Consider the following 144,179-nt stretch of genomic DNA (forward strand, 5'->3'; position numbering starts at 1 on the left):
AACAGCTGCGCAGAAACAGCTGCGCAGGAACAGCTGCGCAGAAACAGCTGCGCAGAAACAGCTGCGCAGAAACAGCTGTGCAGAAACAGCTGCGCAGAAACAGCTGCGCAGAAACAGCTGCGCAGAAACAGCTGCGCAGGAACAGCTGCGCAGAAACAGCTGCGCAGGAACAGCTGCGCAGAAACAGCTGCGCAGGAACAGCTGCACAGAAACAGCTGCGCAGAAACAGCTGCGCAGGAACAGCTGCGCAGAAACGGCTGCGCAGAAACAGCTGCGCAGAAACAGCTGCGCAGGAACAGCTGCGCAGAAACAGCTGCGCAGAAACAGCTGCGCAGAAACAGCTGCGCAGAAACAGCTGCGCAGAAACAGCTGCGCAGGAACAGCTGCGCAGGAACAGCTGCGCAGGAACAGCTGCGCAGGAGCAGCTGCGCAGGAACAGCTGCGCAGGAACAGCTGCGCAGGAACAGCTGCGCAGGAACAGGTGCGCAGGAACAGGTGCGCAGGAACAGCTGCGCAGGAACAGCTGCGCAGGAACAGCTGCGCAGGAACAGCTGCGCAGGAACAGGTGCGCAGGAACAGGTGCGCAGGAACAGGTGCGCAGGAACAGCTGCGCAGGGACAGCTGCGCAGGAACAGGTGCGCAGGAACAGCTGCGCAGCAACAGCTGCGCAGAAACAGCTGCGCAGAAACAGCTGCGCAGAAACAGCTGCGCAGAAACAGCTGCGCAGAAACAGCTGCGCAGAAACAGCTGCGCAGAAACAGCTGCGCAGAAACAGCTGCGCAGAAACAGCTGCGCAGAGACAGCTGCGCAGAGACAGCTGCGCAGAAACAGCTGCGCAGAAACAGCTGCGCAGAAACAGCTGCGCAGAAACAGCTACGCAGAAACAGCTGCGCAGAAACAGCGGCGCAGAAACAGCGGCGCAGAAACACTCTATAGCCTCCGGTTACAGGAGCGTACCTCCATGTTCAATGTTTTTTGGGCAGTTGAACATGTAAAGTTGAATCCCGTACGCGCGTGGTAGGATCTCTAGACCACGCGCGCGTACGGAGTTCGTCACCCATGCTGTTGCAGTGAAGTCTCATCAGAAAATCAGAAACAGCTGCGCGGAGACGGCTGCGCAGAAGCGGCTGCGCAGAAGCGGCTGCGCAGAAGCGGCTGCGCGGAAACGGCTGCGCGGAAACGGCTGCGCGGAAACGGCTGCACGGAAACGGCTGCGCGGAAACAGCTGCGCGGAAACAGCTGCGCGGGAACAGGTGCGCGGGAACAGCTGCGCAGGAACAGCTGCGCAGGAACAGCTGCGCAGGAACAGCTGCGCAGGAACAGCTGCGCAGGAACAGCTGCGCAGGAACAGCTGCGCAAAAACAGGTGCGCAGGAACAGGTGCGCAGGAACAGCTGCGCAGGAACAGCTGCGAAGGAACAGCTGCGCAGGAACAGCTGCGCAGGAACAGCTGCGCAGAAACAGCTGCGCAGAAACAGCTGCGCAGGATCAGCTGCGCAGGAACAGCTGCGCAGAAACAGCTGCGCAGAAACAGCTGCGCAGGAACAGCTGCGCAGGAACAGCTGCGCAGAAACAGCTGCGCAGAAACAGCTGCGCAGAAACAGCTGCGCAGAAACAGCTGCGCAGGAACAGCTGCGCAGAAACAGCTGCGCAGAAACAGCTGCGCAGGAACAGCTGCGCAGAAACAGCTGCGCAGAAACAGCTGCGCAGATACAGCTGCGCAGATACAGCTGCGCAGATACAGCTGCGCAGAAACAGCTGCGCAGAAACAGCTGCGCAGAAACAGCTGCGCAGAAACAGCTGCGCAGAAACAGCTGCGCAGATACAGCTGCGCAGATACAGCTGCGCAGATACAGCTGCGCAGAAACAGCTGCGCAGAAACAGCTGCGCAGAAACAGCTGCGCAGAAACAGCTGCGCAGAGACAGCTGCGCAGAGACAGCTGCGCAGAAACAGCTGCGCAGAAACAGCTGCGCAGAAACAGCTGCGCAGAAACAGCTACGCAGAAACAGCTGCGCAGAAACAGCAGCGCAGAAACAGCGGCGCAGAAACACTCTATAGCCTCCGGTTACAGGAGCGTACCTCCATGTTCAATGTTTTTTGGGCAGTTGAACATGTAAAGTTGAATCCCGTACGCGCGTGGTAGGATCTCTAGACCACGCGCGCGTACGGAGTTCGTCACCCATGCTGTTGCAGTGAAGTCTCATCAGAAAATCAGAAACAGCTGCGCGGAGACGGCTGCGCAGAAGCGGCTGCGAAGAAGCGGCTGCGCAGAAGCGGCTGCGCGGAAACGGCTGCGCGGAAACGGCTGCGCGGAAACGGCTGCGCGGAAACAGCTGCGCGGAAACAGCTGCGCGGGAACAGGTGCGCGGGAACAGCTGCGCAGGAACAGCTGCGCAGGAACAGCTGCGCAGGAACAGCTGCGCAGGAACAGCTGCGCAGGAACAGCTGCGCAGGAACAGCTGCGCAGGAACAGCTGCGCAGGAACAGCTGCGAAGGAACAGCTGTGCAGGAACAGCTGCGCAGGAACAGCTGCGCAGAAACAGCTGCGCAGAAACAGCTGCGCAGGATCAGCTGCGCAGGAACAGCTGCGCAGAAACAGCTGCGCAGAAACAGCTGCGCAGGAACAGCTGCGCAGGAACAGCTGCGCAGAAACAGCTGCGCAGAAACAGCTGCGCAGAAACAGCTGCGCAGAAACAGCTGCGCAGGAACAGCTGCGCAGAAACAGCTGCGCAGAAACAGCTGCGCAGAAACAGCTGCGCAGGAACAGCTGCGCAGAAACAGCTGCGCAGAAACAGCTGCGCAGAAACAGCTGCGCAGAAACAGCTGCGCAGAAACAGCTGCGCAGAAACAGCTGCGCAGAAACAGCTGCGCAGGAACAGCTGCGCAGAAACAGCTGCGCAGGAACAGCTGCACAGAAACAGCTGCGCAGAAACAGCTGCGCAGGAACAGCTGCGCAGAAACGGCTGCGCAGAAACGGCTGCGCAGAAACAGCTGCGCAGAAACAGCTGCGCAGGAACAGCTGCGCAGGAACAGCTGCGCAGAAACAGCTGCGCAGAAACAGCTGCGCAGAAACAGCTGCGCAGGAACAGCTGCGCAGGAACAGCTGCGCAGGAGCAGCTGCGCAGGAACAGCTGCGCAGGAACGGCTGCGCAGAAACGGCTGCGCAGAAACGGCTGCGCAGAAACAGCTGCTCAGAAACAGCTGCGCAGGAACAGCTGCGCAGAAACAGCTGCGCAGAAACAGCTGCGCAGAAACAGCTGCGCAGAAACAGCTGCGCAGAAACAGCTGCGCAGAAACAGCTGCGCAGAAACAGCTGCGCAGAAACAGCTGCGCAGGAACAGCTGCGCAGGAACAGCTGCGCAGGAGCAGCTGCGCAGGAACAGCTGCGCAGGAACAGCTCCGCAGGAACAGCTGCGCAGGAACAGCTGCGCAGGAACAGGTGCGCAGGAACAGGTGCGCAGGAACAGGTGCGCAGGAACAGCTGCGCAGGAACAGGTGCGCAGGAACAGCTGCGCAGGAACAGGTGCGCAGGAACAGGTGCGCAGGAACAGGTGCGCAGGAACAGCTGCGCGGGAACAGGTGCGCGGGAACAGCTGCGCGGGAACAGCTGCGCGGGAACAGCTGCGCGGGAACAGGTGCGCGGGAACAGGTGCGCGGGAACAGGTGCGCGGGAACAGGTGCGCAGGAACAGCTGCGCAGGAACAGCTGCGCAGGAACAGCTGCGCAGGAACAGGTGCGCAAAAACAGGTGCGCAAAAACAGGTGCGCAGGAACAGGTGCGCAGGAACAGGTGCGCAGGAACAGGTGCGCAGGAACAGGTGCGCAGGAACAGCTGCGCAGGAACAGCTGCGCAGGAACAGCTGCGCAGGAACAGCTGCGCAGGAACAGCTGCGCAGGAACAGCTGCGCAGGAACAGCTGCGCAGAAACAGCTGCGCAGAAACAGCTGCGCAGAAACAGCCTCGCAGAAACAGCCTCGCAGAAACAGCCTCGCAGAAACAGCCGCGCAGAAACAGCCGCGCAGAAACAGCCGCGCAGAAACAGCCGCGCAGAAACAGCCGCGCAGAAACAGCCGCGCAGGAACAGCTGCGCAGGAACAGCTGCGCAGGAACAGCTGCGCAGGAACAGCTGCGCAGAAACAGCTGCGCAGGAACAGCTGCGCAGGAACAGCTGCGCAGGAACAGCTGCGCAGGAACAGCTGCGCAGGAACAGCTGCGCAGGAACAGCTGCGCAGGAACAGCTGCGCAGGAACAGCTGCGCAGAAACAGCTGCGCAGGAACAGCTGCGCAGAAAATGAAAAGCATCGATATATAATGAAAAGTATCGATATATAATGAAAAGTATCGATATATAATGATAAGTATGGATATATAATGTTGTTGTTGTTGTGGTCTTCAGTCCTGAGACTGGTTTGATGCAGCTCTCCATGCTACTCTATCCTGTGCAAGCTTCTTCATCTCCCAGTACCTACTGCATCCTACATCCTTCTGAATCTGCTTAGTGTATTGATCTCTTGGTCTCCCTCTACGGTTTTTACCCTCCATGCTGCCCTCCAATGCTAAATTTGTGATCCCTTGATGCCTCAAAACATTTCCTACCAACCGATCCCTTCTTCTAGTCAAGTTGTGCCACAAACTTCTCCTCTCCCCAATCCTATTCAATACCTCCTCATTAGTTACGTGATCTACCCACCTTATCTTCAGCATTCTTCTGTAGCACCACATTTCGAAAGCTTCTATTCTCTTCTTGTCCAAACTAGTTATCGTCCATGTCTCACTTCCATACATGGCTACACTCCATACAAATACTTTCAGAAACGACTTCCTGACACCTAAATCTATACTCGATGTTAACAAATTTCTCTTCTTGAGAAACGCTTTCCTTGCCATTGCCAGTCTACATTTTATATCCTCTCTACTTCGACCATCATCGGTTATTTTACTCCCTAAATAGCAAAACTCCTTTACTACTTTAAGTGTCTCATTTCCTAATCTAATTCCCTCACCATCACCCAACTTAATTCGACCACATTCCATTATCCTTGTTTTGCTTTTGTTGATGTTCATCTTATATCCTCCTTTCAAGACACTGTCCATTCCGTTCAACTGCTCTTCCAAGTCCTTTGCTGTCTCTGACAGAATTACAATGTCATCGGCGAACCTCAAAGTTTTTACTTCTTCTCCATGAATTTTAATACCTACTCCGAATTTTTCTTTTGTTTCCTTTACTGCTTGCTCAATATACAGATTGAATAACATCGGGGAGAGGCTACAACCCTGTCTCACTCCTTTCCCAACCACTGCTTCCCTTTCATGCCCCTCGACTCTTATAACTGCCATCTGGTTTCTGTACAAATTGTAAATAGCCTTTCGCTCCCTGTATTTTACCCCAGCCACCTTCAGAATTTGAAAGAGAGTATTCCAGTCAACATTGTCAAAAGCTTTCTCTAAGTCTACAAATGCTAGAAACGTAGGTTTGCCTTTTCTTAATCTTTCTTCCAAGATAAGTCGTAAGGTCAGTATTGCCTCACGTGTTCCAACATTTCTACGGAATCCAAACTGATCTTCCCCGAGGTCGGCTTCTACCAGTTTTTCCATTCGTCTGTAAAGAATTCGCGTTAGTATTTTGCAGCTGTGACTTATTAAACTGATAGTTCGGTAATTTTCACATCTGTCAACACCTGCTTTCTTTGGGATTGGAATTATTATATTCTTCTTGAAGTCTGAGGGTATTTCGCCTGTCTCATACATCGTGCTCACCAGATGGTAGAGTTTTGTCATGACTGGCTCTCCCGAGGCTATCAGTAGTTCTAATGGAATGTTGTCTACTCCCGGGGCCTTGTTTCGACTCAGGTCTTTCAGTGCTCTGTCAAACTCTTCACGCAGTATCTTATCTCCCATTTCGTCTTCATCTACATCCTCTTCCATTTCCATAATATTGTCCTCAAGTACATCGCCCTTGTATAAACCCTCTATATACTCCTTCCACCTTTCTGCCTTCCCTTCCTTGCTTAGAACTGGGTTGCCATCTGAGCTCTTGATATTCATACAAGTGGTTCTCTTTTCTCCAAAGGTCTCTTTAATTTTCCTGTAGGCAGTATCTATCTTACCCCTAGTGAGACAAGCCTCTACATCCTTACATTTGTCCTCTAGCCATCCCTGCTTAGCCATTTTGCACTTCCTGTCGATTTCATTTTTGAGACGTTTGTATTCCTTTTTGCCTGCTTCATTTACTGCATTTTTATATTTTCTCCTTTCATCAATTAAATTCAATATTTCTTCTGTTACCCAAGGATTTCTACTAGCCCTCGTCTTTTTACCTACTTGATCCTCTGCTGCCTTCACTACTTCATCCCTCAGAGCTACCCATTCTTCTTCTACTGTATTTCTTTCCCCCATTCCTGTCAATTGTTCCCTTATGCTCTCCCTGAAACTCTCTACAACCTCTGGTTCTTTCAGTTTATCCAGGTCCCATCTCCCTAAATTCCCACCTTTTTGCAGTTTCTTCAGTTTCAATCTGCAGTTCATAACCAATAGATTGTGGTCAGAATCCACATCTGCCCCAGGAAATGTCTTACAATTTAAAACCTGGTTCCTAAATCTCTGTCTAACCATTATATAATCTATCTGAAACCTGTCAGTATCTCCAGGCTTCTTCCATGTATACAGCCTCCTTTCATGATTCTTGAACCAAGTGTTAGCTATGATTAAGCTATGCTCTGTGCAAAATTCTACAAGGCGGCTTCCTCTTTCATTCCTTCCCCCCAATCCAGTTCACCTACTATGTTTCCTTCTCTCCCTTTTCCTACTGATGAATTCCAGTCACCCATGACTATTAAATTTTCGTCTCCCTTCACTACCTGAATAATTTCTTTTATCTCGTCATACATTTCATCAATTTCTTCATCATCTGCAGAGCTAGTTGGCATATAAACTTGTACTACTGTAGTAGGCATGGGCTTTGTGTCTATCTTGGCCACAATAATGCGTTCACTATGCTGTTTGTAGTAGCTAACCCGCACTCCTATTTTTTTATTCATTATTAAACCTACTCCTGCATTACCCCTATTTGATTTTGTATTTATAACCCTGTAATCACCTGACCAAAAGTCTTGTTCCTCCTGCCACCGAACTTCACTAATTCCCACTATATCTAACTTTAACCTATCCATTTCCCTTTTCAAATTTTCTAACCTACCTGCCCGATTAAGTGATCTGACATTCCACACTCCGATCCGTAGAACGCCAGTTTTCTTTCTCCTGATAACGACGTCCTCTTGAGTAGTCCCCGCCCGGAGATCCGAATGGGGGACTATTTTACCTCCGGAATATTTTACCCAAGAGGACGCCATCATCATTTAATCATACAGTAAAGCTGCATGTCCTCGGGAAAAATTACGGCTGTAGTTTCCCCTTGCTTTCAGCCGTTCGCAGTACCAGCACAGCAAGGCCGTTTTGGTTAATGTTACAAGGCCAGATCAGTCAATCATCCAGACTGTTGCCCCTGCAACTACTGAAAAGGCTGCTGCCCCTCTTCAGGAACCACATGTTTGTCTGGCCTCTCAACAGATACCCCTCCGTTGTGGTTGCACCTACGGTACGGCCATCTGTATCGCTGAGGCACGCAAGCCTCCCCACCAACGGCAAGGTCCATGGTTCATGGGGGGGATATATAATGATAAGTATCGATATATAATGATAAGTATCGATATATAATGATAAGTATCGATATATAATGATAAGTATCGATATATAATGATAAGTATCGATATATAATGATAAGTATCGATATATAATAAAAAGTATCGATATATAATGAAAAGTATCGAAAAGATATCGAAAAGTATCGAAAAGCTATCGAAAAGTATCGAAAAGATATCGAAAAGTATCGAAAAGATATCGAAAAGTATCGAAAGGATATCGAAAAGTATCGAAAAGATATCGAAAAGTATCGAAAAGATATCGAAAAGTATCGATATATCGATAAGTATCGATATATCGAAAAGTATCGATATATCGAAAAGTATCGATATATCGATAAGTATCGATATATCGATAAGTATCGATATATCGATAAGTATCGATATATCGATAAGTATCGATATATCGCAAAGTATCGATATATCAATAAGTATCGATATATCGATAAGTACAGAAAAGATATCGAAAAGTACAGAAAAGATATCGAAAAGTACAGAAAAGATATCGAAAAGTACCGAAAAGATATCGAAAAGTACCGAAAAGATATCGAAAAGTACCGAAAAGATATCGAAAAGTACCGAAAAGATATCGAAAAGTACCGAAAAGATAACGAAAAGTACCGAAAAGATTTCGAAAAGTACCGAAAAGATATCGAAAAGTACCGAAAAGATATCGAAAAGTACCGAAAATATATCGAAAAGTACCGAAAAGATATCGAAAAGTACCGAAAAGATATCGACAAGTACCGAAAAGATATCGACAAGTACCGAAAAGATATCGACAAGTACCGAAAAGATATCGAAAAGTACCGAAAAGATATCGAAAAGTATCGTAAAGATATCGAAAAGTATCGAAAAGACAACGAAAAGTATCGATATATCGATAAGTATCGATATATCGATAAGTATCGATATATCGATAAGTATCCATATATCAATAAGTATCCATATATCGATATATCGATAAGTATCGATATATCGATAAGTATCGATATATCGATAAGTATCGATATATCGAAATGTATCGATATATCGATAAGTATCGATATATCGATAAATATCGATACATCGATAAGTATCGATATATCGAAAAGTATCGATATATCGATAAGTATCGATATATCGATAAGTATCGATATATCGATAAGTATCGATATATCGATAAGTATCGATATATCGAAAAGTATCGTTATTTCGATAAGTATCGAAAAGATATCGAAAAGTATCGAAAAGATATCGCAAAGTATCGATATATCGATAAGTATCGACATATCGAAAAGTATCGATATATCGATAAGTATCGATATATCCGATATATCGATAAGTATCGATATATCGAAAAGTATCGATATATCGATAAGTATCGATATATCGAAAAGTATCGATATATCGAAAAGTATCGATATATCGAAAAGTATCGATATATCGAAAAGTATCGATATATCGAAACGTATCGATATATCGAAAAGTATCGATATATCGAAAGGTATCGATATATCGAAAAGTATCGATATATCGAAAAGTATCGATATATCGAAAAGTATCGATATATCGAAAAGTATCGATAAGATATCGAAAAGTACCGAAAAGATATCGAAAAGTACCGAAAAGATATCGACAAGTATCGACGTATATCGAATAGTATCGATATATATCGAAAAGTATCGATATATATCGAAAAGTATCTATATATAAGGAAAAGTATCGATATATAATGAAAAGTATCGATATATAATGATAAGTATCGATATATAATGATAAGTATCGATATATAATGATAAGTATCGATATATAATGAAAAGTATCGAAAAGATATCGAAAAGTATCGAAAAGATATCGAAAAGTATCGAAAAGATATCGAAAAGTATCGAAAAGATATCGAAAAGTATCGAAAAGATATCGAAAAGTATCGAAAAGATCGAAGAAAAGATATCGAAAAGTATCGATATATCAATAAGTATCGATATATCGATAAGTATCGATATATCCGATATATTGATAAGTATCGATATATCCGATATATCGATAAGTATCGATATATCGAAATGTATCGAAAAGATATCGATAAGTACCGAAAAGATATCGATAAGTACCGAAAAGATATCGATAAGTACCGAAAAGATATCGAAAAGTATCGAAAAGATATCGAAAAGTATCGATATATATCGGAAAGTATCTATATATAAGAAAAAGTATCTATATATAAGAAAAAGTATCTATATATAATGAAAAGTATCGATATATAATGAAAAGTATCGATATATAATGAAAAGTATCGATATAATGAAAAGTATCGAAAAGATATCGAAAAGTATCGAAAAGATATCGAAAAGTATCGAAAAGATATCAAAAAGTATCGAAAAGATATCGAAAAGTATCGAAAAGATATCGAAAAGTATCGAAAAGATATCGAAAAGTATCGATATATCGATAAGTATCGATATATCGAAAAGTATCGATATATCGAAAAGTATAGATATATCGAAAAGTATCGATAAGTATCGATATAACGATAAGTATCGATATATCGATAAGTATCGATATATCGATAAGTATCGATATATCGATAAGTATCGATATATCGATAAGTATCAATATATCGATAAGTATAGATATATCGAAAAGTATCGATATATCGAAAAGTATCGATATATCGAAAAGTACCGATATATCGAAAAGTACCGATATATCGAAAAGTACCGAAAAGATATCGAAAAGTACCGAAAAGATATCGAAAAGTACCGAAAAGATATCCAAAAGTACCGAAAAGATATCGAAAAGTACCGAAAAGATATCGAAAAGTACCGAAAAGATATCGAAAAGTATCGAAAAGATATTGAAAAGTATCGAAAAGATATCGAAGAGTATCGAAAAGATATCGAAAAGTATCTATATATAATGAAAAGTATCTATATATAATAAAAAGTATCGATATATAATGAAAAGTATCGATATATAATGAAAATTATTGAAAAGATATCGATAAGTATCGAAAAGATATTGATAAGTATCGAAAAGATATCGATAAGTATCGAAAAGATGTCGAAAAGTATCGAAAAGACATCGAAAAGTATCGAAAAGATATCGAAAAGATATCGAAAAGTATCGAAAAGATATCGAAAAGTAACGAAAAGATATCGAAAAGTATCTATATATATCGAAAAGTATCTATATATAATGAGAAGTATCGATATATAATTAAAAGTATCGATATATATCGAAAAGTATCGATATATCGAAAAGTATCGATATATCGAAAAGTATCGATATATCGAAAAGTATCGATATATCGATAAGTATCGATATATCGAAAATTTCGAAAAGATATCGATAAGTACCGAAAAGATAGCGATCGATATATCGATAAGTATCGATATATCGATAAGTGTCGATATATCGATAAGTATCTATATATCGATAAGTATCGATAGATCGATAAGTATCGATATATCGAAAAGTACCGATATATCGAAAAGTACCGATATATCGATAAGTACCGATATATCGAAAAGTACCGATATATCGATAAGTACCGATATATCGAAAAGTACCGATATATCGAAAAGTACCGATATATCGAAAAGTACCGATATATCGAAAAGTACCGATATATCGAAAAGTACCGATATATCGATAAGTACCGATATATCGAAAAGCACCGATATATCGATAAGTACCGATATATCGATAAGTACCGATATTTCGAAAAGTACCGATATATCGATAAGTACCGATATATCGATAAGTACCGATATATCGAAAAGTGCCGATATATCGAATAGTATCGATATATCGAAAAGTACCGTTATATCGAAAAGTACCGATGTATCGAAAAGTACCGATATATCGAAAAGTATCGATATATCGTTAAGTATCGATATATCGAAAAGTATCGAAAAGATATCGATAAGTACCGAAAAGATATCGATCGATATATCGATAAGTATCGATATATCGATAAGTATCGATATATCGATAAGTATCGATATATCGATAAGTGTCGATATATCGATAAGTATCGATATATCGATAAGTAGCGATATATCGGTAAGTATCGATATATCGAAATGTACCGATATATCGAAAAGTACCGATATATCGAAAAGTACCGGTATATCGAAAAGTACCGATATATCGATAAGTACCGATATATCGAAAAGTACCGATATATCGAAAAGTACCGATATGTCGAAAAGTACCGATATATCGAAAAGTACCGATATATCGAAAAGTACCGATATGTCGATAAGTACCGATATATCGATAAGTACCGATATACCGAAAAGTACCGATATATCGAAAAGTACCGATATATCGATAAGTACCGATAAATCGATAAGTGCCGATATATCGATAAGTACCGATATATCGATAAGTACCGATATATCGATAAGTACCGATATATCGAAAAGTGCCGATATATCGAAAAGTACCGATATATCGAAAAGTACCGATATATCGAAAAGAACCGATATATCGAAAAGTACCGATATATCGAAAAGTACCGATATATCGAAAAGTACCGATATATCGAAAAGTACCGATATATCGAAAAGTATCGATATATCGAAAAGTATCGATATATCGATAAATATCGATATATCGAAAAGTATCGAAAAGATATCGATAAGTACCGAAAAGATATCGATAAGTACCGAAAAGATATCGAAAAGTACCGAGAAGATATCGAAAAGTACCGAAAAGATATCGAAAAGTATCGAAAAGATATCGAAAAGTATCGAAAAGATATCGAAAAGTATCGATATATATCGAAAAGTATCGATATATATCGAAAAGTATCTATATATAAGGAAAAGTATCGATATATAAGGTAAAGTATCGATATATAATGAAAAGTATCGATATATAATGAAAAGTATCGAGATACAATGAAAAGTATCGATATATAATGAAAAGTATCGAAAAGATATCGAAAAGTATCGAAAAGATATCGAAAAGTATCGAAAAGATATCGAAAAGTGTCGATATATCGATAAGTATCGATGTATTGATAAGTATCGATATATCGAAAAGTATCGATATATCGATCGAAAAGTATCGATATATCGACATGTATCGATATGTCGAAAAGTATCGATATATCGAAAAGTATCGATATATCGAAAAGTATCGGTATATCGATAAGTATCGATATATCGCAAAGTATCGATATATCGCTAAGTATCGATATATCAATAAGTATCGATATATCGATAAGTACCGAAAAGATATCGAAAAGTACCGAAAAGATATAGATAAGTATCGAAAAGATATCGATAAGTATCGAAAAGATATAGATAAGTACCGGAAAGATATCGAAAAGTACCGAAAAGATATCGAAAAGTACCGGAAAGATATCGAAAAGTACCGAAAAGATATCGAAAAGTACCGAAAAGATATCGAAAAGTACCGAAAAGATATCGAAAAGTACCGAAAAGATATCGAAAAGTACCGAAACGATATCGAAAAGTACCGAAAAGATTTCGAAAAGTACCGAAAAGATTTCGAAAAGTACCGAAAAGATTTCGAAAAGTATCGAAAAGATATCGAAAAGTATCGAAAAGGTATAGATAAGTATCGAAAAGATATCGATAAGTATCGAAAAGATATAGATAAGTATCGAAAAGATATCGATAAGTATCGAAAAGATATCGAAAAGTATCGAAAAGATATCGAAAAGTATCTATATATATCGAAAAGTATCTATATATATCGAAAAGTATCTATATATATCGAAAAGTATCTATATATATCGAAAAGTATCTATATATATCGAAAAGTATCTATATATAATGAAAAGTATCGATATATAATTAAAAGTATCGATATATAATGAAAAGTATCGATATATAAAGATAAGTATCGATATATAATGATAAGTATCGATATATAAGTACCGAAAAGATATCGAAAAGTACCGAAAAGATATCGAAAAGTACCGAAAAGATATCGAAAAGTACCGAAAAGATATCGAAAAGTATCGAAAAGATATCGAAAAGTATCGATATATCGATAAGTATCGAAAAGATATCGAAAAGTATCGATATATCAATAAGTATCGATATATCGAAAAGTATCGATATATCGAAAAGTATCGATATATCGCAAAGTATCGATATAACGAAAAGTATCGATATAACGAAAAGTATCGATATATGGAGAAGTATCGATATATCGATTAGTATCGATACATCGAAAAGTATCGATATATCTATCGATATATCGAAAAGTATCGATATATCAAAAAGTATCAATGTATCGATAAGTATCGATATATCGATAAGTATTGATATATCGATAAGTATCGATATATCGAAAAGTATCGATATATCGAAAAGTATCGATATATTGATAAGTATCGATATATCGAAAAGTATCGATATATCGATAAGTATCGATATATCGTTAAGTATCGATATATCGATAAGTATCGATATATCGATAAGTATCGATATATCGATAAGTACCGAAAAGATATCGAAAAGTACCGGAAAGATATCGAAAAGTACCGAAAAGATATCGAAAAGTACCGAAAAGATATCGAAAAGTACCGAAAAGATTTCGAAAAGTACCGAAAAGATATCGAAAAGTACCGAAAAGATATCGAAAAGTACCGAAAAGATATCGAAAAGTACCGAAAAGATATCGAAATGTACCGAAAAGTACCGAAAAGTACCGAAAAGATATCGAAAAGTACCGAAAAGATATCGAAAAGTACCGAAAAGATATCGACAAGTACCGAAAAGATATCGACAAGTACCGAAAAGATATCGACAAGTACCGAAAAGATATCGACAAGTACCGAAAAGATATCGACAAGTACCGAAAAGATATCAACAAGTACCGAAAAGATATCGAAAAGTACCGAAAAGATATCGAAAAGTATCGAAAAGATATCGAAAAGTATCGTAGAGATATCGAAAAGTATCGAAAAGATATCGAAAAGTATCGATATATCGATAAGTATCGATATATCGAAAAGTATCGATATATCGAAAAGTATCGATATATCGAAAAGTATCGATATATCGAAAAGTATCGATATATCGAAAAGTATCGATATATCGAAAAGTATCGATATATCGATAAGTATCGATCTATCGAAAAGTATCGATATATCGAAAAGTATCGATATATCGATAAGTATCGATATATCGATAAGTATCGATATATCGATATATCGATAAGTATCGATATATCGAGAAGTATCGATTTATCGAAAAGTGTCGATTTATCGAAAAGTGTCGATATATCGTAAAGTATCGATATATCGATAAGTATCGATATATCGATAAGTATCGATATATCGAAAAGTATCGATATATCGAAAAGTATCGATATATCCGATATATCGATATATCCGATATATCGATAAGTATCGATATTTCGAAAAGTATCCATATATCGAAAAGTATCGATATATCGAAAAGTATCGATATATCGAAAAGTATCGATATATCGAAAAGTATCGATATATCGAAAAGTATCGATATATCGAAAAGTATCGATTTATCGAAAAGTATCGATATATCGAAAAGTATCGATATATCGATAAGTATCGATAAGATATCGAAAAGTACCGATAAGATATCGAAAAGTATCGATATATATCGAATAGTAATGATATATATCGAAAAGTATCGTTATATATCGAAAAGTATCTATATATAAGGAAAAGTATCGATATATAAGGAAAAGTATCGATATATAATGAAAAGTATCGATATATAATGAAAAGTATCGATATATAATGAAAAGTATCGAAAAGATATCGAAAAGTATCGAAAAGATAACGAAAAGTATCGAAAAGATATCGAAAAGTATCGAAAAGATATCGAAAAGTGTCGATATATCGATAAGTATCGATATATCGATAAGTATCGATATATCGAAAAGTATCATTATATCGATAAGTATCGATATATCGGAAAGTATCGATATATCGAAAAGTATCGATATATCGATAAGTATCGATATATCGAAAAGTATCGATATATCGATCGAAAAGTATCGATATATCGATATGTATCGATATGTCGAAAAGTATCGATATATCGAAAAGTATCGATATATCGAAAAGTATCGGTATATCGATAAGTATCGATATATCGCAAAGTATCGATATATCGCAAAGTATCGATATATCAATAAGTATCGATATATCGATAAGTACCGAAAAGATATCGAATGTTGGGTTGCCATCTGAGCTCTTGATATTCATACAAGTGGTTCTCTTTTCTCCAAAGGTCTCTTTAATTTTCCTGTAGGCAGTATCTATCTTACCCCTAGTGAGACAAGCCTCTACATCCTTACATTTGTCCTCTAGCCATCCCTGCTTAGCCATTTTGCACTTCCTGTCGATTTCATTTTTGAGACGTTTGTATTCCTTTTTGCCTGCTTCATTTACTGCATTTTTATATTTTCTCCTTTCATCAATTAAATTCAATATTTCTTCTGTTACCCAAGGATTTCTATTAGCCCTCGTCTTTTTACCTACTTGATCCTCTGCTGCCTTCACTACTTCATCCCTCAGAGCTACCCATTCTTCTTCTACTGTATTTCTTTCCCCCATTCCTGTCAATTGTTCCCTTATGCTCTCCCTGAAACTCTCTACAACCTCTGGTTCTTTCAGTTTATCCAGGTCCCATCTCCCTAAATTCCCACCTTTTTGCAGTTTCTTCAGTTTCAATCTGCAGTTCATAACCAATAGATTGTGGTCAGAATCCACATCTGCCCCAGGAAATGTCTTACAATTTAAAACCTGGTTCCTAAATCTCTGTCTTACCATTATATAATCTATCTGAAACCTGTCAGTATCTCCAGGCTTCTTCCATGTATACAGCCTCCTTTCATGATTCTTGAACCAAGTGTTAGCTATGATTAAGCTATGCTCTGTGCAAAATTCTACAAGGCGGCTTCCTCTTTCATTCCTTCCCCCCAATCCAGTTCACCTACTATGTTTCCTTCTCTCCCTTTTCCTACTGATGAATTCCAGTCACCCATGACTATTAAATTTTCGTCTCCCTTCACTACCTGAATAATTTCTTTTATCTCGTCATACATTTCATCAATTTCTTCATCATCTGCAGAGCTAGTTGGCATATAAACTTGTACTACTGTAGTAGGCATGGGCTTTGTGTCTATCTTGGCCACAATAATGCGTTCACTATGCTGTTTGTAGTAGCTAACCCGCACTCCTATTTTTTTATTCATTATTAAACCTACTCCTGCATTACCCCTATTTGATTTTGTATTTATAACCCTGTAATCACCTGACCAAAAGTCTTGTTCCTCCTGCCACCGAACTTCACTAATTCCCACTATATCTAACTTTAACCTATCCATTTCCCTTTTCAAATTTTCTAACCTACCTGCCCGATTAAGTGATCTGACATTCCACGCTCCGATCCGTAGAACGCCAGTTTTCTTTCTCCTGATAACGACGTCCTCTTGAGTAGTCCCCGCCTGGAGATCCGAATGGGGGACTATTTTACCTCCGGAATATTTTACCCAAGAGGACGCCATCATCATTTAATCATACAGTAAAGCTGCATGTCCTCGGGAAAAATTACGGCTGTAGTTTCCCCTTGCTTTCAGCCGTTCGCAGTACCAGCACAGCAAGGCCGTTTTGGTTAATGTTACAAGGCCAGATCAGTCAATCATCCAGACTGTTGCCCCTGCAACTACTGAAAAGGCTGCTGCCCCTCTTCAGGAACCACATGTTTGTCTGGCCTCTCAACAGATACCCCTCCGTTGTGGTTGCACCTACGGTACGGCCATCTGTATCGCTGAGGCACGCAAGCCTCCCCACCAACGGCAAGGTCCATGGTTCATGGGGGGATATATAATGATAAGTATCGATATATAATGATAAGTATCGATATATAACGATAAGTATCGATATATAATGATAAGTATCGATATATAATAAAAAGTATCGAAAAGATATCGAAAAGTATCGAAAAGATATCGAAAAGTATCGAAAAGATATCGAAAAGTATCGAAAAGATATCGAAAAGTATCGAATGATATCGAAAAGTATCGATATATCGATAAGTATCGATATATCGAAAAGTATCGATATGTCGAAAAGTACCGATATATCGATAAGTATCGATATATCGATAAGTATCGATATATCGATAAGTATCGATATATCGATAAGTATCGATATATCGCAAAGTATCGATATATCGATAAGTATCGATATATCGATAAGTACAGAAAAGATATCGAAAAGTACAGAAAAGATATCGAAAAGTACAGAAAAGATATCGAAAAGTACAGAAAAGATATCGAAAAGTACCGAAAAGATATCGAAAAGTACCGAAAAGATATCGAAAAGTACCGAAAAGATATCGAAAAGTACCGAAAATATATCGAAAAGTACCGAAAAGATATCGAAAAGTACCGAAAAGATATCGACAAGTACCGAAAAGATATCGACAAGTACCGAAAAGATATCGACAAGTACCGAAAAGATATCGAAAAGTACCGAAAAGATATCGAAAAGTATCGTAAAGATATCGAAAAGTATCGAAAAGACAACGAAAAGTATCGATATATCGATAAGTATCGATATATCGATAAGTATCGATATATCGATAAGTATCCATATATCAATAAGTATCCATATATCGATATATCGATAAGTATCGATATATCGATAAGTATCCATATATCAATAAGTATCCATATATCGATATATCGATAAGTATCGATATATCGATAAGTATCGATATATCGAAATGTATCGATATATCGATAAGTATCGATATATCGATAAGTATCGATATATCGATAAGTATCGATATATCGAAAAGTATCGATATATCGATAAGTATCGATATATTGATAAGTATCGTTATCGATAAGTATCGATATATCGATAAGTATCGATATATCGAAAAGTATCGTTATTTCGATAAGTATCGAAAAGATATCGAAAAGTATCGAAAAGATAACGCAAAGTATCGATATATCGATAAGTATCGACATATCGAAAAGTATCGATATATCGATAAGTATCGATATATCCGATATATCGATAAGTATCGATATATCGAAAAGTATCGATATATCGATAAGTATCGATATATCGAAAAGTATCGATATATCGGAAAGTATCGATATATCGAAAAGTATCGATATATCGAAAAGTATCGATATATCGAAAGGTATCGATATATCGAAAAGTATCGATATATCGAAAAGTATCGATATATCGAAAAGTATCGATATATCGAAAAGTATCGATATATCGATAAGTATCGATAAGATATCGAAAAGTACCGAAAAGATATCGAAAAGTACCGAAAAGATATCGAAAAGTATCGATGTATATCGAATAGTATCGATATATATCGAAAAGTATCGATATATATCGAAAAGTATCTATATATAAGGAAAAGTATCGATATATAATGAAAAGTATCGATATATAATGATAAGTATCGATATATAATGATAAGTATCGATATATAATGATAAGTATCGATATATAATGAAAAGTATCGAAAAGATATCGAAAAGTATCGAAAAGATATCGAAAAGTATCGAAAAGATATCGAAAAGTATCGAAAAGATATCGAAAAGTATCGAAAAGATATCGAAAAGTATCGAAAAGATCGAAGAAAAGATATCGAAAAGTATCGATATATCAATAAGTATCGATATATCGATAAGTATCGATATATCCGATATATCGATAAGTATCGATATATCCGATATATCGATAAGTATCGATATATCGAAATGTATCGAAAAGATATCGATAAGTACCGAAAAGATATCGATAAGTACCGAAAAGATATCGATAAGTACCGAAAAGATATCGAAAAGTATCGAAAAGATATCGAAAAGTATCGATATATATCGGAAAGTATCTATATATAAGAAAAAGTATCTATATATAAGAAAAAGTATCTATATATAATGAAAAGTATCGATATATAATGAAAAGTATCGATATATAATGAAAAGTATCGATATAATGAAAAGTATCGAAAAGATATCGAAAAGTATCGAAAAGATATCGAAAAGTATCGAAAAGATATCAAAAAGTATCGAAAAGACATCGAAAAGTATCGAAAAGATATCGAAAAGTATCGAAAAGATATCGAAAAGTATCGATTTGTCGAAAAGTATCGATATATCGATAAGTATCGATATATCGAAAAGTATCGATATATCGAAAAGTATAGATATATCGAAAAGTATCGATAAGTATCGATATAACGATAAGTATCGATATATCGATAAGTATCGATATATCGATAAGTATCGATATATCGATAAGTATCGATATATCGATAAGTATCGATATATCGATAAGTATCAATATATCGATAAGTATAGATATATCGAAAAGTATCGATATATCGAAAAGTATCGATATATCGAAAAGTACCGATATATCGAAAAGTACCGAAAAGATATCGAAAAGTACCGAAAAGATATCGAAAAGTACCGAAAAGATATCCAAAAGTACCGAAAAGATATCGAAAAGTACCGAAAAGATATCGAAAAGTACCGAAAAGATATCGAAAAGTACCGAAAAGATATCGAAAAGTATCGAAAAGATATCGAAAAGTATCGAAAAGATATCGAAAAGTATCGAAAAGATATCGAAAAGTATCTATATATAATGAAAAGTATCTATATATAATAAAAAGTATCGATATATAATGAAAAGTATCGATATATAATGAAAATTATTGAAAAGATATCGATAAGTATCGAAAAGATATTGATAAGTATCGAAAAGATATCGATAAGTATCGAAAAGATGTCGAAAAGTATCGAAAAGATATCGATAAGTATCGAAAAGATGTCGAAAAGTATCGAAAAGACATCGAAAAGTATCGAAAAGATATCGAAAAGATATCGAAAAGTATCGAAAAGATATCGAAAAGTAACGAAAAGATATCGAAAAGTATCTATATATATCGAAAAGTATCTATATATAATGAGAAGTATCGATATATAATTAAAAGTATCGATATATAATGAAAAGTATCGATATATAATGATAAGTATCGATATATAATGATAAGTATCGATATATAAGTACCGAAAAGATATCGAAAAGTACCGAAAAGATATCGAAAAGTACCGAAAAGATATCGAAAAGTATCGAAAAGGTATCGAAAAGTATCGAAAAGGTATCGAAAAGTATCGATATATCGATAAGTATCGAAAAGATATCGAAAAGTATCGATATATCGAAAAGTATCGATATATCGAAAAGTATCGATATATCGAAAAGTATCGACATATCGAAAAGTATCGATATATCGAAAAGTATCGATATATCGAAAAGTATCGATATATCGATAAGTATCGATATATCGAAAATTTCGAAAAGATATCGATAAGTACCGAAAAGATAGCGATCGATATATCGATAAGTATCGATATATCGATAAGTGTCGATATATCGATAAGTATCGATATATCGATAAGTATGGATATATCGGTAAGTATCGATATATCGAAAAGTACCGATATATCGAAAAGTACCGATATATCGATAAGTACCGATATATCGAAAAGTACCGATATATCGATAAGTACCGATATATCGAAAAGTACCGATATATCGAAAAGTACCGATATATCGAAAAGTACCGATATATCGAAAAGTACCGATATATCGAAAAGTACCGATATATCGAAAAGTACCGATATATCGATAAGTACCGATATATCGATAAGTACCGATATATCGATAAGTTCCGATATATCGATAAGTACCGATATTTCGAAAAGTACCGATATATCGATAAGTACCGATATATCGATAAGTTCCGATATATCGAAAAGTGCCGATATATCGAAAAGTACCGATATATCGAAAAATACCGTTATATCGAAAAGTACCGATGTATCGAAAAGTACCGATATATCGAAAAGTATCGATATATCGTAAAGTATCGATATATCGAAAAGTATCGAAAAGATATCGATAAGTACCGAAAAGATATCGATCGATATATCGATAAGTATCGATATATCGATAAGTATCGATATATCGATAAGTATCGATATATCGATAAGTGTCGATATATCGATAAGTATCGATATATCGATAAGTATCGATATATCGGTAAGTATCGATATATCGAAATGTACCGATATATCGAAAAGTACCGATATATCGAAAAGTACCGGTATATCGAAAAGTACCGATATATCGATAAGTACCGATATATCGAAAAGTACCGATATATCGAAAAGTACCGATATGTCGAAAAGTACCGATATATCGAAAAGTACCGATATGTCGATAAGTACCGATATATCGATAAGTACCGATATATCGAAAAGTACCGATATATCGAAAAATACCGATATATCGATAAGTACCGATAAATCGATAAGTGCCGATATATCGATAAGTACCGATATATCGATAAGTGCCGATATATCGATAAGTACCGATATATCGAAAAGTGCCGATATATCGAAAAGTACCGATATATCGAAAAGTACCGATATATCGAAAAGAACCGATATATCGAAAAGTACCGATATATCGAAAAGTACCGATATATCGAAAAGTACCGATATATAGAAAAGTACCGATATATCGAAAAGTATCGATATATCGAAAAGTATCGATATATCGATAAATAATGATATATCGAAAAGTATCGAAAAGATATCGATAAGTACCGAAAAGATATCGATAAGTACCGAAAAGGCATCGAAAAGTACCGAGAAGATATCGAAAAGTACCGAAAAGATATCGAAAAGTATCGAAAAGATATCGAAAAGTATCGAAAAGATATCGAAAAGTATCGATATATATCGAAAAGTATCGATATATATCGAAAAGTATCTATATATAAGGAAAAGTATCGATATATAAGGAAAAGTATCGATATATAATGAAAAGTATCGATATATAATGAAAAGTATCGATATATAATGAAAAGTATCGAAAAGATATCGAAAAGTATCGAAAAGATATCGAAAAGTATCGAAAAGATATCGAAAAGTGTCGATATATCGATAAGTATCGATATATTGATAAGTATCGATATATCGAAAAGTATCGATATATCGATCGAAAAGTATCGATATATCGACTTGTATCGATATGTCGAAAAGTATCGATCTATCGAAAAGTATCGATATATCGAAAAGTATCGATATATCGATAAGTATCGATATATCGATAAGTATCGATATATCGATATATCGATAAGTATCGATATATCGAGAAGTATCGATTTATCGAAAAGTGTCGATTTATCGAAAAGTGTCGATATATCGAAAAGTATCGATATATCGATAAGTATCGATATATCGATAAGTATCGATATATCGAAAAGTATCGATATATCGAAAAGTATCGATATATCCGATATATCGATATATCCGATATATCGATAAGTATCGATATTTCGAAAAGTATCCATATATCGAAAAGTATCGATATATCGAAAAGTATCGATATATCGAAAAGTATCGATATATCGAAAAGTATCGATATATCGAAAAGTATCGATATATCGATAAGTATTGATAAGATATCGAAAAGTACCGATAAGATATCGAAAAGTATCGATATATATCGAATAGTATCGATATATATCGAAAAGTATCGTTATATATCGAAAAGTATCTATATATAAGGAAAAGTATCGATATATAAGGAAAAGTATCGATATATAATGAAAAGTATCGATATATAATGAAAAGTATCGATATATAATGAAAAGTATCGATATATAATCAAAAGTATCGAAAAGATATCGAAAAGTATCGAAAAGATAACGAAAAGTATCGAAAAGATATCGAAAAGTATCGAAAAGATATCGAAAAGTGTCGATATATCGATAAGTATCGATATATCGATAAGTATTGATATATCGAAAAGTATCGATATATCGAAAAGTATCGATATATCGATAAGTATCGATATATCGAAATGTATCGATATATCGATCGAAAAGTATCGATATATCGATATGTATCGATATGTCGACAAGTATCGATATATCGAAAAGTATCGATATATCGAAAAGTATCGGTATATCGATAAGTATCGATATATCGCAAACTATCGATATATCGCAAAGTATCGATATATCAATAAGTATCGATATATCGATAAGTACCGAAAAGATATCGAAAAGTACCGAAAAGATATCGAAAAGAACCGGAAAGATATCGAAAAGTACCGAAAAGATATCGAAAAGTACCGGAAAGATATCGAAAAGTACCGAAAAGATATCGAAAAGTACCGAAAAGATATCGAAAAGTACCGAAAAGATATCGAAAAGTACCGAAACGATATCGAAAAGTACCGAAAAGATTTCGAAAAGTACCGAAAAGATTTCGAAAAGTATCGAAAAGATATCGAAAAGTATCGAAAAGATATAGATAAGTATCGAAAAGATATCGATAAGTATCGAAAAGATATCGATAAGTATCGAAAAGATATCGAAAAGTATCGAAAAGATATCGAAAAGTATCGAAAAGACATCGAAAAGTATCGAAAAGATATCGAAAAGATATCGAAAAGTATCGAAAAGATATCGAAAAGTATCGAAAAGATATCGAAAAGTATCGAAAAGATATCGAAAAGTATCGAAAAGATATCGAAAAGTATCTATATATATCGAAAAGTATCTATATATATCGAAAAGTATCTATATATATCGAAAAGTATCTATATATAATGAAAAGTATCGATATATAATTAAAAGTATCGATATATAATGAAAAGTATCGATATATAATGATAAGTACCGATATATAATGATAAGTATCGATATATAAGTACCGAAAAGATATCGAAAAGTACCGAAAAGATATCGAAAAGTACCGAAAAGATATCGAAAAGTACCGAAAAGATATCGAAAAGTATCGAAAAGATATCGAAAAGTATCGATATATCGATAAGTATCGAAAAGATGTCGAAAAGTATCGATATATCAATAAGTATCGATATATCGAAAAGTATCGATATATCGAAAAGTATCGATATAACGAAAAGTATCGATATAACGAAAAGTATCGATATATCGAAAAGTATCGATATATCGATAAGTATCGATATATCGAAAAGTATCGATATATCTATCGATATATCGAAAAGTATCGATATATCAAAAAGTATCGATGTATCGATAAGTATCGATGTATCGATAAGTATCGATATATCGATAAGTATCGATAAATCGATAAGTATCGATATATCGAAAAGTAACGATATATCGATAAGTATCGATATATCGAAAAGTAACGATACATTGATAAGTATCGATATATTGATAAGTATCGATATATCGAAAAGTATCGATATATCGATAATTATCGATATATCGATAAGTATCGATATATCGGTAAGTATCGATATATCGATAAGTATCGATATATCGATAAGTATCGATATATCGATAAGTATCGATATATCGATAAGTACCGAAAAGATATCGAAAAGTACCGAAAAGATATCGAAAAGTACCGAAAAGATATCGAAAAGTACCGAAAAGATATCGAAAAGTACCGAAAAGATATCGAAAAGTACCGAAAAGATATCGAAAAGTACCGAAAAGATATCGAAAAGTACCGAAAAGATATCGAAAAGTACCGAAAAGTACCGAAAAGTACCGAAAAGATATCGAAAAGTACCGAAAAGATATCGACAAGTACCGGAAAGATATCGACAAGTACCGAAAAGATATCGACAAGTACCGAAAAGATATCGACAAGTACCGAAAAGATATCGAAAAGTCCCGAAAAGATATCGAAAAGTATCGAAAAGATATCGAAAAGTATCGAAAAGATATCGAAAAGTATCGTAAAGATATCGAAAAGTATCGATGTATCGATAAATATCGATATATCGATAAGTATCGATATATCGATAAGTATCAATATATCGAAAAGTATCGATGTATCGAAAAGTATCGATATATCGAAAAGTATCGATATATCGAAAAGTATCGATATATCGAAAAGTATCGATATATCGATAAGTATCGATATATCGCAAAGTATCGATATATCGATAAGTATCCATATATCAATAAGTATCGATATATCGATATATCGATATGTATCGATATATCGATACTTATCGATATATCGATATGTATCGATATATCGATAAGTATCGATATATCGAAAAGTATTGATCTATCGAAAATATCGATATATCGAAAAGTATCGATATATCGATAAGTATCGCTATAATGACAAGTACCGATATATCGATAAGTATCGATATATCGAGAAGTATCGATTTATCGAAAAGTGTCGATTTATCGAAAAGTGTCGATATATCGAAAAGTATCGATATTTCGGTAAGTATCGATATATCGAAAAGTATCGATATATCGAAAAGTATCGATATATCGAAAAGTATCGATATATAGAAAAGTATCGATATATCGAAAAGAATCGATATATCGATAAGTATCGATATATCGATAAGTATCGATATATCGAAAAGTATCGATATATCGAAAAGTATCGATATATCGAAAAGTATCGATATATCGAAAAGTATCGATATATCGAAAAGTATCGATATATAGAAAAGTATCGATATATCGAAAAGAATCGATATATCGATAAGTATCGATAAGATATCGAAAAGTACCGAAAAGATATCGAAAAGTACCGAAAAGATATCGAAACGTATCGAAAAGATATCGAAAAGTATCGATGTATATCGAATAGTATCGATATATATCGAAAAGTATCGATATATAAGGAAAAGTATCGATATATAATGAAAAGTATCGATATATAATGAAAAGTATCGATATATAATGATAAGTATGGATATATAATGACAAGTATCGATATATAATGATAAGTATCGATATATAATAATAAGTATCGATATATAATGAAAGGTATCGATATATAATAAAAAGTATCGATATATAATGAAAAGTGTCGAAAAGATATCGAAAAGTATCGAAAAGATATCGAAAAGTATCGAAAAGATATCGAAAAGTATCGAAAAGATATCGAAAAGTATCTAAAAGATATCGAAAAGTATCGAAAAGATCGAAAAGATATCGAAAAGGATCGATATATCGATAAGTATCGATATATCGATAAGTATCGATATATCGATATGTATCGATATATCGATAAGTATCGATATATCGATAAGTATCGATACATCGATAAGTATCGATATATCGATAAGTATCTATATATCGATAAGTATCTATATATCGATAAGTATCTATATATCGATAAGTATCGATATATCGAAAAGTATAGATATATGGAAAAGTATCGATATATCGAAAAGTATCGATATTTCGTAAAGTATCGATATATCGTAAAGTACCGGTATATCGAAAAGTACCGAAAAGATATCTAAAAGTACCGAAAAGATATCGAAAAGTACCGAAAAGATATCCAAAAGTATCGAAAAGACATCGAAAAGTACCGAAAAGATATCGAAAAGTACCGAAAAGATATCGAAAAGTACCGAAAAGATATCGAAAAGTACCGAAAAGATATCGAAAAGTATCGAAAAGATATCGAAAAGTATCGAAAAGATATCGAAAAGTATCTATATATAATGAAAAGTATCTATATATAATAAAAAGTATCGATATATAATGAAAAGTATCGATATATAATGAAAAGTATCGAAAAGATATCGATAAGTATCGAAACGATATTGATAAGTATCGAAAAGATATCGATAAGTATCGAAAAGATATAGATAAGTATCGAGAAGATATCGATAAGTATCGAAAAGATATCGAAAAGTATCGAAAAGACATCGAAAAGTATCGAAAAGATATCGAAAAGATATCGAAAAGTATCGAAAAGATATCGAAAAGATTCGAAAAGATATCGAAAAGTAACGAAAAGATATCGAAAAGTATCTATATATATCGAAAAGTATCTATATATATCGAAAAGTATCTATATATATCGAAAAGTATCTATATATAATGAAAAGTATCGATATATAATTAAAAGTATCGATATATAATGAAAAGTATTGATATATAATGATAAGTATCGATATATAATGATAAGTATCGATATATAAGTACCGAAAAGATATCGAAAAGTACCGAAAAGATATCGATAAGTACCGAAAAGATATCGAAAAGTATCGAAAAGATATCGAAAAGTATCGATATATATCGGAAAGTATCTATATATAAGAAAAAGTATCTATATATAAGAAAAAGTATCTATATATAATGAAAAGTATCGATATATAATGAAAAGTATCGATATATAATGAAAAGTATCGATATAATGAAAAGTATCGAAAAGATATCGAAAAGTATCGAAAAGATATCGAAAAGTATCGAAAAGATATCAAAAAGTATCGAAAAGACATCGAAAAGTATCGAAAAGATATCGAAAAGTATCGAAAAGATATCGAAAAGTATCGATTTATCGAAAAGTATCGATATATCGATAAGTATCGATATATCGAAAAGTATCGATATATCGAAAAGTATAGATATATCGAAAAGTATCGATAAGTATCGATATAACGATAAGTATCGATATATCGATAAGTATCGATATATCGATAAGTATCGATACATCGATAAGTATCGATATATCGATAAGTATCGATATATCGATAAGTATCAATATATCGATAAGTATAGATATATCGAAAAGTATCGATATATCGAAAAGTATCGATTTATCGAAAAGTACCGATATATCGAAAAGTACCGAAAAGATATCGAAAAGTACCGAAAAGATATCGAAAAGTACCGAAAAGATATCCAAAAGTACCGAAAAGATATCGAAAAGTACCGAAAAGATATCGAAAAGTACCGAAAAGATATCGAAAAGTATCGAAAAGATATCGAAAAGTATCGAAAAGATATCGAAAAGTATCGAAAAGATATCGAAAAGTATCTATATATAATGAAAAGTATCTATATATAATAAAAAGTATCGATATATAATGAAAAGTATCGATATATAATGAAAATTATTGAAAAGATATCGATAAGTATCGAAAAGATATTGATAAGTATCGAAAAGATATCGATAAGTATCGAAAAGATGTCGAAAAGTATCGAAAAGATATCGATAAGTATCGAAAAGATGTCGAAAAGTATCGAAAAGACATCGAAAAGTATCGAAAAGATATCGAAAAGATATCGAAAAGTATCGAAAAGATATCGAAAAGTAACGAAAAGATATCGAAAAGTATCTATATATATCGAAAAGTATCTATATATAATGAGAAGTATCGATATATAATTAAAAGTATCGATATATAATGAAAAGTATCGATATATAATGATAAGTATCGATATATAATGATAAGTATCGATATATAAGTACCGAAAAGATATCGAAAAGTACCGAAAAGATATCGAAAAGTACCGAAAAGATATCGAAAAGTATCGAAAAGGTATCGAAAAGTATCGAAAAGGTATCGAAAAGTATCGATATATCGATAAGTATCGAAAAGATATCGAAAAGTATCGATATATCGAAAAGTATCGATATATCGAAAAGTATCGATATATCGAAAAGTATCGACATATAGTAAAGTATCGATATATCGAAAAGTATCGATATATCGAAAAGTATCGATATATCGATAAGTATCGATATATCGAAAATTTCGAAAAGATATCGATAAGTACCGAAAAGATAGCGATCGATATATCGATAAGTATCGATATATCGATAAGTGTCGATATATCGATAAGTATCGATATATCGATAAGTATGGATATATCGGTAAGTATCGATATATCGAAAAGTACCGATATATCGAAAAGTACCGATATATCGATAAGTACCGATATATCGAAAAGTACCGATATATCGATAAGTACCGATATATCGAAAAGTACCGATATATCGAAAAGTACCGATATATCGAAAAGTACCGATATATCGAAAAGTACCGATATATCGAAATGTACCGATATATCGAAAAGTATCGATATATCGAAAAGTATCGATATATCGAAAAGTATCGATATATCGAAAAGTATCGATATATCGAAAAGTATCGATTTATCGAAAAGTATCGATATATCGAAAAGTATCGATATATCGATAAGTATCGATAAGATATCGAAAAGTACCGATAAGATATCGAAAAGTATCGATATATATCGAATAGTAATGATATATATCGAAAAGTATCGTTATATATCGAAAAGTATCTATATATAAGGAAAAGTATCGATATATAAGGAAAAGTATCGATATATAATGAAAAGTATCGATATATAATGAAAAGTATCGATATATAATGAAAAGTATCGAAAAGATATCGAAAAGTATCGAAAAGATAACGAAAAGTATCGAAAAGATATCGAAAAGTATCGAAAAGATATCGAAAAGTGTCGATATATCGATAAGTATCGATATATCGATAAGTATCGATATATCGAAAAGTATCATTATATCGATAAGTATCGATATATCGGAAAGTATCGATATATCGAAAAGTATCGATATATCGATAAGTATCGATATATCGAAAAGTATCGATATATCGATCGAAAAGTATCGATATATCGATATGTATCGATATGTCGAAAAGTATCGATATATCGAAAAGTATCGATATATCGAAAAGTATCGGTATATCGATAAGTATCGATATATCGCAAAGTATCGATATATCGCAAAGTATCGATATATCAATAAGTATCGATATATCGATAAGTACCGAAAAGATATCGAATGTTGGGTTGCCATCTGAGCTCTTGATATTCATACAAGTGGTTCTCTTTTCTCCAAAGGTCTCTTTAATTTTCCTGTAGGCAGTATCTATCTTACCCCTAGTGAGACAAGCCTCTACATCCTTACATTTGTCCTCTAGCCATCCCTGCTTAGCCATTTTGCACTTCCTGTCGATTTCATTTTTGAGACGTTTGTATTCCTTTTTGCCTGCTTCATTTACTGCATTTTTATATTTTCTCCTTTCATCAATTAAATTCAATATTTCTTCTGTTACCCAAGGATTTCTATTAGCCCTCGTCTTTTTACCTACTTGATCCTCTGCTGCCTTCACTACTTCATCCCTCAGAGCTACCCATTCTTCTTCTACTGTATTTCTTTCCCCCATTCCTGTCAATTGTTCCCTTATGCTCTCCCTGAAACTCTCTACAACCTCTGGTTCTTTCAGTTTATCCAGGTCCCATCTCCCTAAATTCCCACCTTTTTGCAGTTTCTTCAGTTTCAATCTGCAGTTCATAACCAATAGATTGTGGTCAGAATCCACATCTGCCCCAGGAAATGTCTTACAATTTAAAACCTGGTTCCTAAATCTCTGTCTTACCATTATATAATCTATCTGAAACCTGTCAGTATCTCCAGGCTTCTTCCATGTATACAGCCTCCTTTCATGATTCTTGAACCAAGTGTTAGCTATGATTAAGCTATGCTCTGTGCAAAATTCTACAAGGCGGCTTCCTCTTTCATTCCTTCCCCCCAATCCAGTTCACCTACTATGTTTCCTTCTCTCCCTTTTCCTACTGATGAATTCCAGTCACCCATGACTATTAAATTTTCGTCTCCCTTCACTACCTGAATAATTTCTTTTATCTCGTCATACATTTCATCAATTTCTTCATCATCTGCAGAGCTAGTTGGCATATAAACTTGTACTACTGTAGTAGGCATGGGCTTTGTGTCTATCTTGGCCACAATAATGCGTTCACTATGCTGTTTGTAGTAGCTAACCCGCACTCCTATTTTTTTATTCATTATTAAACCTACTCCTGCATTACCCCTATTTGATTTTGTATTTATAACCCTGTAATCACCTGACCAAAAGTCTTGTTCCTCCTGCCACCGAACTTCACTAATTCCCACTATATCTAACTTTAACCTATCCATTTCCCTTTTCAAATTTTCTAACCTACCTGCCCGATTAAGTGATCTGACATTCCACGCTCCGATCCGTAGAACGCCAGTTTTCTTTCTCCTGATAACGACGTCCTCTTGAGTAGTCCCCGCCTGGAGATCCGAATGGGGGACTATTTTACCTCCGGAATATTTTACCCAAGAGGACGCCATCATCATTTAATCATACAGTAAAGCTGCATGTCCTCGGGAAAAATTACGGCTGTAGTTTCCCCTTGCTTTCAGCCGTTCGCAGTACCAGCACAGCAAGGCCGTTTTGGTTAATGTTACAAGGCCAGATCAGTCAATCATCCAGACTGTTGCCCCTGCAACTACTGAAAAGGCTGCTGCCCCTCTTCAGGAACCACATGTTTGTCTGGCCTCTCAACAGATACCCCTCCGTTGTGGTTGCACCTACGGTACGGCCATCTGTATCGCTGAGGCACGCAAGCCTCCCCACCAACGGCAAGGTCCATGGTTCATGGGGGGATATATAATGATAAGTATCGATATATAATGATAAGTATCGATATATAATGATAAGTATCGATATATAATGATAAGTATCGATATATAATAAAAAGTATCGAAAAGATATCGAAAAGTATCGAAAAGATATCGAAAAGTATCGAAAAGATATCGAAAAGTATCGAAAAGATATCGAAAAGTATCGAAAAGATATCGAAAAGTATCGATATATCGATAAGTATCGATATATCGAAAAGTATCGATATGTCGAAAAGTACCGATATATCGATAAGTATCGATATATCGATAAGTATCGATATATCGATAAGTATCGATATATCGCAAAGTATCGATATATCGATAAGTATCGATATATCGATAAGTACAGAAAAGATATCGAAAAGTACAGAAAAGATATCGAAAAGTACAGAAAAGATATCGAAAAGTACAGAAAAGATATCGAAAAGTACCGAAAAGATATCGAAAAGTACCGAAAAGATATCGAAAAGTACCGAAAAGATATCGAAAAGTACCGAAAAGATATCGAAAAGTACCGAAAAGATAACGAAAAGTACCGAAAAGATTTCGAAAAGTACCGAAAAGATATCGAAAAGTACCGAAAAGATATCGAAAAGTACCGAAAATATATCGAAAAGTACCGAAAAGATATCGAAAAGTACCGAAAAGATATCGACAAGTACCGAAAAGATATCGACAAGTACCGAAAAGATATCGACAAGTACCGAAAAGATATCGAAAAGTACCGAAAAGATATCGAAAAGTATCGTAAAGATATCGAAAAGTATCGAAAAGACAACGAAAAGTATCGATATATCGATAAGTATCGATATATCGATAAGTATCGATATATCGATAAGTATCCATATATCAATAAGTATCCATATATCGATATATCGATAAGTATCGATATATCGATAAGTATCCATATATCAATAAGTATCCATATATCGATATATCGATAAGTATCGATATATCGATAAGTATCGATATATCGAAATGTATCGATATATCGATAAGTATCGATATATCGATAAGTATCGATATATCGATAAGTATCGATATATCGAAAAGTATCGATATATCGATAAGTATCGATATATTGATAAGTATCGTTATCGATAAGTATCGATATATCGATAAGTATCGATATATCGAAAAGTATCGTTATTTCGATAAGTATCGAAAAGATATCGAAAAGTATCGAAAAGATAACGCAAAGTATCGATATATCGATAAGTATCGACATATCGAAAAGTATCGATATATCGATAAGTATCGATATATCCGATATATCGATAAGTATCGATATATCGAAAAGTATCGATATATCGATAAGTATCGATATATCGAAAAGTATCGATATATCGGAAAGTATCGATATATCGAAAAGTATCGATATATCGAAAAGTATCGATATATCGAAAAGTATCGATATATCGAAAGGTATCGATATATCGAAAAGTATCGATATATCGAAAAGTATCGATATATCGAAAAGTATCGATATATCGAAAAGTATCGATATATCGATAAGTATCGATAAGATATCGAAAAGTACCGAAAAGATATCGAAAAGTACCGAAAAGATATCGAAAAGTATCGATGTATATCGAATAGTATCGATATATATCGAAAAGTATCGATATATATCGAAAAGTATCTATATATAAGGAAAAATATCGATATATAATGAAAAGTATCGATATATAATGATAAGTATCGATATATAATGATAAGTATCGATATATAATGATAAGTATCGATATATAATGATAAGTATCGATATATAATGAAAAGTATCGAAAAGATATCGAAAAGTATCGAAAAGATATCGAAAAGTATCGAAAAGATATCGAAAAGTATCGAAAAGATATCGAAAAGTATCGAAAAGATCGAAGAAAAGATATCGAAAAGTATCGATATATCAATAAGTATCGATATATCGATAAGTATCGATATATCCGATATATCGATAAGTATCGATATATCCGATATATCGATAAGTATCGATATATCGAAATGTATCGAAAAGATATCGATAAGTACCGAAAAGATATCGATAAGTACCGAAAAGATATCGATAAGTACCGAAAAGATATCGAAAAGTATCGAAAAGATATCGAAAAGTATCGATATATATCGGAAAGTATCTATATATAAGAAAAAGTATCTATATATAAGAAAAAGTATCTATATATAATGAAAAGTATCGATATATAATGAAAAGTATCGATATATAATGAAAAGTATCGATATAATGAAAAGTATCGAAAAGATATCGAAAAGTATCGAAAAGATATCGAAAAGTATCGAAAAGATATCAAAAAGTATCGAAAAGACATCGAAAAGTATCGAAAAGATATCGAAAAGTATCGAAAAGATATCGAAAAGTATCGATTTGTCGAAAAGTATCGATATATCGATAAGTATCGATATATCGAAAAGTATCGATATATCGAAAAGTATAGATATATCGAAAAGTATCGATAAGTATCGATATAACGATAAGTATCGATATATCGATAAGTATCGATATATCGATAAGTATCGATATATCGATAAGTATCGATATATCGATAAGTATCGATATATCGATAAGTATCAATATATCGATAAGTATAGATATATCGAAAAGTATCGATATATCGAAAAGTATCGATATATCGAAAAGTACCGATATATCGAAAAGTACCGAAAAGATATCGAAAAGTACCGAAAAGATATCGAAAAGTACCGAAAAGATATCCAAAAGTACCGAAAAGATATCGAAAAGTACCGAAAATATATCGAAAAGTACCGAAAAGATATCGAAAAGTACCGAAAAGATATCGAAAAGTATCGAAAAGATATCGAAAAGTATCGAAAAGATATCGAAAAGTATCGAAAAGATATCGAAAAGTATCTATATATAATGAAAAGTATCTATATATAATAAAAAGTATCGATATATAATGAAAAGTATCGATATATAATGAAAATTATTGAAAAGATATCGATAAGTATCGAAAAGATATTGATAAGTATCGAAAAGATATCGATAAGTATCGAAAAGATGTCGAAAAGTATCGAAAAGATATCGATAAGTATCGAAAAGATGTCGAAAAGTATCGAAAAGACATCGAAAAGTATCGAAAAGATATCGAAAAGATATCGAAAAGTATCGAAAAGATATCGAAAAGTAACGAAAAGATATCGAAAAGTATCTATATATATCGAAAAGTATCTATATATAATGAGAAGTATCGATATATAATTAAAAGTATCGATATATAATGAAAAGTATCGATATATAATGATAAGTATCGATATATAATGATAAGTATCGATATATAAGTACCGAAAAGATATCGAAAAGTACCGAAAAGATATCGAAAAGTACCGAAAAGATATCGAAAAGTATCGAAAAGGTATCGAAAAGTATCGAAAAGGTATCGAAAAGTATCGATATATCGATAAGTATCGAAAAGATATCGAAAAGTATCGATATATCGAAAAGTATCGATATATCGAAAAGTATCGATATATCGAAAAGTATCGACATATCGAAAAGTATCGATATATCGAAAATTCTCGATATATCGAAAAGTATCGATATATCGATAAGTATCGATATATCGAAAATTTCGAAAAGATATCGATAAGTACCGAAAAGATAGCGATCGATATATCGATAAGTATCGATATATCGATAAGTGTCGATATATCGATAAGTATCGATATATCGATAAGTATGGATATATCGGTAAGTATCGATATATCGAAAAGTACCGATATATCGAAAAGTACCGATATATCGATAAGTACCGATATATCGAAAAGTACCGATATATCGATAAGTACCGATATATCGAAAAGTACCGATATATCGAAAAGTACCGATATATCGAAAAGTACCGATATATCGAAAAGTACCGATATATCGAAAAGTACCGATATATCGAAAAGTACCGATATATCGATAAGTACCGATATATCGATAAGTACCGATATATCGATAAGTTCCGATATATCGATAAGTACCGATATTTCGAAAAGTACCGATATATCGATAAGTACCGATATATCGATAAGTTCCGATATATCGAAAAGTGCCGATATATCGAAAAGTACCGATATATCGAAAAATACCGTTATATCGAAAAGTACCGATGTATCGAAAAGTACCGATATATCGAAAAGTATCGATATATCGTAAAGTATCGATATATCGAAAAGTATCGAAAAGATATCGATAAGTACCGAAAAGATATCGATCGATATATCGATAAGTATCGATATATCGATAAGTATCGATATATCGATAAGTATCGATATATCGATAAGTGTCGATATATCGATAAGTATCGATATATCGATAAGTATCGATGTATCGGTAAGTATCGATATATCGAAATGTACCGATATATCGAAAAGTACCGATATATCGAAAAGTACCGGTATATCGAAAAGTACCGATATATCGATAAGTACCGATATATCGAAAAGTACCGATATATCGAAAAGTACCGATATGTCGAAAAGTACCGATATATCGAAAAGTACCGATATGTCGATAAGTACCGATATATCGATAAGTACCGATATATCGAAAAGTACCGATATATCGAAAAGTACCGATATATCGATAAGTACCGATAAATCGATAAGTGCCGATATATCGATAAGTACCGATATATCGATAAGTGCCGATATATCGATAAGTACCGATATATCGAAAAGTGCCGATATATCGAAAAGTACCGATATATCGAAAAGTACCGATATATCGAAAAGAACCGATATATCGAAAAGTACCGATATATCGAAAAGTACCGATATATCGAAAAGTACCGATATATAGAAAAGTACCGATATATCGAAAAGTATCGATATATCGAAAAGTATCGATATATCGATAAATAATGATATATCGAAAAGTATCGAAAAGATATCGATAAGTACCGAAAAGATATCGATAAGTACCGAAAAGGCATCGAAAAGTACCGAGAAGATATCGAAAAGTACCGAAAAGATATCGAAAAGTATCGAAAAGATATCGAAAAGTATCGAAAAGATATCGAAAAGTATCGATATATATCGAAAAGTATCGATATATATCGAAAAGTATCTATATATAAGGAAAAGTATCGATATATAAGGAAAAGTATCGATATATAATGAAAAGTATCGATATATAATGAAAAGTATCGATATACAATGAAAAGTATCGATATATAATGAAAAGTATCGAAAAGATATCGAAAAGTATCGAAAAGATATCGAAAAGTATCGAAAAGATATCGAAAAGTGTCGATATATCGATAAGTATCGATATATTGATAAGTATCGATATATCGAAAAGTATCGATATATCGATCGAAAAGTATCGATATATCGACTTGTATCGATATGTCGAAAAGTATCGATATATCGAAAAGTATCGATATATCGAAAAGTATCGGTATATCGATAAGTATCGATATATAGCAAAGTATCGATATATCGCTAAGTATCGATATATCAATAAGTATCGATATATCGATAAGTACCGAAAAGATATCGAAAAGTACCGAAAAGATATCGAAAAGTACCGGGAAGATATCGAAAAGTACCGAAAAGATATCGAAAAGTACCGAAAAGTTATCGAAAAGTACCGAAAAGATATCGAAAAGTACCGAAAAGATATCGAAAAGTACCGAAAAGATATCGAAAAGTACCGAAACGATATCGAAAAGTACCGAAAAGATTTCGAAAAGTACCGAAAAGATTTCGAAAAGTACCGAAAACATTTCGAAAAGTATCGAAAAGATATCGAAAAGTATCGAAAAGATATAGATAAGTATCGAAAAGATATAGATAAGTATCGAAAAGATATCGATAAGTATCGAAAAGATATCGAAAAGTATCGAAAAGATATCGAAAAGTATCTATATATATCGAAAAGTATCTATATATATCGAAAAGTATCTATATATATCGAAAAGTATCTATATATATCGAAAAGTATCTATATATATCGAAAAGTATCTATATATAATGAAAAGTATCGATATATAATTAAAAGTATCGATATATAATGAAAAGTATCGATATATAAAGATAAGTATCGATATATAATGATAAGTATCGATATATAAGTACCGAAAAGATATCGAAAAGTACCGAAAAGATATCGAAAAGTACCGAAAAGATATCGAAAAGTACCGAAAAGATATCGAAAAGTATCGAAAAGATATCGAAAAGTATCGATATATCGATAAGTATCGAAAAGATATCGAAAAGTATCGATATATCAATAAGTATCGATATATCGAAAAGTATCGATATATCGAAAAGTATCGATATATCGAAAAGTATCGATATAACGAAAAGTATCGATATAACGAAAAGTATCGATATATCGAAAAGTATCGATATATCGATTAGTATCGATACATCGAAAAGTATCGATATATCTATCGATATATCAAAAAGCATCGATATATCAAAAAGTATCGATGTATCGATAAGTATCGATATATCGATAAGTATTGATATATCGAAGAGTATCGATATATCGAAAAGTATCGATATATCGAAAAGTATTGATATATTGATAAGTATCGATATATCGAAAAGTATCGATATATCGAAAAGTATCGATATATCGTTAAGTATCGATATATCGATAAGTATCGATATATCGATAAGTATCGATATATCGATAAGTACCGAAAAGATATCGAAAAGTACCGGAAAGATATCGAAAAGTACCGAAAAGATATCGAAAAGTACCGAAAAGATATCGAAAAGTACCGAAAAGATTTCGAAAAGTACCGAAAAGATATCGAAAAGTACCGAAAAGATATCGAAAAGTACCGAAAAGATATCGAAATGTACCGAAAAGTACCGAAAAGTACCGAAAAGATATCGAAAAGTACCGAAAAGATATGGAAAAGTACCGAAAAGATATCGACAAGTACCGAAAAGATATCGACAAGTACCGAAAAGATATCGACAAGTACCGAAAAGATATCGACAAGTACCGAAAAGATATCGACAAGTACCGAAAAGATATCAACAAGTACCGAAAAGATATCGAAAAGTACCGAAAAGATATCGAAAAGTATCGAAAAGATATCGAAAAGTATCGAAAAGATATCGAAAAGTATCGTAGAGATATCGAAAAGTATCGAAAAGATATCGAAAAGTATCGATATATCGATAAGTATCGATATATCGAAAAGTATCGATATATAGAAAAGTATCGATATATCGAAAAGTATCGATATATAGAAAAGTATCGATATATCGAAAAGTATCGATATATCGAAAAGTATCGATATATCGAAAAGTATCGATATATCGATAAGTATCGATCTATCGAAAAGTATCGATATATCGAAAAGTATCGATATATCGATAAGTATCGATATATCGATAAGTATCGATATATCGATATATCGATAAGTATCGATATATCGAGAAGTATCGATTTATCGAAAAGTGTCGATTTATCGAAAAGTGTCGATATATCGAAAAGTATCGATATATCGATAAGTATCGATATATCGATAAGTATCGATATATCGAAAAGTATCGATATATCGAAAAGTATCGATATATCCGATATATCGATATATCCGATATATCGATAAGTATCGATATTTCGAAAAGTATCCATATATCGAAAAGTATCGATATATCGAAAAGTATCGATATATCGAAAAGTATCGATATATCGAAAAGTATCGATTTATCGAAAAGTATCGATATATCGAAAAGTATCGATATATCGATAAGTATTGATAAGATATCGAAAAGTACCGATAAGATATCGAAAAGTATCGATATATATCGAATAGTATCGATATATATCGAAAAGTATCGTTATATATCGAAAAGTATCTATATATAAGGAAAAGTATCGATATATAAGGAAAAGTATCGATATATAATGAAAAGTATCGATATATAATGAAAAGTATCGATATATAATGAAAAGTATCGATATATAATCAAAAGTATCGAAAAGATATCGAAAAGTATCGAAAAGATAACGAAAAGTATCGAAAAGATATCGAAAAGTATCGAAAAGATATCGAAAAGTGTCGATATATCGATAAGTATCGATATATCGATAAGTATCGATATATCGAAAAGTATCGATATATCGAAAAGTATCAATATATCGATAAGTATCGATATATCGAAATGTATCGATATATCGATCGAAAAGTATCGATATATCGATATGTATCGATATGTCGACAAGTATCGATATATCGAAAAGTATCGATATATCGAAAAGTATCGGTATATCGATAAGTATCGATATATCGCAAAGTATCGATATATCGCAAAGTATCGATATATCAATAAGTATCGATATATCGATAAGTACCGAAAAGATATCGAAAAGTACCGAAAAGATATCGAAAAGAACCGGAAAGATATCGAAAAGTACCGAAAAGATATCGAAAAGTACCGGAAAGATATCGAAAAGTACCGAAAAGATATCGAAAAGTACCGAAAAGATATCGAAAAGTACCGAAAAGATATCGAAAAGTACCGAAACGATATCGAAAAGTACCGAAAAGATTTCGAAAAGTACCGAAAAGATTTCGAAAAGTATCGAAAAGATATCGAAAAGTATCGAAAAGATATAGATAAGTATCGAAAAGATATCGATAAGTATCGAAAAGATATCGATAAGTATCGAAAAGATATCGAAAAGTATCGAAAAGATATCGAAAAGTATCGAAAAGACATCGAAAAGTATCGAAAAGATATCGAAAAGATATCGAAAAGTATCGAAAAGATATCGAAAAGTATCGAAAAGATATCGAAAAGTATCGAAAAGATATCGAAAAGTATCGAAAAGATATCGAAAAGTATCTATATATATCGAAAAGTATCTATATATATCGAAAAGTATCTATATATATCGAAAAGTATCTATATATAATGAAAAGTATCGATATATAATTAAAAGTATCGATATATAATGAAAAGTATCGATATATAATGATAAGTATCGATATATAATGATAAGTATCGATATATAAGTACCGAAAAGATATCGAAAAGTACCGAAAAGATATCGAAAAGTACCGAAAAGATATCGAAAAGTACCGAAAAGATATCGAAAAGTATCGAAAAGATATCGAAAAGTATCGATATATCGATAAGTATCGAAAAGATGTCGAAAAGTATCGATATATCAATAAGTATCGATATATCGAAAAGTATCGATATATCGAAAAGTATCGATATAACGAAAAGTATCGATATAACGAAAAGTATCGATATATCGAAAAGTATCGATATATCGATAAGTATCGATATATCGAAAAGTATCGATATGTCTATCGATATATCGAAAAGTATCGATATATCAAAAAGTATCGATGTATCGATAAGTATCGATGTATCGATAAGTATCGATATATCGATAAGTATCGATAAATCGATAAGTATCGATATATCGAAAAGTAACGATATATCGATAAGTATCGATATATCGAAAAGTAACGATACATTGATAAGTATCGATATATTGATAAGTATCGATATATCGAAAAGTATCGATATATCGATAATTATCGATATATCGATAAGTATCGATATATCGGTAAGTATCGATATATCGATAAGTATCGATATATCGATAAGTATCGATATATCGATAAGTATCGATATATCGATAAGTACCGAAAAGATATCGAAAAGTACCGAAAAGATATCGAAAAGTACCGAAAAGATATCGAAAAGTACCGAAAAGATATCGAAAAGTACCGAAAAGATATCGAAAAGTACCGAAAAGATATCGAAAAGTACCGAAAAGATATCGAAAAGTACCGAAAAGATATCGAAAAGTACCGAAAAGTACCGAAAAGTACCGAAAAGATATCGAAAAGTACCGAAAAGATATCGACAAGTACCGGAAAGATATCGACAAGTACCGAAAAGATATCGACAAGTACCGAAAAGATATCGACAAGTACCGAAAAGATATCGAAAAGTCCCGAAAAGATATCGAAAAGTATCGAAAAGATATCGAAAAGTATCGAAAAGATATCGAAAAGTATCGTAAAGATATCGAAAAGTATCGATGTATCGATAAGTATCGATATATCGATAAGTATCGATATATCGATAAGTATCAATATATCGAAAAGTATCGATGTATCGAAAAGTATCGATATATCGAAAAGTATCGATATATCGAAAAGTATCGATATATCGAAAAGTATCGATATATCGATAAGTATCGATATATCGCAAAGTATCGATATATCGATAAGTATCCATATATCAATAAGTATCGATATATCGATATATCGATATGTATCGATATATCGATACTTATCGATATATCGATATGTATCGATATATCGATAAGTATCGATATATCGAAAAGTATTGATCTATCGAAAATATCGATATATCGAAAAGTATCGATATATCGATAAGTATCGATATATCGACAAGTACCGATATATCGATAAGTATCGATATATCGAGAAGTATCGATTTATCGAAAAGTGTCGATTTATCGAAAAGTGTCGATATATCGAAAAGTATCGATATTTCGGTAAGTATCGATATATCGAAAAGTATCGATATATCGAAAAGTATCGATATATCGAAAAGTATCGATATATAGAAAAGTATCGATATATCGAAAAGAATCGATATATCGATAAGTATCGATATATCGATAAGTATCGATATATCGAAAAGTATCGATATATCGAAAAGTATCGATATATCGAAAAGTATCGATATATCGAAAAGTATCGATATATCGAAAAGTATCGATATATAGAAAAGTATCGATATATCGAAAAGAATCGATATATCGATAAGTATCGATAAGATATCGAAAAGTACCGAAAAGATATCGAAAAGTACCGAAAAGATATCGAAACGTATCGAAAAGATATCGAAAAGTATCGATGTATATCGAATAGTATCGATATATATCGAAAAGTATCGATATATAAGGAAAAGTATCGATATATAATGAAAAGTATCGATATATAATGAAAAGTATCGACATATAATGATAAGTATGGATATATAATGACAAGTATCGATATATAATGATAAGTATCGATATATAATAATAAGTATCGATATATAATGAAAGGTATCGATATATAATAAAAAGTATCGATATATAATGAAAAGTGTCGAAAAGATATCGAAAAGTATCGAAAAGATATCGAAAAGTATCGAAAAGATATCGAAAAGTATCTAAAAGATATCGAAAAGTATCGAAAAGATCGAAGAAAAGATATCGAAAAGGATCGATATATCGATAAGTATCGATATATCGATAAGTATCGATATATCGATATGTATCGATATATCGATAAGTATCGATATATCGATAAGTATCGATATATCGATAAGTATCGATATATCGATAAGTATCTATATATCGATAAGTATCTATATATCGATAAGTATCTATATATCGATAAGTATCGATATATCGAAAAGTATAGATATATGGAAAAGTATCGATATATCGAAAAGTATCGATATTTCGTAAAGTATCGATATATCGTAAAGTACCGGTATATCGAAAAGTACCGAAAAGATATCTAAAAGTACCGAAAAGATATCGAAAAGTACCGAAAAGATATCCAAAAGTATCGAAAAGACATCGAAAAGTACCGAAAAGATATCGAAAAGTACCGAAAAGATATCGAAAAGTACCGAAAAGATATCGAAAAGTACCGAAAAGATATCGAAAAGTATCGAAAAGATATCGAAAAGTATCGAAAAGATATCGAAAAGTATCTATATATAATGAAAAGTATCTATATATAATAAAAAGTATCGATATATAATGAAAAGTATCGATATATAATGAAAAGTATCGAAAAGATATCGATAAGTATCGAAACGATATTGATAAGTATCGAAAAGATATCGATAAGTATCGAAAAGATATAGATAAGTATCGAGAAGATATCGATAAGTATCGAAAAGATATCGAAAAGTATCGAAAAGACATCGAAAAGTATCGAAAAGATATCGAAAAGATATCGAAAAGTATCGAAAAGATATCGAAAAGATTCGAAAAGATATCGAAAAGTAACGAAAAGATATCGAAAAGTATCTATATATATCGAAAAGTATCTATATATATCGAAAAGTATCTATATATATCGAAAAGTATCTATATATAATGAAAAGTATCGATATATAATTAAAAGTATCGATATATAATGAAAAGTATTGATATATAATGATAAGTATCGATATATAATGATAAGTATCGATATATAAGTACCGAAAAGATATCGAAAAGTACCGAAAAGATATCGATAAGTACCGAAAAGATATCGAAAAGTATCGAAAAGATATCGAAAAGTATCGATATATATCGGAAAGTATCTATATATAAGAAAAAGTATCTATATATAAGAAAAAGTATCTATATATAATGAAAAGTATCGATATATAATGAAAAGTATCGATATATAATGAAAAGTATCGATATAATGAAAAGTATCGAAAAGATATCGAAAAGTATCGAAAAGATATCGAAAAGTATCGAAAAGATATCAAAAAGTATCGAAAAGACATCGAAAAGTATCGAAAAGATATCGAAAAGTATCGAAAAGATATCGAAAAGTATCGATTTATCGAAAAGTATCGATATATCGATAAGTATCGATATATCGAAAAGTATCGATATATCGAAAAGTATAGATATATCGAAAAGTATCGATAAGTATCGATATAACGATAAGTATCGATATATCGATAAGTATCGATATATCGATAAGTATCGATACATCGATAAGTATCGATATATCGATAAGTATCGATATATCGATAAGTATCAATATATCGATAAGTATAGATATATCGAAAAGTATCGATATATCGAAAAGTATCGATTTATCGAAAAGTACCGATATATCGAAAAGTACCGAAAAGATATCGAAAAGTACCGAAAAGATATCGAAAAGTACCGAAAAGATATCCAAAAGTACCGAAAAGATATCGAAAAGTACCGAAAAGATATCGAAAAGTACCGAAAAGATATCGAAAAGTATCGAAAAGATATCGAAAAGTATCGAAAAGATATCGAAAAGTATCGAAAAGATATCGAAAAGTATCTATATATAATGAAAAGTATCTATATATAATAAAAAGTATCGATATATAATGAAAAGTATCGATATATAATGAAAATTATTGAAAAGATATCGATAAGTATCGAAAAGATATTGATAAGTATCGAAAAGATATCGATAAGTATCGAAAAGATGTCGAAAAGTATCGAAAAGATATCGATAAGTATCGAAAAGATGTCGAAAAGTATCGAAAAGACATCGAAAAGTATCGAAAAGATATCGAAAAGATATCGAAAAGTATCGAAAAGATATCGAAAAGTAACGAAAAGATATCGAAAAGTATCTATATATATCGAAAAGTATCTATATATAATGAGAAGTATCGATATATAATTAAAAGTATCGATATATAATGAAAAGTATCGATATATAATGATAAGTATCGATATATAATGATAAGTATCGATATATAAGTACCGAAAAGATATCGAAAAGTACCGAAAAGATATCGAAAAGTACCGAAAAGATATCGAAAAGTATCGAAAAGGTATCGAAAAGTATCGAAAAGGTATCGAAAAGTATCGATATATCGATAAGTATCGAAAAGATATCGAAAAGTATCGATATATCGAAAAGTATCGATATATCGAAAAGTATCGATATATCGAAAAGTATCGACATATAGTAAAGTATCGATATATCGAAAAGTATCGATATATCGATAAGTATCGATATATCGAAAATTTCGAAAAGATATCGATAAGTACCGAAAAGATAGCGATCGATATATCGATAAGTATCGATATATCGATAAGTGTCGATATATCGATAAGTATCGATATATCGATAAGTATGGATATATCGGTAAGTATCGATATATCGAAAAGTACCGATATATCGAAAAGTACCGATATATCGATAAGTACCAATATATCGAAAAGTACCGATATATCGATAAGTACCGATATATCGAAAAGTACCGATATATCGAAAAGTACCGATATATCGAAAAGTACCGATATATCGAAAAGTACCGATATATCGAAATGTACCGATATATCGAAAAGTACCGATATATCGATAAGTACCGATATATCGAAAAGTACCGATATATCGATAAGTACCGATATATCGATAAGTACCGATATTTCGAAAAGTACCGATATATCGATAAGTACCGATATATCGATAAGTTCCGATATATCGAAAAGTGCCGATATATCGAAAAGTACCGATATATCGAAAAATACCGTTATATCGAAAAGTACCGATGTATCGAAAAGTACCGATATATCGAAAAGTATCGATATATCGTAAAGTATCGATATATCGAAAAGTATCGAAAAGATATCGATAAGTACCGAAAAGATATCGATCGATATATCGATAAGTATCGATATATCGATAAGTATCGATATATCGATAAGTATCGATATATCGATAAGTGTCGATATATCGATAAGTATCGATATATCGATAAGTATCGATATATCGGTAAGTATCGATATATCGAAATGTACCGATATATCGAAAAGTACCGATATATCGAAAAGTACCGGTATATCGAAAAGTACCGATATATCGATAAGTACCGATATATCGAAAAGTACCGATATATCGAAAAGTACCGATATGTCGAAAAGTACCGATATATCGAAAAGTACCGATATGTCGATAAGTACCGATATATCGAAAAGTACCGATATATCGAAAAGTACCGATATATCGATAAGTACCGATATATCGATAAGTACCGATAAATCGATAAGTGCCGATATATCGATAAGTACCGATATATCGATAAGTACCGATATATCGATAAGTACCGATATATCGAAAAGTGCCGATATATCGAAAAGTACCGATATATCGAAAAGTACCGATATATCGAAAAGAACCGACTTATCGAAAAGTACCTATATATCGAAAAGTACCGATATATCGAAAAGTACCGATATATAGAAAAGTACCGATATATCGAAAAGTATCGATATATCGAAAAGTATCGATATATCGATAAATAATGATATATCGAAAAGTACCGAAAAGATATCGAAAAGTATCGAAAAGATATCGAAAAGTATCGATATATATCGGAAAGTATCTATATATAAGAAAAAGTATCTATATATAAGAAAAAGTATCTATATATAATGAAAAGTATCGATATATAATGAAAAGTATCGATATATAATGAAAAGTATCGATATAATGAAAAGTATCGAAAAGATATCGAAAAGTATCGAAAAGATATCGAAAAGTATCGAAAAGATATCAAAAAGTATCGAAAAGACATCGAAAAGTATCGAAAAGATATCGAAAAGTATCGAAAAGATATCGAAAAGTATCGATTTGTCGAAAAGTATCGATATATCGATAAGTATCGATATATCGAAAAGTATCGATATATCGAAAAGTATAGATATATCGAAAAGTATCGATAAGTATCGATATAACGATAAGTATCGATATATCGATAAGTATCGATATATCGATAAGTATCGATATATCGATAAGTATCGATATATCGATAAGTATCGATATATCGATAAGTATCAATATATCGATAAGTATAGATATATCGAAAAGTATCGATATATCGAAAAGTATCGATATATCGAAAAGTACCGATATATCGAAAAGTACCGAAAAGATATCGAAAAGTACCGAAAAGATATCGAAAAGTACCGAAAAGATATCCAAAAGTACCGAAAAGATATCGAAAAGTACCGAAAATATATCGAAAAGTACCGAAAAGATATCGAAAAGTACCGAAAAGATATCGAAAAGTATCGAAAAGATATCGAAAAGTATCGAAAAGATATCGAAAAGTATCGAAAAGATATCGAAAAGTATCTATATATAATGAAAAGTATCTATATATAATAAAAAGTATCGATATATAATGAAAAGTATCGATATATAATGAAAATTATTGAAAAGATATCGATAAGTATCGAAAAGATATTGATAAGTATCGAAAAGATATCGATAAGTATCGAAAAGATGTCGAAAAGTATCGAAAAGATATCGATAAGTATCGAAAAGATGTCGAAAAGTATCGAAAAGACATCGAAAAGTATCGAAAAGATATCGAAAAGATATCGAAAAGTATCGAAAAGATATCGAAAAGTAACGAAAAGATATCGAAAAGTATCTATATATATCGAAAAGTATCTATATATAATGAGAAGTATCGATATATAATTAAAAGTATCGATATATAATGAAAAGTATCGATATATAATGATAAGTATCGATATATAATGATAAGTATCGATATATAAGTACCGAAAAGATATCGAAAAGTACCGAAAAGATATCGAAAAGTACCGAAAAGATATCGAAAAGTATCGAAAAGGTATCGAAAAGTATCGAAAAGGTATCGAAAAGTATCGATATATCGATAAGTATCGAAAAGATATCGAAAAGTATCGATATATCGAAAAGTATCGATATATCGAAAAGTATCGATATATCGAAAAGTATCGACATATCGAAAAGTATCGATATATCGAAAATTCTCGATATATCGAAAAGTATCGATATATCGATAAGTATCGATATATCGAAAATTTCGAAAAGATATCGATAAGTACCGAAAAGATAGCGATCGATATATCGATAAGTATCGATATATCGATAAGTGTCGATATATCGATAAGTATCGATATATCGATAAGTATGGATATATCGGTAAGTATCGATATATCGAAAAGTACCGATATATCGAAAAGTACCGATATATCGATAAGTACCGATATATCGAAAAGTACCGATATATCGATAAGTACCGATATATCGAAAAGTACCGATATATCGAAAAGTACCGATATATCGAAAAGTACCGATATATCGAAAAGTACCGATATATCGAAAAGTACCGATATATCGAAAAGTACCGATATATCGATAAGTACCGATATATCGATAAGTACCGATATATCGATAAGTTCCGATATATCGATAAGTACCGATATTTCGAAAAGTACCGATATATCGATAAGTACCGATATATCGATAAGTTCCGATATATCGAAAAGTGCCGATATATCGAAAAGTACCGATATATCGAAAAATACCGTTATATCGAAAAGTACCGATGTATCGAAAAGTACCGATATATCGAAAAGTATCGATATATCGTAAAGTATCGATATATCGAAAAGTATCGAAAAGATATCGATAAGTACCGAAAAGATATCGATCGATATATCGATAAGTATCGATATATCGATAAGTATCGATATATCGATAAGTATCGATATATCGATAAGTGTCGATATATCGATAAGTATCGATATATCGATAAGTATCGATGTATCGGTAAGTATCGATATATCGAAATGTACCGATATATCGAAAAGTACCGATATATCGAAAAGTACCGGTATATCGAAAAGTACCGATATATCGATAAGTACCGATATATCGAAAAGTACCGATATATCGAAAAGTACCGATATGTCGAAAAGTACCGATATATCGAAAAGTACCGATATGTCGATAAGTACCGATATATCGATAAGTACCGATATATCGAAAAGTACCGATATATCGAAAAGTACCGATATATCGATAAGTACCGATAAATCGATAAGTGCCGATATATCGATAAGTACCGATATATCGATAAGTGCCGATATATCGATAAGTACCGATATATCGAAAAGTGCCGATATATCGAAAAGTACCGATATATCGAAAAGTACCGATATATCGAAAAGAACCGATATATCGAAAAGTACCGATATATCGAAAAGTACCGATATATCGAAAAGTACCGATATATAGAAAAGTACCGATATATCGAAAAGTATCGATATATCGAAAAGTATCGATATATCGATAAATAATGATATATCGAAAAGTATCGAAAAGATATCGATAAGTACCGAAAAGATATCGATAAGTACCGAAAAGGCATCGAAAAGTACCGAGAAGATATCGAAAAGTACCGAAAAGATATCGAAAAGTATCGAAAAGATATCGAAAAGTATCGAAAAGATATCGAAAAGTATCGATATATATCGAAAAGTATCGATATATATCGAAAAGTATCTATATATAAGGAAAAGTATCGATATATAAGGAAAAGTATCGATATATAATGAAAAGTATCGATATATAATGAAAAGTATCGATATACAATGAAAAGTATCGATATATAATGAAAAGTATCGAAAAGATATCGAAAAGTATCGAAAAGATATCGAAAAGTATCGAAAAGATATCGAAAAGTGTCGATATATCGATAAGTATCGATATATTGATAAGTATCGATATATCGAAAAGTATCGATATATCGATCGAAAAGTATCGATATATCGACTTGTATCGATATGTCGAAAAGTATCGATATATCGAAAAGTATCGATATATCGAAAAGTATCGGTATATCGATAAGTATCGATATATAGCAAAGTATCGATATATCGCTAAGTATCGATATATCAATAAGTATCGATATATCGATAAGTACCGAAAAGATATCGAAAAGTACCGAAAAGATATCGAAAAGTACCGGGAAGATATCGAAAAGTACCGAAAAGATATCGAAAAGTACCGAAAAGTTATCGAAAAGTACCGAAAAGATATCGAAAAGTACCGAAAAGATATCGAAAAGTACCGAAAAGATATCGAAAAGTACCGAAACGATATCGAAAAGTACCGAAAAGATTTCGAAAAGTACCGAAAAGATTTCGAAAAGTACCGAAAACATTTCGAAAAGTATCGAAAAGATATCGAAAAGTATCGAAAAGATATAGATAAGTATCGAAAAGATATAGATAAGTATCGAAAAGATATCGATAAGTATCGAAAAGATATCGAAAAGTATCGAAAAGATATCGAAAAGTATCTATATATATCGAAAAGTATCTATATATATCGAAAAGTATCTATATATATCGAAAAGTATCTATATATATCGAAAAGTATCTATATATATCGAAAAGTATCTATATATAATGAAAAGTATCGATATATAATTAAAAGTATCGATATATAATGAAAAGTATCGATATATAAAGATAAGTATCGATATATAATGATAAGTATCGATATATAAGTACCGAAAAGATATCGAAAAGTACCGAAAAGATATCGAAAAGTACCGAAAAGATATCGAAAAGTACCGAAAAGATATCGAAAAGTATCGAAAAGATATCGAAAAGTATCGATATATCGATAAGTATCGAAAAGATATCGAAAAGTATCGATATATCAATAAGTATCGATATATCGAAAAGTATCGATATATCGAAAAGTATCGATATATCGAAAAGTATCGATATAACGAAAAGTATCGATATAACGAAAAGTATCGATATATCGAAAAGTATCGATATATCGATTAGTATCGATACATCGAAAAGTATCGATATATCTATCGATATATCAAAAAGCATCGATATATCAAAAAGTATCGATGTATCGATAAGTATCGATATATCGATAAGTATTGATATATCGAAGAGTATCGATATATCGAAAAGTATCGATATATCGAAAAGTATTGATATATTGATAAGTATCGATATATCGAAAAGTATCGATATATCGAAAAGTATCGATATATCGTTAAGTATCGATATATCGATAAGTATCGATATATCGATAAGTATCGATATATCGATAAGTACCGAAAAGATATCGAAAAGTACCGGAAAGATATCGAAAAGTACCGAAAAGATATCGAAAAGTACCGAAAAGATATCGAAAAGTACCGAAAAGATTTCGAAAAGTACCGAAAAGATATCGAAAAGTACCGAAAAGATATCGAAAAGTACCGAAAAGATATCGAAATGTACCGAAAAGTACCGAAAAGTACCGAAAAGATATCGAAAAGTACCGAAAAGATATGGAAAAGTACCGAAAAGATATCGACAAGTACCGAAAAGATATCGACAAGTACCGAAAAGATATCGACAAGTACCGAAAAGATATCGACAAGTACCGAAAAGATATCGACAAGTACCGAAAAGATATCAACAAGTACCGAAAAGATATCGAAAAGTACCGAAAAGATATCGAAAAGTATCGAAAAGATATCGAAAAGTATCGAAAAGATATCGAAAAGTATCGTAGAGATATCGAAAAGTATCGAAAAGATATCGAAAAGTATCGATATATCGATAAGTATCGATATATCGAAAAGTATCGATATATAGAAAAGTATCGATATATCGAAAAGTATCGATATATAGAAAAGTATCGATATATCGAAAAGTATCGATATATCGAAAAGTATCGATATATCGAAAAGTATCGATATATCGATAAGTATCGATCTATCGAAAAGTATCGATATATCGAAAAGTATCGATATATCGATAAGTATCGATATATCGATAAGTATCGATATATCGATATATCGATAAGTATCGATATATCGAGAAGTATCGATTTATCGAAAAGTGTCGATTTATCGAAAAGTGTCGATATATCGAAAAGTATCGATATATCGATAAGTATCGATATATCGATAAGTATCGATATATCGAAAAGTATCGATATATCGAAAAGTATCGATATATCCGATATATCGATATATCCGATATATCGATAAGTATCGATATTTCGAAAAGTATCCATATATCGAAAAGTATCGATATATCGAAAAGTATCGATATATCGAAAAGTATCGATATATCGAAAAGTATCGATTTATCGAAAAGTATCGATATATCGAAAAGTATCGATATATCGATAAGTATTGATAAGATATCGAAAAGTACCGATAAGATATCGAAAAGTATCGATATATATCGAATAGTATCGATATATATCGAAAAGTATCGTTATATATCGAAAAGTATCTATATATAAGGAAAAGTATCGATATATAAGGAAAAGTATCGATATATAATGAAAAGTATCGATATATAATGAAAAGTATCGATATATAATGAAAAGTATCGATATATAATCAAAAGTATCGAAAAGATATCGAAAAGTATCGAAAAGATAACGAAAAGTATCGAAAAGATATCGAAAAGTATCGAAAAGATATCGAAAAGTGTCGATATATCGATAAGTATCGATATATCGATAAGTATCGATATATCGAAAAGTATCGATATATCGAAAAGTATCAATATATCGATAAGTATCGATATATCGAAATGTATCGATATATCGATCGAAAAGTATCGATATATCGATATGTATCGATATGTCGACAAGTATCGATATATCGAAAAGTATCGATATATCGAAAAGTATCGGTATATCGATAAGTATCGATATATCGCAAAGTATCGATATATCGCAAAGTATCGATATATCAATAAGTATCGATATATCGATAAGTACCGAAAAGATATCGAAAAGTACCGAAAAGATATCGAAAAGAACCGGAAAGATATCGAAAAGTACCGAAAAGATATCGAAAAGTACCGGAAAGATATCGAAAAGTACCGAAAAGATATCGAAAAGTACCGAAAAGATATCGAAAAGTACCGAAAAGATATCGAAAAGTACCGAAACGATATCGAAAAGTACCGAAAAGATTTCGAAAAGTACCGAAAAGATTTCGAAAAGTATCGAAAAGATATCGAAAAGTATCGAAAAGATATAGATAAGTATCGAAAAGATATCGATAAGTATCGAAAAGATATCGATAAGTATCGAAAAGATATCGAAAAGTATCGAAAAGATATCGAAAAGTATCGAAAAGACATCGAAAAGTATCGAAAAGATATCGAAAAGATATCGAAAAGTATCGAAAAGATATCGAAAAGTATCGAAAAGATATCGAAAAGTATCGAAAAGATATCGAAAAGTATCGAAAAGATATCGAAAAGTATCTATATATATCGAAAAGTATCTATATATATCGAAAAGTATCTATATATATCGAAAAGTATCTATATATAATGAAAAGTATCGATATATAATTAAAAGTATCGATATATAATGAAAAGTATCGATATATAATGATAAGTATCGATATATAATGATAAGTATCGATATATAAGTACCGAAAAGATATCGAAAAGTACCGAAAAGATATCGAAAAGTACCGAAAAGATATCGAAAAGTACCGAAAAGATATCGAAAAGTATCGAAAAGATATCGAAAAGTATCGATATATCGATAAGTATCGAAAAGATGTCGAAAAGTATCGATATATCAATAAGTATCGATATATCGAAAAGTATCGATATATCGAAAAGTATCGATATAACGAAAAGTATCGATATAACGAAAAGTATCGATATATCGAAAAGTATCGATATATCGATAAGTATCGATATATCGAAAAGTATCGATATGTCTATCGATATATCGAAAAGTATCGATATATCAAAAAGTATCGATGTATCGATAAGTATCGATGTATCGATAAGTATCGATATATCGATAAGTATCGATAAATCGATAAGTATCGATATATCGAAAAGTAACGATATATCGATAAGTATCGATATATCGAAAAGTAACGATACATTGATAAGTATCGATATATTGATAAGTATCGATATATCGAAAAGTATCGATATATCGATAATTATCGATATATCGATAAGTATCGATATATCGGTAAGTATCGATATATCGATAAGTATCGATATATCGATAAGTATCGATATATCGATAAGTATCGATATATCGATAAGTACCGAAAAGATATCGAAAAGTACCGAAAAGATATCGAAAAGTACCGAAAAGATATCGAAAAGTACCGAAAAGATATCGAAAAGTACCGAAAAGATATCGAAAAGTACCGAAAAGATATCGAAAAGTACCGAAAAGATATCGAAAAGTACCGAAAAGATATCGAAAAGTACCGAAAAGTACCGAAAAGTACCGAAAAGATATCGAAAAGTACCGAAAAGATATCGACAAGTACCGGAAAGATATCGACAAGTACCGAAAAGATATCGACAAGTACCGAAAAGATATCGACAAGTACCGAAAAGATATCGAAAAGTCCCGAAAAGATATCGAAAAGTATCGAAAAGATATCGAAAAGTATCGAAAAGATATCGAAAAGTATCGTAAAGATATCGAAAAGTATCGATGTATCGATAAGTATCGATATATCGATAAGTATCGATATATCGATAAGTATCAATATATCGAAAAGTATCGATGTATCGAAAAGTATCGATATATCGAAAAGTATCGATATATCGAAAAGTATCGATATATCGAAAAGTATCGATATATCGATAAGTATCGATATATCGCAAAGTATCGATATATCGATAAGTATCCATATATCAATAAGTATCGATATATCGATATATCGATATGTATCGATATATCGATACTTATCGATATATCGATATGTATCGATATATCGATAAGTATCGATATATCGAAAAGTATTGATCTATCGAAAATATCGATATATCGAAAAGTATCGATATATCGATAAGTATCGATATATCGACAAGTACCGATATATCGATAAGTATCGATATATCGAGAAGTATCGATTTATCGAAAAGTGTCGATTTATCGAAAAGTGTCGATATATCGAAAAGTATCGATATTTCGGTAAGTATCGATATATCGAAAAGTATCGATATATCGAAAAGTATCGATATATCGAAAAGTATCGATATATAGAAAAGTATCGATATATCGAAAAGAATCGATATATCGATAAGTATCGATATATCGATAAGTATCGATATATCGAAAAGTATCGATATATCGAAAAGTATCGATATATCGAAAAGTATCGATATATCGAAAAGTATCGATATATCGAAAAGTATCGATATATAGAAAAGTATCGATATATCGAAAAGAATCGATATATCGATAAGTATCGATAAGATATCGAAAAGTACCGAAAAGATATCGAAAAGTACCGAAAAGATATCGAAACGTATCGAAAAGATATCGAAAAGTATCGATGTATATCGAATAGTATCGATATATATCGAAAAGTATCGATATATAAGGAAAAGTATCGATATATAATGAAAAGTATCGATATATAATGAAAAGTATCGACATATAATGATAAGTATGGATATATAATGACAAGTATCGATATATAATGATAAGTATCGATATATAATAATAAGTATCGATATATAATGAAAGGTATCGATATATAATAAAAAGTATCGATATATAATGAAAAGTGTCGAAAAGATATCGAAAAGTATCGAAAAGATATCGAAAAGTATCGAAAAGATATCGAAAAGTATCTAAAAGATATCGAAAAGTATCGAAAAGATCGAAGAAAAGATATCGAAAAGGATCGATATATCGATAAGTATCGATATATCGATAAGTATCGATATATCGATATGTATCGATATATCGATAAGTATCGATATATCGATAAGTATCGATATATCGATAAGTATCGATATATCGATAAGTATCTATATATCGATAAGTATCTATATATCGATAAGTATCTATATATCGATAAGTATCGATATATCGAAAAGTATAGATATATGGAAAAGTATCGATATATCGAAAAGTATCGATATTTCGTAAAGTATCGATATATCGTAAAGTACCGGTATATCGAAAAGTACCGAAAAGATATCTAAAAGTACCGAAAAGATATCGAAAAGTACCGAAAAGATATCCAAAAGTATCGAAAAGACATCGAAAAGTACCGAAAAGATATCGAAAAGTACCGAAAAGATATCGAAAAGTACCGAAAAGATATCGAAAAGTACCGAAAAGATATCGAAAAGTATCGAAAAGATATCGAAAAGTATCGAAAAGATATCGAAAAGTATCTATATATAATGAAAAGTATCTATATATAATAAAAAGTATCGATATATAATGAAAAGTATCGATATATAATGAAAAGTATCGAAAAGATATCGATAAGTATCGAAACGATATTGATAAGTATCGAAAAGATATCGATAAGTATCGAAAAGATATAGATAAGTATCGAGAAGATATCGATAAGTATCGAAAAGATATCGAAAAGTATCGAAAAGACATCGAAAAGTATCGAAAAGATATCGAAAAGATATCGAAAAGTATCGAAAAGATATCGAAAAGATTCGAAAAGATATCGAAAAGTAACGAAAAGATATCGAAAAGTATCTATATATATCGAAAAGTATCTATATATATCGAAAAGTATCTATATATATCGAAAAGTATCTATATATAATGAAAAGTATCGATATATAATTAAAAGTATCGATATATAATGAAAAGTATTGATATATAATGATAAGTATCGATATATAATGATAAGTATCGATATATAAGTACCGAAAAGATATCGAAAAGTACCGAAAAGATATCGATAAGTACCGAAAAGATATCGAAAAGTATCGAAAAGATATCGAAAAGTATCGATATATATCGGAAAGTATCTATATATAAGAAAAAGTATCTATATATAAGAAAAAGTATCTATATATAATGAAAAGTATCGATATATAATGAAAAGTATCGATATATAATGAAAAGTATCGATATAATGAAAAGTATCGAAAAGATATCGAAAAGTATCGAAAAGATATCGAAAAGTATCGAAAAGATATCAAAAAGTATCGAAAAGACATCGAAAAGTATCGAAAAGATATCGAAAAGTATCGAAAAGATATCGAAAAGTATCGATTTATCGAAAAGTATCGATATATCGATAAGTATCGATATATCGAAAAGTATCGATATATCGAAAAGTATAGATATATCGAAAAGTATCGATAAGTATCGATATAACGATAAGTATCGATATATCGATAAGTATCGATATATCGATAAGTATCGATACATCGATAAGTATCGATATATCGATAAGTATCGATATATCGATAAGTATCAATATATCGATAAGTATAGATATATCGAAAAGTATCGATATATCGAAAAGTATCGATTTATCGAAAAGTACCGATATATCGAAAAGTACCGAAAAGATATCGAAAAGTACCGAAAAGATATCGAAAAGTACCGAAAAGATATCCAAAAGTACCGAAAAGATATCGAAAAGTACCGAAAAGATATCGAAAAGTACCGAAAAGATATCGAAAAGTATCGAAAAGATATCGAAAAGTATCGAAAAGATATCGAAAAGTATCGAAAAGATATCGAAAAGTATCTATATATAATGAAAAGTATCTATATATAATAAAAAGTATCGATATATAATGAAAAGTATCGATATATAATGAAAATTATTGAAAAGATATCGATAAGTATCGAAAAGATATTGATAAGTATCGAAAAGATATCGATAAGTATCGAAAAGATGTCGAAAAGTATCGAAAAGATATCGATAAGTATCGAAAAGATGTCGAAAAGTATCGAAAAGACATCGAAAAGTATCGAAAAGATATCGAAAAGATATCGAAAAGTATCGAAAAGATATCGAAAAGTAACGAAAAGATATCGAAAAGTATCTATATATATCGAAAAGTATCTATATATAATGAGAAGTATCGATATATAATTAAAAGTATCGATATATAATGAAAAGTATCGATATATAATGATAAGTATCGATATATAATGATAAGTATCGATATATAAGTACCGAAAAGATATCGAAAAGTACCGAAAAGATATCGAAAAGTACCGAAAAGATATCGAAAAGTATCGAAAAGGTATCGAAAAGTATCGAAAAGGTATCGAAAAGTATCGATATATCGATAAGTATCGAAAAGATATCGAAAAGTATCGATATATCGAAAAGTATCGATATATCGAAAAGTATCGATATATCGAAAAGTATCGACATATAGTAAAGTATCGATATATCGAAAAGTATCGATATATCGATAAGTATCGATATATCGAAAATTTCGAAAAGATATCGATAAGTACCGAAAAGATAGCGATCGATATATCGATAAGTATCGATATATCGATAAGTGTCGATATATCGATAAGTATCGATATATCGATAAGTATGGATATATCGGTAAGTATCGATATATCGAAAAGTACCGATATATCGAAAAGTACCGATATATCGATAAGTACCAATATATCGAAAAGTACCGATATATCGATAAGTACCGATATATCGAAAAGTACCGATATATCGAAAAGTACCGATATATCGAAAAGTACCGATATATCGAAAAGTACCGATATATCGAAATGTACCGATATATCGAAAAGTACCGATATATCGATAAGTACCGATATATCGAAAAGTACCGATATATCGATAAGTACCGATATATCGATAAGTACCGATATTTCGAAAAGTACCGATATATCGATAAGTACCGATATATCGATAAGTTCCGATATATCGAAAAGTGCCGATATATCGAAAAGTACCGATATATCGAAAAATACCGTTATATCGAAAAGTACCGATGTATCGAAAAGTACCGATATATCGAAAAGTATCGATATATCGTAAAGTATCGATATATCGAAAAGTATCGAAAAGATATCGATAAGTACCGAAAAGATATCGATCGATATATCGATAAGTATCGATATATCGATAAGTATCGATATATCGATAAGTATCGATATATCGATAAGTGTCGATATATCGATAAGTATCGATATATCGATAAGTATCGATATATCGGTAAGTATCGATATATCGAAATGTACCGATATATCGAAAAGTACCGATATATCGAAAAGTACCGGTATATCGAAAAGTACCGATATATCGATAAGTACCGATATATCGAAAAGTACCGATATATCGAAAAGTACCGATATGTCGAAAAGTACCGATATATCGAAAAGTACCGATATGTCGATAAGTACCGATATATCGAAAAGTACCGATATATCGAAAAGTACCGATATATCGATAAGTACCGATATATCGATAAGTACCGATAAATCGATAAGTGCCGATATATCGATAAGTACCGATATATCGATAAGTACCGATATATCGATAAGTACCGATATATCGAAAAGTGCCGATATATCGAAAAGTACCGATATATCGAAAAGTACCGATATATCGAAAAGAACCGACTTATCGAAAAGTACCTATATATCGAAAAGTACCGATATATCGAAAAGTACCGATATATAGAAAAGTACCGATATATCGAAAAGTATCGATATATCGAAAAGTATCGATATATCGATAAATAATGATATATCGAAAAGTATCGAAAAGATATCGATAAGTACCGAAAAGATATCGATAAGTACCGAAAAGATATCGAAAAGTACCGAGAAGATATCGAAAAGTACCGAAAAGATATCGAAAAGTATCGAAAAGATATCGAAAAGTATCGAAAAGATATCGAAAAGTATCGATATATATCGAAAAGTATCGATATATATCGAAAAGTATCTATATATAAGGAAAAGTATCGATATATAAGGAAAAGTATCGATATATAATGAAAAGTATCGATATATAATGAAAAGTATCGATATACAATGAAAAGTATCGATATATAATGAAAAGTATCGAAAAGATATCGAAAAGTATCGAAAAGATATCGAAAAGTATCGAAAAGATATCGAAAAGTGTCGATATATCGATAAGTATCGATATATTGATAAGTATCGATATATCGAAAAGTATCGATATATCGATCGAAAAGTATCGATATATCGACTTGTATCGATATGTCGAAAAGTATCGATATATCGAAAAGTATCGATATATCGAAAAGTATCGGTATATCGATAAGTATCGATATATAGCAAAGTATCGATATATCGCTAAGTATCGATATATCAATAAGTATCGATATATCGATAAGTACCGAAAAGATATCGAAAAGTACCGAAAAGATATCGAAAAGTACCGGAAAGATATCGAAAAGTACCGAAAAGATATCGAAAAGTACCGAAAAGTTATCGAAAAGTACCGAAAAGATATCGAAAAGTACCGAAAAGATATCGAAAAGTACCGAAAAGATATCGAAAAGTACCGAAACGATATCGAAAAGTACCGAAAAGATTTCGAAAAGTACCGAAAAGATTTCGAAAAGTACCGAAAACATTTCGAAAAGTATCGAAAAGATATCGAAAAGTATCGAAAAGATATAGATAAGTATCGAAAAGATATAGATAAGTATCGAAAAGATATCGATAAGTATCGAAAAGATATCGAAAAGTATCGAAAAGATATCGAAAAGTATCTATATATATCGAAAAGTATCTATATATATCGAAAAGTATCTATATATATCGAAAAGTATCTATATATATCGAAAAGTATCTATATATATCGAAAAGTATCTATATATAATGAAAAGTATCGATATATAATTAAAAGTATCGATATATAATGAAAAGTATCGATATATAAAGATAAGTATCGATATATAATGATAAGTATCGATATATAAGTACCGAAAAGATATCGAAAAGTACCGAAAAGATATCGAAAAGTACCGAAAAGATATCGAAAAGTACCGAAAAGATATCGAAAAGTATCGAAAAGATATCGAAAAGTATCGATATATCGATAAGTATCGAAAAGATATCGAAAAGTATCGATATATCAATAAGTATCGATATATCGAAAAGTATCGATATATCGAAAAGTATCGATATATCGAAAAGTATCGATATAACGAAAAGTATCGATATAACGAAAAGTATCGATAAATCGAAAATTATCGATATATCGATTAGTATCGATACATCGAAAAGTATCGATATATCTATCGATATATCAAAAAGTATCGATATATCAAAAAGTATCGATGTATCGATAAGTATCGATATATCGATAAGTATTGATATATCGAAGAGTATCGATATATCGAAAAGTATCGATATATCGAAAAGTATTGATATATTGATAAGTATCGATATATCGAAAAGTATCGATATATCGAAAAGTATCGATATATCGTTAAGTATCGATATATCGATAAGTATCGATATATCGATAAGTATCGATATATCGATAAGTACCGAAAAGATATCGAAAAGTACCGGAAAGATATCGAAAAGTACCGAAAAGATATCGAAAAGTACCGAAAAGATATCGAAAAGTACCGAAAAGATTTCGAAAAGTACCGAAAAGATATCGAAAAGTACCGAAAAGATATCGAAAAGTACCGAAAAGATATCGAAATGTACCGAAAAGTACCGAAAAGTACCGAAAAGATATCGACAAGTACCGAAAAGATATGGAAAAGTACCGAAAAGATATCGACAAGTACCGAAAAGATATCGACAAGTACCGAAAAGATATCGACAAGTACCGAAAAGATATCGACAAGTACCGAAAAGATATCGACAAGTACCGAAAAGATATCAACAAGTACCGAAAAGATATCGAAAAGTACCGAAAAGATATCGAAAAGTATCGAAAAGATATCGAAAAGTATCGAAAAGATATCGAAAAGTATCGTAGAGATATCGAAAAGTATCGAAAAGATATCGAAAAGTATCGATATATCGATAAGTATCGATATATCGAAAAGTATCGATATATCGAAAAGTATCGATATATCGAAAAGTATCGATATATCGAAAAGTATCGATATATCGAAAAGTATCGATATATCGATAAGTATCGATCTATCGAAAAGTATCGATATATCGAAAAGTATCGATATATCGATAAGTATCGATATATCGATAAGTATCGATATATCGATATATCGATAAGTATCGATATATCGAGAAGTATCGATTTATCGAAAAGTGTCGACTTATCGAAAAGTGTCGATATATCGAAAAGTATCGATATATCGATAAGTATCGATATATCGATAAGTATCGATATATCGAAAAGTATCGATATATCGAAAAGTATCGATATATCCGATATATCGATATATCCGATATATCGATAAGTATCGATATTTCGAAAAGTATTCATATATCGAAAAGTATCGATATATCGAAAAGTATCGATATATCGAAAAGTATCGATATATCGAAAAGTATCGATATATCGAAAAGTATCGATTTATCGAAAAGTATCGATATATCGAAAAGTATCGATATATCGATAAGTATTGATAAGATATCGAAAAGTACCGATAAGATATCGAAAAGTATCGATATATATCGAATAGTATCGATATATATCGAAAAGTATCGTTATATATCGAAAAGTATCTATATATAAGGAAAAGTATCGATATATAAGGAAAAGTATCGATATATAATGAAAAGTATCGATATATAATGAAAAGTATCGATATATAATGAAAAGTATCGATATATAATGAAAAGTATCGAAAAGATATCGAAAAGTATCGAAAAGATAACGAAAAGTATCGAAAAGATATCGAAAAGTATCGAAAAGATATCGAAAAGTGTCGATATATCGATAAGTATCGATATATCGATAAGTATCGATATATCGAAAAGTATCGATATATCGATAAGTATCGATATATCGAAAAGTATCGATATATCGAAAAGTATCGATATATCGATAAGTATCGATATATCGAAATGTATCGATATATCGATCGAAAAGTATCGATATATCGATATGTATCGATATGTCGACAAGTATCGATATATCGAAAAGTATCGATATATCGAAAAGTATCGGTATATCGATAAGTATCGATATATCGCAAAGTATCGATATATCGCAAAGTATCGATATATCAATAAGTATCGATATATCGATAAGTACCGAAAAGATATCGAAAAGTACCGAAAAGATATCGAAAAGAACCGGAAAGATATCGAAAAGTACCGAAAAGATATCGAAAAGTACCGGAAAGATATCGAAAAGTACCGAAAAGATATCGAAAAGTACCGAAAAGATATCGAAAAGTACCGAAAAGATATCGAAAAGTACCGAAACGATATCGAAAAGTACCGAAAAGATTTCGAAAAGTACCGAAAAGATTTCGAAAAGTATCGAAAAGATATCGAAAAGTATCGAAAAGATATAGATAAGTATCGAAAAGATATCGATAAGTATCGAAAAGATATCGATAAGTATCGAAAAGATATCGAAAAGTATCGAAAAGATATCGAAAAGTATCGAAAAGATATCGAAAAGTATCGAAAAGATATCGAAAAGTATCGAAAAGATATCGAAAAGTATCTATATATATCGAAAAGTATCTATATATATCGAAAAGTATCTATATATATCGAAAAGTATCTATATATAATGAAAAGTATCGATATATAATTAAAAGTATCGATATATAATGAAAAGTATCGATATATAATGATAAGTATCGATATATAATGATAAGTATCGATATATAAGTACCGAAAAGATATCGAAAAGTACCGAAAAGATATCGAAAAGTACCGAAAAGATATCGAAAAGTACCGAAAAGATATCGAAAAGTATCGAAAAGATATCGAAAAGTATCGATATATCGATAAGTATCGAAAAGATGTCGAAAAGTATCGATATATCAATAAGTATCGATATATCGAAAAGTATCGATATATCGAAAAGTATCGATATAACGAAAAGTATCGATATAACGAAAAGTATCGATATATCGAAAAGTATCGATATATCGATAAGTATCGATATATCGAAAAGTATCGATATATCTATCGATATATCGAAAAGTATCGATATATCAAAAAGTATCGATGTATCGATAAGTATCGATGTATCGATAAGTATCGATATATCGATAAGTATCGATAAATCGATAAGTACCGATATATCGAAAAGTAACGATATATCGATAAGTATCGATATATCGAAAAGTAACGATACATTGATAAGTATCGATATATTGATAAGTATCGATATATCGAAAAGTATCGATATATCGATAAGTATCGATATATCGATAAGTATCGATATATCGATAAGTATCGATATATCGATAAGTATCGATATATCGATAAGTATCGATATATCGATAAGTATCGATATATCGATAAGTACCGAAAAGATATCGAAAAGTACCGAAAAGATATCGAAAAGTACCGAAAAGATATCGAAAAGTACCGAAAAGATATCGAAAAGTACCGAAAAGATATCGAAAAGTACCGAAAAGATATCGAAAAGTACCGAAAAGATATCGAAAAGTACCGAAAAGTACCGAAAAGTACCGAAAAGATATCGAAAAGTACCGAAAAGATATCGACAAGTACCGGAAAGATATCGACAAGTACCGAAAAGATATCGACAAGTACCGAAAAGATATCGACAAGTACCGAAAAGATATCGAAAAGTCCCGAAAAGATATCGAAAAGTATCGAAAAGATATCGAAAAGTATCGAAAAGATATCGAAAAGTATCGTAAAGATATCGAAAAGTATCGATGTATCGATAAGTATCGATATATCGATAAGTATCGATATATCGATAAGTATCAATACATCGAAAAGTATCGATGTATCGAAAAGTATCGATATATCGAAAAGTATCGATATATCGAAAAGTATCGATATATCGAAAAGTATCGATATATCGATAAGTATCGATATATCGCAAAGTATCGATATATCGATAAGTATCCATATATCAATAAGTATCGATATATCGATATATCGACATGTATCGATATATCGATACTTATCGATATATCGATATGTATCGATATATCGATAAGTATCGATATATCGAAAAGTATCGATCTATCGAAAATATCGATATATCGAAAAGTATCGATATATCGATAAGTATCGATATATCGACAAGTACCGATATATCGATAAGTATCGATATATCGAGAAGTATCGATTTATCGAAAAGTGTCGATTTATCGAAAAGTGTCGATATATCGAAAAGTATCGATATTTCGGTAAGTATCGATATATCGAAAAGTATCGATATATCGAAAAGTATCGATATATCGAAAAGTATCGATATATAGAAAAGTATCGATATATCGAAAAGAATCGATATATCGATAAGTATCGATATATCGATAAGTATCGATATATCGAAAAGTATCGATATATCGAAAAGTATCGATATATCGAAAAGTATCGATATATCGAAAAGTATCGATATATCGAAAAGTATCGATATATAGAAAAGTATCGATATATCGAAAAGAATCGATATATCGATAAGTATCGATAAGATATCGAAAAGTACCGAAAAGATATCGAAAAGTACCGAAAAGATATCGAAACGTATCGAAAAGATATCGAAAAGTATCGATGTATATCGAATAGTATCGATATATATCGAAAAGTATCGATATATAAGGAAAAGTATCGATATATAATCAAAAGTATCGATATATAATGAAAAGTATCGATATATAATGATAAGTATGGATATATAATGACAAGTATCGATATATAATGATAAGTATCGATATATAATAATAAGTATCGATATATAATGAAAGGTATCGATATATAATAAAAAGTATCGATATATAATGAAAAGTGTCGAAAAGATATCGAAAAGTATCGAAAAGATATCGAAAAGTATCGAAAAGATATCGAAAAGTATCGAAAAGATATCGAAAAGTATCTAAAAGATATCGAAAAGTATCGAAAAGATCGAAGAAAAGATATCGAAAAGGATCGATATATCGATAAGTATCGATATATCGATAAGTATCGATATATCGATATGTATCGATATATCGATAAGTATCGATATATCGATAAGTATCGATATATCGATAAGTATCGATATATCGATAAGTATCTATATATCGATAAGTATCTATATATCGATAAGTATCGATATATCGAAAAGTATAGATATATCGAAAAGTATCGATATATCGAAAAGTATCGATATTTCGTAAAGTATCGATATATCGTAAAGTACCGGTATATCGAAAAGTACCGAAAAGATATCTAAAAGTACCGAAAAGATATCGAAAAGTACCGAAAAGATATCCAAAAGTATCGAAAAGACATCGAAAAGTACCGAAAAGATATCGAAAAGTACCGAAAAGATATCGAAAAGTACCGAAAAGATATCGAAAAGTACCGAAAAGATATCGAAAAGTATCGAAAAGATATCGAAAAGTATCGAAAAGATATCGAAAAGTATCTATATATAATGAAAAGTATCTATATATAATAAAAAGTATCGATATATAATGAAAAGTATCGATATATAATGAAAAGTATCGAAAAGATATCGATAAGTATCGAAACGATATTGATAAGTATCGAAAAGATATCGATAAGTATCGAAAAGATATAGATAAGTATCGAAAAGATATCGATAAGTATCGAAAAGATATCGAAAAGTATCGAAAAGACATCGAAAAGTATCGAAAAGATATCGAAAAGATATCGAAAAGTATCGAAAAGATATCGAAAAGATTCGAAAAGATATCGAAAAGTAACGAAAAGATATCGAAAAGTATCTATATATATCGAAAAGTATCTATATATATCGAAAAGTATCTATATATATCGAAAAGTATCTATATATAATGAAAAGTATCGATATATAATTAAAAGTATCGATATATAATGAAAAGTATTGATATATAATGATAAGTATCGATATATAATGATAAGTATCGATATATAAGTACCGAAAAGATATCGAAAAGTACCGAAAAGATATCGAAAAGTACCGAAAAGATATCGAAAAGTATCGAAAAGATATCGAAAAGTATCGATATATCAATAAGTATCTAAAAGATATCGAAAAGTATCGAAAAGATATCGAAAAGTATCGATATATCGAAAAGTATCCATATATCGAAAAGTATCGATATATCGAAAAGTATCGATATATCGAAAAGTATCGATATATCGAAAAGTATCGATATATCGAAAAGTATCGATATATCGATAAGTATCGATATATCGAAAAGTACCGAAAAGATATCGATTAGTACCGAAAAGATATCGATCGATATATCGATAAGTATCGATATATCGATAAGTGTCGATATATCGATAAGTATCGATATATCGATAAGTATCGATATATCGAAAAGTACCGATATATCGAAAAGTACCGATATATCGATAAGTACCGATATTTCGAAAAGTACCGATATATCGAAAAGTACCGATATATCGAAAAGTACAGATATATCGAAAAGTACCGATATATCGAAAAGTACCGATATATCGATAAGTACCGATGTATCGAAAAGTACCGATATATCGATAAGTACCGATATATCGATAAGTACCGATATATCGAAAAGTATCAATATATCGATAAGTACCGATATATCGATAAGTACCGATATATCGATAAGTACCGATATATCGAAAAGTGCCGATATATCGAAAAGTACCGATATATCGAAAAGTACCGATATATCGAAAAGTACCGATATATCGAAAAGTATCGATATATCGTTAAGTATCGATATATCGAAAAGTATCGAAAAGATATCGATAAGTACCGAAAAGATATCGATCGATATATCGATAAGTATCGATATATCGATAAGTATCGATATATCGATAAGTGTCGATATATCGATAAGTATCGATATATCGATAAGTATCGATATATCGGTAAGTATCGATATATCGAAATGTACCGATATATCGAAAAGTACCGATATATCGAAAAGTACCGGTATATCGAAAAGTACCGATATATCGATAAGTACCGATATATCTAAAAGTACCGATATATCGAAAAGTACCGATATATCGAAAAGTACCGATATATCGAAAAGTACCGATATATCGAAAAGTACCGATACATCGAAAAGTACCGATATATCGAAAAGTACCGATATATCGATAAGTACCGATATATCGAAAAGTACCGATATATCGATAAGTACCGATTTATCGATAAGTGCCGATATATCGAAAAGTATCGATATATCGATAAGTAACGATATATCGAAAAGTACCGATATATCGAAAAGTACGATATATATCGAAAAGTACCGATATATCGAAAAGTACCGATATATCGAAAAGTACCGATATATCGAAAAGTACCGATATATCGAAAAGTACCGATATATCGAAAAGTATCGATATATCGAGAAGTATCGATATATCGAAAAGTATCGATATATCGATAAATATCGATATATCGAAAAGTATCGTAAAAATATCGATAAGTATCGAAAAGATATCGATAAGTACCGAAAAGATATCGAAAAGTACCGAAAAGATATCGAAAAGTACCGAAAAGAAATCGAAAAGTACCGAAAAGATATCGAAAAGTACCGAAAAGATATCGAAAAGTATCGAAAAGATATCGAAAAGTATCGAAAAGATATCGAAAAGTATCGATATATATCGAAAAGTATCGATATATATCGAAAAGTATCTATATATAAGGAAAAGTATCGATATATAATGAAAAGTATCGATATATAATGAAAAGTATCGATATATAATGAAAAGTATCGATATATATCGATAAGTATCGATATATCGATAAGTATCGATATATTGATAAGTATCGATATATCGAAAAGTATCGATATATCGAAAAGTATCGATATATCGATAAGTATCGATATATCGAAAAGTATCGATATATCGATAAGTATCGATATATCGATAAGTATCGATATATCGATAAGTATCGATATATCGATAAGTATCGACATATCGATAAGTATCCATATATCAATAAGTATCGATATATCGATATATCGATAAGTATCGATATATCGATATGTATCGATATATCGAAAAGTATCATTATATCGATAGGTATCGAGATATCGATAAGTATCGGTATATCGATAAGTATCGATATATCGATAAGTATCGATAAATCGATAAGTATCGATATATCGAAAAGTGTCGATATATCGATAAGTATCGATATATCGATAAGTATCGATAAGTATCGATATATCGATAAGTATCGATATATCGATAAATATCGATACATCGATAAGTATCGATATATCGGTAAGTATCGATATATCGATAAGTGTCGGTATATCTATAAGTATCGATATATCGAAAAGTACCGATATATCGATAAGTACCGATATATCGAAAAGTACCGAAAAGATATCGAAAAGTACCGAAAAGATATCGAAAAGTATCGAAAAGATATCGAAAAGTACCGAAAAGATATCGAAAAGTACCGAAAAGATATCGAAAAGTACCGAAGAGATATCCAAAAGTACCGAAAAGATATCGAAAAGTACCGAAAAGATATCGAAAAGTACCGAAAAGATATCGAAAAGTACCGAAAAGATATCGAAAAGTATCGAAAAGATATCGAAAAGTATCGAAAAGATATCGAAAAGTATCGAAAAGATTTCGAAAAGCATCGAAAAGATATCGAAAAGTATCGAAAAGATATCGAAAAGTATCGAAAAGATATCGAAAAGTATCTATATATAATGAAAAGTATCTATATATAATAAAAAGTATCGATATATAATGAAAAGTATCGATATATAATGAAAAGTATCGAAAAGATATCGATAAGTATCGAAAAGATATCGATAAGTATCGAAAAGATATCGATAAGTATCGAAAAGATATAGATAAGTATCGAAAAGATATCGATAAGTATCGAAAAGATATCGAAAAGTATCGAAAAGACATCGAAAAGTATCGAAAACACATCGAAAAGTATCGAAAAGATATCGAAAAGTATCGAAAAGATATCGAAAAGTATCGAAAAGATATCGAAAAGTATCTATATATATCGAAAAGTATCTATATATATCGAAAAGTATCTATATATATCGAAAAGTATCTATATATAATGAAAAGTATCGATATATAATTAAAAGTATCGATATATAATGATAAGTATCGATATATAATGATAAGTATCGATATATAATGATAAGTATCGATATATAAGTACCCATTCCCCAACCCCCTTCTCCCTCCTCATCCTATCTAGCTCCTCCTGTGCGTTTTTCAACTGCACCTGAAGGGCACAGATCTTACGCTCCTGCTCCTCTATCAATTTACTCTTGCTACATAACCTGCAGTTCCAGGAGAGGATCTCACCAGAATGCCCACTGGCTTCCCCACTGCATTCCCCCCAGTGAAAATACTTCGCACAAGTGTCACACCGCAATCCACTACTCACGAACCTACGGCAAAGCCCACACTTCTCACTCATGGTAAAATTTTACTTTTTCTAAGTTCCGCTACTACAATAAGAAGATGCTAAAAACCTGACTACAATAATCACAAACTTACTCTACAAGGGAAGTAACTACTATTGTTAACAGTATTAATAAACAACAAATGTGAATATAACAAAAGACTAATACAGAAAGAGAATCAAACGTCTAATCACACAGTAACGAGCTGTAAACAGTTCCCAAAAGGTTCTTCTGAAATTATTTCACCAGAAAACACCAAGAACACCGGTTGAAGACTACTAAAGTTCCTAAATAAATCACTATGCACAAACAATTAATTAGTACTTAGCTTTCGATGCGCCGCTACAGCTGCAACTGGTCAGCGCGGAATGTAAACACAGGCAAGAGGTTAAGTTGCTCGATACGAAAAACTCACAAATATCACGTTACAACAGAAGAAAGGCAGAGGTGAATGAAGAAACCACTAATACGTCACTTATATAGTAAATATTATCACAAAAACCGTTAAAATATGTATCTGGAACCTAAAAATATATGAAAACTTAGAGAGCGATCTCACACGCAGTCACTCGCTTATGACGTCACACTCCGGTTTGGTGCCTTGGACATGACCGAGGACCTTAAGATTTTGCATGAACCGAGGACTGGCACCCACGTAACACGAGAAAATGTGAAAAGTGTTAATATGTTGTAAAAACCTTAGAAAATCTCCGTGTTTCGTCATTCACCATCGAGTCGATATAACGTGAGATCGTCTCATTGGTCGCATTTCTCTCTGAAACGGTTACATTTATGGTCTGCCAGCCCTTGTCGCGTGCTGCGGTATGTGGGGACAATACAAGCAGCACAGTAGAACACAGAAGAAGCATCTAAGTTGATGCAATCGCCCAGTAAGAGGAGCTACATTTATAGTTTTAGTTATCGATTATTGAATTATTGGTCGGTTTGGTGCCTTGGACATGATCGAAGACCTTAAGATTTTGCATGAACCGAGGACTGGTACCCACGTAACACGAGAAAATGTGAAAAGTGTTAATATGTAGTAAAAACCTTAGAAAATCTCCGTGTTTCGTCAATCACCATCGAATCGATATAACGCGAGATCGTCACATTGGTCGCTTTTCTCTCTGAAACGGTTACATTTATGGTCTGAGAGCCCTTGTCGCGTGCTGCGGTATGTGGGGACAATACAAGCAGCACAGTAGAACACAGAAGAAGCATCTAAGTTGATGCAATCGCCCAGTAAGAAGAGCTACATTTATAGTTTTAGTTATCGATTATTGAATTATTGGTCGGTTTGGTGCCTTGGACATGACCGAGGACCTTAAGATTTGGCATGAATCGAGGACTGGCAGCCACGTAACACGAGAAAATGTGAAAAGTGTTAATATGTTGTAAAAACCTTAGAAAATCGCCGTGTTTCGTCATTCACCGTCGAATCGATATAACGCGAGATCGTCACATTGGTCGCATTTCTCTCTGAAACGGTTACATTTCTGGTCTGCTAGCCCTTGACGCGTGCTGCGGTATGTGGGGACAATACAAGCAGCACAGTAGAACACAGGAGAAGCATCTAAGTTGATGCAATCGCCCAGTAAGAAGAGCTACATTTATAGTTTTAGTTATCGATTATTGAATTATTGGTCGGTTTGGTGCCTTGGACATGACCGAGGACCTTAAGGTTTTGCATGAACCGAGGGCTGGTACCCACGTAACACGAGAAAATGTGAAAAGTGTTAATATGTAGTAAAAATCTTAGAAAATATCCGTGTTTCGTCATTCACCATCGAATCGATATAACGCGAGATCGTCACATTGGTCGCATTTCTCTCTGAAACGGTTACATTTATGGTCTGCCAGCCCTTGTCGCGTGCTGCGGTATGTGGGGACAATACAAGCAGCACAGTAGAACACAGGAGAAGCATCTAAGTTGATGCAATCGCCCAGTAAGAAGAGCTACATTTATAGTTTTAGTTATCGATTATTGAATTATTTTTATTTATTTTTTTTTATTTTTTTTTTATTTATTTATTGTTCCGTGGGACCAAATTAAGGAGAAATCTCCATGGTCATGGAACGAGTCAATACATGAAATTATAACACGATATTAGAAACAGATAAAATGAAATATAGAAAAAAAAACCATATTCAGGTGACAAGTCATAAGTTTAAATGAAGACAATCAACAATGTAACACTGGAATTTGCTTAATTTTTTAGGTCTTCCAGGAGCTCCTCGACAGAATAGAAGGAGTGAGCCATGAGGAAACTCTTCAGTTTAGACTTAAAAGAGTTTGGGCTACTGCTAAGATTTTTGAGTTCTTGTGGTAGCTTATTGAAAATGGATGCAGCAGAATACTGCACTCCTTTCTGCACAAGAGTCAAGGAAGTGCATTTTACATGCAGATTTGATTTCTGCCTAGTATTAACTGAGTGAAAGCTGCTAACTCTTGGGAATAGGCTAATATTGCTAACAACAAACGACATTAAAGAAAATATATACTGTGAGGGCAATGTCAGAATTCCCAGATTTTTGAATAGGGGTCGACAAGAGGTTCTCGAACTTACACCACATATAGCTCGAACAGCCCGTTTTTGAGCCAAAAATACCCTTTTTGAATCAGAAGAATTACCCCAAAAAATAATACCATACGACATAAGCGTATGAAAATATGCGAAGTATACTACTTTTCGTGTTGAAGTGTCACTTATTCCAGATACTGTTCTAATGGTAAATAAAGCAGCATTTAGCTTCTGAACAAGATCCTGGACATGGGCTTTCCACAACAGCTTACTATCTATCCGAACGCCTAGGAATTGGAACTGTTCAGTCTCGCTTATAATATGCCCATTCTGTCTGATCAAAACATCGGTTCTTGTTGAATTGTGAGTTAGAAACTGTAAAAACTGAGTCTTACTGTGATTTAGCATCAAATTATTTTCATCAAGCCACGAACTTATTTGATGAACTAAATTATTTGTTACTGTTTCAATATTACACACAAGATCCTTCACTATCAAGCTGGTGTCATAAGCAAACAGAAATATTTTTGAATCACCTGTAATACAAGAAGGCATATCATTTATATAAATAAGAAACAGCAGTGGCCCCAGCACCGACCCTTGGGGAACGCCCCATTTAACAGTGCCCCATTGGGACTGAACATCACTACCACTCTCAATATTGCGGAGAATTACCCTCTGCTTTCTGTTCTTAAAGTAAGAGGCGAACCAATTGTAAGCTACTCCCCTTACTCCATAATGGTCCAACTTCTGCAGTAATATTTTGTGGTCAACACAGTCAAAAGCCTTCGTTAAATCAAAGAAAACACCTAGCGTTCGCAACCTTTTATTTAATCCGTCGAAAACCTCACAGAGAAAAGAGAATATAGCATTTTCAGTTGTTAAACCATTTCTAAAACCAAACTGAACATTTGACAGCAAATTATGTGAATTTAAATGCTCCAGTAACCTTGTATATACAACCTTCTCGATAACTTTAGCAAACACCGATGGCATAGAAATAGGTCTAAAATTGTCAACATTATCAATGTCTCCCTTTTTATAAAGTGGCTTCACTACCGAGTATTTTAATCGATCAGGAAACCGACCACTCCTAAAGGAAAAGTTACAGATATGGCTAAGTACTGGGCTAACATACATAGAACAATACTTCAGTATTCTGCTAGATACCCCGTCATATCCATGAGAGTTCTTGGTCTTTACTGATTTAATTATTAACTCAATCTCCCTCTTGTCAGTATCATGGAGGAGCATTTCAGGTAACAGTCTCGGAACACTTTTTTCTAAGAGCGCTATATGATTCCCGGTTGGAATTAGGTTTCTATTTAGTTCACCTGCTATATTCAGAAAGTGATTATTAAATACTGTACATATATGCGACTAATCAGTAACACGGACATTCCCACTACGCACTGATTCTATATCCTCGACCTGTCTCTGCAGACCAACAACTTCCTTTACGACTGACCATATGGTTTTAATTTTATCCTGAGACTTAGCTATTCTATCTGCATACCACATACTTTTTGCCTTCCTAATAACATTTTTAAGCACCTTACAATACTGTTTGTAGTGGGCTGCTGCATTTAGATTTTGACTGTTTCTAACGTTTTGATATAATTGCCACTTTGTTCTACAAGATATTCTTATCCCTCTAGTCAGCCACCCAGGCTGCCTGTTTGTGCTAGTACCCTGTTTTAAACGTTGTAACGGAAAGCAACTTTCAAAGAGCATGAGAAAAGTCTTGAGAAAAGCATTATATTTATCGTTTACTGTCTCAGCGCTATAAACATCTTGCCACTCTTGTTCCTTTATAAGGTTTACAAAGGTCTCTACAGCAACCGGATCAGCTTTCCTGAACAGCTGATGACTATATTTAACACGTGTTGCAGCATAAAAATCTTTTAAAGTTAAAATTTGCGCATCATGATCTGAAAGGCCATTCACCTTTTTTCTAACAGAATGCCCTTCTAGTAATGAGGAATGAACAAAAATGTTGTCTATGGTTGTTCTACTGTTCCCTTGCACTCTCGTTGGAAAGAATACGGTTTGCATAAGATTATATGAATTAAAGAGGTCTACCAGCATCCTCTTCCTTGCACAATCACTTATACAATTAATATTGAAGTCACCACATATAACTAACTTTTTGTATTTCCTATAAAGTGAACCAAGAACCTCCTCTAGCTTTAGCAAAAATGCTGTGAAATCGGAGTCTGGGGATCTATAAATAACAACAGTTACAAGTTTAACTCCGTTAAATTTAACCACACCTGCACAACATTCAAACACCTTTTCAGTGCAGTACTTTGAAACATCAATTGACTCAAATGCGATGCCGTTTTTCACATACATGGCTACTCCCCCACACCGCAAAGAGCTCCTCGAAAAGCAGCCAGCCAACCTGTATCCTGGTAAAGGAAGCCTCTGAATTATCTCCTTATTTAAGAAGTGTTCAGATATACCAATAATTTCAAACATCTATAAGCAGTTCACTAACTTTATCTCTAATACCTTGTATATTTTGATGAAATATACTAATTCCCTCATTACTCGGATACCTAAGCTTTGTCAAAAGTGATTCCCTTGTTAGAGAGACTTCCCTTAAGCAGGAATACCTATCAGCTGACTTCAATCTAAAAAAGGTGCAGCTCTAACACCCACTACTGCAGGAATTTTCCCATGAGTGATCCCACCAACCCCACCTATGTTGTCACCTATAAGCTTTACCAACCTCCCCTTCCAATACCTGTTGAGGTGCAGGCCGTGTCTAGTGAAACCCGTCCTGCTGATAGACTCCACCAACACCACTGAAATGTGACCCATGCTTTCTGTCATCAGCGCACCCCCAAGTCTCATGTTATTACGCCTGACGGCTGTATTAAGATGAGGCCGATCGTGACGCTGAAACAGTTCCACGAAATGCACATTCGTGTTGCCAGTCTGAGTGGCTATCTTTTCCAGGTCACCATCTATGTTATACTCCCCATCCCTACCAATACTATTACCAGCCCCACCCACAATCACTACCTGATCCTCTTTAGTAAAATCCCTACATAACCCCCCTATGTTAACAGTCACCTGAGCCAACCCTGCATTAGGCTTCACAATGCTGGTGACCTGGTACTCACTTCCCAGCACTTCCTGCAACTGCTGGCCTACACCTCTGCCATGAGAACTACCTAACAGCAGAACCTTCTTCTTCCTCTTCGACTTTGCAACTGTTCTAGGCACAGTAACTACTGAGGTCTGCTGCATACTTCCTACATCTACAGCTACTAGAGATTCCTCTCCACTAGACTCTGACAGTTGGTCATATCTATTGTAAACACCAATAGTAAAACTATCTGAAAATCTTCTTCTCCTAGCAGATCTCTTGCCAACAGCCAGCTCCCATTCCCCAACCCCCTTCTCCCTCCTCATCCTATCTAGCTCCTCCTGTGCGTTTTTCAACTGCACCTGAAGGGCACAGATCTTACGCTCCTGCTCCTCTATCAATTTACTCTTGCTACATAACCTGCAGTTCCAGGAGAGGATCATACCAGAATGCCCACTGGCTTCCCCACTGCATTCCCCCCAGTGAAAATACTTCGCACAAGTGTCACACCGCAATCCACTACTCACGAACCTACGGCAAAGCCCACACTTCTCACTCATGGTAAAATTTTACTTTTTCTAAGTTCCGCTACTACAATAAGAAGATGCTAAAAACCTGACTACAATAATCACAAACTTACTCTACAAGGGAAGTAACTACTATTGTTAAGAGTATTAATAAACAACAAATGTGAATATAACAAAAGACTAATACAGAAAGAGAATCAAACGTCTAATCACACAGTAACGAGCTGTAAACAGTTCCCAAAAGGTTCTTCTGAAATTATTTCACCAGAAAACACCAGGAACACCGGTTGAAGACTACTAAAGTTCCTAAATAAATCACTATGCACAAACAATTAATTAGTACTTAGCTTTCGATGCGCCGCTACAGCTGCAAGTGGTCAGCGCGTAATGTAAACACAGGCAAGAGGTTAAGTTGCTCGATACGAAACACTCACAAATATCACGTTACAACAGAAGAAAGGCAGAGGTGAATGAAGAAACCACTAATACGTCACTTATATAGTAAATATTATCACAAAAACCGTTAAAATATGTATCTGGAACCTAAAAATATATGAAAACTTAGAGAGCGATCTCACACGCAGTCACTCGCTTATGACGTCACACTCCGGTTTGGTGCCTTGGACATGACCGAGGACCTTAAGATTTTGCATGAACCGAGGACTGGCACCCACGTAACACGAGAAAATGTGAAAAGTGTTAATATGTAGTAAAAACCTTAGAAAATCTCCGTGTTTCGTCATTCACCATCGAATCGATATAACGCGAGATCGTCACATTGGTCGCATTTCTCTCTGAAACGGTTACATTTATGGTCTGCTAGCCCTTGTCGCGTGCTGCGGTATGTGGGGCAATACAAGCAGCACAGTAGAACATTGGAGAAGCATCTAAGTTGATGCAATCGCCCAGTAAGAAGAGCTACATTTATAGTTTTAGTTATCGATTATTGAATTATTGGTCGGTTTGGTGCCTTGGACATGACCGAGGACCTTAAGATTTTGCAAGAACCGAGGACTGGCAGCCACGTAACACGAGAAAATGTGAAAAGTGTTAATATGTTGTAAAAACCTTAGAAAATCTCCGTGTTTCGTCATTCACCATCGAATCGATATAACGCGAGAACGTCACATTGGTCGCATTTCTCTCTGAAACGGTTACATTTATGGTCTGCCAGCCCTTGTCGCGTGCTGCGGTATGTGGGGACAATACAAGCAGCACAGTAGAACACAGGAGAAGCATCTAAGTTGACGCAATCGCCCAGTAAGAAGAGCTACATTTATAGTTTTAGTTATCGATTATTGAATTATTGGTCGGTTTTGTGCCTTGGACATGACCGAGGACCTTAAGATTTTGCATGAACCGAGGACGGGCACCCACGTAACACGAGAAAATGTGAAAAGTGTTAATATGTAGTAAAAACCTTAGAAAACCTCCGTGTTTCGTCATTCACCATCGAATCGATATAACGCGAGATCGTCACATCAGTCGCATTTCTCTCTGAAACGGTTACATTTATGGTCTGCCAGCCCTTGTCGCGTGCTGCGGTATGTGGGGACAATACAAGCAGCACAGTAGAACACAGGAGAAGCATCTAAGTTGATGCAATCGCCCAGTAAGAAGAGCTACATTTATAGTTTTAGTTATCGATTATTGAATTATTGGTCGGTTTGGTGCCTTGGACATGACCGAGGACCTTAAGATTTTGCATGAACCGAGGACTGGCACCCACGTAACACAAGAAAATGTGAAATGTGTTAATATGTAGTAAAAACCATAGAAAATCTCCGTGTTTCGTCATTCACCATCGAATCGATATAACGTGAGATCGTCACATTGGTCGCATTTCTCTCTGAAACGGTTACATTTATGGTCAGCCAGCCCTTATCGCGTGCTGCGGTATGTGGGGACTATACAAGCAGCACAGTAGAACTCTGGAGAAGCAACTAAGTTGATGCAATCGCCCAGTAAGAAGAGCTACATTTATAGTTTTAGTTATCGATTATTGAATTATTGGTCGGTTTGGTGCCTTGGACATGACCGAGGACCTTAAGATTTTGCATGAACCGAGGACTGGCACCCACGTAACACAAGAAAATGTGAAATGTGTTAATATGTAGTAAAAACCTTAGAAAATCTCCGTGTTTTGTCATTCACCATCGAATCGATATAACGCGAGATCGTCACATTGGTCGCATTTCTATCTGAAACGGTTACATTTATGGTCTGCCAGCCCTTGTCGCGTGCTGCGGTATGTGGGGACAATACAAGCAGCACAGTAGAACACAGGAGAAGCATCTAAGTTGATGCAATCGCCCAGTAAGAAGAGCTACATTTATAGCTTTAGTTATCGATTATTGAATTATTGGTCGGTTTGGTGCCATGGACATGACCGAGGACCTTAAGATTTTGCATGAACCGAGGACTGGCACTGGCGTAACACGAGAAAATGTTAAAAGTGTTAATATGTAGTAAAAACCATAGAAAATCTCCGTGTTTCGTCATTCACCATCGAATCGATATAACGCGAGATCGTCACATTGGTCGCATTTCTCTCTGAAACGGTTACATTTATGGTCTGCCAGCCCTTGTCGCGTGCTGCGGTATGTGGGGACAATACAAGCAGCACAGTAGAACACAGGAGAAGCATCTAAGTTGATGCAATCGCCCAGTAAGAAGAGCTACATTTATAGTTTTAGTTATCGATTATTGAATTATTGGTCGGTTTTGTGCCTTGGACATGACCGAGGACCTTAAGATTTTGCATGAACCGAGGACGGGCACCCACGTAACACGAGAAAATGTGAAAAGTGTTAATATGTAGTAAAAACCTTAGAAAACCTCCGTGTTTCGTCATTCACCATCGAATCGATATAACGCGAGATCGTCACATCAGTCGCATTTCTCTCTGAAACGGTTACATTTATGGTCTGCCAGCCCTTGTCGCGTGCTGCGGTATGTGGGGACAATACAAGCAGCACAGTAGAACACAGGAGAAGCATCTAAGTTGATGCAATCGCCCAGTAAGAAGAGCTACATTTATAGTTTTAGTTATCGATTATTGAATGCAGCATTTTGTTCGTTGAACCGTCGCCGCGTCCGAAGCTAACTGCCCTTACGTTCTCGCACCATTATAATTGAAGGTTAGACCACCTCTGAGTCAAATTTCAAATCTATGCCTCGCAATGGAAGACAGTTATGGGATTTCGAAAAAGTGACTCTTTTTCCTGTGTTGCACAATGTATAAATAAAGTCTGGACACGTTTTCAGTCGGATCGTTATAAGATTTCAAAGTGGGGCACAATTTGACAACTTATTGCATACGTCCAGAAACCTGCACTATGATATCACAGAAACACGACGGGAAACAGTCAATTCACACAAACAACTGGTGTAACAATTTGTAAAGATTTGAAATATAATGATCGCATAGCCTTCATCTCTGGTAAAAAAGAAAAAAAGGTGGCAGACTTAAGATCGGACGTCGGACGTGATAGGCCGTCAGATAAAAAGGTTATTATATCTGAACAATTGGAATTGCCTTCACCTAGCACACCAGCTAAAAAAGACGACGCCAACGAACTGGATAATCAAGCAGGCGAGGTTTCAGCGAAGTGTAACAATGAACTGCCGCCTAAGAATCACAAAGTTATTGGACCTAATTGTTCTAATCTTGGGTGCTCTTGGATGACAACTGACAACACCTACTCCTCATTTCATATTTCACCGGAAATTCGGATGCCCTTGCCAAAAGTTAACGAAAGCATGAAAAGGGCGAAACGGATAAGGGGAAAACCGATGTTTTAAATGATTTGAAGTACAAAAAAAGAGTTAGAAGCCATTATTAAGGAAAAATAGAAAAGAACTTTGCCAAAGAAGATAGAGCAAAGAAAGAACTATTTGCGAAACAGAATAAAATTAAGAATTCAAAAAAGAAAAATAGGGCCTGAAGATAAATGTAAAAAAGGAGAGAGAATACAATACTAACGAGAGTGATTACGAGGAAAGTTATGACTGTGCATGTTTATATTGTGGTGAGTTTTATTCAAAATCAGTTGAAGGTTGGGTCGCTTGCTCCACGATTCTTGTGCAGGAATAGATAGCGAAGGTGATGAGTCTTTCCTCGTGTGTGAATTTCGTAAATAGCCTTAAGAAAAGGATACAATACATGAAAACTGTAGTTTGACATTAAACTAAATCAATACCGAGCAAGCCAATATTTTCTGCATTTCCGATAATTTTACACGTTTTTATAATCACTTGTACTTACCACCCCAATCTGCCCCGTGCACGGGGCAGAATGGAGCAATTGGCATGCCTTTCTGTTTTTGAACGAAAAAAATACTGTTCCTTTATTTTACGGCAATGTTCTGGTAGTCTTGTGATTAATACAATAATATGTTCATATAAAAATTGGTAACTCTCTTATTTAACACTTTTGTACTTTTAATCAAATGTATGACAGATGCAGTGAAAGAAACTATGAACTTAAATGACTGCATATACACCAGTAAGTGTAATACAACTTCATATTCAATTTTCTGTAACTTTTGTAACTTAATGTACCTTTCCTCTCAAACCATTTATCCCAGAACCATGTAATTCTAACGGTCAGTTGTCTTACTCGACATGCATGAAGTAATATTTTTTAATGCTTCCTACTATATTATAAAAACCCTATGGTCTTTTTATTTTCTAAATTTGCTCATAAAACATCTTACTAAACTTTTCCAAAATTGCACAATTAATATATTATTCATGAAAAAATATCATTGTTAGAAAATAGTGGAGATCCATGTAAGAAATGTTTCGTGTTCTACCGTTAGTATAACACAGCTTGAGATAAGGGACATGGAAATAGGTCAATTTAGAATGGTGCAGATAGAAGATACCTTCTCGCCATGAAATTTGTCTTTAAAAACAAATGAATATTCTCAAATCAACAGCTCATTTTATGGAGTCATTACTAGAAACATGAATAATCCTCACAAAGATTTGGAATTGCTTTGGTGCAAGAAAGTCTCCATCATTCAGGAAATCGCATTTTCAATAACGTGCCAGCAGCCATAAAAAGCTTTACTACTGACAAATTTCAGTTTAAGAGGAGCCTAAAGGATTTATTGCTAGCCATCTCCTCCGATTCCATTAAGAACTGAATTTCTTAGTAGAACTAGAGTGCGCGCGGTTGAGAGCGAGCGAGAGAGAGAGAGAGAGAGAGAGAGAGAGAGAGAGAGAGAGGGGGGGGGTCAAATAATACAAGTACAATCAAAAGTATGTCTAAATTTTCATTTCACATTCCACGTCCATGATCACTCCACTTGCGATCTGTGGAATTGTAATTTCTTAGACTTTCCCGGCGATTTGATGACATCTCGTGGAAATAGGATTTTCTGCCGGATATCAGCGTCTTCCAAACACGATATTTCGACGTCATTACTTGACGTCTTCATCAGGTGTTCCCTGGCTGCTTGCTGGATGTAAGGAACACCAGCGACATACCAGGCTAAGGCAGGCCACAAAATCAGCAATAGCAGAACACTGCCTAGAGTTGGAACATTCCATGGATTATGAGAACACCAAGGTCATGGTCCAGACCCCCAGGTTCTGGGATAGTGTCATCACTGAATCTATAGAGATAAAGATGGCACAAAACCTGATTAACCAGGCAGGAAGCAGGATACCTGCTAAGCACTGCATACAACCTGGCGTAGAACCTGTACAGGATGATTAATCTACCCCTACCCATGGGTTTTATGCAACTTGCAATACCTACAAATGTCATGGGCAAGATTTTCATTTCTCTCATGCACTACATGCAAATTACTAGTCCTACATAAAAAATGAACAGGATCTTTTTTGTGGGACATTTACTGTAGCTTTTTTTTTTTGGGGGGGGGGGTACATTTTTGCTAGAGGCCCAAATGCGTTTTTCTTGAATAACACAAAAACTGTGGTCTCCAACAAAAACTTATTCCAGTACAAAATTTTATCTAGTTAATTTTCATACAAAAAGGTCCTGTTCATTGTTTTTGTAGGCCTAACAGTGTGCATGTAGGGAGGAGAGAAGATTAAAATCATGCGTGTGGTTCTTGAAGATGTTGCAGGTTCCATAAAACTTTATGGCATGGGCAGCTGAATAACCCTGTGTATGATCCAGAAGTTTCAACAACATTCTTAACGCACCTCATGGTCAACCATGGCTGCTGATAGAAAACAGGTGATTCATATTGGCTTTGTGTATCCCCATTATGTGACTGCAGTAAACAAGAGGATGTGGGATGTTCTCTGTCAACTTTTATACCCACATTGGTATGCCAAAAGACATTGAAATATACAAGGCATGCCAGGAAAGTAAGTACCATTGTTTTTTTTGAAGAAATACTCTTTTTCTACACAACAGCCACCATTGTTCAGATATTTGTCACAGCAGTAAGCCAACTTTTCTATGCCCTCTTTATAGAAAGATACCACCAGTGACGACGTCCATTACTGATCACACTTACATCATCATTGGTGCTGAAGCACCTTCATCCCGCTTGATGTTGAAGTAAAAGTGGTAGTCAGAAGATGGGAGATCAGGTGGTCGAACTGTTCCCAACTGAATTGTTTAGTAAGGGTCTCAGTGCCACCAGCAGAAATGAAACGTGATGTCATGAAGCAACATAACGATTCAATTGAGAATTTCGCATCTCTTGTTTTGAATAGTATGATGGAGTTCTCTCGGTGTTTTGCAGTATCATATCACTTTCATGGTTTCAGCTCTGAGAAGGAACTCAACAAGCAGAATGCCTTGTTGGTCCTAGAAACCATTCCACCTGATTTTTAGCACTGACAACTTCATTCTGATTTTTTTTTTTTTTTTTGGGCTGGGGAGGGGGGGCGGTAGGAGGAGTATTGTCGGATTGTGAGTTCCTTCATTCCATATATTGTTGTTTTTATTTTGGAGTGTCATGAAAAACCCAAATTTCATCACCAGTCACAATTCTATTTAAGAATTCATCTTCCTCATCACTGTATTCAGTGTTGAAATGTCAAAACCCTGCCAAGGCACATAATTTTGTAGGCATTTTTGGAACACAATTCATAAACATCTAAGAAATTTATGACTGAGTCATGCAAAACAGTTTCTGAAATACATTCTTATTATGAACCATCAATTTTCATGAATTTTCTAATTCATTTTCTCACCCATACCATGAGTGACAACAGAAGGCTGTCCAATACATGCTTCACCATGAAAGTTCAACAAACAGTCTCATCCACTTTCTCACCATAAATATTTACAAGTTGATGAATTTCAGCCGGCTTAATGTTCTGTGTGGAGAAACACAACATAACAGAGTGCACTTCACAGTCACTGGGCTCAGAGGTTGTCTTAAACAGTTTGAATGATCACTAACAAATATCAATACAACAAAATTCAGCTCCAGTGTCAAATGTGGAAATACAATGAACCAGAGAAATGTGTGAACCTACAACACTAGTGCTGCAGTGGCAGTAGAATGATTTGGTACTTACTTTCAGGATGCTCCTCATACGTTGAACTTCAATGGAAGTGCCCGTCACCTTTTAATGTAAAATTTTGCTTATGATGGAAACTATGTTTAAACAGTGTGTGTGGGTGGTGAGGAGGGTTATTTAACAGTTGAACTATCTTTGTTTTGTTTATCTGTCTCTAGTCATGACAGGTAATGTGATTCAAGGACAAAGGTACTTTCTGACTTACCTTAGTCAAGGTCCAACTCTTCTGTCCTGTACAGCTACTTGCCTTTATCCAGAGGTTGTTACTCTCAGGCCTTCTTGGGCTTAAAGCTGGTTCATTAGAAATGAAGCTGCTCCTAAAAAATTGTATACATTGTGTAAAAAAAACTACATTTACAAAGAATTTGTGGGGTCAGAGGAGGTAGAGATACACTTCATTACATGTCACTGGTGTGCACCATGTTCCTGATATGGATCCGTTAAAGTTTTGATGTTAGTAATGCTCGAGATATGGTGTGACTATTGGTTTAGGGGCATTTCTGAAAATATCGCCTGTCTACATTATGGCACAACTGGAATATGCTTGCTCAAAACAACAGAGTGTGAATAATGACAGTGCATTCAACTGAACTGGTAACCAGTGCTTCATACACCAACATCGTCTCCCCCTATAAAAAAGAAATTTAGAGGCAGTCACACAAAAAAAAGCTTTTTCTCTCCTAAACACTCGCAAATTGTGTGTATGTAGGTTTTTGTTTTTGTTTTAATACGCCCTGTATATGAAAAGAGCTGTTACCATTACCTACACTGCTTACATGGTGTTAATTTGCACACAGATTTCTGGTTGTTCCACTGGAAAGCTTACCAAGACATTTACAGCATAAAGCTGATACTGGCTTGTAACCTAAAAATGTACACAGCTCAAAGGTAGTACAACTGCAACTCTGTAGAATTACCATGTCTTTCATGCAGTACAACATTTTTAACCGTGCAATTATAATATTCATGTAACTGATATTATTTAATGATGAGGCTTCTGGGATAAGCTATGAAGTAATTACTCCATGCTGTACAGAAAAACAAAGCAGTCTGAACAGCCTCACCGTTTATATTGGTAATAGGTAATGGGAACAAAGGAACCAACAAAATTAAGAAGAACATTAGCATTTTTTTTTAAATTCATGCATCTTTTACAGAAAAGAACTGTACATTTCAACCATAAATGTTTCGTAGGCACGTTACAACATTAACAAACACTACATTATATAAATTTTCTCTGAAAATGTATTTAGTAACAATGCACTACACTTGTTACAAGAAACATTGTGTCCTGTCTTATTCAGTGGTCTTTGTTTTACTTCTTTAATTATTTGGCACTTCAGTTCCATGGAACACTATTTAATGTGCAGCTATATAATTGATTATTTTTATTACTTAAAGGTTCATTTTATCATCAACTTACAGAAACAGGTTAAGAAAAACTGATGTATGTTGATGGTCACTTGGTGGTTGTCTATTATCTACCTGCAGTCTGTCACTGCTACGTAGTGTTGAAACCATAGGCTAGGTCAAAGACTCACTGGACGAAAAATTGTTAGACCTACCTACATACATACATACACGGGTGAAAAGCAGTTCTGCTGGTCTCAAAAAAACTTTATTGTGCGCTTCTGTTCCAAATGACAACTTCAATGAAACTTCATATCTACAATAATTTCACCAATAAGGTGGGCTACAAATAGGTTGTAATATTCTGACCTGAGTAGCTCTTCAGCAAGTAGAGCTACATAATGTGTGCTACTGTTTTTATATGAACACTAACACTAGTCACGTTTACAATAGAAACAATAATTAGGTCCAATACATTTAAAATTGTATGCCTACAGCAAGCAACAGTGCAACCGCAATGTACTGCTTGTTGAAAATGAAAATTCATCAAAATGCTTGTACACACTGTAAGGTATTTCATTCATTCTCTCTTGCTGCAACAATGCTAAAACTCATAGCCAAAGGCAATTTTACATTGTTGTGGGGAACTAGAATAGCTAATAAATATAACTAAATAATATCTGTATTCATTTGAGTTGGTTTTACTGAGATCCAGATTATGTTGTCACAGTGGAGACAATAACTCATGTCCCCTTGTTCTCACACTAACTGATTATAGTTTTCAATTTTGACCAATTGATACAAGACAGGCTTATAACTCCTTCATGTTCATTGTTATTGGCAATAACTTGATAAGAGCTAATAATCTTTGATGACAAAACAAAACTCAAAGGTTACAAACTCTGTTAGTAAACAAGTCAATGCATTCTGTGCCAGCACTTAAACATTAAAACAAAACCTCTTTAAAATTTTGTTTACATTCATTTTGTTCTAAGGCTTGTGTGTAGTACAAATAACCAATAGTGCATCTGTAGGCCTTATCAGTTTCAACATAAATGGTACAGTTTTAAAGTATTCAAAGCATTTGCCTCAATTTGATCCCATAGATTGCCACTTTACTGATGTGGCATTTAATAAATTAAAAAGAGCATCTCTCTTGAAATATTTACAAATTGAATACTGTTGAACAACACGTATGTACATTTCAACACAGTAATACAATTGAAAATATTGACAGATGCTCCTAAAATTTCTGTTGCAACCTGAATACTGAAACATGTTCTAGGAACTACCTTAAAATGTTAAAATTCTACAAGAGGCTCTACACTGGAAGACACTCTATTTCATTTTTATATTATTGCAGAAGGGCAGAAGCAAGATAAGGTACTTTCAGGGAACGACCACCAAATACAAGTAATGACCAATATCTTGCAGGTTCCAGTACTGACCATGGTCTTATTGTCATCCACTTAGAAACATTCACACAATGTTAAGCATTTCCACTACAATGGTTGTGCCAAGTATGCTCCTAAACCCTGTTGTTCTCATTTACTTTTATGTGGTTTATATTGTTCATTGATAAACAATGGCATCCTAGCAGACACTGTAGAAATAAACTTGTTTGGACCAAGTACAGTATAACAGATGTTAACTGTCACAACAATAGAAGGTAAGTTGGGTTGCTCCACACCAAAATTAGAAAAATTTTTACTGCCAACACCAGTTGTTCTGCTCCAAAATCAAACTAAATTGTCAGGTCTTCTGCAAGTTTCTTTATGTTGGGAGCATAGGTTTTACTGAATTTTATGAAGCAGTGCTCAATAGACAAGTTTTCTAGAACTTGCGATTTAGTAGAAAGCAAAGAAGAAACTAAAAGTCAATGAAATGAGACTTTTATTTTACGTCACACCAGGAATCCTCAATACACATTTATGAAAGAAATTAGGATTACAACTTATAAAAACTTGAGCTGTTATCCAAAGCCACTATAAGAAAATGTTGTTTGAGTAGTGACAAGTTAGCAAGAACCAATACCTCATTTCTGCTTCAGAAGAAGGTATCTAATAAGAAGCCAAATTTCATACACTCATTTATTACATGGGAAAGTGTGGCTCCTACCAGCTGCCTTATATATTTGCACTGTCCACTGGTTGTTTTCAAAGAGGAAACACAAGTTAGGGAGCAATTTTCCATAAGAGGTGAAATTAAAGAGGCACAACATGTTCGGGGGAAGGCGGGGAGGCTGGAGAAATGTATGTTACAAGGTTATGGCACGCCCAATGTATAATGTTTCTATTTTGATGTAGAGTTCACATAAAAGACAGGCTGGGTAGTGAACATAAATAACATGCAATTCAGTATGTATTTCAACTTTGAATACTGTGTGCACATTTGGGAGGTTGTGTGAACTAAATAATTGTTAGATGGGGAACTAACCAGCAACTGCTTTACTGAGCCATGTAAATAATAATCACTGCAGCACTGAGCCAGTGGCTTTACATGTGCAGAAGAAATTAGATTAAAGTTTTTTTAGTATGAATATTGTTACAGGCATGTAAGCAATATGTGTTTAGCTGGAAATTAAATATTTCTACTTGAGAAGACAACATATTGTTACAGAATGAAAGTATCTTGAAGGTTTATGGAAATATAATATATAATTTGCTCTCTCTCATGTTATTACACATGGTAAGTATGTACGCTACACTTTAATAGTTACTTCTTTTTGTGTCCATCAGGTAACCTGGAACTAGTGTCAGGATAGTTTCTTCACAATGGCAACAAAGTTTCCTTTTTTATATGCTGAGCAATATTTTTAAATATGGTGATGTGAAGAAATCTTTGTTCTCATGACAATATCTTCAGATTTGAGTAAAACCTCAAGCTTTCAACATTTACCATGATCAACTTCATGTCAACTGTGAGAGAAGGAAGGCTGTCAATCTTAGATGTTTTGGTAAAATGAAAATCAGATGGGCCAAGGTGTGTACCACAAGCCACCACACTCTCGTGTATGTCTCAGGGTGCAGGGTTTCAGACCATCCAGTTCAGAAGGTAGGTGTTTCAAATACAATGATAGAAAGAGCTGCAATTGCTTGTGATGAGAACTACTTGGATTCCAAAACTAAGGACCAAGTGATATAGAGCTGGGACATCGAGAAATGATACTGAACAGTCTGGATAAACTACTTATGGTGCTCCTTCCTCTGCATGGTTCTCCAAATAGCAAAATAGGCATTGTCCTAGGGCCCAAAATGATGACCATGACAGTTGGTCCTCTTGACTAGGGCACAGGAGAACAAGCCCCCCCCCCCCCCCCCTCACCACAGAAGAAAGGGAAAAATATTATGAACTGCCATGCCAGATAGACAAATGTATAAATTCATTATCTGAACACGTAACAAGTTTCACCAAAGCCAGTTGTCATTGGTTACAAAACTACCAGAAGCGTCTACAACCATCTCAAACCTTAGAGGAATTCTTGCCTCAGTGAGTAAAAAGTTCAAATGACTGCATTTGGAATTAATTATCTTTAAAGACACATTCTGCTCACTAACTAGGAGTTTTTGTTAGGTCAATACACGCCTAAGATGTCATTTTTCATGAGCAACACTGTGTTGATCACTAACTGTGTGAACAAAGAACAGCTCTCAAGCATACTAAACATCAATGACCAACTGCCTACTGGAATAATGAAGGTTTCTTTATGGACCGCATTTTGATCACTTGGGAGAAGCAATCACTACTTTATAGTGGGCTGTAATGATTTCAAGTGTAATATCTCACTTCACCTCGTACAATTTATAACGTTGGCATTCTGCCGTTATTAGCGCATTGCTTAACAAATCAAAGAAGTAAACAACAGTTAGCCAAGATATGGGAGCTCTTTTCCTTTCCATTTTTTTATAATACCTGCCACTCTGCTTGTGTCATGTTAATAGAAACTGACAATCACAGCACCCGCAATGATTCAATTTTCACTTTCACAAAAAGAAAACCAGACTGTCTGTGGGTTTGGTGTTCAGCAGGAGCCAAAACCTTGTTAGTGGTCTGGCTGCGAGACTCAAAAGCATACTAATCCCCCTGCTTACATCACCGGGTTTTGAGAGAACTGTCGGGAGGCGGCAGTGTTCTGCTTGGCAGGTTGCGCAGGTCCTGAAACACACAGTGTGTGGCAAAAATTACTATTGGGACAGTAATGCATTAATAAGTCACTAGAAACTGCTGTCAGGTAGAACCACTGTACTGAACAACAACCAAAAGCATTTCTATAAGTATTGCATATGAGTGCAGGTTATGGAAACTATATGGACACAAGTTCAAAATCCCTTTCGTATCTGCAGGAATTTACACTAGATTATAGCACAACAGCTGTAGGGACCAAGATTAAGTTTATTCATTGGGGATGTTTATGACTGTTTATTCAGTGTGAATATAGAAAATTGCAACACTCTCATTTCATTCTTTTCAACAGAGCAACCACAGGAAATAGAAAACTAGCTGAAGAAATTAATAAATTACACCACAAAATTCAATTCACGTCACTGTAGAAATGAAACACCAGAAAACATTAACAAAACTTTATATAATGCTGAAATTTCCAGGAAGCCAACAATTACCAGTGTTACCATCCATAACTTCTTGCTATCCAGATCAATATAAGAATGTTTAATCACATGCTTAAAGACCCAATGGATACAAGTGAAAGATATAAAGAAACGAAAATTGTAAAATCAGCTGCCTCCAGTAATTAATACAATCCTGCTGTAATACATTAACTAAACCAACCAATTTCTGGACAACCACCCACAAACGGGAAGACCATCTTTGTAATAAACACTGACCTTCCTTATGGAAGATTTCATACCAAATTGCCAACCTCTTCAAGTTGTATGACATAAAAATAAGCTTCTTCACAACCAACAAAATACAGAATAATATCATCCACAGTACTGAAAGCACTAAGCAAGAATATCAAATGTCAGGTATGTCCAGACTTCAGCAATCAACAAACTGGTAGAAGCACAGGGATGCACTCTGTCTTAACATCCAGAACAAATCCGACTTTGCCATAATTCTTGCCCAGTAACTCATTCTGCAAACAGTGTAGAAAAGAACAAGGCAAGAAATTTGACTTTCTTGAAGGAACTGAAATATCTTTCAACACAGATACAGCACCAGTCTACCTACTCAATGACAAATCTTGCCTTCACAATTATGAAGGCTCACTATTTAAAAAACAAACCTGCCCACTCTCAATCTCTCTTTACATCTTACCTACATTGATATCACTATAAAAAATATACCAGAAAATAAATCTTGTATGATATATCTAAGCCTTCTACTCTTGTTTTTAAAAGTAAAGTTCATGTACATATCAAGAGCTGCAAATATTGGAACTTCACTCTATTTTTGGGCATTCATGTTCAGTTTTGGTTAAAGTATTTAGCCACACATTACTTTTATTATATGCAAACAAACACAAGAAAATTGTCTCTGAGCAAAGTATGTAAGATCTTGATAACACGCATCAGTTGTACAGTGCATGCCGGATGCTGGCTTAGTAATCGATTGTGCCTCATGGGCTTGACTATTGTCTGAAGTAGCGATGGAAGGAATTGACACTGTGAATGACGCATCTTTTCTGAGCAGCCACTTTGTAGCAATTCCGGACATTCCAAGTGTATCATTGTCCATCGGAATCCCCAATGGACAGGATGCTTACGTATGTGTCACCTTTCAGGGTCATACCTAGCCATATCACTCCAATTGCATGCCTCCTACACCATTACAGAGCCTCCACCAGCTTCTACTGTCCCCTACTGACATGCAGTGTCCATGGATTCAAGAGGATGTCTCCATGCCTGTACATGTCCATCTGCACGACACAGTTTGAAACGAGACTCGTCCAACCAGGCAACGTGTTTCCAATATCAGTGTTGATGGACCCAGGTGAGGCATAAAGCTTTGAGTCGTGCAGTCATAAAGGGTACACAAGTGGACCTTCAGCTACGAAAGTTCATATCGATGATGGTTCACACTCTGACAGTTGTTGATGGCCCAACATTGAAATATGCAGCGATTTGCAGAAGGGTTGCGCTTCTGTCACTTTGAACGATTCTCTTCTGTTGTTGGTCCTGTTTTTGCAGGATCTTTTTTCGGCTGCAACGATGTCGGAGATCTGATGTTTTACCAGATTCCTGATATTCACTGTATGCTCATACGGGAAAATAACCACTTCATTGTTACCTTGGAGATGCTTTGTCCCATTGCTCGTATGCCCACTATACCACCACATTCAAATTCACGAAAATCTTGATAAGCTGCCATTGTAGCAGCACTAACCAATCTAGCATCTGTGCCAGACACTTGTTGTCTTATATAGGCATTGCCAACTGCAGTGCCATATTCTGTATGTTTACATATCCCTGTATTTAAATATGCATGACTGTGCCAGTTTTGTTGGCAATTCACAGTATATACATATCCTGTGAGGAGATAGTGATATATTACCAACTGCCGGCACAACCAATCCACATACTGTGATGGAAGAGGTACATGATAGTGAATGTGTTGTGTTGTTTGGCGGTTGATGGTATTCTGGGACCATTTTCTCCTCAGAAAAAAAGCAGTTACCTTGATATGCTCAGGCTGTCACTATGACTGGCTGACTGCCGAGACACAGTCTTTTTCCATTAATATGGTGGGCTCAGGCTGTGGCAGATGTTGCGGACCAGGTGTTACGACGTATGCTGACTTGGCAGGGGTGGTCCTATTCCTTGGTGTTCTAGGCCACCAGGCATTAGAAACGTGTTTCTATGAGCATATACCAAGGACAGAGTCTACCAAACAGCTGTCAACCACTTCTAAAATTTAATGAACAAAATCATTTCCGCCCTTGCCACCGGTGATGCAGATATAATGTGCTGAATGTGGATAGATCCTGATAACAGACTGGAAATTGTGCCCACCACCACTGGTGCACACATGTTGAAATTGATTAACCTGCATAAAAACTTTGTGATACTATGTCACATAAGGCAAACATGGTGTGAATACCTTAGGTCTAATTTGTTTGGATGCTGTAACACATCAGAACTGTTCTGTAACTTTTGAGACACTGTGTATATCCTCTGCCCATTGCACGTTAAAAACCTTATTCAAGTCACCTACTGTCCAGTTTATGTGGTATTTGCTCCACTGACAAGATGTACATTTTTATGCCTTGGTAGTCTTCTGCAAGGGACCCATTGCATGCAACTTGCCATCACAATATTTTGCTGAAAACTAGTACACATGGGTCTGCAGCGATTCCTGGTGTGTTTGAGACTGACTGTCAATGGCAACTTACAACGTTCATCTCTATGACTAACTACGAGTTAGGATCTTAATGTGGCCACTTTTATTATTATGCCACATTATGTGGTTGCAAGTGATACAACATTCCTTGTAGACAAGCTGGATAGTCTTCACTGATGCACCAACAAATTGGGCAACTTAATTCACTGGCACATCCAAAGATAATAGGTCTAATCTGTGGTTTCAATCCATTGTACTACACTGATTCCTTTTAATCGACTGGCACATACACACCTCTTCAATGATGTGGCTTATGTCAGCAGTGAAGGCTCAGACAACGGGCAGGTATCAGTTCCACTCCATCTACAGCATTTCAAAGGGGCCTGTGTGCTCTTTTAAGATGGTGAACTTATAAGGCTGTTTACACAATTTTTTAAGTACACTCTAAGGAAAGAAGAAAGTTGCACCACACAGGAATTATCCAAAGGGTTGAAATGAGTAAATGTGCTGTTCATGTGCAGAGAAACAAATGATTACAATTTCAGAACACTTGGATGAGTTATTCAACAGGAAGAGCATCACAAACTGAGGGAGTCATTAATGCATTGACAACCTGTAGCCCATATGCAAGCAGTAATTCAGTTTGATATTGGTTGATACAGTTGTTGGGTGTACTCCTGGGGGATATCATGCCAAATTCTGTCTAAATTGTGGACTGGAGCACTGAAATCCCAATATGTTTGGAGGGCCCTGCCCATAGCACTACATTCTCAATTGGGCACGGCAGGTCTCGGAAAGCATAAAGACGAGCAGTAGAAGCTCTTCTCATATGCAGGTAGGCATATCTGACTGAAATGTTAACTCAACATCGTCTGCAATGAAGGGCAATAAAACGGTGTATAGCACATTGTTCACATAGCACTGTGGATTAAAACTGAAGGGATCTTGCTACGAAACTAATGGCACCCCAGACGATTCCTCTCGATTATCGGGTCATCTCCAGGCACGTCTTTGGACTGGAATCTCAATGACGGGAGTGGATTGGACTGAGACCAATGGTCAGCAAAGACATGTCTGGAGCTGCTTTGGACAGCAGTGTGATACCAACCTGACTATTGCCTGATAACCAGGAGTGATTGACTGGGATTCCATTTGTATTTTGTAGAAGGACCTCGTTTTGGTTTTTTTTGTGACGGCCTTCGTAGCGACAAACACCGCCACACTTTTAGTAGCGGGCCGACCGGTCCGCTGGAACAGTGAACAGAAAGATGAAAACCCAAACACTCGGATTGAATGAAAGTCGGTACTTATCTTTATTACGAAGATATAGAAACACAGTGGTGAACTTTGTCTCTACAGAAATCTGTCTAGTTCGAGTCGGGGCAGCTAGGTCAGCGTCGGCTGACGACAAATAACAACTCTGCTGCGATGTACCCACACTGACTAGCAAGTACACACTGCGGTGGCGAGTATACAACTGAGCGGCAGAATCCAGAACTGTCCTAGCGCTCGCGACTCCAGCGCTTAAGAAGCCAGAAGCCAGCGGTGGCGCGCGCAGACTTGCGGCGATTTCCTGTATCGCTGGCGCTGCTTATGCGGACGGCGTCCGGACTTTGCTGCTGCCAACCTTTTGGCAGCGGGCTCGGGTGGCATTACTGGCTAGGATATAACACTCCTCCCCCACAAATCGCCGCACCGTCGTTGAATAATGACGTGGCGAGCGTCGACGGCGGGGGAGGTGTCAGGCCGCAGGCGTAGCAGAAGAGACCGGGGCAGAGACTGTTGTCGGTGGCAGTCCCCGGTCCGCACCCCAGCATTGGCTGCGCGGGGCCTCGGGAAACACCGACTGAAAACCGAGGTCAGGGTGCACGCCTGTGACCACGGGTGCAGCTTCTGGTACTGGACGCGACGGGGCGTCGGGACCCACGAAGAGAGGCAGCGTCTCCTGACGCTGCGTCGACGGCTGCTGAGTGGGCGCCGGACAAGGCGCTGCGGTGTCAGACTCCTTGGGGGTGCCCAAGGAAAGCGGCTGCAGGACAGGCTGCACAGCCACCGCTTGGGAAGGCGGCCCGGCTGAGGGGTCGACGTCCATCAGCTCCGAAGGCGGCGGCGACTGAAGAGGGACCGCAGGCGCTGGAGCGACCACCCGGGGCGCTCCCGTATGAAGCTGCGCGGGAGGCATCAACGGGACGGGCTGTCGGCGTGGCGACGGCTGCTGCTGCTGCCCTGGGGGCGGCAGCGAAGTCGGAAGGCGCGGCTGGAACCCGCCGCGGACCAAATCTGTGGACAAAGAACGAGCGGCAGAATCCGGGCGGCCAGCGCGGCGCAACTGGTCCTGATGCCTCCTGTGCACCCCAGTAGCACCTTGAACAGTATAAAAACCGCGACCCTGGACACTTATCACGGTACCACGTTCCCAACGATGGCGACCGTGATAAACTCTGAAAAAAACGGCGTCATTGCGCTGAAAACGCGTGCGATGCTCAGAAGCGGCGGGTCGATCCGGGGGGTGCAACAACCGTAGTAGGGTGCGATGACGACGGCCGTGGAGAAGCTCCGCAGGCGAAGGGCCGTCGCGTGGCGTGGTCCGGTACGACGACAGGAACGTGATGAGGGCCTGCTGACGAGAGTGCGTAGCACGAAGGCGGTCCATATGATCCTTGAATGTGCGTACAAAACGTTCCGCTGCACCATTCGATTGAGGGTGGAACGGCGGAGTAAGAACATGGCGAATGCCATTGGCAGAACAAAAACTTTCAAATTCAGCAGAGGTAAATTGTGGACCATTGTCAGACACTAAAACTTCTGGAAGACCCTCAATACAAAAAATTGAAGTCAACGCCTGTATAGTTTGTGCAGACGTTGTAGACTGCATGGGCACAACAAACGGAAAATTACTAAATGCATCTATCACGATGAGCCAACGAGAATTCCAATATGGACCAGCGAAATCAATATGTACTCGCTGCCAGGGACCGGCAGGGCGTGCCCACTCAAAATAGCGTTGAGGCGGAGCAGCTTGGTGTTCGGCACACGTCGAACAATCTGTAGACATCTGCGTAATCTGCTTATCAATGCCGATCCATGTACAATGACGGCGGGCAAGCTGCTTGGTGCGGACCACTCCCCAATGACCTTGATGCAACAAGTCGAGGACCTTGGATTGGAGCACTTGGGGAACCACGACACGAAGCTGGTCATTCTCGGTGCATAACATCAAAACTCCGTGCGAAACAGACAACAGATGACGTTGCGGATAATAGCGACGAACCACAGGATCCGATATGTCCTTTGCCTTGGACGGCCAACCACGTTGAACAAAACGTAATAGTAAACTCAGATGAGGATCCGTAGCTGTCTCACGTGCCACCTGACGATAATCAATCGGAAAATCCCGGAGGGATTGGTGCTCATCGGCGTCAATCTGATGGCAAGAGTCGTCAGAGGAATCGAAGACATCATCCGCAGCAATCGGCAATCTAGAAAGCGCGTCAGCGTTTGCATGCTGAGCCGTAGGGCGATACAGTATCTCATACTGGTATTGTGATAACAAAAGAGCCCAACGTTGTAGTCTCTGAGCTGTCCGCTGAGGAACTGGTTCAGACGGATGAAACAGTGACGTCAGGGGCTTGTGATCTGTTACTAAATAGAATGGTCTACCATAGAGGTAGTGATGGAATTTTGTGACACCGAACACAATAGCCAACGCTTCCTTGTCCAATTGGCTATAATTACACTGAGCTTTGTTTAGCAATTTAGATGCGAACGCAATAGGACGTTCGGTGTTACCGACTCGGTGAGACAACACAGCACTGAGGTCGAAAGAAGAGGCATCACAAGCTAACACCAGAGGCTTGTTAGGGTCGTAATGGACCAGACAACGATCACTCAATAAAGCCTCTTTAAGCTGCTGAAAGGCTGATTGGCAATCAGCCGACCACACAAACGGAACATTCTTACGGCGGAGACGATGCAACGGTGCAGCAATCTGTGATGCATTAGGAATAAACCTAACATAATATGTCAATTTGCCAAGAACTGCTTGCAATTCATGCAGATTGCGAGGGGCGGGCAAATAACGAATAGCTGCTAAATGTGACTGGGAGGGATGAATGCCTTGAGCATTAATAACATGTCCCAGATACTCCAACTCCGTAAGGAAAAATGAACATTTATCGATGTTGCAACGTAGGCCTGCCTGAGACAACACTGTAAACAAACACTCCAAATTACGGAAATGTTCAGCAGGCGTCCGACCGGACACAACAATATCGTCTAAATAGTGGCAACACGATGGCACATTAGCCAGAAGTTGTGACAAAAAACGCTGAAAAACAGCTGGAGCTGACGCACAACCAAAAGGCAAACGCAGAAAACGGAACAACCCCAACGACGTGTTTATGACAAAATACTGTTGTGATTGCTCGTCGAGGGGCAACTGCAAATATGCTTCACGGAGATCAATTTTGGAAAAGAAACAAGCTTCCCCTAACTTACCCATCAGCTCGTCCGGTCTAGGCAAAGGAAAAGAATCAATGACAGTCTGAGGATTAACTGTCGACTTAAAATCAGCACACAAACGTAATTTGCCAGACGGTTTCTTTATAATAACTAAGGGCGAAGCCCACTGGCTCGCTGAAACGGGGTGAATAACACCGTTGTTTTGCCAACGACGAAGTTCATCTTCTACAGGTGCCCGGAGGGCGTGAGGCACTGGACGAGCACGAAAAAATCGAGGCTGAGCATTATCTTTTAACGTAATATGAGCGGCAAAGTTCGCAGCACAACCTAGTTCGTCTTTAAATATGTCACTGTATCGTTTACACAAATCTGTTATGCTGTCTTGAGGAACAACAACAGAATTAAGTTGCAGCACATTGTCTTGTATAGACATGCCAAACAAGTCAAAACAGTCTAATCCGAAAATGTTTACACTGTAGCGCGGACCACTGTGAATGAAACTGTTTTTGTATTGCCCCGGAATGTGGCTGGCACGCTACATACACCTAACACAGGAATGTGTTCGCCACTATAAGGAGCCAAAGAATGTTTTGCCGCTGAAAGTTTAGGGCGGCCGATAGCCGCATACGTAGCACTATTTATGAGAGTCACAGACGCACCAGTGTCTAATTGAAAATTGAAGGTCTTATCCTGGATGCGTAGCTTCACAAAGAGTTTATTACACTGTCTCTGGATCGGTGCAGTGGAGGCGGAAGACACAAAATCAGCGCGTTTAGCGCGTGTTCGCTGCTTACGACAACTCGTGGGTTGGGCGGGTGGAACAACAACTCCCGCTTCACTTGCAGTCTGTACATTACGTTTTACAGCGTTTGAATTACGCTTGGGTCGCATAGCAGAGGGCTGGGTGGGTGGCTTATTGCGAACAAGTTTATTACCCACACTAACCGTGGAAGAATCTTTAAACGCGACCTTCCGGGCGGGCTGGCTTTGAATAACATGAATATCCATGGGCTGGGCAGCACTAGAATTGTTCTTGCGTTTACGCAAACACAGTCTGGATGTGTCCTTTCCTTTGACAAAAGTAACAAACCGCGTTTCTTAACGGGCAACGTTCACGAGGATGAGCAAGAACACACTTAGGGCAAGACGTAAGTCTATCATTTTGCACACGCGGCTGACGAATGTGTTTAACATGACGCGGCCGGCTAGTGTTTACAGTCTGACTCTGCCGGTGGGGCCGCGGGCGTGACATAACTTGCTTAGCACAGGCAATTTGAGAAATACATGGCTGATCTAACTCACACTCAGCATAGTCAAAAGTATCTTGGGCTTCAATGATGTTCATCAAAGTCTCTAATGACGGGTCAGGCAACTTTAAGATAGCAGCACGAATACGAGAATCTGCAATGTTTTGAGTAATAGCGTCTCGTAACATGACATCACTGTAGGAAGCTCCACACACACAATTAAATCGGCACTGACGGGTGAGGCCCCGTAAATCTGTTAACCACTGTTTATTAGATTGATGTGGCAGTTTCTTTAATCTGAAGAACTTGAATCTGGCTGCTGCCACATGAACTCGCGACTCGAAATACTCAGCAAGCTTGTTAACAACAACGTCATAGTCTAAAGCTTCTGGCTTGGATTCCGGGAACAACTTACAAAGTAGTCGATAGACTTCCACGCCTGCAGTGAAAATTAAATAAAGCTGCCGCTCATTACCTGTGATTTTGTAGACTGTCATGTGCGCCTGCAACTGCGCGAAATATTCTTGCCATTCTTCTCGTGCCGCATCAAAAGCACGGAAGGGTGGTGCTGCTTGTGCATGTTCCTTTTGTGTTGGTGGATGAGCCGCTTGTTTGGCGATTGCTTCCACCAGACTGTGTATTTGCTGACTCTGTAACAAGATCAACTGTTGTAATTCGGCAGACATAGTGAACACAATGAAACCAGCCCCCAAAATTCTATCTCAAGAAACAAGTTGAACCAGCCCTGCACACGAGTTCGGAAGTCCTCGTCGCCAGTTTTGTGACGGCCTTCGTAGCGACAAACACCGCCACACTTTTAGTAGCGGGCCGACCGGTCCGCTGGGACAGTGAACAGAAAGATGAAAACCCAAACACTCGGATTGAATGAAAGTCGGTACTTATCTTTATTACGAAGATATAGAAACACAGTGGTGAACATTGTCTCTACAGAAATCTGTCTAGTTCGAGTCGGGGCAGCTAGGTCAGCGTCGGCTGACGACAAATAACAACTCTGCTGCGATGTACCCACACTGACTAGCAAGTACACACTGCGGTGGCGAGTATACAACTGAGCGGCAGAATCCAGAACTGTCCTAGCGCTCGCGACTCCAGCGCTTAAGAAGCCAGAAGCCAGCGGTGGCGCGCGCAGACTTGCGGCGATTTCCTGTATCGCTGGCGCTGCTTATGCGGACGGCGTCCGGACTTTGCTGCTGCCAACCTTTTGGCAGCGGGCTCGGGTGGCATTACTGGCTAGGATATAACAGTTTTCATCTGTGGCTTTCTTACAGAATTACAGTACACAACAATGTTCCAAGTCAGGGCCCGCCAAACGCTGCACAGTGTGCATACGTGCGGAAGTGCTGCGCACGTGTGCGACGGCGACATCTGTTATTAGACGTGTGTCCTAAATGAACGGCGGCGGCTCCTCTTCCCTGTTTATGTGCTACAAGCAAGAGCATGACATACCCAGTCTCGTTTACCCCTGGTGACCGTAACTTTGACAGAGAAGTACTGAGAAATGGCAGGTACTGTGAAAAAGCAAAGAACGGAAGATCTATGTTCTCAGTCGTTTCGATCAAGCATCAGTGATGAAAATCTCCCGTGGCTGCTTGCGTTTGTCAATGAGCCGTGCTTTTGTGCCCGATATTAACTATATCATTTCTCATGACCAGTGATAAACGTGTTTGGATTTATTCCTTTCATAATTAAAAATTATTGTTTACTAACTGTGCATTATTGCCTCATTCTGCTCCGTGTTACATTATTATCAGGAAAATTGGTCATTAAACCGATTGTTGTATAATTACATTTAGGTTTTTTTTTTTTAATGTGTGAAGGGCTACGCTCAGCTGCAGTCGATAAAACATAACAAGCATCTAATTGTCGGTTATTATGCAGATTTCAGACGGAACTGGTGAAACATATAGCAATAATGGTACAGGTCATCATCGAGAGGTCTGCGGTTGTCATTCTGTTCATCGGTCAGTGAGACAGAAATTATGTGGATGTAACTGAGGGCACCGAGAATTAGTTACAGGAAACCTTGCATTGGTTTAATGTTATTTGAAACCATGACTAAGGTTTGTTGGAAGTCGCTAAGTGCTCTCTGTCTTAAATACTAGATCAAAAACATTACGCGTATTTACGTGCCGTCAGTCAAGCTGCCTTAATAAAAACCCACGGTTGTTAATTGTATTACTTGTCTTACTGGGTTAAACTGTTAACATAAATACAGAGTATCTCAGCTAATGGATAAAGCGACATCTGTGGATTGAAACATGAACGCTGACGGCTGCGGCGTGCACGCTGTGACCCGCAAGTTGCACGTGTGCAGGAGCACCGCACGCGTGCAGAATTTCTGGCCGGCCCTGTTCTAAGTACCATTCTGTTGCCTTTCATAGCAAGCCATCCTTGTGAGGAGTGGCCCCTTATATTGCCCCGGTGTATCAGGAGAATGACTCACGCCTGTACAGTGACAGATGGTCTGAAACAGTTCAGTCGGGTAAGTAGTTCTAATTTTCACCCACCAGAGTCCAGTAGTGCACAGACTTTCAAGAAACAGGTCAAGAGAATGTTTTTGGGAATTTTTCTGTTTATTTCTTGATGGCTCTTTTGTTTGTTTATGTTTGTACAGTTTTGTATAAGCTTATAGCAATGTGAATGAGGTCTATAGTAAATATGTAGATCGTTGTTCTACTGATGTACACTGTACAGTGGGGTAGTTTAGTATCATAATATGTTAAGTAAGTTTATGGTGAAAGCAAAGCCAATTTGAGTGCAAATGAAAATAGTTTATACTTTACATTATTAACAAAGTATCTGAATGTTCCATATTTATTTTGGGAAAGTACAATTTGAAAGTGTGTTATTTGTTAGTCACGAAAAGTGCGGACTAACGTGGGAGAATAACGTTTTTCTATTAGCCTTAAAGAAAACTGACCAATCTGAAAGTACCCTGGTATTCTTTATGCATCTTTTCTCTTGGATCTATAGAATGATTACGGCAGTGTAAGGATTCAGAGCCCTGCCTTTCAATGGTATGGTCACATGTAGTATGAGCTGCAAAGGAAGTTATAATTTGCCAGTTTTTGTTGTGCTACATGTTTCGAAAGTGTAGGCATATATTATTCTGGTGTGTTTTATAGAAAGTTCGGTTTTCTAAGTAACTTTGTGTATGAGAAAACACAGTAATTCCACGTGGCAGATTGGTGACTAAAATCGTGAGTGCATTGCACACTGATAATCTTAAATGGAAATGCTTGCCATACTATTATGAACAATCCGTGCTTAGTAGCTCTTCAGATTTCGGGAAATATGTTAACATAAACTTGCTAACGTAAATGAAAGGGTCTGTGCATGACAATGTTAAGATTATCACGGGCTTGGCAGTGAACGTCTACATTATCAATGTACAGAATTTAAAAATGTTTTTCCAGTATTTCAACATTTCATTCAAGATTAAGATCTTTTCCTGATTCTTAAAACAGTTACATTGTATGCAGCCTGGTGCGAGTTGCAGTACGTTAGGTTTCTGCTCGGATTTCCTGCCGGCAAACTGCTGCAACTAGTTGACTGGTAGCTCAGTTTCTTTTTACCAGCACCTACCTAACTTGGCTTACATTTCAACAATATAATGCCTGCCTGTACATGGTGAGAATTTCTAGTGCTTCTTTCATGCATTCCAAACTCTACCTTGGCCAGCAAGGTCACCGAATTCCTCTCCAACTGAGAATGTTTGGAGCATCATAGGCTGGAGCCTCCAACTAGCTTGGGATTTTCACAATATAATACACCAACTGGACAGAATTTGCCACAATATCCCTCAGGAGAAGTCTGTCAATCAATACCAAGCTGAATAATTGCTTGCATAAAAGCTGGAGGTGGAACAATGTGTGAAGCTCTTTCTGTGGAATAAATAATCCAGTTTTTCTGAGAACGTAATGATTTGTTTGTTGGTACTTGTACATCACTCCTACTGGTTTCCATCCCATTCAGAAAATTCCTTTGTAGAGCCTTTTTTATGTCTTAGAGTGAACAAAATGCATCTGAACATTTGGTGAATTGTCTCGGAAAGAAACAAGAGTTATAAACAAAATGCTTTTACCGGCCTTCAGAGTAATCACCATTACCTACAACAGACTTCTGACCTCAGTTGTCAAACTGTAGGAAATGGCCAGCCAACACTTCTCGTGGAATCACTTAAAGCACCATGGGCACACAACGCTGGATGTCTGCATCATTGCCGGAGATGATACCTGATGTTATCAGTACTATCCACAGACCTTGCAGCAGTAAGTGATGTGGTGTTCATTGTCTTCCCAACATCCCACAGGTAGAAATTCATCATGGATCAAGCCCTTTCCATCAAAAATTGTGATTGATATGTCTTAATCCCAGAGTTTTTTGTCAAACTTCTTTTGGGAGGCAGGGAAGATGATGAACACAGTTGCTTGATGGGCTGTGGATTGTACTGGTGGCTCCGCCTCTCATCTATAATAGCGCAGATATCCAACAATGCGTGACAACTGTGTGTTCAGTGACTCCACAAGAATTGTTTGCAGACAGTTTCCAATAGCTTTACAACAAATGTCAGAAGTGTTTTGTAGCTAATGGTGATTACTTTGTAACTTATGTTCCCTTCATTTTCTGAGACCATTCACCAAACTTTCCAGATGCACCTTGTACAAGAAGCAATACACACATTGCTCTCTTACATATACCATCAAGTAACATGTGCATGTAGATAAGTCGCATTTTGTCCAAAGAATGTGTTGCTGAGAACTGGACAGGCATGTAGAACAGGTTGAATATGGGTTAGCGTTGAGGTAACAGTCATTGTTCTCTCCCGGTATTGGCATATTAGTTGGGAGAGAATAATCCCATGTGAGGAGGATTGACGAAAGAGCATTTAAAAGGCACATTGTAAGATATGTGAGGAGGGGAGGCAAATAACCTAGAGTAGCATCTATCGACCCTCTTCACTGAGTGGTCAGCACATCTGACTGCCATGCAGTCGAGCCTGGGTTCATTTCCCAGCCATGTCAGACATTCTCTCTGCTCAGGGAGTGGGTGATATGTTGTCCTTATCATTGATTCATCATCGCCAGCATGAAAGTCACCCACCATGGTGTCAAAAGAAAAGACCTGCAAATTGTCAGCCAAACTTACCCAGCCAGTGACTCCTAGGTATCAATGTCCATACGATCACTTCATTCCACCTAGGGCAATAGAAAGGGAAACGTACCAAAGAGGGAGCAATAGCCAAGTATGCTAAACGTGATGGGCTATAAACTAACAAGGATACTTTTTCAAAATTTAAAAGCTTTTGTCCAGATTGGTCACCAAAGTCTGAACAGTATGGCCTTTCCTCAGAAACATAAAGTGATCAGAAGTCCAAAGTAGAAACTGGATTGATATCTTATCAGTGTACTATCAGATATGAGGCTCCTCTGAGATTGTTGATGGAGGTTTTTCATTTTCTCCTACATAAAGGGTGAAATGAACTCCACTGAAAAAATTCAGTTGGTGGTTCAAGGATGTTTTATGAGTATTTTGGTACAATGGACCCTTGATCTCCTGTGGCTCACTCCAGGGTAATAATGTAATTATGATTTATTTAGTTTGGTAACTTCATTTCTTCTGAAAAAACACTGTCCAGACATGTTAATGTGACTACCTGTCAAAACCTCGAATAACCTCTTTTTCCGGTGCACACCATTGCGAGACATGCAGGAAGAGATTCAATGAAATGATCATATGGCGGACCCCATCTGGGCTTGATCAGTTGCCTACTGCAATTCTTTTCATTTTATGCTGCTTTTGAGACTTGCTTGTTGATGACAAGAACAACACAACGCCCACTTTCCGAGGAGACAAAAATCCTGTATCCAGCTGGGAATGAAACTGCCCCCCACGTGCCTGTGCGGTTCTGTATTAACAGGGGTGTGGAGCCATGATGATTTCATTGCCAAGTCCAGCTGTTCTGGGTTTTTCGTGTGAGGATCCACGGAGAATAAAGCCTGGCAGACGGGTTCCCACAGATTCTCAATTGGTTTAAATCCAAGGACTTCGGTGGCTAGGGGCATATGATAAACTCATCCTGTTGCTGTTTGAACCACACATGTACACTGCAAGCTGTGTTGAATTGTATTGCTGGTAGACGTCACCACGCTGAATAAAAACAAACTGTGTGTATGGGTGGATGCGGCCCTCGAGGACGGGTGCATACATCTGTTGATCCATTGTCCCTCCCAGAATAACATCACCACTCAGGGAATGCCACAGACTTCCTCCCCTGGCGTGTCCCCTTCTGACAGCTGTTGCAGTGTGTTTTGCTTTCAGACATTTAAAAATGTGCACGCCAATGGCCATCTGTCGTTTGAAAAGCCTCTCGGTTCATCTGGGTGGTCAGTTGTTCAACAGCGCATGTCTCTGCAGCTGACATTTACCCCTGTCATCTATGGCCCACGACTGCACCACAGTAGCCTCGGCACCGATTCTGAATAGCACCATTTTGCTGTGCACAGTATACTTTAACCACACTGACATACAAACAGTTTACAGACTTAGTCATTCCAAAAAGCTTCCACCCTTTCCCCAAAAGCCAATGACCTTGCACATTTCGAAATCATTTTGTCTCCTACTTACAGTGACAACTGCACTGTTTTCTGTGGCTCCCAACACGCTTTACATACCCTTCACTGCTAGTGGTGCCGTCTGTCATCTGCGAGTGGTTACTGCATGTCGAGTTTTGGTCACATTAATGTGATGGACCAGACCGTGTATCTACACAATAAAGAAAAAACCCAGTGTAGCGTATCAACTGTATTCCGTCACAAAATATGCAAGTTTTTTCCACTGAAACTGAAAATTTTTGAAATTTGTTCCCCTGTTGAAAAAGAGGGATAAGCTTAAAACAGGAAACTACACACCTGTCTCACTTCTCCCAACTTTCTCTCAGGTTTTAGTGATACTAATGAAATATAGAGTCACATATTATCTTAATTGTGGAATCTGATAAACAGTAATCAGCACGGATTTCTAGCTGGGAGAAGTACCGAAACAGCTGTACTGGAATACACAAAAGAAATAATTAGTAAATTGGAAGACGGAAAACGTGTTTTCAGGATAAATCTAGATCTGTCAAAAGCCTTTGACACTTATGGAAAAGCTTGAAGCTATAGGTATCACAGGACTGGAAAAAAGTGGTACGAGTCGTATCTGGAAAAGAGGATGCAGGTGGTTGAAATTACAGCACCAAAAGATTACACTAAAATCAGATCCAGAGAAGTGTATTAGGCCCCGTGCTGTTCCCCATTTACATTAATTATATTCAGGTGTCAGAGAGTAAAGCTAGAATCATGTTATTTGCTGATGATACTAGTTTAATTGTTTGTTATATGAAGCAGTCATTGCACTGTACTTTGGGCCATGTCCTACAAGACATACAAAAATGGTTTAGTGAAAAAAAAATTAATTATAAGCAATATGGAAAATTAAGTGTACATGATGACCTAAATCCCACCATGGAGGGCAAACAACTTGAAAGAGTACAGTGAGCAAAATTTCTGGCTATGCACATTGATGAGAAGATAAACTGGAAGGACTATGTGGTGAGCTTAGCACTAAAACTAAATTCAGCATGTTTTGTACTTAGAATAATTGCAAGAGTTTGTAGTAATAACTGTACCAGATTAGTATATTTTGGCCATTGTCAGTCAATTGCGTCATATGGGATAGTATCCTAGGGAACATCAAGTTGTCGTCTAAATGAGATTTTCAAATTACAAAAATGCGCTATTCAGATAATGACCCAGAGCCCACATCAAACACGTTGTAGGCCCCTTTTTAAAGCATTGAAAATTTTAGCAATTCCGTCATTATACATTCTGAAATGTCTGTTGGTGATCAAAAGAAATCAGGTCAAAATGAAAACCAATACAGATTACCATACACAGCAATGTAAAGATCTCCACTTACAAGCTGTAACAAGGACCCAAAGTCAGAAACATGTATGTAATCGAGGCATCAAACTTTTTAATGCACTACCAAAACATATCAAAGAGCTGGAAAATTAGGATAAATTTAAAACTGTTATATAGAACTACATGCTTAACAAATGTTATTACAGCATAAGTGAATGGCTCTGCGCAACTGTATAAGGATCTAATTTCCTGTGACAAATGAAATTTCATCAATCAATATGTCTGGCAAGCACATCAGATCAATAACCACAAGCTTAACCAATGTCACTACAGTATAAGTGATTAGCTCTGCTCAACTGTACAAAAATATATGATGTGACAAATGAAATCACAACATCAAGGAATAGGTCTGTCCAGCACATAATTTATTGTGTTATCAAAACAGTTATTTGTTGTATATTGTATTAAACATAAGATAGATCCATATGATAAGCATCGAAAAGATATCGAAAAGTATCGAAAAGATATCGAAAAGTATCGAAAAGATATCGAAAAGTATCTATATATAATGAAAAGTATCTATATATAATAAAAAGTATCGATATATAATGAAAAGTATCGATATATAATGAAAAGTATCGAAAAGATATCGATAAGTATCGAAAAGATATCGATAAGTATCGAAAAGATATCGATAAGTATCGAAAAGACATCGAAAAGTATCGAAAACACATCGAAAAGTATCGAAAAGATATCGAAAAGTATCGAAAAGATATCGAAAAGTATCGAAAAGATATCGAAAAGTATCGAAAAGATATCGAAAAGTATCGAAAAGATATCGAAAAGTATCTATATATATCGAAAAGTATCTATATATATCGAAAAGTATCTATATATAATGAAAAGTATCGATATATAATTAAAAGTATCGATATATAATGATAAGTATCGATATATAATGATAAGTATCGATATATAATGATAAGTATCGATATATAAGTACCCATTCCCCAACCCCCTTCTCCCTCCTCATCCTATCTAGCTCCTCCTGTGCGTTTTTCAACTGCACCTGAAGGGCACAGATCTTACGCTCCTGCTCCTCTATCAATTTACTCTTGCTACATAACCTGCAGTTCCAGGAGAGGATCTCACCAGAATGCCCACTGGCTTCCCCACTGCATTCCCCCCAGTGAAAATACTTCGCACAAGTGTCACACCGCAATCCACTACTCACGAACCTACGGCAAAGCCCACACTTCTCACTCATGGTAAAATTTTACTTTTTCTAAGTTCCGCTACTACAATAAGAAGATGCTAAAAACCTGACTACAATAATCACAAACTTACTCTACAAGGGAAGTAACTACTATTGTTAACAGTATTAATAAACAACAAATGTGAATATAACAAAAGACTAATACAGAAAGAGAATCAAACGTCTAATCACACAGTAACGAGCTGTAAACAGTTCCCAAAAGGTTCTTCTGAAATTATTTCACCAGAAAACACCAAGAACACCGGTTGAAGACTACTAAAGTTCCTAAATAAATCACTATGCACAAACAATTAATTAGTACTTAGCTTTCGATGCGCCGCTACAGCTGCAACTGGTCAGCGCGGAATGTAAACACAGGCAAGAGGTTAAGTTGCTCGATACGAAAAACTCACAAATATCACGTTACAACAGAAGAAAGGCAGAGGTGAATGAAGAAACCACTAATACGTCACTTATATAGTAAATATTATCACAAAAACCGTTAAAATATGTATCTGGAACCTAAAAATATATGAAAACTTAGAGAGCGATCTCACACGCAGTCACTCGCTTATGACGTCACACTCCGGTTTGGTGCCTTGGACATGACCGAGGACCTTAAGATTTTGCATGAACCGAGGACTGGCACCCACGTAACACGAGAAAATGTGAAAAGTGTTAATATGTTGTAAAAACCTTAGAAAATCTCCGTGTTTCGTCATTCACCATCGAGTCGATATAACGTGAGATCGTCTCATTGGTCGCATTTCTCTCTGAAACGGTTACATTTATGGTCTGCCAGCCCTTGTCGCGTGCTGCGGTATGTGGGGACAATACAAGCAGCACAGTAGAACACAGAAGAAGCATCTAAGTTGATGCAATCGCCCAGTAAGAGGAGCTACATTTATAGTTTTAGTTATCGATTATTGAATTATTGGTCGGTTTGGTGCCTTGGACATGATCGAAGACCTTAAGATTTTGCATGAACCGAGGACTGGTACCCACGTAACACGAGAAAATGTGAAAAGTGTTAATATGTAGTAAAAACCTTAGAAAATCTCCGTGTTTCGTCAATCACCATCGAATCGATATAACGCGAGATCGTCACATTGGTCGCTTTTCTCTCTGAAACGGTTACATTTATGGTCTGAGAGCCCTTGTCGCGTGCTGCGGTATGTGGGGACAATACAAGCAGCACAGTAGAACACAGAAGAAGCATCTAAGTTGATGCAATCGCCCAGTAAGAAGAGCTACATTTATAGTTTTAGTTATCGATTATTGAATTATTGGTCGGTTTGGTGCCTTGGACATGACCGAGGACCTTAAGATTTGGCATGAATCGAGGACTGGCAGCCACGTAACACGAGAAAATGTGAAAAGTGTTAATATGTTGTAAAAACCTTAGAAAATCGCCGTGTTTCGTCATTCACCGTCGAATCGATATAACGCGAGATCGTCACATTGGTCGCATTTCTCTCTGAAACGGTTACATTTCTGGTCTGCTAGCCCTTGACGCGTGCTGCGGTATGTGGGGACAATACAAGCAGCACAGTAGAACACAGGAGAAGCATCTAAGTTGATGCAATCGCCCAGTAAGAAGAGCTACATTTATAGTTTTAGTTATCGATTATTGAATTATTGGTCGGTTTGGTGCCTTGGACATGACCGAGGACCTTAAGGTTTTGCATGAACCGAGGGCTGGTACCCACGTAACACGAGAAAATGTGAAAAGTGTTAATATGTAGTAAAAATCTTAGAAAATCTCCGTGTTTCGTCATTCACCATCGAATCGATATAACGCGAGATCGTCACATTGGTCGCATTTCTCTCTGAAACGGTTACATTTATGGTCTGCCAGCCCTTGTCGCGTGCTGCGGTATGTGGGGACAATACAAGCAGCACAGTAGAACACAGGAGAAGCATCTAAGTTGATGCAATCGCCCAGTAAGAAGAGCTACATTTATAGTTTTAGTTATCGATTATTGAATTATTTTTATTTATTTTTTTTTATTTTTTTTTTATTTATTTATTGTTCCGTGGGACCAAATTAAGGAGAAATCTCCATGGTCATGGAACGAGTCAATACATGAAATTATAACACGATATTAGAAACAGATAAAATGAAATATAGAAAAAAAAACCATATTCAGGTGACAAGTCATAAGTTTAAATGAAGACAATCAACAATGTAACACTGGAATTTGCTTAATTTTTTAGGTCTTCCAGGAGCTCCTCGACAGAATAGAAGGAGTGAGCCATGAGGAAACTCTTCAGTTTAGACTTAAAAGAGTTTGGGCTACTGCTAAGATTTTTGAGTTCTTGTGGTAGCTTATTGAAAATGGATGCAGCAGAATACTGCACTCCTTTCTGCACAAGAGTCAAGGAAGTGCATTTTACATGCAGATTTGATTTCTGCCTAGTATTAACTGAGTGAAAGCTGCTAACTCTTGGGAATAGGCTAATATTGCTAACAACAAACGACATTAAAGAAAATATATACTGTGAGGGCAATGTCAGAATTCCCAGATTTTTGAATAGGGGTCGACAAGAGGTTCTCGAACTTACACCACATATAGCTCGAACAGCCCGTTTTTGAGCCAAAAATACCCTTTTTGAATCAGAAGAATTACCCCAAAAAATAATACCATACGACATAAGCATATGAAAATATGCGAAGTATACTACTTTTCGTGTTGAAGTGTCACTTATTCCAGATACTGTTCTAATGGTAAATAAAGCAGCATTTAGCTTCTGAACAAGATCCTGGACATGGGCTTTCCACAACAGCTTACTATCTATCCGAACGCCTAGGAATTGGAACTGTTCAGTCTCGCTTATAATATGCCCATTCTGTCTGATCAAAACATCGGTTCTTGTTGAATTGTGAGTTAGAAACTGTAAAAACTGAGTCTTACTGTGATTTAGCATCAAATTATTTTCATCAAGCCACGAACTTATTTGATGAACTAAATTATTTGTTACTGTTTCAATATTACACACAAGATCCTTCACTATCAAGCTGGTGTCATAAGCAAACAGAAATATTTTTGAATCACCTGTAATACAAGAAGGCATATCATTTATATAAATAAGAAACAGCAGTGGCCCCAGCACCGACCCTTGGGGAACGCCCCATTTAACAGTGCCCCATTGGGACTGAACATCACTACCACTCTCAATATTGCGGAGAATTACCCTCTGCTTTCTGTTCTTAAAGTAAGAGGCGAACCAATTGTAAGCTACTCCCCTTACTCCATAATGGTCCAACTTCTGCAGTAATATTTTGTGGTCAACACAGTCAAAAGCCTTCGTTAAATCAAAGAAAACACCTAGCGTTCGCAACCTTTTATTTAATCCGTCGAAAACCTCACAGAGAAAAGAGAATATAGCATTTTCAGTTGTTAAACCATTTCTAAAACCAAACTGAACATTTGACAGCAAATTATGTGAATTTAAATGCTCCAGTAACCTTGTATATACAACCTTCTCGATAACTTTAGCAAACACCGATGGCATAGAAATAGGTCTAAAATTGTCAACATTATCAATGTCTCCCTTTTTATAAAGTGGCTTCACTACCGAGTATTTTAATCGATCAGGAAACCGACCACTCCTAAAGGAAAAGTTACAGATATGGCTAAGTACTGGGCTAACATACATAGAACAATACTTCAGTATTCTGCTAGATACCCCGTCATATCCATGAGAGTTCTTGGTCTTTACTGATTTAATTATTAACTCAATCTCCCTCTTGTCAGTATCATGGAGGAGCATTTCAGGTAACAGTCTCGGAACACTTTTTTCTAAGAGCGCTATATGATTCCCGGTTGGAATTAGGTTTCTATTTAGTTCACCTGCTATATTCAGAAAGTGATTATTAAATACTGTACATATATGCGACTAATCAGTAACACGGACATTCCCACTACGCACTGATTCTATATCCTCGACCTGTCTCTGCAGACCAACAACTTCCTTTACGACTGACCATATGGTTTTAATTTTATCCTGAGACTTAGCTATTCTATCTGCATACCACATACTTTTTGCCTTCCTAATAACATTTTTAAGCACCTTACAATACTGTTTGTAGTGGGCTGCTGCATTTAGATTTTGACTGTTTCTAACGTTTTGATATAATTGCCACTTTGTTCTACAAGATATTCTTATCCCTCTAGTCAGCCACCCAGGCTGCCTGTTTGTGCTAGTACCCTGTTTTAAACGTTGTAACGGAAAGCAACTTTCAAAGAGCATGAGAAAAGTCTTGAGAAAAGCATTATATTTATCGTTTACTGTCTCAGCGCTATAAACATCTTGCCACTCTTGTTCCTTTATAAGGTTTACAAAGGTCTCTACAGCAACCGGATCAGCTTTCCTGAACAGCTGATGACTATATTTAACACGTGTTGCAGCATAAAAATCTTTTAAAGTTAAAATTTGCGCATCATGATCTGAAAGGCCATTCACCTTTTTTCTAACAGAATGCCCTTCTAGTAATGAGGAATGAACAAAAATGTTGTCTATGGTTGTTCTACTGTTCCCTTGCACTCTCGTTGGAAAGAATACGGTTTGCATAAGATTATATGAATTAAAGAGGTCTACCAGCATCCTCTTCCTTGCACAATCACTTATACAATTAATATTGAAGTCACCACATATAACTAACTTTTTGTATTTCCTATAAAGTGAACCAAGAACCTCCTCTAGCTTTAGCAAAAATGCTGTGAAATCGGAGTCTGGGGATCTATAAATAACAACAGTTACAAGTTTAACTCCGTTAAATTTAACCACACCTGCACAACATTCAAACACCTTTTCAGTGCAGTACTTTGAAACATCAATTGACTCAAATGCGATGCCGTTTTTCACATACATGGCTACTCCCCCACACCGCAAAGAGCTCCTCGAAAAGCAGCCAGCCAACCTGTATCCTGGTAAAGGAAGCCTCTGAATTATCTCCTTATTTAAGAAGTGTTCAGATATACCAATAATTTCAAACATCTATAAGCAGTTCACTAACTTTATCTCTAATACCTTGTATATTTTGATGAAATATACTAATTCCCTCATTACTCGGATACCTAAGCTTTGTCAAAAGTGATTCCCTTGTTAGAGAGACTTCCCTTAAGCAGGAATACCTATCAGCTGACTTCAATCTAAAAAAGGTGCAGCTCTAACACCCACTACTGCAGGAATTTTCCCATGAGTGATCCCACCAACCCCACCTATGTTGTCACCTATAAGCTTTACCAACCTCCCCTTCCAATACCTGTTGAGGTGCAGGCCGTGTCTAGTGAAACCCGTCCTGCTGATAGACTCCACCAACACCACTGAAATGTGACCCATGCTTTCTGTCATCAGCGCACCCCCAAGTCTCATGTTATTACGCCTGACGGCTGTATTAAGATGAGGCCGATCGTGACGCTGAAACAGTTCCACGAAATGCACATTCGTGTTGCCAGTCTGAGTGGCTATCTTTTCCAGGTCACCATCTATGTTATACTCCCCATCCCTACCAATACTATTACCAGCCCCACCCACAATCACTACCTGATCCTCTTTAGTAAAATCCCTACATAACCCCCCTATGTTAACAGTCACCTGAGCCAACCCTGCATTAGGCTTCACAATGCTGGTGACCTGGTACTCACTTCCCAGCACTTCCTGCAACTGCTGGCCTACACCTCTGCCATGAGAACTACCTAACAGCAGAACCTTCTTCTTCCTCTTCGACTTTGCAACTGTTCTAGGCACAGTAACTACTGAGGTCTGCTGCATACTTCCTACATCTACAGCTACTAGAGATTCCTCTCCACTAGACTCTGACAGTTGGTCATATCTATTGTAAACACCAATAGTAAAACTATCTGAAAATCTTCTTCTCCTAGCAGATCTCTTGCCAACAGCCAGCTCCCATTCCCCAACCCCCTTCTCCCTCCTCATCCTATCTAGCTCCTCCTGTGCGTTTTTCAACTGCACCTGAAGGGCACAGATCTTACGCTCCTGCTCCTCTATCAATTTACTCTTGCTACATAACCTGCAGTTCCAGGAGAGGATCTCACCAGAATGCCCACTGGCTTCCCCACTGCATTCCCCCCAGTGAAAATACTTCGCACAAGTGTCACACCGCAATCCACTACTCACGAACCTACGGCAAAGCCCACACTTCTCACTCATGGTAAAATTTTACTTTTTCTAAGTTCCGCTACTACAATAAGAAGATGCTAAAAACCTGACTACAATAATCACAAACTTACTCTACAAGGGAAGTAACTACTATTGTTAAGAGTATTAATAAACAACAAATGTGAATATAACAAAAGACTAATACAGAAAGAGAATCAAACGTCTAATCACACAGTAACGAGCTGTAAACAGTTCCCAAAAGGTTCTTCTGAAATTATTTCACCAGAAAACACCAGGAACACCGGTTGAAGACTACTAAAGTTCCTAAATAAATCACTATGCACAAACAATTAATTAGTACTTAGCTTTCGATGCGCCGCTACAGCTGCAAGTGGTCAGCGCGTAATGTAAACACAGGCAAGAGGTTAAGTTGCTCGATACGAAACACTCACAAATATCACGTTACAACAGAAGAAAGGCAGAGGTGAATGAAGAAACCACTAATACGTCACTTATATAGTAAATATTATCACAAAAACCGTTAAAATATGTATCTGGAACCTAAAAATATATGAAAACTTAGAGAGCGATCTCACACGCAGTCACTCGCTTATGACGTCACACTCCGGTTTGGTGCCTTGGACATGACCGAGGACCTTAAGATTTTGCATGAACCGAGGACTGGCACCCACGTAACACGAGAAAATGTGAAAAGTGTTAATATGTTGTAAAAACCTTAGAAAATCTCCGTGTTTCGTCATTCACCATCGAATCGATATAACGCGAGATCGTCACATTGGTCGCATTTCTCTCTGAAACGGTTACATTTATGGTCTGCTAGCCCTTGTCGCGTGCTGCGGTATGTGGGGCAATACAAGCAGCACAGTAGAACATTGGAGAAGCATCTAAGTTGATGCAATCGCCCAGTAAGAAGAGCTACATTTATAGTTTTAGTTATCGATTATTGAATTATTGGTCGGTTTGGTGCCTTGGACATGACCGAGGACCTTAAGATTTTGCAAGAACCGAGGACTGGCAGCCACGTAACACGAGAAAATGTGAAAAGTGTTAATATGTTGTAAAAACCTTAGAAAATCTCCGTGTTTCGTCATTCACCATCGAATCGATATAACGCGAGAACGTCACATTGGTCGCATTTCTCTCTGAAACGGTTACATTTATGGTCTGCCAGCCCTTGTCGCGTGCTGCGGTATGTGGGGACAATACAAGCAGCACAGTAGAACACAGGAGAAGCATCTAAGTTGACGCAATCGCCCAGTAAGAAGAGCTACATTTATAGTTTTAGTTATCGATTATTGAATTATTGGTCGGTTTTGTGCCTTGGACATGACCGAGGACCTTAAGATTTTGCATGAACCGAGGACGGGCACCCACGTAACACGAGAAAATGTGAAAAGTGTTAATATGTAGTAAAAACCTTAGAAAACCTCCGTGTTTCGTCATTCACCATCGAATCGATATAACGCGAGATCGTCACATCAGTCGCATTTCTCTCTGAAACGGTTACATTTATGGTCTGCCAGCCCTTGTCGCGTGCTGCGGTATGTGGGGACAATACAAGCAGCACAGTAGAACACAGGAGAAGCATCTAAGTTGATGCAATCGCCCAGTAAGAAGAGCTACATTTATAGTTTTAGTTATCGATTATTGAATTATTGGTCGGTTTGGTGCCTTGGACATGACCGAGGACCTTAAGATTTTGCATGAACCGAGGACTGGCAGCCACGTAACACAAGAAAATGTGAAAAGTGTTAATATGTAGTAAAAACCTTAGAAAATCTCCGTGTTTCGTCATTCACCGTCGAATCGATATAACGCGAGATCGTCACATTGGTCGCATTTCTCTCTGAAACGGTTACATTTATGGTCTGCCAGCCCTTGTCGCGTGCTGCGGTATGTGGGGACAATACAAGCAGCACAGTAGAACACAGGAGAAGCATCTAAGTTGATGCAATCGCCCAGTAAGAAGAGCTACATTTATAGTTTTAGTTATCGATTATTGAATTATTGGTCGGTTTGGTGCCTTGGACATGACCGAGGACCTTAAGATTTTGCATGAACCGAGGACTGGCAGCCACGCAACACAAGAAAATGTGAAAAGTGTTAATATGTAGTAAAAATCTTAGAAAATCTCCGTGTTTCGTCATTCACCTTCGAATCGATATAACGCGAGATCGTCACATTGGTCGCATTTCTCTCTGAAACGGTTACATTTATGGTCTGCCAGCCCTTGTGGCGTGCTGCGGTATGTGGGGACAATACAAGCAGCACAGTAGAACACAGGAGAAGCATCTAAGTTGATGCAATCGCCCAGTAAGAAGAGCTACATTTATAGTTTTAGTTATCGATTATTGAATTATTGGTCGGTTTGGTGCCTTGGACATGACCGAGGACCTTAAGATTTTGCATGAACCGAGGACTGGCAGCCACGTAACACAAGAAAATGTGAAAAGTGTTAATATGTAGTAAAAACCATAGAAAATCTCCGTGTTTCGTCATTCACCATCGAATCGATATAACGTGAGATCGTCACATTGGTCGCATTTCTCTCTGAAACGGTTACATTTATGGTCAGCCAGCCCTTATCGCGTGCTGCGGTATGTGGGGACTATACAAGCAGCACAGTAGAACTCTGGAGAAGCAACTAAGTTGATGCAATCGCCCAGTAAGAAGAGCTACATTTATAGTTTTAGTTATCGATTATTGAATTATTGGTCGGTTTGGTGCCTTGGACATGACCCAGGACCTTAAGATTTTGCATGAACCGAGGACTGGCACCCACGTAACACAAGAAAATGTGAAATGTGTTAATATGTAGTAAAAACCTTAGAAAATCTCCGTGTTTTGTCATTCACCATCGAATCGATATAACGCGAGATCGTCACATTGGTCGCATTTCTATCTGAAACGGTTACATTTATGGTCTGCCAGCCCTTGTCGCGTGCTGCGGTATGTGGGGACAATACAAGCAGCACAGTAGAACACAGGAGAAGCATCTAAGTTGATGCAATCGCCCAGTAAGAAGAGCTACATTTATAGCTTTAGTTATCGATTATTGAATTATTGGTCGGTTTGGTGCCATGGACATGACCGAGGACCTTAAGATTTTGCATGAACCGAGGACTGGCACTGGCGTAACACGAGAAAATGTTAAAAGTGTTAATATGTAGTAAAAACCATAGAAAATCTCCGTGTTTCGTCATTCACCATCGAATCGATATAACGCGAGATCGTCACATTGGTCGCATTTCTCTCTGAAACGGTTACATTTATGGTCTGCCAGCCCTTGTCGCGTGCTGCGGTATGTGGGGACAATACAAGCAGCACAGTAGAACACAGGAGAAGCATCTAAGTTGATGCAATCGCCCAGTAAGAAGAGCTACATTTATAGTTTTAGTTATCGATTATTGAATTATTGGTCGGTTTTGTGCCTTGGACATGACCGAGGACCTTAAGATTTTGCATGAACCGAGGACGGGCACCCACGTAACACGAGAAAATGTGAAAAGTGTTAATATGTAGTAAAAACCTTAGAAAACCTCCGTGTTTCGTCATTCACCATCGAATCGATATAACGCGAGATCGTCACATCAGTCGCATTTCTCTCTGAAACGGTTACATTTATGGTCTGCCAGCCCTTGTCGCGTGCTGCGGTATGTGGGGACAATACAAGCAGCACCGTAGAACACAGGAGAAGCATCTAAGTTGATGCAATCGCCCAGTAAGAAGAGCTACATTTATAGTTTTAGTTATCGATTATTGAATGCAGCATTTTGTTCGTTGAACCGTCGCCGCGTCCGAAGCTAACTGCCCTTACGTTCTCGCACCATTATAATTGAAGGTTAGACCACCTCTGAGTCAAATTTCAAATCTATGCCTCGCAATGGAAGACAGTTATGGGATTTCGAAAAAGTGACTCTTTTTCCTGTGTTGCACAATGTATAAATAAAGTCTGGACACGTTTTCAGTCGGATCGTTATAAGATTTCAAAGTGGGGCACAATTTGACAACTTATTGCATACGTCCAGAAACCTGCACTATGATATCACAGAAACACGACGGGAAACAGTCAATTCACACAAACAACTGGTGTAACAATTTGTAAAGATTTGAAATATAATGATCGCATAGCCTTCATCTCTGGTAAAAAAGAAAAAAAGGTGGCAGACTTAAGATCGGACGTCGGACGTGATAGGCCGTCAGATAAAAAGGTTATTATATCTGAACAATTGGAATTGCCTTCACCTAGCACACCAGCTAAAAAAGACGACGCCAACGAACTGGATAATCAAGCAGGCGAGGTTTCAGCGAAGTGTAACAATGAACTGCCGCCTAAGAATCACAAAGTTATTGGACCTAATTGTTCTAATCTTGGGTGCTCTTGGATGACAACTGACAACACCTACTCCTCATTTCATATTTCACCGGAAATTCGGATGCCCTTGCCAAAAGTTAACGAAAGCATGAAAAGGGCGAAACGGATAAGGGGAAAACCGATGTTTTAAATGATTTGAAGTACAAAAAAAGAGTTAGAAGCCATTATTAAGGAAAAATAGAAAAGAACTTTGCCAAAGAAGATAGAGCAAAGAAAGAACTATTTGCGAAACAGAATAAAATTAAGAATTCAAAAAAGAAAAATAGGGCCTGAAGATAAATGTAAAAAAGGAGAGAGAATACAATACTAACGAGAGTGATTACGAGGAAAGTTATGACTGTGCATGTTTATATTGTGGTGAGTTTTATTCAAAATCAGTTGAAGGTTGGGTCGCTTGCTCCACGATTCTTGTGCAGGAATAGATAGCGAAGGTGATGAGTCTTTCCTCGTGTGTGAATTTCGTAAATAGCCTTAAGAAAAGGATACAATACATGAAAACTGTAGTTTGACATTAAACTAAATCAATACCGAGCAAGCCAATATTTTCTGCATTTCCGATAATTTTACACGTTTTTATAATCACTTGTACTTACCACCCCAATCTGCCCCGTGCACGGGGCAGAATGGAGCAATTGGCATGCCTTTCTGTTTTTGAACGAAAAAAATACTGTTCCTTTATTTTACGGCAATGTTCTGGTAGTCTTGTGATTAATACAATAATATGTTCATATAAAAATTGGTAACTCTCTTATTTAACACTTTTGTACTTTTAATCAAATGTATGACAGATGCAGTGAAAGAAACTATGAACTTAAATGACTGCATATACACCAGTAAGTGTAATACAACTTCATATTCAATTTTCTGTAACTTTTGTAACTTAATGTACCTTTCCTCTCAAACCATTTATCCCAGAACCATGTAATTCTAACGGTCAGTTGTCTTACTCGACATGCATGAAGTAATATTTTTTAATGCTTCCTACTATATTATAAAAACCCTATGGTCTTTTTATTTTCTAAATTTGCTCATAAAACATCTTACTAAACTTTTCCAAAATTGCACAATTAATATATTATTCATGAAAAAATATCATTGTTAGAAAATAGTGGAGATCCATGTAAGAAATGTTTCGTGTTCTACCGTTAGTATAACACAGCTTGAGATAAGGGACATGGAAATAGGTCAATTTAGAATGGTGCAGATAGAAGATACCTTCTCGCCATGAAATTTGTCTTTAAAAACAAATGAATATTCTCAAATCAACAGCTCATTTTATGGAGTCATTACTAGAAACATGAATAATCCTCACAAAGATTTGGAATTGCTTTGGTGCAAGAAAGTCTCCATCATTCAGGAAATCGCATTTTCAATAACGTGCCAGCAGCCATAAAAAGCTTTACTACTGACAAATTTCAGTTTAAGAGGAGCCTAAAGGATTTATTGCTAGCCATCTCCTCCGATTCCATTAAGAACTGAATTTCTTAGTAGAACTAGAGTGCGCGCGGTTGAGAGCGAGCGAGCGAGAGAGAGAGAGAGAGAGAGAGAGAGAGAGAGAGAGAGAGGAGGGGGGGGGTCAAATAATACAAGTACAATCAAAAGTATGTCTAAATTTTCATTTCACATTCCACGTCCATGATCACTCCACTTGCGATCTGTGGAATTGTAATTTCTTAGACTTTCCCGGCGATTTGATGACATCTCGTGGAAATAGGATTTTCTGCCGGATATCAGCGTCTTCCAAACACGATATTTCGACGTCATTACTTGACGTCTTCATCAGGTGTTCCCTGGCTGCTTGCTGGATGTAAGGAACACCAGCGACATACCAGGCTAAGGCAGGCCACAAAATCAGCAATAGCAGAACACTGCCTAGAGTTGGAACATTCCATGGATTATGAGAACACCAAGGTCATGGTCCAGACCCCCAGGTTCTGGGATAGTGTCATCACTGAATCTATAGAGATAAAGATGGCACAAAACCTGATTAACCAGGCAGGAAGCAGGATACCTGCTAAGCACTGCATACAACCTGGCGTAGAACCTGTACAGGATGATTAATCTACCCCTACCCATGGGTTTTATGCAACTTGCAATACCTACAAATGTCATGGGCAAGATTTTCATTTCTCTCATGCACTACATGCAAATTACTAGTCCTACATAAAAAATGAACAGGATCTTTTTTGTGGGACATTTACTGTAGCTTTTTTTTTTTTTGGGGGGGGGGTACATTTTTGCTAGAGGCCCAAATGCGTTTTTCTTGAATAACACAAAAACTGTGGTCTCCAACAAAAACTTATTCCAGTACAAAATTTTATCTAGTTAATTTTCATACAAAAAGGTCCTGTTCATTGTTTTTGTAGGCCTAACAGTGTGCATGTAGGGAGGAGAGAAGATTAAAATCATGCGTGTGGTTCTTGAAGATGTTGCAGGTTCCATAAAACTTTATGGCATGGGCAGCTGAATAACCCTGTGTATGATCCAGAAGTTTCAACAACATTCTTAACGCACCTCATGGTCAACCATGGCTGCTGATAGAAAACAGGTGATTCATATTGGCTTTGTGTATCCCCATTATGTGACTGCAGTAAACAAGAGGATGTGGGATGTTCTCTGTCAACTTTTATACCCACATTGGTATGCCAAAAGACATTGAAATATACAAGGCATGCCAGGAAAGTAAGTACCATTGTTTTTTTTGAAGAAATACTCTTTTTCTACACAACAGCCACCATTGTTCAGATATTTGTCACAGCAGTAAGCCAACTTTTCTATGCCCTCTTTATAGAAAGATACCACCAGTGACGACGTCCATTACTGATCACACTTACATCATCATTGGTGCTGAAGCACCTTCATCCCGCTTGATGTTGAAGTAAAAGTGGTAGTCAGAAGATGGGAGATCAGGTGGTCGAACTGTTCCCAACTGAATTGTTTAGTAAGGGTCTCAGTGCCACCAGCAGAAATGAAACGTGATGTCATGAAGCAACATAACGATTCAATTGAGAATTTCGCATCTCTTGTTTTGAATAGTATGATGGAGTTCTCTCGGTGTTTTGCAGTATCATATCACTTTCATGGTTTCAGCTCTGAGAAGGAACTCAACAAGCAGAATGCCTTGTTGGTCCTAGAAACCATTCCACCTGATTTTTAGCACTGACAACTTCATTCTGATTTTTTTTTTTTTTTTTGGGCTGGGGAGGGGGGGCGGTAGGAGGAGTATTGTCGGATTGTGAGTTCCTTCATTCCATATATTGTTGTTTTTATTTTGGAGTGTCATGAAAAACCCAAATTTCATCACCAGTCACAATTCTATTTAAGAATTCATCTTCCTCATCACTGTATTCAGTGTTGAAATGTCAAAACCCTGCCAAGGCACATAATTTTGTAGGCATTTTTGGAACACAATTCATAAACATCTAAGAAATTTATGACTGAGTCATGCAAAACAGTTTCTGAAATACATTCTTATTATGAACCATCAATTTTCATGAATTTTCTAATTCATTTTCTCACCCATACCATGAGTGACAACAGAAGGCTGTCCAATACATGCTTCACCATGAAAGTTCAACAAACAGTCTCATCCACTTTCTCACCATAAATATTTACAAGTTGATGAATTTCAGCCGGCTTAATGTTCTGTGTGGAGAAACACAACATAACAGAGTGCACTTCACAGTCACTGGGCTCAGAGGTTGTCTTAAACAGTTTGAATGATCACTAACAAATATCAATACAACAAAATTCAGCTCCAGTGTCAAATGTGGAAATACAATGAACCAGAGAAATGTGTGAACCTACAACACTAGTGCTGCAGTGGCAGTAGAATGATTTGGTACTTACTTTCAGGATGCTCCTCATATGTTGAACTTCAATGGAAGTGCCCGTCACCTTTTAATGTAAAATTTTGCTTATGATGGAAACTATGTTTAAACAGTGTGTGTGGGTGGTGAGGAGGGTTATTTAACAGTTGAACTATCTTTGTTTTGTTTATCTGTCTCTAGTCATGACAGGTAATGTGATTCAAGGACAAAGGTACTTTCTGACTTACCTTAGTCAAGGTCCAACTCTTCTGTCCTGTACAGCTACTTGCCTTTATCCAGAGGTTGTTACTCTCAGGCCTTCTTGGGCTTAAAGCTGGTTCATTAGAAATGAAGCTGCTCCTAAAAAATTGTATACATTGTGTAAAAAAAACTACATTTACAAAGAATTTGTGGGGTCAGAGGAGGTAGAGATACACTTCATTACATGTCACTGGTGTGCACCATGTTCCTGATATGGATCCGTTAAAGTTTTGATGTTAGTAATGCTCGAGATATGGTGTGACTATTGGTTTAGGGGCATTTCTGAAAATATCGCCTGTCTACATTATGGCACAACTGGAATATGCTTGCTCAAAACAACAGAGTGTGAATAATGACAGTGCATTCAACTGAACTGGTAACCAGTGCTTCATACACCAACATCGTCTCCCCCTATAAAAAAGAAATTTAGAGGCAGTCACACAAAAAAAAGCTTTTTCTCTCCTAAACACTCGCAAATTGTGTGTATGTAGGTTTTTGTTTTTGTTTTAATACGCCCTGTATATGAAAAGAGCTGTTACCATTACCTACACTGCTTACATGGTGTTAATTTGCACACAGATTTCTGGTTGTTCCACTGGAAAGCTTACCAAGACATTTACAGCATAAAGCTGATACTGGCTTGTAACCTAAAAATGTACACAGCTCAAAGGTAGTACAACTGCAACTCTGTAGAATTACCATGTCTTTCATGCAGTACAACATTTTTAACCGTGCAATTATAATATTCATGTAACTGATATTATTTAATGATGAGGCTTCTGGGATAAGCTATGAAGTAATTACTCCATGCTGTACAGAAAAACAAAGCAGTCTGAACAGCCTCACCGTTTATATTGGTAATAGGTAATGGGAACAAAGGAACCAACAAAATTAAGAAGAACATTAGCATTTTTTTTTTAAATTCATGCATCTTTTACAGAAAAGAACTGTACATTTCAACCATAAATGTTTCGTAGGCACGTTACAACATTAACAAACACTACATTATATAAATTTTCTCTGAAAATGTATTTAGTAACAATGCACTACACTTGTTACAAGAAACATTGTGTCCTGTCTTATTCAGTGGTCTTTGTTTTACTTCTTTAATTATTTGGCACTTCAGTTCCATGGAACACTATTTAATGTGCAGCTATATAATTGATTATTTTTATTACTTAAAGGTTCATTTTATCATCAACTTACAGAAACAGGTTAAGAAAAACTGATGTATGTTGATGGTCACTTGGTGGTTGTCTATTATCTACCTGCAGTCTGTCACTGCTACGTAGTGTTGAAACCATAGGCTAGGTCAAAGACTCACTGGACGAAAAATTGTTAGACCTACCTACATACATACATACACGGGTGAAAAGCAGTTCTGCTGGTCTCAAAAAAACTTTATTGTGCGCTTCTGTTCCAAATGACAACTTCAATGAAACTTCATATCTACAATAATTTCACCAATAAGGTGGGCTACAAATAGGTTGTAATATTCTGACCTGAGTAGCTCTTCAGCAAGTAGAGCTACATAATGTGTGCTACTGTTTTTATATGAACACTAACACTAGTCACGTTTACAATAGAAACAATAATTAGGTCCAATACATTTAAAATTGTATGCCTACAGCAAGCAACAGTGCAACCGCAATGTACTGCTTGTTGAAAATGAAAATTCATCAAAATGCTTGTACACACTGTAAGGTATTTCATTCATTCTCTCTTGCTGCAACAATGCTAAAACTCATAGCCAAAGGCAATTTTACATTGTTGTGGGGAACTAGAATAGCTAATAAATATAACTAAATAATATCTGTATTCATTTGAGTTGGTTTTACTGAGATCCAGATTATGTTGTCACAGTGGAGACAATAACTCATGTCCCCTTGTTCTCACACTAACTGATTATAGTTTTCAATTTTGACCAATTGATACAAGACAGGCTTATAACTCCTTCATGTTCATTGTTATTGGCAATAACTTGATAAGAGCTAATAATCTTTGATGACAAAACAAAACTCAAAGGTTACAAACTCTGTTAGTAAACAAGTCAATGCATTCTGTGCCAGCACTTAAACATTAAAACAAAACCTCTTTAAAATTTTGTTTACATTCATTTTGTTCTAAGGCTTGTGTGTAGTACAAATAACCAATAGTGCATCTGTAGGCCTTATCAGTTTCAACATAAATGGTACAGTTTTAAAGTATTCAAAGCATTTGCCTCAATTTGATCCCATAGATTGCCACTTTACTGATGTGGCATTTAATAAATTAAAAAGAGCATCTCTCTTGAAATATTTACAAATTGAATACTGTTGAACAACACGTATGTACATTTCAACACAGTAATACAATTGAAAATATTGACAGATGCTCCTAAAATTTCTGTTGCAACCTGAATACTGAAACATGTTCTAGGAACTACCTTAAAATGTTAAAATTCTACAAGAGGCTCTACACTGGAAGACACTCTATTTCATTTTTATATTATTGCAGAAGGGCAGAAGCAAGATAAGGTACTTTCAGGGAACGACCACCAAATACAAGTAATGACCAATATCTTGCAGGTTCCAGTACTGACCATGGTCTTATTGTCATCCACTTAGAAACATTCACACAATGTTAAGCATTTCCACTACAATGGTTGTGCCAAGTATGCTCCTAAACCCTGTTGTTCTCATTTACTTTTATGTGGTTTATATTGTTCATTGATAAACAATGGCATCCTAGCAGACACTGTAGAAATAAACTTGTTTGGACCAAGTACAGTATAACAGATGTTAACTGTCACAACAATAGAAGGTAAGTTGGGTTGCTCCACACCAAAATTAGAAAAATTTTTACTGCCAACACCAGTTGTTCTGCTCCAAAATCAAACTAAATTGTCAGGTCTTCTGCAAGTTTCTTTATGTTGGGAGCATAGGTTTTACTGAATTTTATGAAGCAGTGCTCAATAGACAAGTTTTCTAGAACTTGCGATTTAGTAGAAAGCAAAGAAGAAACTAAAAGTCAATGAAATGAGACTTTTATTTTACGTCACACCAGGAATCCTCAATACACATTTATGAAAGAAATTAGGATTACAACTTATAAAAACTTGAGCTGTTATCCAAAGCCACTATAAGAAAATGTTGTTTGAGTAGTGACAAGTTAGCAAGAACCAATACCTCATTTCTGCTTCAGAAGAAGGTATCTAATAAGAAGCCAAATTTCATACACTCATTTATTACATGGGAAAGTGTGGCTCCTACCAGCTGCCTTATATATTTGCACTGTCCACTGGTTGTTTTCAAAGAGGAAACACAAGTCAGGGAGCAATTTTCCATAAGAGGTGAAATTAAAGAGGCACAACATGTTCGGGGGAAGGCGGGGAGGCTGGAGAAATGTATGTTACAAGGTTATGGCACGCCCAATGTATAATGTTTCTATTTTGATGTAGAGTTCACATAAAAGACAGGCTGGGTAGTGAACATAAATAACATGCAATTCAGTATGTATTTCAACTTTGAATACTGTGTGCACATTTGGGAGGTTGTGTGAACTAAATAATTGTTAGATGGGGAACTAACCAGCAACTGCTTTACTGAGCCATGTAAATAATAATCACTGCAGCACTGAGCCAGTGGCTTTACATGTGCAGAAGAAATTAGATTAAAGTTTTTTTAGTATGAATATTGTTACAGGCATGTAAGCAATATGTGTTTAGCTGGAAATTAAATATTTCTACTTGAGAAGACAACATATTGTTACAGAATGAAAGTATCTTGAAGGTTTATGGAAATATAATATATAATTTGCTCTCTCTCATGTTATTACACATGGTAAGTATGTACGCTACACTTTAATAGTTACTTCTTTTTGTGTCCATCAGGTAACCTGGAACTAGTGTCAGGATAGTTTCTTCACAATGGCAACAAAGTTTCCTTTTTATATGCTGAGCAATATTTTTAAATATGGTGATGTGAAGAAATCTTTGTTCTCATGACAATATCTTCAGATTTGAGTAAAACCTCAAGCTTTCAACATTTACCATGATCAACTTCATGTCAACTGTGAGAGAAGGAAGGCTGTCAATCTTAGATGTTTTGGTAAAATGAAAATCAGATGGGCCAAGGTGTGTACCACAAGCCACCACACTCTCGTGTATGTCTCAGGGTGCAGGGTTTCAGACCATCCAGTTCAGAAGGTAGGTGTTTCAAATACAATGATAGAAAGAGCTGCAATTGCTTGTGATGAGAACTACTTGGATTCCAAAACTAAGGACCAAGTGATATAAAGCTGGGACATCGAGAAATGATACTGAACAGTCTGGATAAACTACTTATGGTGCTCCTTCCTCTGCATGGTTCTCCAAATAGCAAAATAGGCATTGTCCTAGGGCCCAAAATGATGACCATGACAGTTGGTCCTCTTGACTAGGGCACAGGAGAACAAGCCCCCCCCCCTCACCACAGAAGAAAGGGAAAAATATTATGAACTGCCATGCCAGATAGACAAATGTATAAATTCATTATCTGAACACGTAACAAGTTTCACCAAAGCCAGTTGTCATTGGTTACAAAACTACCAGAAGCGTCTACAACCATCTCAAACCTTAGAGGAATTCTTGCCTCAGTGAGTAAAAAGTTCAAATGACTGCATTTGGAATTAATTATCTTTAAAGACACATTCTGCTCACTAACTAGGAGTTTTTGTTAGGTCAATACACGCCTAAGATGTCATTTTTCATGAGCAACACTGTGTTGATCACTAACTGTGTGAACAAAGAACAGCTCTCAAGCATACTAAACATCAATGACCAACTGCCTACTGGAATAATGAAGGTTTCTTTATGGACCGCATTTTGATCACTTGGGAGAAGCAATCACTACTTTATAGTGGGCTGTAATGATTTCAAGTGTAATATCTCACTTCACCTCGTACAATTTATAACGTTGGCATTCTGCCGTTATTAGCGCATTGCTTAACAAATCAAAGAAGTAAACAACAGTTAGCCAAGATATGGGAGCTCTTTTCCTTTCCGTTTTTTTATAATACCTGCCACTCTGCTTGTGTCATGTTAATAGAAACTGACAATCACAGCACCCGCAATGATTCAATTTTCACTTTCACAAAAAGAAAACCAGACTGTCTGTGGGTTTGGTGTTCAGCAGGAGCCAAAACCTTGTTAGTGGTCTGGCTGCGAGACTCAAAAGCATTCTAATCCCCCTGCTTACATCACCGGGTTTTGAGAGAACTGTCGGGAGGCGGCAGTGTTCTGCTTGGCAGGTTGCGCAGGTCCTGAAACACACAGTGTGTGGCAAAAATTACTATTGGGACAGTAATGCATTAATAAGTCACTAGAAACTGCTGTCAGGTAGAACCACTGTACTGAACAACAACCAAAAGCATTTCTATAAGTATTGCATATGAGTGCAGGTTATGGAAACTATATGGACACAAGTTCAAAATCCCTTTCGTATCTGCAGGAATTTACACTAGATTATAGCACAACAGCTGTAGGGACCAAGATTAAGTTTATTCATTGGGGATGTTTATGACTGTTTATTCAGTGTGAATATAGAAAATTGCAACACTCTCATTTCATTCTTTTCAACAGAGCAACCACAGGAAATAGAAAACTAGCTGAAGAAATTAATAAATTACACCACAAAATTCAATTCACGTCACTGTAGAAATGAAACACCAGAAAACATTAACAAAACTTTATATAATGCTGAAATTTCCAGGAAGCCAACAATTACCAGTGTTACCATCCATAACTTCTTGCTATCCAGATCAATATAAGAATGTTTAATCACATGCTTAAAGACCCAATGGATACAAGTGAAAGATATAAAGAAACGAAAATTGTAAAATCAGCTGCGTCCAGTAATTAATACAATCCTGCTGTAATACATTAACTAAACCAACCAATTTCTGGACAACCACCCACAAACGGGAAGACCATCTTTGTAATAAACACTGACCTTCCTTATGGAAGATTTCATACCAAATTGCCAACCTCTTCAAGTTGTATGACATAAAAATAAGCTTCTTCACAACCAACAAAATACAGAATAATATCATCCACAGTACTGAAAGCACTAAGCAAGAATATCAAATGTCAGGTATGTCCAGACTTCAGCAATCAACAAACTGGTAGAAGCACAGGGATGCACTCTGTCTTAACATCCAGAACAAATCCGACTTTGCCATAATTCTTGCCCAGTAACTCATTCTGCAAACAGTGTAGAAAAGAACAAGGCAAGAAATTTGACTTTCTTGAAGGAACTGAAATATCTTTCAACACAGATACAGCACCAGTCTACCTACTCAATGACAAATCTTGCCTTCACAATTATGAAGGCTCACTATTTAAAAAACAAACCTGCCCACTCTCAATCTCTCTTTACATCTTACCTACATTGATATCACTATAAAAAATATACCAGAAAATAAATCTTGTATGATATATCTAAGCCTTCTACTCTTGTTTTTAAAAGTAAAGTTCATGTACATATCAAGAGCTGCAAATATTGGAACTTCACTCTATTTTTGGGCATTCATGTTCAGTTTTGGTTAAAGTATTTAGCCACACATTACTTTTATTATATGCAAACAAACACAAGAAAATTGTCTCTGAGCAAAGTATGTAAGATCTTGATAACACGCATCAGTTGTACAGTGCATGCCGGATGCTGGCTTAGTAATCGATTGTGCCTCATGGGCTTGACTATTGTCTGAAGTAGCGATGGAAGGAATTGACACTGTGAATGACGCATCTTTTCTGAGCAGCCACTTTGTAGCAATTCCGGACATTCCAAGTGTATCATTGTCCATCGGAATCCCCAATGGACAGGATGCTTACGTATGTGTCACCTTTCAGGGTCATACCTAGCCATATCACTCCAATTGCATGCCTCCTACACCATTACAGAGCCTCCACCAGCTTCTACTGTCCCCTACTGACATGCAGTGTCCATGGATTCAAGAGGATGTCTCCATGCCTGTACATGTCCATCTGCACGACACAGTTTGAAACGAGACTCGTCCAACCAGGCAACGTGTTTCCAATATCAGTGTTGATGGACCCAGGTGAGGCATAAAGCTTTGAGTCGTGCAGTCATAAAGGGTACACAAGTGGACCTTCAGCTACGAAAGTTCATATCGATGATGGTTCACACTCTGACAGTTGTTGATGGCCCAACATTGAAATATGCAGCGATTTGCAGAAGGGTTGCGCTTCTGTCACTTTGAACGATTCTCTTCTGTTGTTGGTCCTGTTTTTGCAGGATCTTTTTTCGGCTGCAACGATGTCGGAGATCTGATGTTTTACCAGATTCCTGATATTCACTGTATGCTCATACGGGAAAATAACCACTTCATTGTTACCTTGGAGATGCTTTGTCCCATTGCTCGTATGCCCACTATACCACCACATTCAAATTCACGAAAATCTTGATAAGCTGCCATTGTAGCAGCACTAACCAATCTAGCATCTGTGCCAGACACTTGTTGTCTTATATAGGCATTGCCAACTGCAGTGCCATATTCTGTATGTTTACATATCCCTGTATTTAAATATGCATGACTGTGCCAGTTTTGTTGGCAATTCACAGTATATACATATCCTGTGAGGAGATAGTGATATATTACCAACTGCCGGCACAACCAATCCACATACTGTGATGGAAGAGGTACATGATAGTGAATGTGTTGTGTTGTTTGGCGGTTGATGGTATTCTGGGACCATTTTCTCCTCAGAAAAAAAGCAGTTACCTTGATATGCTCAGGCTGTCACTATGACTGGCTGACTGCCGAGACACAGTCTTTTTCCATTAATATGGTGGGCTCAGGCTGTGGCAGATGTTGCGGACCAGGTGTTACGACGTATGCTGACTTGGCAGGGGTGGTCCTATTCCTTGGTGTTCTAGGCCACCAGGCATTAGAAACGTGTTTCTATGAGCATATACCAAGGACAGAGTCTACCAAACAGCTGTCAACCACTTCTAAAATTTAATGAACAAAATCATTTCCGCCCTTGCCACCGGTGATGCAGATATAATGTGCTGAATGTGGATAGATCCTGATAACAGACTGGAAATTGTGCCCACCACCACTGGTGCACACATGTTGAAATTGATTAACCTGCATAAAAACTTTGTGATACTATGTCACATAAGGCAAACATGGTGTGAATACCTTAGGTCTAATTTGTTTGGATGCTGTAACACATCAGAACTGTTCTGTAACTTTTGAGACACTGTGTATATCCTCTGCCCATTGCACGTTAAAAACCTTATTCAAGTCACCTACTGTCCAGTTTATGTGGTATTTGCTCCACTGACAAGATGTACATTTTTATGCCTTGGTAGTCTTCTGCAAGGGACCCATTGCATGCAACTTGCCATCACAATATTTTGCTGAAAACTAGTACACATGGGTCTGCAGCGATTCCTGGTGTGTTTGAGACTGACTGTCAATGGCAACTTACAACGTTCATCTCTATGACTAACTACGAGTTAGGATCTTAATGTGGCCACTTTTATTATTATGCCACATTATGTGGTTGCAAGTGATACAACATTCCTTGTAGACAAGCTGGATAGTCTTCACTGATGCACCAACAAATTGGGCAACTTAATTCACTGGCACATCCAAAGATAATAGGTCTAATCTGTGGTTTCAATCCATTGTACTACACTGATTCCTTTTAATCGACTGGCACATACACACCTCTTCAATGATGTGGCTTATGTCAGCAGTGAAGGCTCAGACAACGGGCAGGTATCAGTTCCACTCCATCTACAGCATTTCAAAGGGGCCTGTGTGCTCTTTTAAGATGGTGAACTTATAAGGCTGTTTACACAATTTTTTAAGTACACTCTAAGGAAAGAAGAAAGTTGCACCACACAGGAATTATCCAAAGGGTTGAAATGAGTAAATGTGCTGTTCATGTGCAGAGAAACAAATGATTACAATTTCAGAACACTTGGATGAGTTATTCAACAGGAAGAGCATCACAAACTGAGGGAGTCATTAATGCATTGACAACCTGTAGCCCATATGCAAGCAGTAATTCAGTTTGATATTGGTTGATACAGTTGTTGGGTGTACTCCTGGGGGATATCATGCCAAATTCTGTCTAAATTGTGGACTGGAGCACTGAAATCCCAATATGTTTGGAGGGCCCTGCCCATAGCACTACATTCTCAATTGGGCACGGCAGGTCTCGGAAAGCATAAAGACGAGCAGTAGAAGCTCTTCTCATATGCAGGTAGGCATATCTGACTGAAATGTTAACTCAACATCGTCTGCAATGAAGGGCAATAAAACGGTGTATAGCACATTGTTCACATAGCACTGTGGATTAAAACTGAAGGGATCTTGCTACGAAACTAATGGCACCCCAGACGATTCCTCTCGATTATCGGGTCATCTCCAGGCACGTCTTTGGACTGGAATCTCAATGACGGGAGTGGATTGGACTGAGACCAATGGTCAGCAAAGACATGTCTGGAGCTGCTTTGGACAGCAGTGTGATACCAACCTGACTATTGCCTGATAACCAGGAGTGATTGACTGGGATTCCATTTGTATTTTGTAGAAGGACCTCGTTTTGGTTTTTTTTGTGACGGCCTTCGTAGCGACAAACACCGCCACACTTTTAGTAGCGGGCCGACCGGTCCGCTGGAACAGTGAACAGAAAGATGAAAACCCAAACACTCGGATTGAATGAAAGTCGGTACTTATCTTTATTACGAAGATATAGAAACACAGTGGTGAACTTTGTCTCTACAGAAATCTGTCTAGTTCGAGTCGGGGCAGCTAGGTCAGCGTCGGCTGACGACAAATAACAACTCTGCTGCGATGTACCCACACTGACTAGCAAGTACACACTGCGGTGGCGAGTATACAACTGAGCGGCAGAATCCAGAACTGTCCTAGCGCTCGCGACTCCAGCGCTTAAGAAGCCAGAAGCCAGCGGTGGCGCGCGCAGACTTGCGGCGATTTCCTGTATCGCTGGCGCTGCTTATGCGGACGGCGTCCGGACTTTGCTGCTGCCAACCTTTTGGCAGCGGGCTCGGGTGGCATTACTGGCTAGGATATAACACTCCTCCCCCACAAATCGCCGCACCGTCGTTGAATAATGACGTGGCGAGCGTCGACGGCGGGGGAGGTGTCAGGCCGCAGGCGTAGCAGAAGAGACCGGGGCAGAGACTGTTGTCGGTGGCAGTCCCCGGTCCGCACCCCAGCATTGGCTGCGCGGGGCCTCGGGAAACACCGACTGAAAACCGAGGTCAGGGTGCACGCCTGTGACCACGGGTGCAGCTTCTGGTACTGGACGCGACGGGGCGTCGGGACCCACGAAGAGAGGCAGCGTCTCCTGACGCTGCGTCGACGGCTGCTGAGTGGGCGCCGGACAAGGCGCTGCGGTGTCAGACTCCTTGGGGGTGCCCAAGGAAAGCGGCTGCAGGACAGGCTGCACAGCCACCGCTTGGGAAGGCGGCCCGGCTGAGGGGTCGACGTCCATCAGCTCCGAAGGCGGCGGCGACTGAAGAGGGACCGCAGGCGCTGGAGCGACCACCCGGGGCGCTCCCGTATGAAGCTGCGCGGGAGGCATCAACGGGACGCGCTGTCGGCGTGGCGACGGCTGCTGCTGCTGCCCTGGGGGCGGCAGCGAAGTCGGAAGGCGCGGCTGGAACCCGCCGCGGACCAAATCTGTGGACAAAGAACGAGCGGCAGAATCCGGGCGGCCAGCGCGGCGCAACTGGTCCTGATGCCTCCTGTGCACCCCAGTAGCACCTTGAACAGTATAAAAACCGCGACCCTGGACACTTATCACGGTACCACGTTCCCAACGATGGCGACCGTGATAAACTCTGAAAAAAACGGCGTCATTGCGCTGAAAACGCGTGCGATGCTCAGAAGCGGCGGGTCGATCCGGGGGGTGCAACAACCGTAGTAGGGTGCGATGACGACGGCCGTGGAGAAGCTCCGCAGGCGAAGGGCCGTCGCGTGGCGTGGTCCGGTACGACGACAGGAACGTGATGAGGGCCTGCTGACGAGAGTGCGTAGCACGAAGGCGGTCCATATGATCCTTGAATGTGCGTACAAAACGTTCCGCTGCACCATTCGATTGAGGGTGGAACGGCGGAGTAAGAACATGGCGAATGCCATTGGCAGAACAAAAACTTTCAAATTCAGCAGAGGTAAATTGTGGACCATTGTCAGACACTAAAACTTCTGGAAGACCCTCAATACAAAAAATTGAAGTCAACGCCTGTATAGTTTGTGCAGACGTTGTAGACTGCATGGGCACAACAAACGGAAAATTACTAAATGCATCTATCACGATGAGCCAACGAGAATTCCAATATGGACCAGCGAAATCAATATGTACTCGCTGCCAGGGACCGGCAGGGCGTGCCCACTCAAAATAGCGTTGAGGCGGAGCAGCTTGGTGTTCGGCACACGTCGAACAATCTGTAGACATCTGCGTAATCTGCTTATCAATGCCGATCCATGTACAATGACGGCGGGCAAGCTGCTTGGTGCGGACCACTCCCCAATGACCTTGATGCAACAAGTCGAGGACCTTGGATTGGAGCACTTGGGGAACCACGACACGAAGCTGGTCATTCTCGGTGCGTAACATCAAAACTCCGTGCGAAACAGACAACAGATGACGTTGCGGATAATAGCGACGAACCACAGGATCCGATATGTCCTTTGCCTTGGACGGCCAACCACGTTGAACAAAACGTAATAGTAAACTCAGATGAGGATCCGTAGCTGTCTCACGTGCCACCTGACGATAATCAATCGGAAAATCCCGGAGGGATTGGTGCTCATCGGCGTCAATCTGATGGCAAGAGTCGTCAGAGGAATCGAAGACATCATCCGCAGCAATCGGCAATCTAGAAAGCGCGTCAGCGTTTGCATGCTGAGCCGTAGGGCGATACAGTATCTCATACTGGTATTGTGATAACAAAAGAGCCCAACGTTGTAGTCTCTGAGCTGTCCGCTGAGGAACTGGTTCAGACGGATGAAACAGTGACGTCAGGGGCTTGTGATCTGTTACTAAATAGAATGGTCTACCATAGAGGTAGTGATGGAATTTTGTGACACCGAACACAATAGCCAACGCTTCCTTGTCCAATTGGCTATAATTACACTGAGCTTTGTTTAGCAATTTAGATGCGAACGCAATAGGACGTTCGGTGTTACCGACTCGGTGAGACAACACAGCACTGAGGTCGAAAGAAGAGGCATCACAAGCTAACACCAGAGGCTTGTTAGGGTCGTAATGGACCAGACAACGATCACTCAATAAAGCCTCTTTAAGCTGCTGAAAGGCTGATTGGCAATCAGCCGACCACACAAACGGAACATTCTTACGGCGGAGACGATGCAACGGTGCAGCAATCTGTGATGCATTAGGAATAAACCTAACATAATATGTCAATTTGCCAAGAACTGCTTGCAATTCATGCAGATTGCGAGGGGCGGGCAAATAACGAATAGCTGCTAAATGTGACTGGGAGGGATGAATGCCTTGAGCATTAATAACATGTCCCAGATACTCCAACTCCGTAAGGAAAAATGAACATTTATCGATGTTGCAACGTAGGCCTGCCTGAGACAACACTGTAAACAAACACTCCAAATTACGGAAATGTTCAGCAGGCGTCCGACCGGACACAACAATATCGTCTAAATAGTGGCAACACGATGGCACATTAGCCAGAAGTTGTGACAAAAAACGCTGAAAAACAGCTGGAGCTGACGCACAACCAAAAGGCAAACGCAGAAAACGGAACAACCCCAACGACGTGTTTATGACAAAATACTGTTGTGATTGCTCGTCGAGGGGCAACTGCAAATATGCTTCACGGAGATCAATTTTGGAAAAGAAACAAGCTTCCCCTAACTTACCCATCAGCTCGTCCGGTCTAGGCAAAGGAAAAGAATCAATGACAGTCTGAGGATTAACTGTCGACTTAAAATCAGCACACAAACGTAATTTGCCAGACGGTTTCTTTATAATAACTAAGGGCGAAGCCCACTGGCTCGCTGAAACGGGGTGAATAACACCGTTGTTTTGCCAACGACGAAGTTCATCTTCTACAGGTGCCCGGAGGGCGTGAGGCACTGGACGAGCACGAAAAAATCGAGGCTGAGCATTATCTTTTAACGTAATATGAGCGGCAAAGTTCGCAGCACAACCTAGTTCGTCTTTAAATATGTCACTGTATCGTTTACACAAATCTGTTATGCTGTCTTGAGGAACAACAACAGAATTAAGTTGCAGCACATTGTCTTGTATAGACATGCCAAACAAGTCAAAACAGTCTAATCCGAAAATGTTTACACTGTAGCGCGGACCACTGTGAATGAAACTGTTTTTGTATTGCCCCGGAATGTGGCTGGCACGCTACATACACCTAACACAGGAATGTGTTCGCCACTATAAGGAGCCAAAGAATGTTTTGCCGCTGAAAGTTTAGGGCGGCCGATAGCCGCATACGTAGCACTATTTATGAGAGTCACAGACGCACCAGTGTCTAATTGAAAATTGAAGGTCTTATCCTGGATGCGTAGCTTCACAAAGAGTTTATTACACTGTCTCTGGATCGGTGCAGTGGAGGCGGAAGACACAAAATCAGCGCGTTTAGCGCGTGTTCGCTGCTTACGACAACTCGTGGGTTGGGCGGGTGGAACAACAACTCCCGCTTCACTTGCAGTCTGTACATTACGTTTTACAGCGTTTGAATTACGCTTGGGTCGCATAGCAGAGGGCTGGGTGGGTGGCTTATTGCGAACAAGTTTATTACCCACACTAACCGTGGAAGAATCTTTAAACGCGACCTTCCGGGCGGGCTGGCTTTGAATAACATGAATATCCATGGGCTGGGCAGCACTAGAATTGTTCTTGCGTTTACGCAAACACAGTCTGGATGTGTCCTTTCCTTTGACAAAAGTAACAAACCGCGTTTCTTAACGGGCAACGTTCACGAGGATGAGCAAGAACACACTTAGGGCAAGACGTAAGTCTATCATTTTGCACACGCGGCTGACGAATGTGTTTAACATGACGCGGCCGGCTAGTGTTTACAGTCTGACTCTGCCGGTGGGGCCGCGGGCGTGACATAACTTGCTTAGCACAGGCAATTTGAGAAATACATGGCTGATCTAACTCACACTCAGCATAGTCAAAAGTATCTTGGGCTTCAATGATGTTCATCAAAGTCTCTAATGACGGGTCAGGCAACTTTAAGATAGCAGCACGAATACGAGAATCTGCAATGTTTTGAGTAATAGCGTCTCGTAACATGACATCACTGTAGGAAGCTCCACACACACAATTAAATCGGCACTGACGGGTGAGGCCCCGTAAATCTGTTAACCACTGTTTATTAGATTGATGTGGCAGTTTCTTTAATCTGAAGAACTTGAATCTGGCTGCTGCCACATGAACTCGCGACTCGAAATACTCAGCAAGCTTGTTAACAACAACGTCATAGTCTAAAGCTTCTGGCTTGGATTCCGGGAACAACTTACAAAGTAGTCGATAGACTTCCACGCCTGCAGTGAAAATTAAATAAAGCTGCCGCTCATTACCTGTGATTTTGTAGACTGTCATGTGCGCCTGCAACTGCGCGAAATATTCTTGCCATTCTTCTCGTGCCGCATCAAAAGCACGGAAGGGTGGTGCTGCTTGTGCATGTTCCTTTTGTGTTGGTGGATGAGCCGCTTGTTTGGCGATTGCTTCCACCAGACTGTGTATTTGCTGACTCTGTAACAAGATCAACTGTTGTAATTCGGCAGACATAGTGAACACAATGAAACCAGCCCCCAAAATTCTATCTCAAGAAACAAGTTGAACCAGCCCTGCACACGAGTTCGGAAGTCCTCGTCGCCAGTTTTGTGACGGCCTTCGTAGCGACAAACACCGCCACACTTTTAGTAGCGGGCCGACCGGTCCGCTGGGACAGTGAACAGAAAGATGAAAACCCAAACACTCGGATTGAATGAAAGTCGGTACTTATCTTTATTACGAAGATATAGAAACACAGTGGTGAACATTGTCTCTACAGAAATCTGTCTAGTTCGAGTCGGGGCAGCTAGGTCAGCGTCGGCTGACGACAAATAACAACTCTGCTGCGATGTACCCACACTGACTAGCAAGTACACACTGCGGTGGCGAGTATACAACTGAGCGGCAGAATCCAGAACTGTCCTAGCGCTCGCGACTCCAGCGCTTAAGAAGCCAGAAGCCAGCGGTGGCGCGCGCAGACTTGCGGCGATTTCCTGTATCGCTGGCGCTGCTTATGCGGACGGCGTCCGGACTTTGCTGCTGCCAACCTTTTGGCAGCGGGCTCGGGTGGCATTACTGGCTAGGATATAACAGTTTTCATCTGTGGCTTTCTTACAGAATTACAGTACACAACAATGTTCCAAGTCAGGGCCCGCCAAACGCTGCACAGTGTGCATACGTGCGGAAGTGCTGCGCACGTGTGCGACGGCGACATCTGTTATTAGACGTGTGTCCTAAATGAACGGCGGCGGCTCCTCTTCCCTGTTTATGTGCTACAAGCAAGAGCATGACATACCCAGTCTCGTTTACCCCTGGTGACCGTAACTTTGACAGAGAAGTACTGAGAAATGGCAGGTACTGTGAAAAAGCAAAGAACGGAAGATCTATGTTCTCAGTCGTTTCGATCAAGCATCAGTGATGAAAATCTCCCGTGGCTGCTTGCGTTTGTCAATGAGCCGTGCTTTTGTGCCCGATATTAACTATATCATTTCTCATGACCAGTGATAAATGTGTTTGGATTTATTCCTTTCATAATTAAAAATTATTGTTTACTAACTGTGCATTATTGCCTCATTCTGCTCCGTGTTACATTATTATCAGGAAAATTGGTCATTAAACCGATTGTTGTATAATTACATTTAGGTTTTTTTTTTTTAATGTGTGAAGGGCTACGCTCAGCTGCAGTCGATAAAACATAACAAGCATCTAATTGTCGGTTATTATGCAGATTTCAGACGGAACTGGTGAAACATATAGCAATAATGGTACAGGTCATCATCGAGAGGTCTGCGGTTGTCATTCTGTTCATCGGTCAGTGAGACAGAAATTATGTGGATGTAACTGAGGGCACCGAGAATTAGTTACAGGAAACCTTGCATTGGTTTAATGTTATTTGAAACCATGACTAAGGTTTGTTGGAAGTCGCTAAGTGCTCTCTGTCTTAAATACTAGATCAAAAACATTACGCGTATTTACGTGCCGTCAGTCAAGCTGCCTTAATAAAAACCCACGGTTGTTAATTGTATTACTTGTCTTACTGGGTTAAACTGTTAACATAAATACAGAGTATCTCAGCTAATGGATAAAGCGACATCTGTGGATTGAAACATGAACGCTGACGGCTGCGGCGTGCACGCTGTGACCCGCAAGTTGCACGTGTGCAGGAGCACCGCACGCGTGCAGAATTTCTGGCCGGCCCTGTTCTAAGTACCATTCTGTTGCCTTTCATAGCAAGCCATCCTTGTGAGGAGTGGCCCCTTATATTGCCCCGGTGTATCAGGAGAATGACTCACGCCTGTACAGTGACAGATGGTCTGAAACAGTTCAGTCGGGTAAGTAGTTCTAATTTTCACCCACCAGAGTCCAGTAGTGCACAGACTTTCAAGAAACAGGTCAAGAGAATGTTTTTGGGAATTTTTCTGTTTATTTCTTGATGGCTCTTTTGTTTGTTTATGTTTGTACAGTTTTGTATAAGCTTATAGCAATGTGAATGAGGTCTATAGTAAATATGTAGATCGTTGTTCTACTGATGTACACTGTACAGTGGGGTAGTTTAGTATCATAATATGTTAAGTAAGTTTATGGTGAAAGCAAAGCCAATTTGAGTGCAAATGAAAATAGTTTATACTTTACATTATTAACAAAGTATCTGAATGTTCCATATTTATTTTGGGAAAGTACAATTTGAAAGTGTGTTATTTGTTAGTCACGAAAAGTGCGGACTAACGTGGGAGAATAACGTTTTTCTATTAGCCTTAAAGAAAACTGACCAATCTGAAAGTACCCTGGTATTCTTTATGCATCTTTTCTCTTGGATCTATAGAATGATTACGGCAGTGTAAGGATTCAGAGCCCTGCCTTTCAATGGTATGGTCACATGTAGTATGAGCTGCAAAGGAAGTTATAATTTGCCAGTTTTTGTTGTGCTACATGTTTCGAAAGTGTAGGCATATATTATTCTGGTGTGTTTTATAGAAAGTTCGGTTTTCTAAGTAACTTTGTGTATGAGAAAACACAGTAATTCCACGTGGCAGATTGGTGACTAAAATCGTGAGTGCATTGCACACTGATAATCTTAAATGGAAATGCTTGCCATACTATTATGAACAATCCGTGCTTAGTAGCTCTTCAGATTTCGGGAAATATGTTAACATAAACTTGCTAACGTAAATGAAAGGGTCTGTGCATGACAATGTTAAGATTATCACGGGCTTGGCAGTGAACGTCTACATTATCAATGTACAGAATTTAAAAATGTTTTTCCAGTATTTCAACATTTCATTCAAAATTAAGATCTTTTCCTGATTCTTAAAACAGTTACATTGTATGCAGCCTGGTGCGAGTTGCAGTACGTTAGGTTTCTGCTCGGATTTCCTGCCGGCAAACTGCTGCAACTAGTTGACTGGTAGCTCAGTTTCTTTTTACCAGCACCTACCTAACTTGGCTTACATTTCAACAATATAATGCCTGCCTGTACATGGTGAGAATTTCTAGTGCTTCTTTCATGCATTCCAAACTCTACCTTGGCCAGCAAGGTCACCGAATTCCTCTCCAACTGAGAATGTTTGGAGCATCATAGGCTGGAGCCTCCAACTAGCTTGGGATTTTCACAATATAATACACCAACTGGACAGAATTTGCCACAATATCCCTCAGGAGAAGTCTGTCAATCAATACCAAGCTGAATAATTGCTTGCATAAAAGCTGGAGGTGGAACAATGTGTGAAGCTCTTTCTGTGGAATAAATAATCCAGTTTTTCTGAGAACGTAATGATTTGTTTGTTGGTACTTGTACATCACTCCTACTGGTTTCCATCCCATTCAGAAAATTCCTTTGTAGAGCCTTTTTTATGTCTTAGAGTGAACAAAATGCATCTGAACATTTGGTGAATTGTCTCGGAAAGAAACAAGAGTTATAAACAAAATGCTTTTACCGGCCTTCAGAGTAATCACCATTACCTACAACAGACTTCTGACCTCAGTTGTCAAACTGTAGGAAATGGCCAGCCAACACTTCTCGTGGAATCACTTAAAGCACCATGGGCACACAACGCTGGATGTCTGCATCATTGCCGGAGATGATACCTGATGTTATCAGTACTATCCACAGACCTTGCAGCAGTAAGTGATGTGGTGTTCATTGTCTTCCCAACATCCCACAGGTAGAAATTCATCATGGATCAAGCCCTTTCCATCAAAAATTGTGATTGATATGTCTTAATCCCAGAGTTTTTTGTCAAACTTCTTTTGGGAGGCAGGGAAGATGATGAACACAGTTGCTTGATGGGCTGTGGATTGTACTGGTGGCTCCGCCTCTCATCTATAATAGCGCAGATATCCAACAATGCGTGACAACTGTGTGTTCAGTGACTCCACAAGAATTGTTTGCAGACAGTTTCCAATAGCTTTACAACAAATGTCAGAAGTGTTTTGTAGCTAATGGTGATTACTTTGTAACTTATGTTCCCTTCATTTTCTGAGACCATTCACCAAACTTTCCAGATGCACCTTGTACAAGAAGCAATACACACATTGCTCTCTTACATATACCATCAAGTAACATGTGCATGTAGATAAGTCGCATTTTGTCCAAAGAATGTGTTGCTGAGAACTGGACAGGCATGTAGAACAGGTTGAATATGGGTTAGCGTTGAGGTAACAGTCATTGTTCTCTCCCGGTATTGGCATATTAGTTGGGAGAGAATAATCCCATGTGAGGAGGATTGACGAAAGAGCATTTAAAAGGCACATTGTAAGATATGTGAGGAGGGGAGGCAAATAACCTAGAGTAGCATCTATCGACCCTCTTCACTGAGTGGTCAGCACATCTGACTGCCATGCAGTCGAGCCTGGGTTCATTTCCCAGCCATGTCAGACATTCTCTCTGCTCAGGGAGTGGGTGATATGTTGTCCTTATCATTGATTCATCATCGCCAGCATGAAAGTCACCCACCATGGTGTCAAAAGAAAAGACCTGCAAATTGTCAGCCAAACTTACCCAGCCAGTGACTCCTAGGTATCAATGTCCATACGATCACTTCATTCCACCTAGGGCAATAGAAAGGGAAACGTACCAAAGAGGGAGCAATAGCCAAGTATGCTAAACGTGATGGGCTATAAACTAACAAGGATACTTTTTCAAAATTTAAAAGCTTTTGTCCAGATTGGTCACCAAAGTCTGAACAGTATGGCCTTTCCTCAGAAACATAAAGTGATCAGAAGTCCAAAGTAGAAACTGGATTGATATCTTATCAGTGTACTATCAGATATGAGGCTCCTCTGAGATTGTTGATGGAGGTTTTTCATTTTCTCCTACATAAAGGGTGAAATGAACTCCACTGAAAAAATTCAGTTGGTGGTTCAAGGATGTTTTATGAGTATTTTGGTACAATGGACCCTTGATCTCCTGTGGCTCACTCCAGGGTAATAATGTAATTATGATTTATTTAGTTTGGTAACTTCATTTCTTCTGAAAAAACACTGTCCAGACATGTTAATGTGACTACCTGTCAAAACCTCGAATAACCTCTTTTTCCGGTGCACACCATTGCGAGACATGCAGGAAGAGATTCAATGAAATGATCATATGGCGGACCCCATCTGGGCTTGATCAGTTGCCTACTGCAATTCTTTTCATTTTATGCTGCTTTTGAGACTTGCTTGTTGATGACAAGAACAACACAACGCCCACTTTCCGAGGAGACAAAAATCCTGTATCCAGCTGGGAATGAAACTGCCCCCCACGTGCCTGTGCGGTTCTGTATTAACAGGGGTGTGGAGCCATGATGATTTCATTGCCAAGTCCAGCTGTTCTGGGTTTTTCGTGTGAGGATCCACGGAGAATAAAGCCTGGCAGACGGGTTCCCACAGATTCTCAATTGGTTTAAATCCAAGGACTTCGGTGGCTAGGGGCATATGATAAACTCATCCTGTTGCTGTTTGAACCACACATGTACACTGCAAGCTGTGTTGAATTGTATTGCTGGTAGACGTCACCACGCTGAATAAAAACAAACTGTGTGTATGGGTGGATGCGGCCCTCGAGGACGGGTGCATACATCTGTTGATCCATTGTCCCTCCCAGAATAACATCACCACTCAGGGAATGCCACAGACTTCCTCCCCTGGCGTGTCCCCTTCTGACAGCTGTTGCAGTGTGTTTTGCTTTCAGACATTTAAAAATGTGCACGCCAATGGCCATCTGTCGTTTGAAAAGCCTCTCGGTTCATCTGGGTGGTCAGTTGTTCAACAGCGCATGTCTCTGCAGCTGACATTTACCCCTGTCATCTATGGCCCACGACTGCACCACAGTAGCCTCGGCACCGATTCTGAATAGCACCATTTTGCTGTGCACAGTATACTTTAACCACACTGACATACAAACAGTTTACAGACTTAGTCATTCCAAAAAGCTTCCACCCTTTCCCCAAAAGCCAATGACCTTGCACATTTCGAAATCATTTTGTCTCCTACTTACAGTGACAACTGCACTGTTTTCTGTGGCTCCCAACACGCTTTACATACCCTTCACTGCTAGTGGTGCCGTCTGTCATCTGCGAGTGGTTACTGCATGTCGAGTTTTGGTCACATTAATGTGATGGACCAGACCGTGTATCTACACAATAAAGAAAAAACCCAGTGTAGCGTATCAACTGTATTCCGTCACAAAATATGCAAGTTTTTTCCACTGAAACTGAAAATTTTTGAAATTTGTTCCCCTGTTGAAAAAGAGGGATAAGCTTAAAACAGGAAACTACACACCTGTCTCACTTCTCCCAACTTTCTCTCAGGTTTTAGTGATACTAATGAAATATAGAGTCACATATTATCTTAATTGTGGAATCTGATAAACAGTAATCAGCACGGATTTCTAGCTGGGAGAAGTACCGAAACAGCTGTACTGGAATACACAAAAGAAATAATTAGTAAATTGGAAGACGGAAAACGTGTTTTCAGGATAAATCTAGATCTGTCAAAAGCCTTTGACACTTATGGAAAAGCTTGAAGCTATAGGTATCACAGGACTGGAAAAAAGTGGTACGAGTCGTATCTGGAAAAGAGGATGCAGGTGGTTGAAATTACAGCACCAAAAGATTACACTAAAATCAGATCCAGAGAAGTGTATTAGGCCCCGTGCTGTTCCCCATTTACATTAATTATATTCAGG

The 144,179-nt window shown here is 36.7% G+C and overlaps 6 protein-coding genes across 6 annotated transcripts; 5 read left to right on the forward strand and 1 right to left on the reverse strand.

The window, feature by feature from the left end:
- The first annotated feature begins 4,350 nt into the window (after positions 1–4,350).
- On the forward strand, positions 4,351–11,837 carry LOC126232376 (golgin subfamily A member 6-like protein 7). The gene is made up of 8 exons (XM_049942649.1): positions 4,351–4,357; positions 7,800–7,965; positions 8,152–8,663; positions 9,479–9,671; positions 9,970–10,166; positions 10,425–10,601; positions 10,673–10,900; positions 11,749–11,837. The coding sequence occupies exons 1-8, from the start codon at positions 4,351–4,353 to the stop codon at positions 11,835–11,837; spliced, it is 1,569 nt and encodes a 522-aa protein (XP_049798606.1).
- Positions 11,838–11,881: 44 nt separating this feature from the next.
- Positions 11,882–35,308, forward strand: LOC126232377 (repetitive organellar protein-like). The gene is made up of 20 exons (XM_049942650.1): positions 11,882–12,215; positions 12,317–12,492; positions 12,897–13,515; positions 13,577–13,694; positions 14,192–14,677; positions 17,642–17,806; positions 17,921–18,366; positions 19,188–19,380; positions 19,679–19,821; positions 20,152–20,349; positions 20,421–20,690; positions 20,752–20,869; positions 22,061–22,239; positions 22,359–22,574; positions 32,111–32,288; positions 32,403–32,953; positions 33,813–33,984; positions 34,283–34,425; positions 34,756–34,953; positions 35,025–35,308. Exons 1-20 carry the CDS (start codon positions 11,882–11,884, stop codon positions 35,306–35,308), a joined length of 5,187 nt encoding a protein of 1,728 aa, XP_049798607.1.
- A 1,237-nt stretch (positions 35,309–36,545) lies between these two features.
- On the forward strand, positions 36,546–48,323 carry LOC126232378 (repetitive organellar protein-like). The gene is made up of 21 exons (XM_049942651.1): positions 36,546–36,843; positions 36,963–37,178; positions 37,592–38,077; positions 38,139–38,256; positions 38,754–39,257; positions 40,019–40,080; positions 40,426–40,947; positions 41,049–41,166; positions 41,736–42,109; positions 43,626–43,823; positions 43,865–44,104; positions 44,287–44,403; positions 44,485–44,647; positions 44,749–44,837; positions 44,957–45,154; positions 45,226–45,495; positions 45,557–45,713; positions 46,632–46,972; positions 47,278–47,450; positions 47,761–47,968; positions 48,040–48,323. The coding sequence occupies exons 1-21, from the start codon at positions 36,546–36,548 to the stop codon at positions 48,321–48,323; spliced, it is 5,136 nt and encodes a 1,711-aa protein (XP_049798608.1).
- Positions 48,324–49,560: 1,237 nt separating this feature from the next.
- On the forward strand, positions 49,561–63,131 carry LOC126232379 (repetitive organellar protein-like). Its single transcript, XM_049942652.1, has 22 exons — positions 49,561–49,858; positions 49,978–50,193; positions 50,607–51,092; positions 51,154–51,271; positions 51,769–52,272; positions 53,034–53,095; positions 53,441–53,962; positions 54,064–54,181; positions 54,751–55,124; positions 56,641–56,838; positions 56,880–57,119; positions 57,302–57,418; positions 57,500–57,662; positions 57,736–58,169; positions 58,241–58,510; positions 58,572–58,728; positions 59,647–59,987; positions 60,161–60,376; positions 60,790–61,275; positions 61,337–61,493; positions 61,952–62,419; positions 63,059–63,131. The coding sequence occupies exons 1-22, from the start codon at positions 49,561–49,563 to the stop codon at positions 63,129–63,131; spliced, it is 6,018 nt and encodes a 2,005-aa protein (XP_049798609.1).
- Positions 63,132–63,473: 342 nt separating this feature from the next.
- LOC126232380 (repetitive organellar protein-like) lies at positions 63,474–80,866 on the forward strand. Its single transcript, XM_049942653.1, has 13 exons — positions 63,474–63,525; positions 63,642–64,049; positions 64,191–64,308; positions 64,899–65,230; positions 66,750–66,947; positions 66,989–67,228; positions 67,411–67,603; positions 67,934–68,125; positions 68,415–68,629; positions 68,951–69,187; positions 69,544–70,197; positions 70,239–70,508; positions 80,514–80,866. The coding sequence occupies exons 1-13, from the start codon at positions 63,474–63,476 to the stop codon at positions 80,864–80,866; spliced, it is 3,462 nt and encodes a 1,153-aa protein (XP_049798610.1).
- Positions 80,867–132,874: 52,008 nt separating this feature from the next.
- Positions 132,875–141,635, reverse strand: LOC126232381 (uncharacterized). Its single transcript, XM_049942654.1, has 5 exons — positions 141,503–141,635; positions 139,306–139,487; positions 136,711–136,966; positions 136,317–136,664; positions 132,875–133,413 (listed from the first exon to the last, which is right to left on the reverse strand). The coding sequence occupies exons 1-5, from the start codon at positions 141,633–141,635 to the stop codon at positions 132,875–132,877; spliced, it is 1,458 nt and encodes a 485-aa protein (XP_049798611.1).
- Positions 141,636–144,179: the final 2,544 nt, after the last annotated feature.

This window comes from Schistocerca nitens, unplaced genomic scaffold (genome assembly GCF_023898315.1).
Source record: "Schistocerca nitens isolate TAMUIC-IGC-003100 unplaced genomic scaffold, iqSchNite1.1 HiC_scaffold_468, whole genome shotgun sequence".
NCBI lineage: Eukaryota > Metazoa > Arthropoda > Insecta > Orthoptera > Acrididae > Schistocerca > Schistocerca nitens.

What these genes read in the sequence shown, in the direction of transcription:
- LOC126232376 (XM_049942649.1), top strand. An exon ending in TATCGAAAAGATATCGAAAA is followed by an intron (nt 7,966 to 8,151) that starts GTATCGATATAT and finishes CGATAAGTACAG; the next exon opens with AAAAGATATCGAAAAGTACA. An exon ending in AAGTATCGATATATCGATAA is followed by an intron (nt 9,672 to 9,969) that starts GTATCGATATAT and finishes TATAATGAAAAG; the next exon opens with TATCGATATAATGAAAAGTA.
- LOC126232377 (XM_049942650.1), top strand. Translation starts at nt 11,882, where the DNA reads ATGTCGAAAAGTACCGATATATCGAAAAGTACCGATATATCGAAAAGT. An exon ending in AAGTACCGATATATCGAAAA is followed by an intron (nt 12,216 to 12,316) that starts GTACCGATATAT and finishes AGTATCGAAAAG; the next exon opens with ATATCGATAAGTACCGAAAA. An exon ending in GTATCTATATATAATGAAAA is followed by an intron (nt 34,954 to 35,024) that starts GTATCTATATAT and finishes ATTATTGAAAAG; the next exon opens with ATATCGATAAGTATCGAAAA.
- LOC126232378 (XM_049942651.1), top strand. Translation starts at nt 36,546, where the DNA reads ATGTCGAAAAGTACCGATATATCGAAAAGTACCGATATGTCGATAAGT. An exon ending in AAGTACCGATATATCGAAAA is followed by an intron (nt 36,844 to 36,962) that starts GTACCGATATAT and finishes AGTATCGAAAAG; the next exon opens with ATATCGATAAGTACCGAAAA. An exon ending in GTATCGATATATATCGGAAA is followed by an intron (nt 44,404 to 44,484) that starts GTATCTATATAT and finishes TATAATGAAAAG; the next exon opens with TATCGATATATAATGAAAAG.
- LOC126232379 (XM_049942652.1), top strand. Translation starts at nt 49,561, where the DNA reads ATGTCGAAAAGTACCGATATATCGAAAAGTACCGATATGTCGATAAGT. An exon ending in TATCGAAAAGATATCGAAAA is followed by an intron (nt 53,096 to 53,440) that starts GTATCGAAAAGA and finishes AGTACCGAAAAG; the next exon opens with ATATCGAAAAGAACCGGAAA. An exon ending in GTATCTATATATAATGAAAA is followed by an intron (nt 56,839 to 56,879) that starts GTATCTATATAT and finishes TATAATGAAAAG; the next exon opens with TATCGATATATAATGAAAAG.
- LOC126232380 (XM_049942653.1), top strand. Translation starts at nt 63,474, where the DNA reads ATGTCGACAAGTATCGATATATCGAAAAGTATCGATATATCGAAAAGT. An exon ending in CGATATATCGAAAAGTATCG is followed by an intron (nt 63,526 to 63,641) that starts GTATATCGATAA and finishes AGTACCGAAAAG; the next exon opens with ATATCGAAAAGAACCGGAAA. An exon ending in GTATCTATATATAATGAAAA is followed by an intron (nt 70,198 to 70,238) that starts GTATCTATATAT and finishes TATAATGAAAAG; the next exon opens with TATCGATATATAATGAAAAG.
- LOC126232381 (XM_049942654.1), bottom strand. Translation starts at nt 141,635, where the DNA reads ATGCCTGTCCAGTTCTCAGCAACACATTCTTTGGACAAAATGCGACTT. An exon ending in GTGTGTTCTTGCTCATCCTC is followed by an intron (nt 136,665 to 136,710) that starts GTGAACGTTGCC and finishes CTTTTGTCAAAG; the next exon opens with GAAAGGACACATCCAGACTG. An exon ending in TGCACCGATCCAGAGACAGT is followed by an intron (nt 133,414 to 136,316) that starts GTAATAAACTCT and finishes CTTTGTCCACAG; the next exon opens with ATTTGGTCCGCGGCGGGTTC.